At 41.4% G+C, this 144,179-nt stretch overlaps 1 protein-coding gene across 1 annotated transcript; it reads left to right on the top strand.

The window, feature by feature from the left end:
• Positions 1–38,347: 38,347 nt before the first annotated feature.
• Positions 38,348–117,356, top strand: LOC126175939 (nuclear pore complex protein DDB_G0274915-like). The gene is made up of 5 exons (XM_049923015.1): positions 38,348–40,239; positions 53,734–54,338; positions 66,257–66,481; positions 90,646–90,721; positions 112,760–117,356. Exons 1-3 carry the CDS (start codon positions 38,451–38,453, stop codon positions 66,410–66,412), a joined length of 2,550 nt encoding a protein of 849 aa, XP_049778972.1. The 5' UTR covers positions 38,348–38,450; the 3' UTR covers positions 66,413–66,481; positions 90,646–90,721; positions 112,760–117,356.
• Positions 117,357–144,179: the final 26,823 nt, after the last annotated feature.

The following is a 144,179-nucleotide window of genomic DNA, read 5'->3' on the forward strand; positions in this document are numbered from 1 at the left end:
ATTACTACAAGAAGCAGTATGGCCTTGATATCAATGACTTTCAGCAGCTATTGCTTGTCAGCCAAGTAAAGACAAGGATGCAGAAGCAATAGGATAACAGGATAGTATAAGAATTCAAGAATAGATTACAGAATAGTTTAAGATTTGAAGAGAATTCGGTGCATGAAAAAATAGTACAGAAGAAACACTGAAAACAACTAGGGATCTGACAGTCGTCACTCCGTCCGTTAACACAGAATGTTAACATCCCTGGGAGACAGATGTGACTCCGCCCGGATCCCATGGATCTGATATTAACCTCACTTGATTACTCACGGACCAATACTTCTTGTTAAATTTTGTGTGAAAGTCTCCCCACAACAAAACAATCACCACTTTACTAGGTAAAACAACATAAGGTAAAATTATTTTATGTTCTAATCTGTCCTGGACAAGTTTGTATTCTTTCCACGAGTCGTCTATAACCTTGTTAGTATCATTAGGTTTGGAAAAAGCAACAGTCGCAACCTTTTCTGGAGATTATACTCTCGGCCATTTCTCGATCTATAATTAGCGCAAATGGTTTTGCCAGACTACTACGTTTATAATGTCAAAGTTGACTAATTTTTCTCTGAAATTTTGTTCTACATTATTTACTCACGAACTGACAGCTCATGTAGTAACAGCTCGTATACTAACACCTGGAATTTTCGACTGAATAATCGATATTAATTCCTTAGGCTGGTCTGTGCTCTCTTCCAAAGTATTCATTTCCTGTGTTACAGAATTAAATTTAATATTACATACATTTTTACAAAATTTCAATTTTTTACGAAATTCAGATCCTACATTATTATTATTATTATATTTGATGTCGCATTCAGTCTCCAAAATAACTATGCCTTCACATCAATTACTACATTCTTTGCTTTGAGTGTCTATTTTGATGGGCAACAAACCTATATTTGTTTTTTGAATATTTAAAGTTTCATTCTGTCTCTGATTGAAGTCAGTGAACAGTTGATTTAAAAGAGTATTCAAAGAACTAGTGAGTTACTCTTTATATCTAACTTCAGATTTTCTACCTTATCATTTAAAGAGTCAAATTCAGTCTTTAATAGAACTATAATTGCTGCTTGACTGTTCAAGGTTTCACTCTGAGCATTTAAACTAGAATGTACTAAACCTATTTTTCTCCTTAGAGCTTCATTCTGAGCATTCAATTTTTCACTTAAAGTTACACTTTGTGCTTCTAGTTTTTCACTTAGAGTGGCTGAATCAGCCTTCTGGTCATCCGATCTAGCATTTAGTCCTTGTCTTAAACTGTTGGAATTTACACTCTGTGCATTTAATTTTTCATTTAAAGTTGCAATTTGACTCTGTTCTTTGGTTATCCAATTTGAGACTTAGTGCTTTAATTAAATTTCCTACCTCAGTCCAGTCTGGCATTTCCTTTGTTACAGTCATTGCCATGGCTGGCTCTGAAGTTTGTTGCTGTTCTTGATCCATAATTTTATTGATCTTAGACCTAGCAATCATCTAAAGAAAATTCACCACTGAGTACATAACTATAATACCAGTTTATCATTCATCTGTCCCCTCAACTTTTATCAAATAATTAGTGGTTTTTGCTCACCTGGTTTAGAGTTCTAGCTGCATTGGTGAGCAGATGTGTAATCAGCGCTGGTGGACAGCAGTGACGTCGGCAGTGTCGGACGTTGGTTTCAGCGTTGTTGTCGGCGAGTGGCTGCGGATTCAGCACCGGTTAGCACCAGCTGGTGCAGTCGGTGTCGGTGCCTGGTTACTGCATTGGCGTGATGTACGTGTGTGAAGCCTGCTTACTCTTGACACCCGATCTTCTTAGTCGAAAAATTGAGGTCTTCTCTCCAGTTTTCTCTGCTATTACTTTCTCACGTCTTTTACAGCATTGCACTTGCAACTTTATTCCATTTGTTTATTGGACTCCGTACGATTACTGGAAACAGTTCTCGTATGTTGCTATGCTTGATTGCTATGGCAACACCTAATATCTTCTTTCTGTTTCTGTCTTTCAGTTCCCGTTTTCTTTGGGTCCTGTCACTTAGGTTGCCACGTTCTAACATTTTTTTGGACGATAAGAGACAGTGTGGTATTGGGTTGCAAGGCACACACATCTCTCAATTCAGTTAACTTGCACGTTGTGTGTAGCCGATCCTCTTGTCTGGGTAATCAGCTACGTCGATCTCCCACAAGCTGCTTCTTCGAAATCTATAGCTAGTTAAGGGAATTTATTAAAATACTTCTCTACCTTTGAAATAATTGTGGTACTTGTATAATAGTTTTAAGTTCAATAACTTTATATTTTCAACTTTCACAGATAGTAACTTCTGCAAGCTAACTTATTCCTTACACATTAGACTCATTTACACATATTTAAGTAGCATACATGTGTCTTGCTTCGTTCATAGCCAAGACATGAAGTAATTCAAAAGTCTCTAGTCTCAAGCGAGTCCAATACCTGAATGTGCATAGCAATCTATATTCAACTGTTCAATGGTCTTTTTTACAATCACCACAGACACTAACACATCCAAGAATACGACATAATTATTTGTTGAGTTCTCCTCATGTCTTCTGTGGCTCTGGTGGCAAACGCTTGTCTTCGTCAGTGACTTGCCCAGTGAAACAGGTGGATCGGTAGAAACATTCTCACTCTCTTGCACTCACACCTAAAATAGTGGGTGTCTGAGATGGTGGAAGGCCGAGTGTTTCTAGAATTTACCCGGAAATTCTTGAGGCACTACAATACAGTGAAGATGAATAAATAGACATTCTTTGTGAACTCTAGTAAATAGATGCATCCCTGATTTTTTACATGCAGCTCATGTTCAAGTTCATCCCAGGGATGTTCAGTGCAGTGCAGTGCTTTTAAGGAAACCAGTTCATCTAATCCAATGAACTATGATATAATGGGTCTTGCTTTGTTTAGAACACCATAATCATGTTGATGCAAAAGTGGTCCAATACCAAATTGATGTTACAGTGTGGAAAGCACGATATTATCTAAATTGTTTCCGTTTGTGTTTGCCTTCCTTTTACTATCAAACAATACTAATGGTCAGGGCCATAACTATGAGGAACAGGAAGGATAACACTTGCTGCATCCATGACATTTGATAAGCTGTACATGCATGCCGAGTTGTGCTATTTAACGGGCACCTTGGGGACCTGAGTCAGTTTTGGCTATATGTAGTTTTGGCAGAACAGGATTCATGAAGTGGCAGCATTTGTAATTTGTAACTGTAAATTATATGTACACTGATTAAAATTACTTTTTGACTGTCAGATGACAGCGGTGGGATGTGGAGTTGCCCAACTTGTATGCAACTTCCCAAAGTGATCATTCAATCGATAGTTGCACATGCGCCAAAAACAAAAAACAAGTTGTGTAGTTACCGACTGTTGCCAGCGTCTTTGTATGTAGAGGGAATAACAGTGGTGGAGGCTGCTGATGCTGTAGATAAGGCAATGCATAGTTACATTCACAGACAAATAATGCCAACAAGATGAGTGTTCACTTACACATGTTGCAAACTAACAAATGATCTAAATAAGCACTGAAAATTGTAAGGGGAGAACACAACTGAATCGTTGGTAACACACTATCCACTAATGGATGCATGCCAATAATATCTGAATCACATTAACTGTTGTTTGTATGGTCGCTAGAACTGCTTTCAGAATTTAGAGGAATAGTAAATTGTTCAATATTATTTTCCACTACACATTAATTCTCCCTTTCTTTCATTATTACTTCCTTTGTGTGTCATACAACATTATACCAATATGATGACAACGTTTCTATTTATAGCATCCTTTGTCAGTCATTTCATTTCTCCCAGGACACATTTTTTGTTGTTCCTTGCCCCATAACTCTTAAATTGATCATATATGAATTTAATGGAATTGAAATGGCAGTGATTTGATGGCAGTCTGAGAACCTTGTTGCAATACGTTTTTGCTTGTTAGTCTACAACAGGGCTTCCCAAACTTTCCCTCGGACGGAATACTTTGAGAATCCTGGTACTTTGATAGACCACTTTATATAGTATGAAGATTAATAAAATTTTAGAAAATGAAGAAAAAAACTTTTACTCAGCGAGTACTTCAATTTAAAATCATATCTAGTAACACAGATATCATAATAAAGTTTTAAAAAATAATAATATCATCAGAATGATGAAAAAGAAAAAAAAAGGTGTATTTTTAATAGTTTTTCATGGAGCACATACTTACTTCCTGCGGTACACCTTGTTCCTCCGAACACAGTTTGGGAAACCCTGATCTATGATATATAGATGTAAAAGTGATTTGTTCTCATCCATGAGATCCAGTACACATTCACCCTTTCTACAGTTTTCTGGCATGGGAGGGTTTTTTTTTTTTTTTTTTTTTTTTTTCCCAACCAAGTCTATAATGTCTGTAGGCACCTTGTCGAGTATATTCGAAAGATACAACGGATTGTTCTTGACTACTACTGAAGATTTGTTCAAGTTTGAGACGGCTCTTTGATGTCAACAAGAGCTAGAGAATGATTCATACATTCCAATTCTTTATGCATTTAGCTAAGACAGATCTCCATAACATTTTAGTACATTGTTCAACAACGTGGACCAAGGTATAATGATTTATATAAATTCTCAGAATTTTGTGTTCATGCAATTAGTTTATTGCACAGATGCAATGATTACAGTAACTAAAATGAGAGCTGTTAATTTTATGACTGCATTACTGCCAGAATGTAATTTTCTTAGAGAAAAATAAAAATAAAGTCAAAAAAGTTTGATTATTGTTTTAACTCGAAACCTATCCATTACGAGTCCAGTGCTTTACTTTTGCACTACTGTGTCACACAGCAGACACTTTCATTTAATCTTGTTACAGTACACTGCAAGTGTAATGCCTGCATAGATCGTGGTTGTGATTAACCTGATAAATTGGATATGAAACAGAAACACGGAACACACAAATGAATTTGGCTGAGCCTATGGAGACAACTTAGACTGTGGTGTACTGCTGTGTGCCACGACTAAAAAATTGTATTTACTCCACATTGTAATGAGACAGGGCTCTCCTTCCACCCTTAAAAATAATTTCAGTATGATGGGTGCATTTTGCATACAGTAACATATGACTGAAAGTCCACTGAAGGCAAAGTATCAAGCGATCACATTTTTCACTGCAAGCTTTCTGAATTAACTGCTGCATGTTTCTTGAGTTCAAAACATCATAACAACTGTGACCACTAAGGGGATGTTATGATTTGAGATTATAAGAGTGACAAGGTCTGCTTGACAATCGAGCTTATGGATGACTCCACCTAGCATCAAGAGCTGACCATTTGTGCAAAACCTTGCAGTCTTTTAAAAAGTAAGGATGAAATATCGTCATATTATTAAGGAGAGCAGAAAGAGATCATGTGAACAGTTTCCAAACACCATAAACATTCCATCAAGTTGGGTGGAAGATCCACAAGAGTTTTTTCTGGGAGAGAAGGATGGTGCCTAATTTCTGCTGTTGTAATGTGAAAGGGGAATCTCCAGACCAACTAGCTCAAACAGTACAGAACATTTTGTCAGAGTTATCACTGCCACACAGCAGCCATCTTCTTAGTGCCACATAATGGGACAGTTGGGAATTTAACTGCACTGTTGATGGAGCATACAGTGACCCCACTCTTTGTTGGAGCTGATTGTCTTTAGCCTGTGAAACCTCACCAGGTCATGATAGGATCCATTATAGTATAGTGCAGCATCTTGACAGAAGAAGTAAAGAAATTCTCCGTGCACTTTTTTCAAAGTCTATCTCTGTGCCAGGACAATTTCCTGACTAATGAAAGGAAGCTAGTTCAGTTCCTGTCATTAACCTTGGGGACAACATGATATGAATTAGTAGCTATCATAGTGTTGCCCTCATCGGTTGCATGGGTATGACACTGGAACAGATGATCAACTGCTACCCTGTCTGGATCTCAGAATTCAGACAGCACCTCAGTTGCTTTCATTTTGGGTTTGGGAGATATGGATCCACCATAATGATCCTGACTGCTCAAATTGCCTATACCAAAAGCTTTCTTACACATGCAGTGTTACCTGATATGTTGTTTTGTGACTGAAGAGGCTTACAGTGGTACATGGAGGAATAATAGCTGTGGACCACTCTATGAACAGGGCTTCCCAGGACTTCATGTCTTTATGTGGCCTTTCCTTTTGCCATTTTATTTTTAATATCAAGTTGGCAATGGCAGTGTGACAACTCAACTTTAGAGGAGAGACTTGTAGTGTTTTAACTGTGACTGTGTGCAAAAGGCGAAAAACTTCATATCAGTATTCAAAGTTGTCTTGTAATGTATCTTCTTAGGTTTGTATCTTCTGTACTCCAACCACTGAATTTGTAGCTAAGTTACTGGACACTTTAATTCATTAGTTTTGCAAGTAACTACTCCCTTCTCCAAAGTTACCTATGATACAAATTCTTGCTTCATCTTTACTACTGTAAATGGAGTTTTTCTTTGTGAGTGAGCAATGATTTTATACCAGTCTGGTGGTGTGTAGATAGTTTTCCCATTGTCTGGGCTCCCACAGAGTCTAAATCAGCATTGTTTGGCAGATAATATTGTCCACTTGTCATCAAAATATGGTCAAGAACAACCATTTGAAGTAGTGGATCTGTCACAAGTTTCAATCAGGAATGTGCCATTGTAAAATTTCTATTTTGTCCAGTGCTAGCATGACTGTACATTACTATCTGTTTTCTTGTACTAGCCACTTATTTTAAGTGTTTCATTAAGCAAGATGATATTTCGTGTGATCCTCGCAAAGCTATACTTTTGATCCATCCAAGTGTGAAAGCAGAGTTAATTCTGAGGTTGTGGCAGCCTAGATGGTAACAACATAAATTGTGTTTGTAGAGTGCTACTGAACATGTTACTTTGAAATTGCCAAGGCTTTTTCCAGATCACATGTAAAAGCATAAACATTTTCAGAGTTAGGCTTTGATAATTCCTTATGCATTTTCATTGAATGTTGTGCAGATTTGGCGCTCTGTAAATGTAGTTTGTGTTGCACTTCTAACTGCGTTTTTTTTTTATTTGTTTCCTCCTACAGCAACTGATATCTACACCTGAAAAATACACACATTTATCTCTTTTTAATGGATGAAGACTTAGATTGAAATTGTGATTAAAAATCTTTCCATAAAAAGCCTCTGACAAAGGTTTAATGTTGTCTTCAACACATTTTTCTTTGTATGAATTGTACATAACTCTGATGCTCAATTTATGACTCAAATGAACTGAGAATAATGTGACTGATGGCATGGGAAACTGTTATGTGGGAATGAATAAGACTAACTGTACTATATCGAGTGATGTGTCACAGTGGTTAGCACACTGGACTCGCATTCAGGTGGATGACAGTTCAATCCCGCGTCCTCCCATCCTGATTAAGATTTTCCATGATTTCCCTAAATCGCTTCAGGCAAGTGTCAGGATGGTGCCTTTGAAAGGGCACAGCCGACTTCGTTCCCCATCCTTCCTTAATCTGATGGGACCAATGACCTTGCTGTTTGGTCCCCTTCCCCAAACAAATGAACCAACCAACCAACTAACTGTACTTTTTGGAGCTTTATTGGGAAGTTTAATGACCTCTTAAAACACTATCAGAGTCCTCTCCTTTCTTTACTTTTTGTGTACGTCAGTCGTCCAGCCATCAAAAATTTGAAAAGTTGTCAAAAAATACTTTTTACAGACTTCTAAGTGAATAATTCCGTACATATAAATAGTACAGGATGTCTCACGAAAGATGCCTGGGAGGGCTCTGTATGTCATGCAGCGTATTTGCCGGCTTTTGCTGCTATGTCGGGCGGTTGTCACTGTGTGTAGTTATCAGACACCAATACTTGGCACTTTTCCCGTACACTGTGTGACTGAGTGAACTGGTGTTTTCTTTTGAGTTTTGTGTCAAATTTAATCACTTCAGATATTGTTGTTAGACGTCATTATTGCAACTGTGCCAAGTCTGGGGCTTTCCGTGCCCTTATGTCGCTGGGCCTGGTCCTCAGACTGAAACACCGTGTGCTTGTCTTCTATGCTGTGCGACTGAGTGTTTGGGTGTTTTGTTTTGAGTTTCCTGTCGAGTTTCCATTTGGTATGGTATACACAAAGAATCAATGAGCGTTTCTGGTGTTGAAATATGCAAAAACAGAATTGTGTATGGAGTGTCAGCATGAATTCACATGAAAACTTCTCCGTGTGCACATTCCCAGTGATTCAACTATATGCAGATTAGTGAAGAAATTTCAAGAGAGGCCTAGAGAACATAGTGTTTTAACCGAAAATAAATTAGACAAGATAGGGGAGGCCTTGGAAAGAAATCCAAGAAAATCTCTGTGGCCTTTGCCTCTTCAGACTTGTGTGTCAAGAGCATCCACTCACAAAGTTGTGCACAAACTCAAATTGAAACCGAATATATGAAATATGAGGCTTGTCCGGAAAATACATATAAAAGTTCAATAATGTCTTTATGTTACAAGTTGCAGTCGCCGCCAGGTGGGACTACTGCTGTAATCAATCCCATCAATGCTCAGTTCGAGTCAGAGCACTCTGAGTGAAGGTGGGAGTGTGCGTCAGCTTGTTGACAGCTACCTTTTTTCACCTGCCGTCGGCATGGAGCTCTCTCTGATTGAGGAACAGCGTGTCAACATCAAGTTTCTTGCAAAGCTAGGCAAGAATGGTTGTGAGATTTTTGAGTGTTTGAAACAGGTTTACGGGGACAATTCTCTGAAGGAACCAACCGTGAACAAGTAGTTAAAAAGGTTCCGGGATGGGTGAGAAGAAGTGAACGATGACCCTCGCCCAGGACGCCCATCGACATCGAGTTCCGATGCAAATGTTGAACGAATTTGGGCTTGTGTTCTTAAAGACCGTAGATTGACAGTCAGAATGATTGCTGACGAGCTGTCAATCCCCAAAACAATCGTTCACGAAATCCTGACAAAAAAACTTGAAATGAAGAAATTGTGTGCGAAAATCGTACCGAAGCTCTGGATGCCAGAACAGAAAGCAAAGAGGGTTGAGTACTGTGAGGATTGGTTGGAAGCAGAGGAACGAGGGGACTTTCTCAACCGAGTCATCCCTGGAGACGATTCCTGGTTTTACGAATTCGATGTGGAGCTCAAATCTCAAAGCAAGGAATGGAAACTAGCAGGAGGACCAAGAACAAAAAAGTCGCGAAAATCAAGGTCCAATGTGAAGACAATGTTGATTGTTTTCTTTGGTTCTAGGGGCATGTTGACAAGGAATTTGTCCCTCCCGGCCAGAGAGTGAACGGAAATTTTTACGTTGAAGTTCTGACACGTCTCAGAGTTCATGTGGCCCGAGTTCGACTGGAGTTGGCAAAAGGGGGCAGGTGGATCGTTCATCACGACAATGCGCGCCCTCACATGTCGCTCACGGTGCGTGAGTTTTTGGTCCGAAGCTCAATCACCGTGACAGACCACCCGCCTTATTCACCCGATTCAGCCCCGTGTGACTTCTTCATGTTCTCGAAATGCAAAATGTTGCTTTGGGGGCGGCACTTGGGACATGTGGAAGCCATCAAGGCGGAAACGACACAGCAGCTGAACAACATCACAACTGAAGACTTTCAGCAATGTTATCAACAGTGGAAACGGTGTTGGCAGAAGTGTATCGCGTCTCAGGGCGAGTACTTTGAAGGAGACCATATTGTAATACCCGAATAATTGTAAAATAAAGTTAATATTCAACTTTTATACGTATTTTCCAGACAAACCTCGTAACAGTAGTGCGTCAAGTGAAGGACTGAGATATCGTTGCTCGATGTCATTATTGCAACTGGCTGTTACAGTCTGTGCATGATGGGGAAATTTATCCTGGGATGCTTTTCTTTCTGATGAAGCATGGCTGTATTTGTCAGGGTACGTAAATTCTCAGAACAACTGATGTCAAAGCCCCGAAAATCCTCATGAATTACATCAACAACCTCTGAATGATGTAAAACAGGAGTGCGGTGTGTGATTAGTGCATGAAAAATTATTGGTTCAAACTTTTTTCCACAAAACAATAGGATCTGACAGCTATGTGAACAATATAATGCACTTTTTTTAGAGCTAAGACCTAACATAAAGATGTACGGTTATTTCATATGGGACAATGCAAGACCACAAGACCACACATCACCAGTGCTTCTATGACAGCAATACGAAGTGTTTTTGATGATTGGGTATTTGACTGGTATTCTTGTTCTCCAGATCTAAATCCACGTGACTTTTATTTTTTGGAAATGGTAAAGGACAAGGTCTGCACAACAAATCCCCGTATGCTCAGGGAGTTGGAAGGCAGAGTTTGGCTAGTCATTTCCCAGATTTCGACTACTGAAATTCACACGTGTTTGCTAACATGTACAGATGTCATACTGCTCATACCACAGAGGGACATCATTTTTGGCACCTACTGTAAATAAATGTAAACTTAAATTAATCAGTTGGCAGTGTTGTTTATGCTTTAACTCTGGGGAAGCACATGCACAACTGACTACCAGCAGATTAGTGTCCGAGAGTCAGGCATGGTGGTGAGTGGTGCACGCTGTGGTGGCGGCAGTGGCCTATGGCTATGCTGCGCAACCCGTTGACACCTTCTGGGCGTCTTTTGTGAGACATTGTGTGTTTATTAATATAGCCTTTTGAGGTCAAGTTACTATTTGTGGTCTTCTTGCTGCAGGAGATTCTGATTTGATCAGTGCCTATCTAGACATTTTGAGAGATAAAAGATACATTTTCCTCCAACAATCAAAAATTAATTTAATTTTGTTGTGTCTAGATACAAGGCGGAGATACCGAAAGGGCACGCGTTAACTCATGCCGACTGGCGTGAATTCTGGAACAGGATACGTAATTAATGCTATAAAGCAAAATACGTAGCTTGTATAATACTTATCTTTAATCCATCATTGTGGTACATCGCTCTTGACGATACAAATGAGACTTTAATTACAAGCACTGTAAGGCTAATGGCGCCTTGCTAGGTCGTAGCCATGGCCTTAGCTGAAGGCTATTCTAACTGTCTCTCGGCAAATGAGAGAAAGGCTTAGTCAGTGTAGTCGCTAGCAAAGTCGTCGTACAACTGGGGCGAGTGCTAGTACGTCTTTCTAGACCTGCCATGTGGTGGCACTAGGTCTGCAATTACTGACAGTGGCGACATGCGGGCCCGACATGTACTAATGGACCGCGGCCGATTTAAAGCTACCACCTAGCAAGTGTGGTGTCTGGCGGTGACACCACATTCCTCCCCCGCAAATCGGCGAACGGTTGTATTATAAGGCTTCCGCCCGCCGTGGGGAGGGCCCCATGTTGACGTATGCGATGAGGTGGGGAGCCTAACAACAGGCGAGGCTGTGCCACCCGCACTGGCCATTCGGTCCGAGGGGAGCGAGGAAACCCCTGGAAACCTACTCCAGGGTGCACGTCAACATGCGGTGTATGCGCCCGTAAAGAGACAGGAGGGGCCGAAGGGTCGACCTCCATTGCGTCGGGGTATCCGACGCGCGATGACGCCATGTGGTCCGGAGCGGGCAAGAGTGCCATGGCGGAGGACAGCTGGTCACGGGAAGCGGACGGCGGCGCGTGACCCAGGGAGGCGCTTGGCGGCTGCAGCGAAGCGTCCACTGCGGGCGGCGCCGGTGGGAGAACAGGCGGCGGCGGTGGCAGCGGCGGCGGCGACGGCGGCGGCGCGTCGCCATGGGGCAAAATGGAAGGCATCGTCGGTAACACCTGGGGATGAGGCGAGCCAGTAGATGGGTCCCCAGGGCGCTGACCGGACGGCACCGTCGCTGAAAGCAGACGGGGAGCGGCAGAACCCGTGCGACGACAGAGGCGCAGCTGATTGAGATGCCGACGCACCTCACCAGAGGCCCCCAAAACCAAATACATCGCGCAGCCGAGGCAGCGAAGAATGCGCCCTGCGAGCCAACGCCGTGAACCGCGATAGTTGCGATAGAATACAACGTCGCCTGTAGCAAGAGCAGGAGTCTGCCGCTGCACAGGAACCTGATGCGGCGGATGCATCAAAGACATCAAGGTGCGATGAGGACGACCATGAAGCAACTCAGCCGGCGAGCGACCATCGCGGGGCTGAGAGCGATACGAAGACAAAAAGAGCAACAACGCGTCCTCCTGAGAATGCGACTCTTTCAACTTCAACATCTGTGATTTGAAAGTCCGAACCAATCGTTCAGCGGCACTGTTTGACTGAGGCGAAAACGGCGCAGACGTCAGATGTTGAATACCATTGGCCTTGCAGAAGGACTGAAATTCTGCGGACATGAATTGTGGGCCATTGTCGGAAACAATAGTCTGAGGAAGACCTTCAATGCAAAAGATAGCAGACAACGCTTGGATGGTGGCAGATGACATCGTGGACCGGACAACAAAAGGAAAATTACTGAAGGAATCGACAACAACCAACCATCGAGCATTCCAGAATGGCCCAGCAAGAAGCTTTAAGACAGAGGACTGTAACGAACGTGGGACCACGACCCTAGACTGATCGTTATCAGAACGCAACAACAAAACACCACGCCGTACAAAAAGTCTCTCCTTGTGAGCAAAAAATCGGCGAACCAACGGATCCTCGATCCGCGACTTTGACAAGGGCCATTGCGTAGCAACAAAACGCAAAACGGTAGCAAGGACAGGGTCAGCAGCTGTTGCTGTAGCTACACGACGAAAATCAATCGGAAACGATTCGACCACGTCATCGGTTTCCGCATCAATGAACATGCAAGCAAGTTCAGAAGAATCGAATGCTTTATCCTCAGCAACAGGCAAACGGGACAACGCATCGGCGTTTCCGTGCTGAGCAGTGGACCGATACAAGATATCGTAGCGGTACTGCGAGAGGAAAATAGACCAGCAAATGAACTTCTGCGCTGTACGTGGAGGTACAGGCTTGTTCGGATGAAAAAGTGATGTCAAAGGCTTGTGGTCTGTGATGATGGTAAAGTGACGACCATACATGAAATCATGAAACTTTGTAACACCAAACACGAGAGCCAGAGCTTCTTTATCTATCTGGGAATAATTTCTTTGCGCCGACGACAGCAATTTGGACGCAAAGGCAATAGGGCGATCATGCGAACCATCTTTGTGCGCAAGCACAGCACCGATCCCGAAATCCGATGCATCTACCATCAACAAAAGGGGTTTCTGGGGATCGAATGGCAGAAGGCAAGTATTTGAAAGCAACGCCGATTTCAATTGGCGAAAGGCGCGTTCGCATTCCGTCGACCAGACGAACGGAACACCCTTACGGCGTAAGCGATGAAGCGGAGCTGAAATGGAAGAGGCATGCGGAATATATGGATTATAATAGTTCATTTTTCCCAACACACTCTGTAGCTGCTTCAAATTCTGCGGCGAAGGCAAGTCCTGTATGGCACGGAGGTGCTCTGGACTCGGATGTATGCCTTGAGCATTGATTACATGTCCCAGATATGGTAAGTCACGAGCAAAAAACACACATTTGTCCTTCCTCAAGCGAAGACCATTCTGTCGCAAGACCTGAAATAATGTCCGTAGATTGCGTAAATGCTCTTCTTCTGTCTTTCCGGAGATCACTATATCGTCCAGATAGTTTGCTGCAGTAGGGACCGACGCACAAATAGTTTGTAAATATTGCTGAAACAAAGCAGGGGCGGATGCACACCCGAATGGTAGTCTTTTGAATCTGTACAAACCAAGATGCGTGTTAACCACCAAGACGCGCTGGGATTCTTTGTCCACCGGTATTTGCAAGTACGCATCTGCTAGGTCCAACTTTGAAAAATATTTTCCCGGGCACAGTTTGTCAAAAAGATCTTCCGGGCGGGGCAAAGGAAAAGTAGCAGTCACTAGTTGTGGATTTACTGTGGCCTTGAAGTCCACGCAAAGTCTCAATTTTCCGGAAGGTTTGTGCAAAATTACTAAGGGTGAGGCCCAGAGAGAAGCCTGCACACGTTCAAGTACACCCTGGGATTCTAAATCATGTAATGTTCTTGCGACCTCATCACGCAATGCGTGGGGAACATTGCGCGCTCTGAAAAATTTCGGTTGCGCGTTGACTTTCAGTTACAAATGTGCTTCATAGTTCTTAGCGCAATCAAGGCCCGGTGCAAAAATGTCTGCAAATTCCTCACATAGACGAGAAACACTGGCTGAAGGCACAGTCTGGTTCACTGATAGGACCTGATTTACTATTGACAAGTTAAACAATTGAAATAAATCTAAACCAAACAAGTTCACTGCAGAAGAAGAACGAATAATGTAAAATGACACAAGTTTTGTTTGTCCCTTGTATGTTGCAAGAAGACTGCACTGTCCTAACACAGGGATAAGCTGTCCGGAATAACTATGTAACTGAACATTTGCGGCACGCAACGGAGGTGCGCCCAGTTGTTTGTACGTGGCGTGATTGAGCAATGAAACTGCAGCTCCGGTATCGAGCTGGAACGGTATCACTTGTCCGGCAAAGTCCAAATCTACAAAAAGTTTATTGTCCTGCTGACGACAAGAGCGACTGTTTTGTGCAACTTGAACAGACACTGGTACAGACTCACTTGCGACGTGACGGGATTGCCGTCGACGTCGACGCACACGTTTTGTGGGACGAACACAGTCACTGTTAGAGAGAGTAACACTGGGCGGAGTGGCATTAACGACATGAATGTCCATGGGCGAAGGTTCCCGAACCTGAATGTCCTTGGTTCGATTCCGGCACGAAGCAAAGGGCCTGGAATGGTTGGTAGTGTCCGATCTAAGCTTTTTCTGGCAAACACTTTGAACATGTCCTTTCTTATTACAGAAAAAGCAAATAGCTTGGCGTGACGGGCAATTCTCATGCGAATGTCTAGTTGCACACCGCGGGCATGATTTCAGCACTGCATTTGCTTGCTTTCGCGGGACACGTGGCGGTGCGGACGTGCGCGAAGGCTGTTTACAGTTCCGTGCAGCGCGCCCGGCGGGTCGGTTAATGCGACACACAGCTGGCGAAGTTTCAAATGATTCCTGAGCAAAGTCAAGTGTGTCTTGCCTATCCAATATGTCTATCACTTGTTGAAGGGAGGGATTGACGAGTTTCAAAATCTGTTCCCGTATACGAACATCAGAAACGTTCTGTGCAATTGCATCATGCACCATAGTATCTGAATAAGGGAGTCCACAGTCACATTCAAAAGCACAATCCCTAGTAAGGCCTTGCAAAGTTGCAACCCACTCCCGATTAGTTTGACCGGCCGTACGTTTTGTACGAAAGAACGTATACCTTTTTGCAACGACATTTACTGTTTCTTTGAAATAGGCATCTAAAGCAGACAAAATTTCTTCGTAGGACAGAGTTGCTACGTCGCGTTGGGGAAACAATTTCACTATCACACGGTAGGTGGACACACCTACACACGAAAGCAAAAACGGCTGCCGCTCATTACCATGAATTCTGTAGGCGGCGAGATGGAATCCAAATTGGCGTGACCACTCCGTCCAGCTTTTGTCGTCTGGACGAAAATGACGGAACGGGAGTGCAACTGCGTGTTGTGGCTGCGGTAGCGATGAAGCGGCGGCAGCCGCATCGTTTTGCAGCACACGTTGACCCTGGACGAGCTGTCCAAGGGCATCCAATAACGCCTGCGTCTGCTGAGTCTGCAAGCGATAAAATTCGGACAGTACATCTGGAAAATGTGACGAAGCCATGACACAAGCAAATCAGAGCAAGTTACTATCAAAATTAATGCAACGTGGGCGCGTCCCCAATCCTCGGCGCCAGTTTATGTTGTGTCTAGACAAGACAGTCTAGACACAAGGCGGAGATACCGAAAGGGCACGCGTCAACTCACGCCGACTGGCGTGAATTCTGGAACAGGATACGTAATTAATGCTATAAAGCAAAATACGTAGCTTGTATAATACTTATCTTTAATCCATCATTGTGGTACATCGCTCTTGACGATACAAATGAGACTTTAATTACAAGCACTGTAAGGCTAATGGCGCCTTGCTAGGTCGTAGCCATGGACTTAGCTGAAGGCTATTCTAACTGTCTCTCGGCAAATGAGAGAAAGGCTTCGTCAGTGTAGTCGCTAGCAAAGTCGTCGTACAACTGGGGCGAGTGCTAGTACGTCTTTCTAGACCTGCCATGTGGTGGCGCTAGGTCTGCAATTACTGACAGTGGCGACATGCGGGCCCGACATGTACTAATGGACCGCGGCCGATTTAAAGCTACCACCTAGCAAGTGTGGTGTCTGGCAGAGACACCACAAATTTCTTCTTCAATTATTTTTGAAGCACATTGTAGTCTACAGTGGCAATCATCATTACAAAAGACCTTAGCAGAAAGTGATTTACGTTTTCTAGGTATAGTATGCTTCACCTCAATTCCTTTTCACTTTCATCTACATCTACATCCATACTTCGCAAGCCACCTGATGCTGTGTGGCGGAGGGTACTTTGAGTACCTCTGTCGGTTCTCCCTTCTATTTCAGTCTCTTACTGTTCGTGGAAAGAAAGATTGTCGGTATGCTTCTGTGTGGGCTCTAATCTCTCAGATTTTATCCTCATGGTCCCTTCGCGAGATATACGTAGGAGGGAGCAAATTACTGCTTGACTCCTCGGTGAAGGTATGTTCTCGAAACTTCAACAAAAGCCAGTACCGAGCTACTGAGCGTCTCTCCTGCAGAGTCTTCCACTGGAGTTTAACTATCATCTCCGTAACACTTTCGCGATTATAAAATGATCCTGTAACAAAGCGTCCTGCTCACCGTTGGATCTTCTCTATCTCTTCTATCAACCGTATCTGGTACGAATCCCACACTGGTGAGTAATATTCAAGCAGTGGGCGAACAAGTGTGCTGTAACCTACTTCCTTTGTTTTCGGATTGCATTTTCTTGGGATTCTTCCAATGAATCTCAGTCTGGCATCTGCTTTACGAACAATCAACTTTATATGATCATTCCATTTTAAATCACTCCTAATGCCTACTTCCAGATAATTTATGGAATTAACTGATTCTAGTTGCTGACCTGCTATATTGTAGTTGAATGATAAAGGATCCTTATTTCTATGTATTCACAGCACATTACACTTGTCTACATTGAGACACTCAATTGCCATTCCTTACTGTCTTCTATCTTCTCTCTGTGATTTTCTTCCATGTGATTGCTGTTGCTCATATTCTTCATTAGACTCACTTTTGGAAGGACGATATTCTGAACCAGAATCTGAAATTTCTCGCTCTTCATTCTTGGTTTCTCTAAGCTTTTCTGAATTATTCATTTGACCAAAAACATAAGCTCATGCAAACACCAGTAACAATCTAATGGTTTAGACAACAGTGTAGCAATATAGAACTTAAAAATTAAAAGGAGGGTCAGCATTGGCCGTAATATTGATGTTTTATTGATGGCAGAATCTATTTTCGATCAGATAGTTATCATCTTCAGTGCTGATATGTACAAATTAAACTCAGACACTGGTATCAAGTTATCAATAACCAAAACTGAGAAGTGATCACAATGTTGTGATCGCTTCTTGTACATATCAGCACTGAAGATGATAACTATGTGATCGAAAATAGATTCTGCCATCAATAAAACATCAATTTTACGGCCAACGCTGACCTTCCTTTTAATTTAACATATATGGTCATTGTGCTCACAGCACTCCACGGAGCTGCCAATCAATATAGAACTTGCCTGAAAACAGTTGAGACCAGTGGTTCTCAAACTTTCTGATAACACAGACCCCCCTTTTATGTGGAAAGTGACCTGTGGACAAGCTATCTAAAATTTCACATGGTATTTAAAAAAATGTACTAATTAGAGTTACCAATGACAAGAAAAAGATCAAGAAAAATGATTCAATAAGTAATTTATCCTTAAGATACTCTATCGTTGCCTGGTGAACAAAATTTCAATTCAAAATATTATAAATTACTGTACAGTAACAGTACAGTAATATAGTAATACAGTACAGCAGAGTACAATAAGTATGGTAATCAAAAATTTGTGTGTGTGTGTGTGTGTGTGTGTGTGTGTGTGTGTGTGTGTGTGTGTTTTTCCATAATTCCAGTGAAATCTGGAATAGGTTTTGTCACCATCAGTTCTAGGTCCGATTCCACATTAAGAAAATTCACTTTAAGGTATTAATACTGCAGAGAACAGAAAAGGTCTACTCACATAAATAACTGATAGGGAAAGGCATCAAGCTTTTTAGACAATTCTTCACACTCACAGTGCACACACAACCAAAAACTACTAAGTTCATTTTCTTTGAAAATGTGCTTCCATGAAGTATCGCATGGTAGTTCTAATGGCTGTTCTTGTTCTGTGTCAGAGAGATTCATTCCTTGTATGTCATGGATTTCTACGTTAGAAGAAGGATTTTCAATCCAACAATTACCAGGTTGTGGAACAGGGAAATATTCCCGAAAAACTTGCAGCTAAAGTGTCCTACAGGTGTTTTGTGCACTTCAGCAGAAAGTTGTTCACATGAAGAATCAGTGAAATCCTTGAGTACTGCAAATAGTGTATGATTATTGTTTTGTACTTGTACTGCTCACAGCTACAGTTTCTTAATTGTAGCTTCAACTTTAATCTTGAACCTGGTAGTTATAAACATTTCTTCCTTGTAGGCCTATATTAAGTTTGTTGAGAAAGGAGAAAATATCCATTAAATAGGCTACTTTACACAACCAATCAAAATCCCACAATTTGTTGCTTGGAAAAGAATGTTGTTTGTCTAAAAGAAACAAGCACACTTCATCACGCAGCTGAAAAAAATGACATGAAGCTTTCCCTCTTGACAACCAGTGCATTTCAGTATGTTTATTGCCAAATTCTTCACATAAAGCGTGATTTAATGAAACTAAAAAGTTTTGTAACTTCATCCAAAACACATTTCAAATCCTCAGGCATTTTTCTTGCTACTAAAGCTTCTCTGTGTATGAAACAGTGAGAACACTTTATTTCTGGTGCTAAAGGTTTCACCCAAGCCATTAGGCATGTCTTCAAACCAGTAAAAGTATGTGGGCCATCCAGAGTGGTAGCTACACATTTATTCAATGTAATATCGTGAACTCATTAAGTGCACAAAACATATCTCCTATTGTTGTTCGAAGAATCTCTGTACAGAGCAAAAGTGCCTCACAGACTGTCTCATTACACTCAGAGTGGGTGAAAACCAACAGATTTGCTACTCTATCTATGTCTGTACATTCACCAAGTTGTAAGGAATAAAATAAAATTCATTAGACTCACTTTTCAATGAATGGTATTCTGAATCAGAATCTGAAATTTCTCACTCTTCATTCTTGGTTTCTCTAAGCTTTTCTGCCTGGGGATTTGAAATTAATTGTTCTTTTACATTGAAAGACATATTACAAGTTTTTCTTTTAACTGTATTGTTGGAATGGGGAATTTAGTTTTATTTCCTTAGCAGCTGCATCACTTGCCTTATTTTTACACATAACTTTCACAGCTGTTGGCTGTCATCACTGCATATGTATGTAAATCCACAACAAAGATAGTCATCACATTACCTGCATTGTTTTCTCTTCTTTTCTTTACATTCACTTGTAGTAGCTAGCAAACATGAAAGACTGCTTGCAGAAGCATTGTCTGACTTAAACATCACCAATAGTCTTTCATTTCACTGCAGATTATTCCAACCATCAATCCATTACAAACCTAACAATTAATGCCACACTAGAAAATGTTGGCCACTTCAGGAAATGAGTGGCTGATGACTGATCAGTGTGTATACATCTGCTGTTTATCCCTCTCCACTCATGTGGAATGTGTTATACCATGAACACGAGACATCTATGACTGTCTCTAATACCAGTTTTTTCCAGTAAAACGTTTTTTCTTGTCTGTTGTTCGATGGGATGTTGAAGGGGAGAAACATGACGCATGCCATTTGTTGAGGCCAGAGGTGTGTGCGGTGACATAATACTTAAATTCCATTCGAAATAAGTTGACAAAGAAAATGTGCGCGATCAAGCTTATTATTGTATCTAGCTTCGAAAACGTCAGGGGTTTGTAAAGTGACAATACAAACTTGAAAAGGTGAGGGGCAGTTAAAACATGTTTTTCCTGTCTTATCACATGATCTTGCTACTGAAGAAAAAAGAACACTGTTGAATGTATTTTCTCTTTGTTGCTTAGCAATACAGGAAGTCCTAAGTTTTATTTTTTAATTGATCACTCATGGAAAATAAAGAAGCCTAAAATTTATGCTCCAACAATAATAAGACCTCAGTGCAGTATTATAGTTTCAGAGTTGTTCTTATCCTTGCTGGAACAGAAGCGGTGAAAAAGCAATGTCGTTTATGTATGTTGTTTTGATATTTGTAATCTTTACACAAATTGATTGAATCAAAGCAATTTTCATATTTCTATGTTGGGATCTATCTTCGAAGACAATTTTACATTAACCACACGGAATTTAAGTCAAGAGTTACTCGTAACTGCAGATCTATGAAATAATTTAGGCGGTGGTAGTGGGAGCATCCTGCCACTTGAAATCTGAGGCATTGTGCAGTTAAATGTACAACTGCTTTTGAAAAAGTGCTCTAATAAAGAAAGAATTTCTCTAAATTGAAATAGTTCTATGCAGTGGTCAACTGGCTTCAGGGCAGAAAGTAGGAACACATTTAAATTTACAAATGTTGGTATAATTTCTAATTTCTTTCTTTTTAGTAACTGAAAAAATACTTCTTGCATAACAGCTGTTATGTTATTACAATGCATTTCAATTTTTAGATGTCATGTACTCCCACCAGACCCCCAGAGGTCCGTGGGCCCTGCTTTGAGAGACACTGGTCTAGACAATATTATCGTACAAAATTTATATGAAAACAATTTAGACAATATTATAAGACAAAATTTGTCTGAAAACAAGTTAGACATTGTTATAATACAAAAATTACCCGAAACCAGTTTTGTCAATGTTAAAATAAAACAAACTTCTCTACAAAATAATAATAATAATAAAACAAGGAAATCTTCTCAATGGTGGAACAGAAAATCTGATTTTGTTTAATGGCACTGGGGTGCAAATTAGACTTACTTCACTTCTTTACTTTGCCATAACATGTATCACTCAAAACATTTCACAGTAGAACTTGTGGTGCCATCTGTGATGCTGTTGTGCATACAAGCACATAAATCACTATGCCAGCTAAAAGAGAGCAGTTTCTATACATAACATAGTACTAATCAAACAATGGAAACACCAGATAGGAATATCAACAACGTAGGAAAAGATAGACTGCTACCTACTGTAGACAAGACACATAAAGCTGCAGGCAGGCATGATTGAAAGGTTTTTGACCACAACCTTTGTCAGTAAAAACACACACACACACACACAAAAGCAAGCAGACCTCATGCACACTTGACTACCAACTCCCAACATCTCGAGCTGGAATGCAACATAACGTGGGGATGAAAGCAGCAATCTGGAGGGGATGAGGAAGGTAAAGGGGAAGGGTTAAGAATAGGGATAGCAGTGTACGGGTGGGGAGAGAGATGAATACTGTCTGGTGGAGTGTGCAGGGACTAGACTCCAACAGGTGCAGTCAGGAGGTTGTGGGGCAGGGAGGTGAGGTGGGGAAAAAAGGAACAAAGAATGAGAGGAGCAGGGAAAGATGGATGGATGGATGCATTGGAAGAGGGCTGCAAATAAACGGGGTGGGAGAAGAAAATGGGGAGGAGATGATAGGACATAAGGGGTGGAAACTGTTGGGTGGAGGGTGTGGGGACAGTATGTTACCATGGTTTGAGGCTGGGATAATTACAAGCGTGGAGGTTGTGCTGTAAGAGAAACTCCCATCTGCACAGTTCAGAAAAGCTGGTGATGGAGGGAAGGATCCAGATGGCTTGGGTAGTGAAGCAGCTACTGAAATCAAGTGTGTTATGTTCAGCTGCATATTGTGTTACAGGGTGGTCTACTTTGCTCTTGGCCACAGTTTAGCAGTGGCCAGTCATCCTGGTGAACAGCTGGTCGATAGTCATACCAATATAAAAAGCTGTGCAATGGTTACAGCAGAGCTGGTAAATGACATGGCTGCTTCTACAGGTGGCTTGGCCCTTGATGAGGTAGGATAAACGTGTGACTGGACTGTAATAGGAGGGCTTGGTGGGTGGATTGGGCAGGTTTTGCACCTGGGCCTTCCACAAGGATGGGGCACGATGGTGGGGAATCAAAGCCCTGACGAACGATGGGGTTCAGTTGTTCCAGTCAAAGGTGGTATTGGGTGATGAAGGGGACACTCCTTTGTGGCTGGTTTTTAAGGGTGGTGGAAGATTGTGGTTGTGAGGGGAAATTGCACTGGAGATCTGTTTGCTGACTGTGTTTTGGAGATAATGCCTGTATCTGGAGGTCTTGCTGAGACACTCAGCATACTGAGTAAGGAAGTTTTTGTCACTGCAGATACGCCATCCCCTCGTAGCCAGGCTACATGGGAGGGATTTTTGGGTGTGAAAGGGATGGCAGCTGTCAAAATACAGGCACTGTTGGTGGTTAGTGGGTTTAATGTGGACAGAGGTGCAGATGGAGCCATCAGAGAGGAGGACATTAATATCTAGGAAGGTGCCATGCTGGTTTGAGGAGGACCACTTAAAGCAGATGGGAGAGAACATGTTGATGTTGTGAAGGAACGAAGATAGGTCGTCTTGGCCGTGGGTCCAGATCAAGAAGATATCATCAATTAACCTGAGCCAGACTAGGAGTTTGGTGTTTTGGATGGCTAGGAAGGTCGGCTCTAGATGGCCTGTAAAATGGTTGGCATAGTAGGGTGCCAAGTGGGTGCCCAAGGCTGTGCCATGGATTTGTTTACGTACTTTCCCTTCAAACGAGAAGTAGTTGTGGGGTAGGATAGAGCTAGTAAGGTGTATGAGGAATGAGGTAGTGGGTTTGGAATCTGAAGGATGTTGGAAAAGGTAGTGTTCAATAGTGGTAAGACCATGGGCATGAGGGATGTTGGTGTGTAGGGAGGTGGTGTCAACAGTGATGAGCAGGGATCCAGGAAGTACAGGGGTGGGGATGATGGAGAGTCGGTGAAAGAAGTGGTTGGTGTCTTTGATGTGGGAGGCTAGATTACGGGCAATTGCTTGGAGATGTTGGCCAATGAGTGCTGAAATTCTTTCAGTGGGCACACAATAATCAGCCACAGTGGGATGCTCAGGATTGTTGGGTTTGTGGATTTTTGGGAGCATGTAGAAGGTAGATGTGCAGGGTGTCATAGGAGTGAGGAGGGAAATGAATTCAGGGGAGATGTTCTAGGACGAGCTTAAGGCCTTAAGCAGGGATTGAAGTTTTTTTTTTTATGATTAGGCCAGGATTTGTTTTGAGGTTGTGTGTGGCTGTTCTTTCTTCTACTGAAAGGTTGGTGTTCTGAGTAAGGGATCTGGGGAAGGATGGTGAGGCTAAGTTGGAGGTAAGGAATTCCTGGAAGGTGACCATCAGTTAGTTAGGTGGGAGGGGGGAGAGGATCACAGTTGGATTGTGGTACAAAGTGGAAGAGGCAGGGCTCAATGTTGGGATTAAGGTCGTTTTGGTTGGAGGGATTGGTGGCAAAGAAATGCTGCCATTGCAGATATCTGGAGGAGGAGAGTAGGGCTTTGACAAGTCCAGAAAGGTTAAATTTGGGTGTAGGGCTAAAAGTGAGGCCTTTGGATAGGACTGAAACTTCTGTAGAGCCCAGGGTTCTGGTAGAAAGATTAACAACTGTGTTATGGGAATGTTTAGGCTCTGGATTTGGTGGAGGGTTGGTAGGGAGTTTTGGGGAATGTGGCAAAGGTAAGCTAGGCAGGGTTTAGCTGCTATGAGGGGTGGACGAGGAGGAACACTGTGGGTACGATAGGGGTTGGTTAGTAGTGCCCCAAGGTGGCAGTAGGATGTCAGCAGGTATGATAATTTATGGAAGTGGTGTCTGGAATGCTCCTCCAGGTGCTGGAGAGCAAGGAATTCAATTTTGGAGATGTGATGTGTGGAGTAGGGATTACGGAATAGTAATATCTTGTAGAGGGAGAAGAGATGGTTCTGGGATGCTTGTGCCGTGGAGATGAGTTTTTGCAGTACCAGGTTTGTGAGGGCCAAGGATTGGCGGAATCTGAAAAGGTGTAGGGCATTGTGAAAGGAGGGGTTAGATACAGAGAAAGGAATCTTTAAAGTTAGGCCGTTTGGAGGGATTACATGGTTTAGGCAGAATTTGCGAAACGGGATGTGGGACTAGGCTGGAGGAGCATTCCAGACACCATCTCCATAAATTATCCAACCTGCTTAAGGCTTTAGGCCCTTCCTAGAACTACTACCCTGTATTCATTTGCCTCCTCATCCCTGTGACACCTATAACATTCTTATGCATTTGTTTTAATCATCGTAGCTGGCAATCTGTCGCAGCAGAAGTCCTAGATATCAGCTATGTTAAAAAAAAACTATTAAGTTATTTTTTAAATAATTAATCCCGTATTATGTTTCTGTTGAACATTTATTGCAATATCAAAGTAAATAAAGGCATCTAGACTACTCTTAAATAAGTTGTAACGTACTTACTATAATGAAATAAATTATGCACGACTAGCTACATGCTGTCTGTCCAACATCTCACAAATTCCTGACTCCATTTGCCAACATGGCTGTAACTATTTATACTTTCTTAACAATCCCGAACAATCCTCGGCATTGTTTAGAATCATTTTTTGATTAATCAACAATTAAAATTGACGTAGAAAAATTGAAAATACATATATAAATGTGTGTTTATTTTAGAACAGCTAGTACACTACGATATTAGTACATGTCTGTTGTTTTATTCGAGAATAACTTCTTGAATAAGAAATTACAATAATACATTTACAGTTTTTTTATTAATTACTAGAGATTCCCTTATTGGGAATTGTTCCCTTCATTTACAGAGCTTCTACACTTTGAAGTGAATGAGATTAAACAGTTATTTTTCAGTTATAATTTTTTCTAGCCAAGTTACATATTTTGTTTACATGTGCGATCCTGAATTAGACTGGAAAATGTTCGTTTTAAGTGGGTCTTAATGGGTTGTTACATTTCACACCCTGCACATCCACCTTCTACATGCTCCCCAAAATCCACAAACCCAACAATTCTGTGCATCCCATTGTGGCTGGTTATTGTGCGCCCACGGAAAGAATTTCGGCACTCATTGGCCAACATCTCCAAGCAATTGTCCGTAATCTAGTCTCTCACATCAAAGACACCAACCACTTCTTTCACTGACTCTCCATCATCCCCACCCCTTTACTCATCACTGTTGACGCCATCTCCCTACACACCAACATCCCTCATGCCCATGGTCTTAACACTATTGATCACTACCTTTTCTGCTCTTACCACTATTGAACACTACATTTTCCAACGTCTTTCAGACTCCAAACCCACTACCTCATTCCTTATATACCTTTCTAGTGATATCCTAACCCACAACTACCTCTCATTTGAAGGGGAGGTATGTAAATCAATCTGCGGCACAGTCTTAGGCACCCACATGACAACCTTTTTACGGGTCATCTAGAGGCGACCTTCCTAACCTCCCAAAACACCAAACTCCTAGTGTGGTTCAGGTTAATTGATTGTATTTTTCTGATCTGGACCCACAGCCAAGACAACCTACCTTTGTTTCTTCACAACATTATCACATTCTCTCCCATCTGCTTCACGTGGTCCTCCTCAAACTGGCTTGGCACCTTTCTAGATGTTAACCCCCTACTCTATGATGACTCCATCCTCACGGCTGTCCACATTAAACCCACCAACCACCAACAGTACCTGTATTTTGATAGCTGTCATCCCTTTCACACCAAAAAATCCCTTCCATATAGCCTGCCTACGAGGGGACGGTGTATCTGAAGTGACAAAAACTCCCTTGCGCAATATGCTGAGGCTCTGAGCAAGACCTCCAGCGACATACACTATCTCCTAGACCTAGTCGGCAAACAGATCTCCAGTGTAATTTCCCCTCACAACCCCAATTCTCCACCACACTTGAAAGGAGTGTCTTCATCACTCATTATCACCCCAGATTGGAACATCTGAACCACATCATTCACCAGGGCTTTGATTACCTGAGGTACATCCTATCTGAGATACTTCCCACCCCTCCTAAAATGGTCTTCCATTGCCCACACAACTTCCACAACAGCCTAGTCCATCACTATGCCACACCCAATCCCAACTCCAGCCGACAAGGATTGTATCCCTGTGGAAGACCCGGATGAAAAACAGTGCCAATTCTTCAACCAAGCACTCCCTATTTTTAGGGATTTAAAATGACAACTGACCAGTTGTCCATCACGATGAATGGCCACCGCCAAACTGTGGCCAAGAGCAAAGTAGACCACTCTGGGGAACAACATGCAGCTGAACATAACACACTTGACTTCAGTAGCTGCTTCACTGTCCAAGCCATCTGAATACTTCCCTCCACCACCAGCTTTTCTGAACTACACAGATGGGAATTATCCTTACATCACTCCTTACATCACATTCTCCATTCTCGTAATTATTCTGGCCTCAGCCTATGGTAACATACTGTCTCTACACCCTCCACCCAACAGTTTTCACCCCTAAGTCCTATCATCTCCTCCCCATTCTTGTCTCCCACCTTATTTATTTGCAGCTCTCTGCCAATGAATCCACCTATCTATCCCCACTCCTCTCATTTTTGTTCCTTTTTTTCCCCCACCTGGCTGCCCACAACCCCCTGAGACTTCACCTGTTGGAGTCTTAGCCCCTGCACACTCCACCAGACAGCATTCGTCTCTCTACCCACCCGTACACTAATATCCCTCTCGTTTTCCCCACCCCCTCCAGATTGTTGATTGCATCCCACATGATGTTGCATTCCAGCATGAGATGGTGGAGTTAGCAGTTGTGTGTGCGTGAGGTGTTCTTGCTTTGTGTGTGTGTGTGTCTACTGACGAACGCTGTGGCTGAAAGTGTCTTTTAATCGTGTCTGTCCACAGCTTGAAGTGTCTTCGTTGCAGTAGTATCATTCTCTCTCTTCCTATATTGTTAACGTAGTACTAAACTCATTTTTGTCAAAATCTGATGTACACCGTTATACCGTGAACCCTTCCATGTACTGTACAGTTCTTGAACAGAAAGCCTTGCTCAATATTTGGTAAAGCATGGGTCATACTTGTCTACTGAAAGGGTAGCACATGTGGCCCATAAAACTACTGTCCAATATCCTTGACATCTGCTTGTTGTAGAATCCTTAAACTTGTTAATTCAAATGTAGTGAGGTACCTCCAATGGAATGACAGCCTCTATGCCAACCAGCATCAATTCTGAGAACATTGATCACAGACAGCCCAACTTGCACGTTTCTCACAAGACATTCTGAAAGCCATGAATGTAGGCAGGGAGGTGGATGCAGTATTTATTGACTTCGGTGCCACTTCTACACTACTGAAAGTGCAGTTGTGTGGGACATTGAGTGAAGTTTGCAACTGGATTGAAGATTTCTTGATAGGGAGGACACAGCAAGTTATTTTGGATAGAAAGTCCTGAGCAGACATGGAAGTAATTTCAGTGATGAGTTCCTTGTTGTATATGTTGTAGATTAATGACATGGCAGACAGTATTTATTGTAATCTTAGACTTTTTACAATTGGGACTGTTATCTATAATGAATTATTGTCGGGAAAAAGTTGCCCAAATTTTTAGTCATTTCTTGATAAGATTTCAAAGTTGTAGAAATTGAGCAAATTTTTGTAAATGTTCAGAAAAGTAAAACTATGTGCATCACTAAATCAAAATAAATGATTAAATAGACATTTCTTACAAATTCCTAGGTGTAACAATTTTCAGGGATTTAAAATGGAATGATTACGTAGATTCCATCGTAGGAAAAGCAGATGGCACACTTCAGTCCATTGATAGGTTGCTAGGAAAATGCAATCAGTCTACAGAACAAATTGCTTAAAAAACCCTTGTGGAACCCATCGTAGAATATTTCTGAATTGTGTGGGACCCGCATGAAATAGGGCTAACAGTGGGATACTGTATGAAAATAGGACAGCACATATAGTCACAGGTTTCTTTGATCGGAGCAAGAGCCTTACAGAAACGCTGGAGAAACTGGACTGACCTGCTTGAAGATAGACGCAAGCTCTCCCATCAATGTTTACTTCCAAAATTTCAAGATCCACCTTTAAGTGAGTATCAAGGGATCGTGAGGACAAGACTGACTAATTACAGCATGCACAGAGTTGTTTTAGGCAATCATTGTTCCCACACTCCATACTTGTATGGAACAAGAAGCAGCCCTAAAAACTGGTACAATGAGAGGTACCACCTTCCGTGCACTTCACAGTGGCTTGATGAGTAAGAATGTGGCAAGAGGAAAGGTTCCACAGTTTTCCTCTTGTAACAAGTTCAATAGATGGTGTCAGTAGTGACCAAATACCAAATGATCTGTGGGTCTATTTGATCCGGCATCACATTGGACAGACACTAAGCAACTAAGTAAAGCAAAAACAGGACATCAGTGAGAATGACTTAAGTGAATGCAGCACTTTTCAGAAAGCCTAGATAACTGATTAGTTTCATATTCCATGTTTCATGTTCATTTTGCACAATAAATTGTAATGATGTGGAACAAGTCATTTTACATTATCTTTCAAATTAATTTGTAAATATGACTACACGATGAACATATATAAGTTTTTTAATTTTATTTATTTATTAATAAACAGATGTGAGTGAGTAATTCCTTCCCACAACCTTTTACACATTACAATAATAGAAATTCTTCTACTGAACAGAACGAATTGTCAAGGATAAACATTTTCAGTTTGCTTTCAAATTTTCCTTTGCTGTCTATTCAATATTTTATATCACTAGGTAAGTGATCAAAAATTTTTGTTGCAGCATTGTTCAGCCCTTTTTGCACTAAAAGCCACTTAAATGTGGAGTAATGAATGGCATTTTTCCTCCTTGTATTGTGACTATTTGCACTGTTGTTCCTTTTGAACTGTAGTGGATTATTTGCAACAAAGTTCATGAGGGAATAAATATACTCTGAAGCAGTAGTCATAATGCCCTACTCATTTAACTCTACAAAATGATTGTGGGTGAGCACTACATATTATTCTTACAGCATGTTTTTTAGGAATGAAGACTTTCTTTCTTAACCCATTAGCGCCGGAATTAATTTTTTTGTGATTTTTTGAAAAAAATTGCGTTATTAATTCTGTAAAAGGCATAAATTGCACAACAGAGTTGTTTCGATGAAAGTCATTACCACCATTAGTGAGATGTTTGATGTTGCCATATGGCAATGCTAGGGGCTTTTAGTACCTAAATTTATATGGATTACAACTTCAACTAAAATAAGTAGGTTATTGAAATTTCTTATTACATATATACGTTTTGTTCAAATTTATTATTCAGTCTTCATCATACTATTGATACTTTATAACACAGTACAATTAATAATCAAAAATCAAACCTTGAACTCAGCATTATTTTACATGAAATGGAATAAAACAGTCAACACACAATCCCACATTACACTTTGAACACATTGTTCTCACAATAGATTTACAGTCCTTGTGTGCACACCTTTTCTTCTTCTGTCCTTCTTTGTGCTGGACGAGGTGGTCAGTCTTATCAAACCTAATTGAATCTTTGAATCTGATATATGGCTGTCAGAACATGCCCTTGATGCAGAGGGTCTCCCAGCTTCTTTTGCTAAAGCCTGGTGTCTTTGCAAGTACACTGTTGTTACTTCTATCATGAAATCAAGCCGAGAAATAGTTTGGTTTCTTGCTTTATTATACAAAATCCAACTGTTTTGTATGGCAACATCTAACAACCATGTAAAGAGACACCAGTACCATTTCTTGCTTCTTATTGCAATGCGATAGCATGCAAGATTCTGATCCATCTGATCAGTACCTCCCATATATGTTATTATATTTGGCTACCATTTTTGGTCTGGGAATCATATTTCGCTTTCTTAGTTGTGAGAATCCCTTGACTTGGCCAACTTCTTGTGCACCACATGAAGAAGAGATCATTGTGACAACTGACTTGTCCAGCGACCGCACATACAATAATCCATCATTCTTCTATATCGCTGTCTCAAAATATTCCCGATCTTTCTTGGCATTATAAAGAATCTCCAGTGCCTCAGCAAGCGATAAACCTCTTCTAAAACAAAAAAGAGTAAATTCGTCCTTTTACTGAGTACAAGCACCTAGCGTTGCCATATGGCATCACCAACGTTCAAATGGCCTAAATGAACGTAATTTATTTCACAGCAAGCAGTAACCTCCAAAGAATATATATGTGAGTATTTAAAGCACAACCATACTAAAAAACCAAATTATATATCGTAAGTTACTGTATAAAACATACTTACTCAAACTTATACTCCATTTTTCTTTGTCATTCGGCAAACAACGACTTCCAACACTGCTTACGCCGCAGAATTTAAATGTATTGTTAAAACTGTTGTATTGTAGTGATCTTTACAGTCTTGCGGAACGAAATCCAGTGCTGTCAACACTCTCGCTTCGTTGATGTTGTGGAATCAACGATTTTAAAAAAGTGTTGCAAACATTGCCATATGGCAGCGCATGGTGCTGGTGGGTTAAAGATGAGTTACCCTAGAACATTATTCCATATGACGTTATTGAATGAAAAGGTGCAAAATATGTCAACTTATTGATTTGCTTCTCCCCAAAATCTGCAATGATGCGAAGTGCAAATGTGCTTGAGCTAAGTTTTTAGGAGTCCCAAAATGTTTTTTTTCCAGTTTAAATTCTGATCAACATGGACACACAAGAATTTTGAAGTTTCCACCCTATTTAATTTTTTCCTCCATATGTTACAGTTATCATTGGTGTAGTACACCTAGATGTGCAGAACTGAATGTGTTGTGTCTTTTTAAAACTGAGGTTGAGACCATTCGCAGAAAAGCAGTGAGTGGTACTTCTAAGAATAATTGTTTAGCATTTCTTCTGTTTCTGTATGTATGCTTGGATTGGTTATACTAATGTTTGCAGTGACCCTAGGATTGAAAATTGGGGAATTCCATATGTGATTTCTCCCCAGTCAGAATTATGTCCCTGGACAATATTTGTTGAATTACTAAGTAAAACTTTCTGCATTCTTTTGGTTAGATATGAGATTATCCACTGGTTGGCTGTACCACCAATCCCATAAAACTTCAATTTATCTAGGAGAATACTATGATTCACACAGTCAAATGCCACAGATGGTTACAGGAAATACCAACCAGCTGTATTTTATTATTTAATGCCTGTGATATTAGGTGAGTGTGAATGTAAATGGCATTCTCAATAGAGTAACTCTTCTGAAACACAAACTGTGACTAGTGAGGATATGTTGTTACTAAGGTGAGGTACTATTCTAGAATACATCACCTGCTCATAGATTTTGGAATATGATGTCAGTAGTAAAACAGGTCGGTAGTTATTGACATCTCTCTTATTAACTTTCTTAAAGAGGGGCTTAACAATGGCGTATTTCAGTCCCTCTGGAAAAATGCCCCGAGCTAGTGATGCATTTCATATTCCAAACAATGGAAAATTCAGATTGGAATGTAAAAATATTACAAAAAGGATAGTTGCTACCCACCATATAGCGGAGATGCTGAGTTGCACAACAAAAAGACTGTCAGAAAGTGAGCTTTCAGCCAACAAGGCCTTTGTCTAAAATAAACAACATACACACACACTCACACAAATGCAGCTCACATACACATGACTACAGTCTTTGGCAGCTGAAGCCAGACTGCAAGCAGCAGCGCATAATGGGAGAAGCAACTGGGTGGTGGGAGTAAAGAGGAGGCTGGAGCAGGGAAGGAGAGAGATGGCAGGGTAGGGGTGGAGGATGGTAAAGTGCAGCTTGTCGGAGCAAGCTGGGGTAGGGCAGCCAGATGCTGTTGGGAGGTTAGTTGGAGGGTGCGGGAGAGAAGGGAGGTAGCGGAAAAGGAGAGAAGTAAAAGCCTGGGTGTGTTGGTGGAATAGAGGGCTGTGTAGTGACGGAATGGAAACAGGGAAGAGGCTATGTGGTTAAGGACAATGACTAACAAAGGTTGAGGCCAGCAGGGTTATGGGAAAGTCTGATATATTGCAGGGAGGGTTCCCACCTGCGCAATTCAGAACAGCTGGTGTTGGTGGGAAGGATCCAGATGGCACAGGCTGTGAAGCAGTCATTGAAATGAAGAACATCATGTTGTGAGGTGTGCTCAGTCACAGGGTGGTCCAGCTGTTTCTTGACCACAGTTTGTCGGTGGCCATTCGTGCGTACAGACACCTTGTTGGTTGTTATGCCCCAATAGAATGCACCACAGTGGTTACTGCTTAACTAGTAGATCCCATGACTGGTCTCACAGGTAGCCCTGTCTTTGGTGGGATAGGTGATGTTTGTGACCAGGCTGGAGCAGGTGTTAGTGGGAGGTTGTATGGGTCAGGTCTTGCATCTAGCTCTATTACAGGGATATGAGCCTTAGTAGACCTAGATGCAAGACTTGTCCTGCACCAGTATTACATGAAGGTATGATAATAGACTGCTCTGACACTTGTTCCACATGGAACTCCACCTGTCTTGATTATTCCTTGGTGATTGTAAGCAAAAGTCATCATTTGTTGAGCTTTGATTGAGCACATCAAAATTTTTTTGGGTGTTGAGAATCTGATGCTCTCCATTCTTTGGACTGCGATTTCAACTCTGGTTCAAAGTCTCTAATCCATATTTCATCAGTAGCAACAATTTGACACAAGACTCCTTGACCTCCATGGTTGAATAATTATTTGAGCAAGGTAGAAATATCCAGGCATTTCTGCATCTCTTCAGCAGTCAAGAATGTGAGAACCATCTGGCAGAAATTTTTCTTTTCTTCAAATCGTTTGTCAGAATACAGAATGCTGATGTTGGGGGAATTCCTGTAGCTTCAGAGAGTTCCTCACTAGTAGTGCTGCAGTATTCTTCAAGAGCACCTGCCACAACTTTCACACTTAGTTCATCTGTTGACGTTTTTGGTCTTCTGGGTCTTGGATTATCATCTATGCTCATACAACCACCGAGAAGATGATTAAACCAATCTGAAACTGTATTATGGTCTACCGCAAACTCACCACAAACTTCACTTGATGCACTGTGGATTTCTGTCAGGTTATTGCTGCGTAAAATTCGATCTTAATGTACAACTTATGGTATTCAACAGATACAGTAGCCGAGGCCCCTAAAGGATCCATTTTACCTCTCACCAATTTTATTTTAGAGTACACTGCAAAAAAACGAAAATGTGCTTCTTCCTTAAGCTCCTAACTACATATGATGTAATTTTCATTGTTGTTGCTTCAAACAATCCACAGTAATACCAATCTGTGCATTATTTATGAAATGTCCCTCATAATATGTGATTGCTTTATGATCCACTAAACTTTAAGTATCACATAATTAAATCAGTTGTGCAGAAAGGTGTATATTCCTGTTGTCTTTTTTCTCTTTGTTTACAATATGTAATAATTTACAATTACTTAAGACGTCTTATTGTATTAAGATTGTTGTTTGCTTTGTAATATTTTAACTAAAGAACTTAAGAATGTGACTGGGTTTCAGTTCTGCATTATGAACTTGAATATTGTTTATTGTAAACTTTGTTATTATGCGTAATCATGTTTGTGGCTTGTAACAAATTGCTAAATCATAGCAACCCTGAAATTGGTCTTTCCATCCAGTCAGGAAGATTTTGTACTGTTTCACACACTCATAGTGTTTATGTGTGTTCAAGTTATGTAGGAGCACTTTTCATTCATTTTTGTTTTCTTGCAGGCCAGTGGCAGCGCATAAAACACGTGTTAATCATCCTGTTGTGCCTCGGTCTGCATGTCCAAGCAAAGATGTCCCAGGTATGAAGAGCAAAAGTAGTTCTACCAACAGACTGGGAACAGTTAAAGCTACTCGTGACACAAGCAAAAATCACAAAATCAAGAAAAATGTGCATCTTGCGCAAAAGCCAATCGGTGCAAGAAAAGTCAATGTAGGAGGAAATGCTAGACCAACTGAGTCACTTTCTACGGAAAAAAACGGGTTGGACATTATTGTGCATGATAATAAATTTACATTATCAGATGCACGTGAGCAAGCAACTGCACACAAAAATGTTGGAGTAGCACCTGCTGTTGAAACAGAAGCAAATACAACCATGCTGGGACAGGAAAAGAACAAAAGTGAAGCTCATGATGATATTTTTGACAAAGTATGTACTAGCCACATTATAACAACAAAGTTTGATCAATCTGTTAACAGCATCAGTTGTGATAAAAGCCAGCAAGCCTGTCAGAAGACGACAGAAGATCATTCTAAAAGTAAAGCCACTGGTGATAATGTGGATATGGCAGAAGCAGCAGACGGTTTTGCAAAAATGCAGCAGGAGAAATGTCCAAGATCTTCCAACATAAAAAAATTAAATGAAGTGTGTGGAGGCATAAATGTTAACGACAGTCATCATACAGAAAATATAATTCCAACATTTGAAATTAATGCTACAAGTGGACCTCCATTTGAAATACAAATTGGCAATGGGCAATATGATAGAGAAATGAGTGTGTCTTCCCATAGCAATGTTGACATTTGCTCAGGTACCTCATGTGAACTGAGTACTACAGCCAGTGGGGATATGGGAAATGTTGTTGACTGTGAAAAGGTTGGTAATGTTGATAAACCAATCCCATTAGATGAAAACAAAATCGCAGTGGAAACATCAGAAATAACATCCAATAACGCAGATGGTGGAAACAAAAGAAAAAGGGGTGATGATGATATACCAGAATCTTACCAGCTAACTAGGAAGAAAGGCAAAGAAGTTAATGGAAAGACTGAAGTGAATTTGTTTACAAATTTGTCTGATCAAGAATCTACCTCAAAACAGTCATGCTCTACCTCAGATTCAGTGATAAAATCTAATACTAAAAGTACTGTTGTATCTACATTGCCTAGTCATGTGAGCTATAGTGTAGATTCATTGTGTAAAACAAAACCTTTATTAAAGACCTCAGTGACAAATGCAACATCAGAAAGCACTCAAAATGCTGGATCCTGTTCATCAGCTACCTCAGAACACAGTGTGGAAGATCAGAATGCATCTGTCCCTGAAGAACTTCTTGATGTTATGAACCATATTACCTCAGCTGCTAAAAGTAGTGTAGATAATGACAATTTTAATAATGTTTTGTGTAGCTCCTTATTGCAAGAGAAATATTCCGAGAAGTGTAACTTGGTTCAGAATACTTGGTTAGACCAGAGTGTTCGGCAGATTTTTAATGAACCAGATGGGAGTAGAGAATTACGAAGCACTCGGGAACATACAAATTCTCAGGGAACAAGTACAGTAAAGGAACCAACTATAAATGAGAAGTCTGATTTTACACTGTTAAATAATATGTGTCCCGCATCACAGGATGAACAGAAAGTCGACAAAACTGCAAAAGAAATAAATGATGGTTCACAATTAACAGTTTATGAATCAAAGGCACAAGGAACTCCACAGAAAGGAGGATTGTGTTTGAACACTGAGGCTACACCAGAAAATAAAAAAAATGCAACTGATCAGAATAGTTGTGAGTCAGAAATGAAAACAAGAAGTGACTATCAGAAGGTGTCACAAGAAAAGGGTTTTCCAGCACCAATTTCAGATACAGATCTCAACTGCTTTAGTGGTATCACTTCAAAAACAGTATTGAATGAAGGTGTTTCTGAAAATTTAACAAAACTTACAGATAATGTCAGAAGCCCCACTGAGTCACTAGCAAAAAGTACTAATGGCCAGGACAATACACTTGTAACTGAGAATTGTCAGAGTAAGACACCACCACCAGCAGAAAAAGTTACATTGATATCGGAAGAGTTACCGAAGGTGTCATCGGATAGTGCTATTAATTCAACTAGTGGTAATTCCTTCTCTGATGCAACCATCCTGTTTGCGTCTCAGCTTAATTCTGAGGAAACATTAAGTAAGGAACAACCTTCAGCTAGCAGTAAACAGGCTATTAGTTACAGCAGCAGTGCTGAAATCCCCCCTGTATCTCCACATGGTATTACCTCAAAAAGAACTTCACCATCAGCCATAGAAAATATAAACAGCTCCAAAAGTAGTGGTGCACCCTTACTTGCAGGAACAGCACTCTACAAGCAGCTTAAGGACATTTGTACTGTTGTATCATCAGTTACAGACTGTGTGTCAGCATCATCTGAAAGTGTTTCAATTACAGGTCGTAAAAGCACAAAGCCAGTGGAAGAATCAGTGTCTTATAATATTCAGCAAGTTTCTGAGACTAATTCCGGTGTTTGTACAATCCAATCTGAAAATTCCATGGGTGATAATAATTATAACTCACCCTGTGACTTCAAGACTGTTATAGGGGTATCCAAGTGCCTGAATGTAGAACAAAAGTTAACAAAGTCTACTCATTTAACCCAGGAAGTGAATAATACTAGCCATTCTCTACAATACACTGTCACTGGTAAAATGATGCCTGATTTGTCCCATGATGTGGAACAAAAACTGGAAAAGACTATTGATATGTGTGCAAGTAAAAGAAGTGAAGAATTAGTTTCAGAGCAACAGGTGAAGTCAAACCAGGCACAAAGGCAGGATGAAAAAAATGAAAGCACTGATGATGTAAAGACCACAAGTTCACAAGTAAATGAAAAGGAAAATGATGGAGTTTTAGAAACTGCTAAGGGAGACTGTCATAATCTCTTTGGCAGCTGTCACTGTAGTGGCTCTGAATTTGCAGGTGATCTGTTTGCATCTTTGAATGTTCCTGCTGGTCATTGCTCTGAATCAATTTCACCAACAGCTCAGTTTTTATTGTCATTTCCTCTTGTGTCAGGGGGATCAAGAGCAGTCGATAATGTCCCAGATGACAGTGGTGTTGGACAGAGTGCACCATCATTACTGCAGATTGGGGTGTCTGAGCAAAGCAGGAGTGTTGGAACTCAAGTTTGCTCATCTGATACAAATTCTGGTCCAAACAGTAAAATACTTGTTAATTCTGAGCAAAGCATATCTAGCAATAATAATAATAATAATAATAATAATAATAATAACACCAATAACAACAATATCTTTATGACATCAAATAGCAGCAGTTATTCAAAAATAACAAGTGGTTCTCTTCCAACTATTGGAAATGATCAGCACCATTTGCCTTTGTTTAAGACACCCACTAATAACCGTTTCTCTTTTTCATATGAATCGTGTGGACCTGTAAATAAGAGAGCTGTTGAAACGAGTCCCATCAAAATGCCATATGGCACATCTGACAGTTTTCATACAAATTTCACCCTTCCTGAGCCTTGTTTAGCATCTTTGCCATTTGATAAAACGTTTGATCACAACAAAAGTTTCCAGTACACAAATCTCTCAAAACATCCCATTACAAGCAGAGAGACGTGCCATTTGCCTGTCAGTATTCCATCAGGTATTTGTTCATCACAGCAGTCAAATAATATGACTGTAAATTTGATGCAGTCAGATACTCTGGGCTCAGGAATTCATAAGGTGAACAATTGTGGCAGTGACTTATTCAAAACACCGCTGCCTGCACTTTCTGTTCAAAGCATTTCTCAAAATTTGCAGAGTACCAGCAGTGTTAGTCAGGTTTCTGTGACCACCAGTGCAGGAAGATTCAGTGGCAATAATCAGTCAGTAACAAGTATGCAGAATTTACCAGTGAACAGTTTCAGTTGTACAGATTTCACTGCATTGCCAGTTCCTCAGATATCTTCATTTGCAGAAGACGTAAAATCTACAACCATGTCATCCTTCTCGATGGCCAACAGCTCCTCAAACTTTGGAATTCTGTCATGGAGTACAATCCCACCAGTGGCTGCTGTATCAAATATTTCCCACAATGAGAATTTTACAAGTTTGCGAAACTCCTCAGATGTATTTTTGCCAAATATCTCTCCTCCTACAACAAAGATTGGCATTGACATCAACAGTGCCAAGAATTGTGGGCGAAGTTCATCTGTATGCAAAACAGGGCAGCAACAACTAAAGGACTGTGCATCTGAAGTATTGAGACATTCTCAAGGGATTGGTCCAGGTTATTCATTTCCTATTACAAATGAAACAGGCCAAGAAACAGTGTCATCTCGAGGTGTAATTAATTCTTTAATGCCTTCATCTGTTCAGAACAATACTTTGCAACAGAGCTCTTACAAGATGTCATTGCCAAACAATCAGAGTGAGTTGGGCAGTGATACATCGAAAGATGATTATGGTAATTACAGAGCAGCAGTGTCAGTTGCCTCTGAATCGTATAAAAAATTTCCTATACCTCAAAGTAATACTTACAAGTTAATGACGTCACATGCAGAGGTAGTATCACGCACCAGTGAAAGTCAAAATTACAAACAAACATCAAGTCCTGTGCCTCAGAACAGTTACAGTGTAGCATCATCATCTGTGTGTGGTGAAGCATTTAGTCGAACACCATTATTGCATGATAAATTCAAGCCTCAGTCGTCATCGCAGTTTGATTTGTATCACTCGGCACCAGGAATTGTACGAAGTGATGTCTACAGGACGAGCCAGGAGAGTCATGCGGCTGATATTCCACCTTTGGATCAGTGTGGCCATTTTAAGCCAGACTTTCATGCAAATCAAAAGGAACAATTCAAACAGAATATAGTCACAGAAAAACATAGTAATGGCAAACATTTAATTACATCAGATGGAGTCAATAGTTATAATGCAAATGTGGCTTCGTCATTCAAGCAAGATAGTTACAGATTCTTAGCTGTTTCCTCTCATTGTGAGCAGGCTTCTAAGCCTGGACCAACTTGTCTCAGTCTTGACAATTACAAGTCAGTTCTGAGATCAAACAAGGTTGAGAATTACAGAAAAGTTCAACATTCTTATCAGCCAGAGATCTACAAGAGAGGACCGACATCAGTGGCCTGTGAAACCCACAAGTCTACTCCAAGTTCTGTTCAGTACAACAGCTGCAAACCAGTATCAAGTATGCCTGGAGAGGGCACCCTCTCAACAAACACTCACTCAAGGGCTCCTGTAAATTGGATGACTACACCTGATACACGTTGCAGTACACAGCAGATATCTTCATTATTCTTCCCACCTGCTACATCTAGTCAAATGCAAACACAGAATAATACGCCTCTTCCATCATCAGCACTTTTCCCATCACAGTGTGGCCATGTGAATGGCCAAACAGCTACAGCAACAACATTATTTACGTCAGTTCCTAGTCAGACGAGTCAGCCTGTTATATTACCACCTGTAACCTCATCCCTATTCCCTCCAGTAACTTGTAATCACAGAGAAACTGCTAGTAGCACACACAGTTTATTCCCTCCTCCTGTGTCCAGTGGCACTTACAATATCAATGGAAATTCTATGACATCAAACATTTTCACTCCAGCTTCGAGTCGTGCTAGCAGTTTCCCTCAGGTGCAATCTTCTATTTTTCCTGCCACCAGTATTACTACAGGCAACCAATCATCTTTGTTGTTTCAATCCACCACAAGCAATCTGTTGGGACAGGATAATGTCAGTATACCACCAATGCTCTTGACAACTTCTGCCAGTCATGTAGGCCAGAGTGGAAGTAGCTTGGCACCTCTTCTTACGTCCGTTGCTGCCCGTGGTTCAAACCAGTCTTCTGTTGGCGTACCATCCATTAATACAATGTCTGTAACTCACCAGAATTCCACTGATCGGCCACTTGCTGGCATTCCACCAGCACTTCTCCCGACATCTTCTGATACCTGTGGTAAATCTCTTAGCTTGCAGCCACCATTACCGTCGACAGTAAAACCGGTCTCGGGAGGCACGCATTTAGGTACCTTGCCTCCGAACACTGCTTCACATTTATTTTCACGTGATGCCGGTAACAGCTTTTGCTCTGGAACAATATTTCAATCATTTCCATCATCAGGACCTACTGTCCATGACAGTTCACCATCAGTTTTATTGATGTCTGGTTCCAACGTCATGGGAGATGCAGCTTCATCATCACTCTTCTGTCCACCCCATGTGACGGCAACCAACAGTGATTTCTCATCAGGCTCAGCACCATTCTTCTCGTCATCACTAATTCCTACTGCATCATCAGTGGCCAGCATATCAGGTTTGTGGATCAAATTTACTTATTTAATGATAATGATGATGATGATATAATAATAATAATAATAATAATAATAATAATGATAATAATAATAGTTTATCCACCTAACTAGTTGCATTCAGCCTTTGCTTTGTGCTGCTTTTTACTGTGTTTATAGTAAAATGCTTAGAAAGTTCTGTCTGTAATTGCGATTGACATTTTTTATATATGTACAATGAGGTGACAGAAATATGTAATGCCTCCTAATATCATGTTGGACCTCCTTTTGCCTGGCATAATGCAGAAGCCTGAGGAGGCATGGACTCAACAAGCCATTGGAAGTACCTATCAGAAATGTTGAGCCATGCTGCCTCTATAGCCATCCATAATTGCAAAAGTATTACCCGTGGAGGATTTTGTGCACGAGCTGACCTCTTGTGATATGTCCCATAAATGTTAGATGGAATTCGTGTCGAGCAGTCTGGGTGGCCAAATCATTCACTCAAATTGTGCAGAATGTTCTCCAAATCAATCGTGAACAATTTGTTCCGCTGACATGGCATGTTGTCATCCATAAAAATTTCATCGTTGTTTCGGAATGTGAAGCCCAAAAATGACTGCAAGTGGTCTCCCAAATTGCCAGACACAATCATTTACAGTCAGTGATCAGTTCAGTTGGACCAGAGGACCCAGTCCATACCATGTAAACAGAGTCCACACCATTACGGAGCCACCACCAGCTTGCACAGTGCAATGTTGACAACTTGGGGTCATGACTTCGTGGGGTCTGCATCACCCTCGAACCCTACCATCAGCTCTTACCAATTGAAATCAGGATTCATCTGACCAAGCCACCATTTTCCAGTCATCCAGAATCCAATTGATATGGTCAGAAGCCCAGGAGCGGCGCTGCAGATAATGTCATGCTGTTAGCAAAGTCATTTGCGTCAGTTGTCTGCTGCCACAGATCATTAATGCCAGATTTTGCTCCATTGACCCAACAGATATGTTTGTCACCTGTCCATAATTGGGTTCTGCATTGATTTCACACATTGTCGTTTGTCTCTTAGCACTGACAACTGTGCAAGCACTGCCACTCTTGGTTATTAAGTGAAGGCTGTTGGCCACTACATTGTCTGTGCTGAGAGGGTAATGCCTGAAATTCCTTGACACACTGTTGATCTTAGAATACTGAATTCTCTAACAATTTCTGAAATGGAATGTCCCATTGCCTAGTTCCAGCTACCATCCCATGTTCAAAGTCTGTTAGTTCCTGTTGTGCAGCTGTAATCGTGTCAGAAACCTTTTACATGAATGACCTGAGTATTAATGACAGCTCTCCCAATGAACTGCCCATTTATACCTTGTGTACCCAATACGACCACTGTGTGTATATGTACGTATCACTGTCCCATGACTTTTGTCACAGTGTATATACATTTTAAAAAAATTATAACTTACTTTAAGTGGTTACTAACTACACAATTCCGAAGACGGCAAGAGCTGACAAGTGCGAGAATTATTGCACAATCAGCTTAACAGCTCATGCATCGAAGCTGCTCACAAGAATAATATACAGAAGAATGGAAAAGAAAATTGAGAATGCACTAGGTACGATCAGTTTGGCTTTAGGAAAAGTAAAGGGACGAGAGAGGCAATTCTGACGTTACGGCTAGTAATGGAAGCAAGGCTAAAGAAAAATCAAGACACTTTCATAGGATTTGTCGACCTGGAAAAAGCGTTCGACAATATAAAATGGTGCAAGCTGTTCGAGATTCTGAAAAAAGTAGGGGTAAGCTATAGGGAGAGACGGGTCATATACAATATGTACAACAACCAAGAGGGAATAATAAGAGTGGACGATCAAGAACGAAGTGCTCGTATTAAGAAGGGTGTAAGACAAGGCTGTAGCCTTTCGCCCCTACTCTTCAATCTGTACAACGAGGAAGCAATGATGGAAATAAAAGAAAGGTTCAGGAGTGGAATTAAAATACAAGGTGAAAGGATATCAATGATACGATTCGCTGATGACATTGCTATCCTGAGTGAAAGTGAAGAAGAATTAAATGATCTGCTGAACGGAATGAACAGTCTAATGAGTACACAGTATGGTTTGAGAGTAAATCGGAGACAGACGAAGGTAATGAGAAGTAGTAGAAATCAATGAAGTTAAGGAATTCTGATACCTAGGCAGTAAAATAACCAATGACGGATGGAGCAAAGAGGACATCAAAAGCAGACTCGCTATGGCAAAAAGGCATTTCTGGCCAAGAGAAGTCTACTAATATCAAATACCGGCCTTAATTTGAGGAAGAAATTTCTGAGGATGTACGTCTGGAGTACTGCATTGTATGGTAGTGAAACATGGACTGTGGGAAAACCGGAACAGAAGAGAATCGAAGCATTTGAGATGTGGTGCTATAGACGAATGTTGAAAGTTAGGTGGACTGATAAGGTAAGGAATGAGGAGGTTCTACGCAGAATCGGAGAGGAAAGGAATATGTGGAAAACACTGATAAGGAGAAGGGACAGGATGATAGGACATCTGCTAAGACATGAGGGAATGACTTCCATGGTACTAGAGGGAGCTGTAGAAGGCAAAAACTGTAGAGGAAGACAGAGATTGGAATACGTCAAGCAAATAATTGGGGACGTAGGTTGCAAGTGCTACTCTGAGATGAAGAGGTTAGCACAGGAAAGGAATTCGTGGCGGGCCGCATCAAACCAGTCAGTAGACTGATAAAAAAAAAAAAAAAAAAACTAAGCTGCCCTCAATATGGAGACTGGATTCAACATGACTGGGCTTCATCACACAGGGTCCTGTTTAAGTTGGGCCCTTGCCTTCCTCTAACTCGTGAATAAACTTAAACAGTCAGTTATATGAGGAGCTACAGACAGTTTAATGTTGGCTCAGCCATGAACAACTTTATTGTATCTTTTTGTGGTATGTTGTAAGAATTTTTCCCTGTTTCATAGTTAGTTACTCCCTAATACAAAGTATCAGGGATCCGACAGTTTGTTGGCAGATTTGTGGAGGTATGTGGCATTAGATGTCTACACAAAGGTTATGTAATTTGCACAAATAATGAGCTGCTGATTTGGGTATGAGGCGATAGTGCCCAATAGCGACACAGATGGGTTCCATAGGATTTGCATCAGGTGAATTTGGTCATGAACTTGGTCACCAAGACATTAACATGGGTTCACTGTAATGCTCCTCAAACCACTGGAACACAGTTCTGTCTCTGAGACATGGACGATTGTACTGCTAAAAGATAACATCACCATCGGGGAAGACATCATGCGTGAAGGGATACAGGTGGTTTGCAGCTGTCAGCTTGTCTTCAATTGCTACCACAGGTTCCTGGCGTGCTGCACATTTGAAGCTGCTGTTCTCCTCAGTGACAGCATTTGTGTGCATTTGTGTCGATGACCATTGAGCCAATGCAGTAAAAGTGTGATTCACCCAAAGAACTGACATGTTTCCATTGATCAACGGCTGAATCCCAATGGTCCTGTGCCCACTGCAATCGTAAATGACAGTGTCATTGAGTCAGCATGTGAACACATGGGGGTGGTCTGCTGCAGAGCTCCATATTCGACAATGTACGATGAATAGTGTGCTCTGAAAACTTAACATGTGCACCTGCATTTTACACTTTCATCAAATTCGCTTATCTGAATGGAGTTCCTCATTCGCAGCCTGTATCTTTGCTAGGGTGTTTCACAGTCCAAGTCTGCTCTACTTACATACTTTTGTTACTGTGTCATGTGCCCACACCACCACCAGGCGGCATCAAATGTCACAGTGGGCAGCGGTCTTAATGTTTTGGCTGATCAGTGTATAAGCTGGGCTGGGACTCCATCAACTACTCAAACATATCTTCTGAATATGTGACAATTAGGTGATGGAGCAGTAAGACATTGGACTCACATTTAGGGCAGTGGGGGTTCAAATCCCTATCTTGCCATACATATTTAGGTTTTCTGAAGTTTTCCTTATTTTCTCGAAATCGCCCAAGGCAAAAGCCATGTTACTTCCCATAAAAAGGCTTCATTCCCAGTTCAAGTTAGTTCTCAATCTCTAATGACCTCGTCATTGGCAGAATGTTAAATTACAATCTTCCTTCCTGCTTATGCTATTGGGATTCATGTATCTAATGAATTTGATGTGTTCAATACAGAATTGTATGTAATCAAGGGCACTTAAGTAGGCGAAACGTAATAAGCCACGAAATTCAATTTCCCTTCAAGGTCTCGAGTGTATTTATGTTGCAGAGAAAGAAATCTAGATCAGACAGCATGCCATTTTCCACTTACAAACATGGCATGGAATTATTCTGCTGGGTACCAGGCCACATACGAATTTACAGAAATGAGACTACTGATGAAACTGCTGAGAATGCGTGCATGAGTTATACTGTGGCACAGTAACATTAGTTACTGTTGCCATTCCCTCTATCCTAATGCCTCCTCCCTAGTCTTCTCCCCCCCTCCCCCCCCCCCCCCCCACACACACATATATATGCTGTCACCTTTCTCTGAGGTAAAGGATCGTGTATCAGTGGGAGCAAGAGCAGCTAGCGTTGAAGAGCAACAAGCAAGAGATCTGGCTGTGGCATAGCTACTGATCCAGAATAACTAATTTTAATATAGCTTTGACAAGGTACTGTACTAAGGTGCTATTTGTTTGTCCTTTGGCAGTTGGCTCACCTACGTATGCTACATTTTTAATGTATGCCCTCTGTTTCAGTAAATAACAAGAAGAACAAAGTACAAGTTTAAAGATTTGAATTTGTTTTCAGGCTGGTTGGCCTATGCATTTCTATCATGGTGACCTGCAGCTTACAGCCATTGTTTGATTATTCTTCCTAGTCTGTCTGTATTTTAAACAATGGAAACTTCGGGTTTGAATATCAACAATATAAGAAAAAGATAGATTGCTATATACTTGAAAGATGACATGTTCAGTTGCAGATTGGTACAATGAAAAGACAACTACACATTAGTTTTCAGCCGCCAAAGCCTTTGTCAGAAAAGGAAACACACACACATTCATTCACACAAGCAAGCACACCTGACACGCATGAGACTGCGATCTTCATTGTTCACGTAGAACAGAAGCATCAGTCTGGAGGTGGAGGGGCAGGGGAAGCGATAGCAGGGTGCAGGTGGGGGGGGGGGGGGGGATAGAAAAGTGCTACCTGGTGGAGCATGCAGGGACTAGGTTGCCAACAGACACAATGTCAAGAGGAAGTGGGGAGAGGACGGGGGAGGGGTGGGGTGGGGGAATGGGGAATAGAAAAGGTTGGGAGTGGGGAGGGAGAAAGATTGGCGGGTCATTGACAGAGGGTGGCACACGAAGAGGGTGGGAGACAAGACTGGGGAGGAGGCGTTGGGACAGAGGGAATGGAAACTGTTGGGTGGGGGTGTGAGGGAAGTATGTTACCAGAGGTTGAGGCTGGGATAATTTTGGGAGCGGAGAATGTGTTGTAATATACCTGCAATCTGTGCAGTTCAGAGAAGCGAGTGGTGGAGGGAAGGATTCAGATGGCTCAGGTAGTGAAGCAGCCATTGAAATGAAGTACATTATGTTCAGCTGCATGTTGTGCCACAGGGTGGTCAACTTTACCCCTGGCCACAATTTGGTGATGGCCGTTCATCCTGGTGGACAGCAAGTTGGTAGTCATACCAATATTAAAAGCTCTGCAATGATTATAGTAGAGCTGGTATGTGACATGGCTGCCTTCATTGGTGGCCTGGCATCTGATGAGGTGGGATAATCCTGTGACAGTTCTGAAATAGGAAGTTATGGGTGGGTGAATTGGGCAGGTCTTGCACCTGGCTTTTCCACAGAGATATGATCTCTGTGGAAAGGGTTGGGGTCCAAGTGGCATAGGGATGAACTAGGATGCTGTGGGGGTTGGGTGGGTGACAGAACGTCACTTTAGGAGGGCTGGGAAGGATCATTGGTAGGCTGCCCCTCATTTGAGAGTATGATGATAGGTAATTAAAGCTCTGGTGGAGGATGTGATCCAGTTATTCCAGTCCAGGGTGGTATAGGGTGACGAAGGGGGTACTTCTTTGTAGCTGGTTCTTAAGGGTCTGGGAAGATTGGGGATGCGAGAGGAAATAACATGGGATATTGTATATGGACTAGGTCTCGGGATAGTGTTTGTCTGTGAAGGTCTTGATGAGACCCTCAGGATACTGGGCAAGGGAGTTCTTGTCACTGCAGATATGCTATCCCCAGATGACCAGGTTGTATGGGAGGGATTTTTTTGGTGTGGAAGAGATGACAGCTGTTGAAATGCAGGTACTATTGGTGGTTGGTAGGTTTAATGTGGATAGAGGTGTGGATGGAGTCATCAGAGAGGCAGGGGTCGACATGCAGAATGATAGCACACTTGGTTGAGGAAGACCAGGTGAAGCGGATGGCTGAGAAGACACTGAAGTTGTGAATGAATGAAAGTGGTGTGCCTTGTCCCTGTGTCCAGATCATGAAGACATCATCAATGAACCTGAATCACACCATGATTGGCATTTTGGGAGGCTAGGAAGGTCTCCTCCAGATGCCCACAAACAGTTTGGTATAGGAGGGTGCAATACGGGTGCCCATGGTTGGGCCGCAGGTTTGTTTGTATACCTTCCCTTCAAAGGAGGAAAAAGTTAATAAGGTGTGTGGGAATTAGATAATGGGATTGGAGTCTGAAGGACATTGGGAAGCTAGTGTTCAGTAGCAGGAAGACCCTGGACATGAGGGATGGTGGTATCTAGGGAGGTGGCATCAACAGTGATGAGTAGGAACCCAGGAGGTAACGTGGTGGGGATAGTGGAGAACTGATGAAGAAAGTTCTTGATATCTTTGACATAGGAGGCTAGATTACTGGCTGTTTAGTAAGTTGATGTTATCTGTACAACCCTAAAGCAAGTTTGATTATCATACGGGTTGAGACTGTAGAATCACATTTGCCCTGTTACATACGCAAGATTCTTCTCAATAGTAGATACAAAAAAACCTCAGTTGCTTTCTTAATATATGCAGTGAAGAAAGTTAGAGGTAGACTACAGAAGAAAATGGGGACGGAGAGACACTAACTGCTTGCACAGCGTTTTGTGTGTGTAAGAGCGAGTTATTTTTAGTTTTTAAACAAAGGAGGGAGGTGGAAATTTCAACTCAATTTCAAGAAATATTATGAACTATCCATAGTATGAAGTACATTTATTAATTTGCAAATGTGTATTATTTACTAGCTAAAATAGATTGTGTTGTTTTTAATAGGAGGCCCAGTATAAAATAAAAAGCAGTATATTCAAAGGCACAGAACGATCCAGGGAAACAGTCTACAGTGCGGTCATATTTACCATCAGATGACGTTACCGACCTGAAATTTTGTGGAGTTTGCGAACCATCAGGAGTCCTTTGTCTGTTCGGGGCTCAATGGACTGTAACATTATTTCCTTTATTATTTCTGGACAGTCAGATTGCAAAGAAAATGAAATTACAAAAATCAAAACTTTGTTACAGCATTGTATATGGACTGACATCATACGTGAGACGTAAACTTGCTGATCTCATTGACAAACGTCAAATTATTGTATTCGTATTTGATGAATGTATGAATACTGTTTCTCGAAATACCTAGATGGATTTATATATATGATTTTGGGACCGTGTTAAATCATCAATAACAACACATTACTTTGAATTTGTTTTTCTGAAACGTACAGGGGCAAATAATTAGCTTGAAGACGTAAGAAGATCGTTGGGTTTGGGAAACCTAAAAACAAAATTGCAGCTATCAGTGAATGGACCACACATGGGTTTGAATGACTTTAACAAGTAACTAAAAGAATCCTTCGATTGTGTACAACTGAGACAAACAAACAATTTACATGTATTACATCGTGCTTTAAAAACAGGCGTGTCCAAAATTAATTGGGAAATTGTGTCATTTTTGAGAGTACTTTACTATTTATTTCATGATTTACCTGCACGGAGGTCATAATACACTGAGATATCAGATCTTCATCTTTTCCTTTGTCATTTTATGTAATAAGACAGCTCAAAAACACCAATGCAGCTGAAAAAGCTGTGGAAATTCTTGAACATATTCAAATTTATGTTACTGAGATAAAGAGATCAAAAACTATTCTTCAGTCATCAAGTTTCAGAGTTGCTTCTGAAGCTGTCAATGACAAATTGCTAATTTCAAAACTGACGTTTATCAGTTCAACAGCACACTTGTTGGAACTATTTTCACTCCACTTTCAGAGTGATGTCCCAATGGCTCCATTTCTGTAGTATGTTACACATGATCTTATGAACATATGCAGCGAGTTGTGAAAATAGATGTCAAAAAGCAAAAACTCATCTTTAACGATTAAACCAGGAAGTAGTTCATAGCAGATTGACAGTATGTCTTGAAATTTTTATATCAAACAGAAGAATGTCTGATTCAAAGGCAGACTGTGTCAAACTTGAATTTGTGAAGATCTAGAGAGAAAAAAGAATTGAAGAAGAAGTGAAATGTTGCAAGAGAAGTGAAGATCATCTTGATAAATTCTGGATTAATATAATCAAATTATATTCAAAGCATTCCCCAAATTTCCGAGAATTTGTGCAAATTATTTTAATAATCTCACATGGAAATGCTTCTGTTGAGTGAGGTTTTTCTGTAAACTCCGAAATTATAGTTGAAAATCAAACAGAAAAAAACCTTATTGGTCAAAGTTACGTATGTGATGCAGTTTAGGACAAAAATGGAGTTGACAATTTCAACATCAACAAAAGTCTTATACTCTGTTTCTGCAATGCACATTCTTTGTGCAAAGACAACATGAAATGTTTGGTGAAGGAAGGAAAAAGCAAAGGAGGGATGATTATTGAACAAATGAAATTGAGCTGAAATCAAAGAATTAGAAACATAAAGAGCTCATATGTTGCATGACACCTTAAAGATTTTGTTAGAGATAGAAAATTTAGAGAAATGATTTATTCATTTTTATCACAACAAATTTCTGTAGTTTCTTCCCTTTAAACAGCAAGTTACAATGAATATATATATATATGTAAAAAAAGAATTTGTAATTTTTTGTTTTGTTTTTATCATTTCCTGTAAATCAAAATACAGCTTCTAAATATTTTAAAAATATTTTAATTTGAATCTTTGATTTATACTACTTAAGAAATAACTCATAATTAATTAATGCATATTCTAATAATTATTAATGTAAAGTTTTGAAGAAAAGGATGTTTTAGGCTTTTACATGGAAAAAAATTGTTTTGAAAGACCGGAAAAAACCTTGAATTTGAAAATGATCCATTACTGGACACCCTGATTTTCAGGGGCACAATAACCAGCTACTGTGGGGTGTTCAGGATTGTTGGGTTTGTGGATTTTGTGGAGCATGTAGAAAGTGGGGGTGCGTGGTGTCATAGGGGTGAGGAGGGAAATGGATTCAGGAGAGAGGTTCTCGGAAGACCCTAAGGCTTTAAGCATGGATTAGAGGTTATGTTGGACTTCTGGGATGGGATGACTCCTCAGGGTTTGTAGGTGGAGGAGTCAGAATATTGGCAGAGGCCTTCTGCCATGTAGTCACTGCAATTCATAACAACAATGGTGGAGCCTTTGCGTGCAGGTAGGATGATTAGGTCAGGATTTGTTTTGATTGTGTGCATGGCTGTCCTTTCTTGTACTGAAAGGTTAGTGTTCAAGGGGGAAGGATGGTGAGGCCAAGTTGGGTGTTAGGAATTCCTGGAAGGTGAACAGTGGATGATTAGGTGGGAGGGGTGAAGGATCGTGGTTGGATGGTGGTATGAACTTATAGAAGCATGGGTCAATGTTGGGATTAGGTTGGATTTAGTTGGACGGATTTGTGACAAAGAAGTGTTTCCATTGCAGGGATCAGGAGAAGGAGAGTAGGTCATCATAAGTCCAACCTGATTAAATTTGGGTGTAGGGCTAAAGGTGAGGCCTTTGGATAGGACTGAAACTTCTGTGGGGCTGAGGGTTTTGGCAGAAAGGTTAACAACAGTGTTACAGGAATGTTTTCGCTCTGGATTTGGTGGGTGTTGGTAGTGGGTTTTGGGGACGTGGCAAGTTCAGAAGGTCAGTGTGCCAGTTTCTAGGTGCTTTGAGGGGTTGCCAAGGAGGAGAACTGTGTGTTAGATAGGGGTTGTATTGTGGTGCCCTGGCAGTAAAGGATGTCAGCAAGTTGGATAACTTACGGAGGTGGTGTTTGGAATGCTCCTCCAAGTGCCCTCCTAAAGTTGTGTTCCATTGCCCACCAAACTTTCACACATCCTAATCCATTCCTATGCCACTCCCAATCCCAACCTCTTACCACAGGGATCATATCCCTGGGGAAGACTTAGGTGGAAGACCTGTCCAATCAACCCACCCAGGACTTCCTATTCCAGTTCTGTTGCAGGCTTACCCTACCCCATCAGAGCCAGGCCACATATGAAAGCATACATGTCATATACCGGCTCCGCTGTAGTTATTGCACAGCTTCTTATATTGGTGTGACTACCAGCCATCTGTCCACGAGTATGACTGTCCACTGCCAAATTGTGGCCAAGAACACTCCGTGGCACAACATGAAGATAAACGTAACATGCTTCTTTTCAATGACTGTTTCACTGCCTGAGCCATATGGATCCTCCCCTCGACCACCACCTTTCCTGAACTATGCAGATCAGATTTATCTTTACAACATAGTCTCCACTCCTCAAATTATCCCGGCCTCAACCTTCAGTAATCTACTGTCCCCATATCTTCCACCCAACAGCTTCCACCCCTTCAGTCCTATCACCTCCTCCCTATTTTTGTCTCCCACCCTCTTCATGTGCCCACTAGACACTACTTTTCTCTTTCCCAGCTATACCCCGCTATCCTTTCCCCTTCCCCACCCCTTCCAGACTGCTGCTTCTGTTCTACGTGACATTTGCAATCTGGTCCGAGCTGCCAGAGATGGTGGTCATCTGTGTGTGAAATGTGCTTGCTTATGTGAATGAATGTGTTATGTTTTTTTCATTTCTGACAAAGGCTTTGGCCGAAAGTTAATGTGTAACTGTCTTTTCATTGTGCCTGTCTGCAACCTATCTGTATTTCACACAGCTGTAGCAGGAATATGGTAAGTTAAAGTCCAGGTTGAATGTAAATAATTTTAGGATCAAAGGTGAAAACTCACTGAATAGTAGAGGCACTGAGTTGTTGAAAGTCATGTAACAGTACTGAGAAAGTACTAGATTTCAAATGAAAATGACTTCCCTGGAAGAAAATTTTATAGAAGTCCCCCCCCCCCCCCCCCCTCCTCCAAAGGGATGATGCGCGCGCGCGCGCACACACACACACACACACACACACACACACACACACACACACACACACACAGTGTGATATCAGTGAAACTACTTAGTAATACTAATGCTGAAATGCAATCAGTAGGTCGTGACTAATGAAAAATTTTTTTAGGCGGGGTCTCAAATCTGTAATTCTTGTTTTTCACTATCAATCATCTTAATCAATAGGCTGTTTGAGCATGCCTCCAGGCCTGGCTCAAACCGTTGTTGTCTCTGATATTTCTGAATTTACAACTTGTTTATTGTATTAGAGGTTCAGCATTTGTTGTTTGTGTTCACTGATATCATTTCATGTCATTTCATCTTCCAATTTCATTCAGTTATCTAATTGAGTCAATATATATTCCTTGTGGCCGAGTACGTCACAGTCATCGAACAAATCCATTCCTTCAGTGGTGCTGTTCACATGTAGACCATGGGAGAACCACTGGTTGTAGGGGTTGACAATCGTAGATGGAAGCATCAATGACAGTAAGGTCTGAGTAGTCATGCCTAGAGAAATGCTGATATAGCCTAACGGTTAATGTACCTGCTCACAAATAACAGGAAATTGGGCTTCAAGTTTCTGTCTGGTATAAATGGCCATTAGTCACAGTATATTAATTTGTTACATTGGTCATGCGTATAGCTCACCACACAACATGATTCCTGCTAAAGTTGTGTTGGGACCTGAGACTATCCATCTCATAACCCTGATCTTACTCCCATAAATTTCCATTTTTTCCAAGCCTAAGGAAGTTCTTTGCTGAAAAACATTTTTGTAATGATGAAAAGATACAAAATGCTGCCACATACTGGTTCAAACTTGAGGTTGTGCTTCTGTGACACAGTGTGAAGATCCTGCCAAACAGATCCACTACTGTGTTTAATTGTATCTGTTACTGTGCATTTGTGAAGTGGATAGTGAGGTTTTGAGAGATTGAAATAGAATATCTCTTTAATTGAAGCCTTTCTTGCTCAAAGTAAAGACTGTCTTCATACCATGGCCTAATCCAATGTATCTGAGCATTAAAAATGCATGAAAATGAATACTACCCAACATAGTTGACCTAATCTAATCTAATCTATCTGAGCATTAAAAACACATGAAAATGGATAGTATCCAACGTACCTGGTGTATTTAAAAGTTCACGAACCATTTTGATCATCAACGCAAAATTATTTTCTATTTAACTAATTGATATAGTGATAATTGCTTAGATGTTGTTAAAAGTCTGAAGTGCACATATGCAGTGCAACAGTTGCTTGGTTGATTTGAGGGAGGGTATTAAACAGTGAGGTCATTGGTTCCAGGGCAGTAGTGATATTGTGTCACCATTACATACGTGCCTGCACACCTTAGATGGAGCAATATTCGAGAGAGGGCATTAACCTTGACAGAAGGCGGTCATGCAGCGGAAACCTATGCATGTGCACCACGTGATGTGCTCTGGCAATCTACAGTGTAGGACTCACCTTAAAGTGGCCAAGCAGATGTCAGACAAAATATTGTGACAAGATGTTGATGTCATCAGGTTGTGAGTGCAAAACCTCATGAAATACTTATTTCTCCAGGGGAACATCAAGAATCACCTTTGTACCAGTTGTTTCCGAACAGAAAATACTATCACAGTATTATTACGGTAACAGTGAGGTGTTGTTTTTCCAAGAAGTACACAATTTCTGTGGCTTCAACCGTGGTTTGGTGCTTGTGACTGTGCAACAAATTTGGGAAACAGTGAGCCTGTATTTCAAGTCAATAAAAATATAAGATATTTCATTAGGCTCACATGCTCACATACTCTTTTATCATGTTGTTTAATTGTATTTTTTCTTCTAAGATTTGTAACTTGGAGAAGTGTATCATTGTAAACTACGGAGGAGTCCTCCTCTAGTTTTCTTGTTTTAAGTTTTTTATGCATTTTTTGAGAAGACAGACTACAAATAAAAAAAAGAAACCTTAACACCCCAAGACATAAAAAAATAAGAATATTGACTCAATAAAAATGAAATTGTATGTTGGATCAGGCAGCAACACCAGGACTGTATAGGGGGGTGTGTGTGTGTGTGTGTGTGTGTGTGTGTGTGTGTGTGTGTGTGTGTTTACCGTTACGCCTTCCGTTATCTATGTATTTACTGAGAGAACATGAAACTTTTTTCCACTGTTGCAGGTCAGAATAACAGTTGTCTGCCCTCTTCTGTACCCTCAACATTGCTGTCAACTAACACTTCATCAGGCAATAGGCAACGAGACTTAAACCTATTCCCTGGGCCACCACTGCCACCAACTCAGCACAGCTACTGCCGTCCATCCGGTCCGAATTTTCCCGGTCTACAAGAATCTGGTGGTGCCAGCTCATCTGCTGCCACACCTCCAAGACCTTGCTTTCTGTCTGTCAGCCAGTTGGTGGAAGGAAGTGGTAGTGGAAAAATTGGGGCGACTCGGAACTCAAGGCGCCGCTCTCGTCGACCTCCGCCACCCTGGGTGTCTGGCTCGTCTGCCCCGGGGAACTTGTATCAGAATGTTTCACACTCCCAGCAGTCACTGGCTCAGCCATCAAGCAACAAAACAGTACAGCAATTATGTGGGCGCCAGCCCAGGCCACGAGTCATTCCGTCTACATCATCAGAGCTTGTGGACCTGGGCGGCCTCTTGGGTTCGCCATTGCTCGCTGAAGATCAGCCGCCGACCAGTCAGCGCCCTTCCTCACCACCAACATCTGTCAACTCTCTGACAAATTTTAACCTCAGCACAATATTTCCTGAGATAGACAAGGTAAGTTGTTTCTTCTTCTTCTTGTTCTTCTTTTTTTAAAACCACTGACTTAATCTGTGGTGCATGTGTCTCACTTTCTCTTGTTTCATTTCTTGTTAGTTATATTACTTTTTAGTTATACCTCTTTTTTCACTGGTGGAGTGGTGAATTTGTTGATGGGAAGATTTGAGCAAGATTTCAAATGTTTCCCGGTTGAAATTGTTTTTATGTGCAAGAGGTTTTGCTTTGCTAGTGCTTATACTAGGAAGTTTCACATCATTTATTGGTGATTGAAGGTGACTAAGATTAAAAGGAAGATATAAACAATTCTGTATACTTTTAATTTGATTGAGAAATAAGATTCATTTAAACAACTTTGCGCCACATTTATGTAGAAAATTTTAAATGCAGGATGTTTTAAAAAGAATATACGTATTACAAAGTATTACATTGTCAAAACTATCGTTTGGTGCACCACGGCTCATTTATTGAAGGAATGAATACATTGTCTAGTTTATATTCATTGCCACCAAATTTTCGGTTGTCTTCTGTTTGCTTGGTTACTATCACATATTGGAAAAATGGCTACTGTGCAGCAGAAATAATTGTTTGTTCACGAGTTTGCAATGTGTAATTCTGTGAATACAGTGCAAAGATTTTTCACTTGAGATACCAAACTGATCCTCTGATTGGATGGAACATTCTCAAATTGTTATCAACAGTTTGTGGACACAGGATGTGTGCATAAAGGAAGGAAGGAGTCCTGACTACCCTCGTGTTTCCAGTGGAAATGTTGCATGAGTGGATACCACTTTCCAATGTGGTCCTGCAAAATCAACTATCCAACTACCACTCTGAAGACAATGTGATCAAGAAATTGAAATAATAAAACAAACAGCTATTGCAAATGGTTATAAAGCTCCATAGTGGACACCCTAAAACACTCAGTAATGGCAAAGCAATCAACACAAAAAAAAAATAACATCTTCCATACAATCCCCCTTCTAGGTAACATTTCGTATCAGATTGCCAATGTCTTCAAACAAAAAGGCATAAGCATATCCTTTACCACAGACAACAAGATTGGATGGAAGTGACCCCACAACATCAGCACATGAAACCCACTTCATCACACAGGTGTTTACTAAATTGAATGTTTGGACTGTGACTGCTTCTTCATAGGCCAGACAGGCAGATCATTTGAGATTAGATTCAAAGGACACATGGCAGCACTAAAAAAGAAAAAAATACCACACATCAGCAACAGCTACCCACCTGCATGAAACAAAGCGCCATGTTAACAACACAGGTATCAGCATCCTACACATCCAACTACAAGGCAGAAAACTAGACATCCTTGAAACACTCCAAATATACAAACACCAAACAAAACAACCTGAATCCATCTGAGAAGACGAAAATGACATTATTTATAATAGTATCATCACTGTTTTCAGCAGCTGCGTACGTCATTAAAATTGCAAGGCACACACACACACACACCTTAATATTTACCATAAATATTTAGTTATATTACCGTTAAAACTGCCTAGTTACAAGAGATTGGCCTCATTTACAGACATATCATCACACCAACAGCTTGTACCCCTTGTCAGCTTGAAACTGTATGTACATCAACTACTGGCACAAATTGTACATCCATCTACATATTTTAAAGCTTTAACCAATGTATTACCCCAACCTTTGGGCAGTTATTACATGTAACAGATTAAATCTTCAGACTCCTTGCTTTGTAAAGTTTGCTCTCATACAATCACACTTTCCACCCTCTCTCTCCCTCTCACTTTCTCTCCCTCTCCCTCTCCCTCTGCCTCCAGTCTTTCATATGTATCATGAATCCCAAACAAAAATTGTTATTTGTGTATAATTTTACCACTGTAGCCAATATTATTATTGTACTCAAAGTTTGTAACATTTCACCTGATTGAAGTTTAAGCTATTTTAACTTGTCAAAATCAGATTTTTATACCACCTGAGGTATTTATTCCGACACATGTATTACACCTCCAACTCCTTTAAAATTTATTCTGTAATAATGTTGTTATGATGTAGATTCTTTGTACTATTTGATAATGTTTTCTCATCTGCTATACGATCCTTGCACCCAATAGTTTCCAGGCGCCATATTTGTTTACAGAATATGACAATGTACATGTGATGTGTTACGACAGTGAAAGGAACCTGTGACCACTGGAGACAGTGCCAAAAGTTCCTCCAAAAAAATTGTAACACAACACACACAAATTTTATACTAACAAATGTAAATCCACCTGATGATGGACATTTAAACCTTTGAAACACACCGTGGAGATAAATAAACAGTCACTGGTTACAGCAAACTTGTTGTTTTTGTTAACTGTTTCAGTTAAAATCAACGTGATTGGGAGTTACAACAGCCTACCACATCAAGTTGGGTGTTTTGAGATGTCAGTTGGTTATGAAGCTGTGGAAGTTACAGCTGTTACAGGCACTAAATCATGATGGCAATGCAAACATGAGGCACTTTCTGATGAGCTTCAGAGTGCTATTGACAATAACAACAGTTTTGCTTTGTGCATTGTGTTCAGTGATTGAAGCTCCTTTTCACCTTAGTGGAAAAGTAAACAAATACAAAGTTCAAATTTGGGGCCCACAAAATCCACATGTACGAAATTCACCCAAAGTCAGAATGTTTTGTATGAAATCCCAATCTCTTGTTTCTTTGATGGAAACATGGTTAAAGTCCAGCAGTCTACTATGTTACAAAATTGTTTCTTTCTGAGGATAAATGAGGACAATTCATTTTTCAACAAGGCAAGGCATCCCATCACTGGGGTCACAAAGTGCATGAATATCTTAATGAAACCCTGCTGAGCCTTGGATTAGTCATCAGACAGCCAGTGACTTTGTAGCATGTATCAGCTGGCCTTTGTGGGCACCAGATTGGACGCTCTGTGACATCTAGCTGTGGGGTTTCATTAAGGACGATTGTTATGCCCCAACAATACAACAGAATCTAAAAGAGTTGAAGAACAAGATTTGTACTGCCATAACATCAGTGATGATGGACATGCTTACACAAGTACGGGAGGAGTTCGAGTACTGATGTGATATTATGTGTGTCACTGGTGGAGTATATTGAACATCTGTAATCTAAATTTGACAGATTCATAAATGTGTGCCCCAAATTGCGTAGTTGTATGTCTTACAGTGTAATAAATGTATGTGCTTGAAACACATATATTTTCTGTGAAACATCCTGTATATACTTTGAAATAATATTTGCACTAAGAAAACTCAAACTAGATCTAATGGTATTGTAGCTCGGATACATGTGGTGACTGATTCTAGTTTTGTAATCTAAGACAGTCAATGTTCAGAAAGAAGCACTGTGCCACATTTGCTTTACCGTGGTAGAGACATGATGTCATTTTTAACTATAAAGATGAAGTTTACGATGTCTTTCTAGAAATAATTGGATCCATTTTCTGCGCAACTGTATGGTGTCAATTCACAATTTATTCGTATGTTAGAAATCCACAGAACTTACGTATTGCAGAATAAGCTACATAAGCAAAAGTTAAATAATATGCAAAATTTATACCCAGAGGGCTGAACTGGCATGACACGAAAGACTCGAACTGTGCTGGAAAGTACATGACGTACATTGTTATAATTTTAATCACAAACTGTAGTTTGTCTTTCTTTTTTGTTATCTATACAGAACACTCATTTTTACTGTACCTGAGATAGCTTCATGATTGGTCCTTTTCTCACTTGGTATTTGTTATGAGCTTCCAGGTCTACTGTAGGTATTGAGGTGGTTTCCCAGTAGTACCATAATACGATGTTTGCTCCCATTCATAGTCACGACTGTACGCTAGAGTGATTAGACAACTTTACTGTAAGATTTGAATTTTGCCGCTTGACAGTATTTTATTAACTGCGAACACATACACTATTGAATGTAGGAAAAATTACAAAGTTGTCTATTTTTCATCAGTTGCAAAGATATCATCAACTAAAAAAGGTACAAGATGGACCATCTAAAATGAAAATAGACAGATAAATAGTTGAGTAGTATGAGCTGGGAAAAGGGATATCCTGTAAGTCTGTGGTACCAACATGATAGTCACTCTGTAACCCACCATCTTGGATACAACTCGTAATTTTCAAATGGAATGGTTCATGTGACAGATCATATAGAGAATTACAAGAGAGAAACAATCGTACCTTTCTTTTGGCTACAGCTTTATTCATTGTCAAGTTATGTCACATTTTGCACAGAATAGGGCCGTCTCTCTTCCTTATTCCATAGCATTTACATTCCAATGCATTCTTCACAATAGCTCTGTCTGTCTTTTTGAATGTGTGCCACACCCATCTCCATTTTCTCTCATGTATATGATCTTCTCTTTTGTGGCGGCGTTCGTAGCGACAAACACTTCGCTGTAGAAATGGCTTACGAAGTCACCGCCACACTTTTAATAGCGGGCCGACCGGTCCGCTGGAACAGTGAACAGAAAGATGAAAACCCAAACACTCTGATTAAATAAAAGTCGGTACTTATCTTTATTAACGAAGATACAGAAACACAGTAGTGAACTCCGTGTCTACAGAAATCTGTCTAGTTCGAGTCGGAGCGGCTAGGTCAGCGTCGGCTGACGACAAACAACAACTCTGCTGCGATGAACACACAACTGACTAGCAAGTACACAAATCGGTGGCGAGTATACCACTGAGCGGCGAATACAGAACTGTTCTAGTGCTCGCGACTCCAGCGCTTAAAAAGCCAGAAGCCAGCGGTGGCGCGCGCAGACTTGCGGCGATTTCCTGTATCGCTGGCGCTGCTTATGCGGACGGCGTCCGGACTTTGATGCTGCCAACCTTTTGGCAGCGGGCTCAGTTGGCATTACTGGCTAGGATATAACATTCTGTGTGTGCCTGTTGTTTTTTTAAGTATCTCCACCAGTAAGCATCACGATGAAGGCAGAGGAGCTGATGTGAGTAGCGCAGCGAAATAGTGCAGAAATCAGTCACACAATGTGTACGTGACCCGTAGTATGGGCACACCCATTTACAGAAATGTGTCCCCAATGGCCGGCCGGTGTGGCCGTGCAGTTCTATGCGCTTCAGTCTGGAACCGCGTGACCGCTACGGTTGCAGGTTTGAATCCTGTCTTGGGCATGGTTGTGTGTGATGTCCGTAGGTTAGTTAGGTTTAAGTAGTTCTAAGTTCTAGGGGACTGATGACCACAGATGTTAAGTCCCATAGTGCTCAGAGCCATTTGAACCATTTTGTCCCCAATGGCGGCCAAATGGGCCAGTGCTTATGCTGAGTTCAACCAATGTGGACCTCGCCAAACGCCTTGTGCTGAGAGTTGTTGCAGAGTATTCAGTCATTAGCCATCCATGCCAGTCTGTGCTTAGTTCATCCCTGTGCATATCTCCACATGGTCTTGGACTTCTGTTTTCGTGTAGATTGACTCACACAGCCAAGTTTTGTTTCGTTGCACAACATTCTGTTCCCTGGTTGATCTGAGCCACCATTGGCCTGTTAAGTACACGCACCAACAGTGTAGTGTAGTGGTATTGTCATGCCTTTGCAGATACTAAAGTGATGACAAGGACGGGATGTTTGTGTTTTGTTTCCCAATGAACCACCATGGGCCCAGCATTTCTGAATGCTGGCTGTAACAGTTGTGGCTACGAAAGGAACATCAGGAATGGATGCAGGGGCTGATGAGTTAGAATGTGGATTTGCTTTGCGCCCATTCCCTGCCAGTGATGGGACAGGTGCCTGTTGTGCAGTTTTCTTCCCTGGGCCCACTACTTTTTGCCAGTTTGAATGAGCCTACAGGAAGATGGGAGAACTACATGCACCTATTCTTGCTGCACTGTCACGTAAGGCGTATCATCGATCCAGTGGAAAAGTCCGCTTTGTTGTTGTCCAAAAGTGTGGGTTTGTATGAAGTTGTCCAAATGTAGAATCCCTCCACTGAGCATCAGAAACTACCCAATTTGATGGTAATGTATGGAAAATTCTGTTTGAGAATAATGAATTATTTAGGAATAAAGGAGTTGACTCACTGAAAGGCAGAAATGTTCTGTCATCGACAGGTATACAAACAAAAGATAGAGCTTTGATTTGCTACTTTTGGAATGAAATTCCTTTCTCAAGCTGTAGGAGAAACATGCACACACAGACACACACACACACACACACACACACTCACACACTCACATACACACACACACACACACACACTCAGATCTCTATCTCTCTCTCTCTCTCTCTCTCACTCTCACTCTCACATGCACATGCCTCTCTCTCTACATTGTGCTCAGTTGACTGCCACTTCTTTCCTGGCACGGTGAGTGTACTGGGGTGGGGGTGCAGGGTGTGGTAGGAGAGAGGCATAATCCGTATCACTTCAGGCGGGGGTGAGGTGAGGGGGTGTTATCTTCATAGTCTCGGATGTTTCTGAATTTAGCATATATTAAAATTCAGGAATAAGTAAGAAAAACGTATTTTTTTGTTTCCTCCAAAATATTCCTGCCCCACGATACAGGCCTTCAAAGATGACACTGCGAACAGCATTTTGAAGATGCTAGTTTCGGAAAAATTTTTAAAATGGTGTATCTCTGAAACAGTTCTAGATATTTTGTTAGAGTTTTTTATTTGAAAAAGAATTGATTTATGATTGCAATGGTACCCTCCATTTGGACATATGTGTCATAATTCTTTTACTGTCGCTTTTTGAATTTTTTTATAATTGACAGAAATTTTTATTTATTTATTTTTTTTTTTTGAAAATGCCGATCCAGAAAAGTTAGATTTTTTTCTGTTGATTAATATCATGTAGTATTATATTCTCTGTAAATGAGAGCTTCCACTTTTAAATTGGACTGGTTTTATTTTAAAAAATCTTTTTTTTTTTTCTTTCAAGGGTAATTTATGTCTTCACTGAAATTATTTCTTTCTAAATCCTTTGTTACAATGTTTATTTCTATTGTCTTTGTTGCAGTTATTAATTATCACTTTCTTTATTGCAATTATTTCTTTTCCCTTTCATTGTTGCAGATATTTCTTACACTTTGTTATGGTTTCTTCGTCGTGGTTGTTCATTGCAGGTTTCTGTATTGTAGTTTTTCAGTGCTAATTTGTTTACTGAAGAGGGTTCTAAGAAATCTGAGACATCCATTGAGTTCTGTGTTTTTGTGAGGAGTTTGCCAGTTGACACAGTTGCAGTGTGTTTTGTGAAAAGGACTGTTTGAAATGTTTGTGACTGGGGCCACAGGAGAGTGAAGTGTACTGACTATTTGTGTGTCCCTAAAAGAGTGATATATAAGATAACAAAAAAACAGACTTTGTTCAGGCTGGGAATAAGTGTTATCATTTAAAGTCTGTTTCAAAGTGAAGCTGTTCCCAGTGACGACTTTTTGTGTTCTAAATGTTTTGACAGAATAATAACAATGATAGTATCTGAGCTAGGTGAAGCCTCCCCTGGTACAGATGATGCAGATTTTGCATCAATAGAGGGAGAATTAAATACCCTGAATCAATCAAATACAGAGGTACGAGTTAGTTGTGTTAAGAAGCGGTGGTCAGTGAAGTCGAGTCATAAGCTTTATGCATCAAGAAAGCGCAAAGAAATTACTAAAGCTATGGATGAATACACTACAGCAAAACTGACCATACTCTTCAAAGTAGAAATTCCATCTTCAGAACAATATGAACCAAAGCACTGTTGCACCTCTTGGCAGGAATTTTTCACAAATATCAATTCAGCTGTTAAATATTGTGCATCCTACAGTGTAAAAGTGCAAGTTTTAACTATTATTCCAGAGAAATTTTCAAAGAAAACAATTTTGTACCATGTTCCATCAGTATCAAAGTACACGGTAGACAAATCAAGAAATGTGAGGTCTGTAAAAGGAGTCTTTGGAAGACCAGATCCCTATTACGGTCATCCTGTAGAAGCAGCTCAAGTTCAAATAGTGCCTTCATTTTATCTGGAAGAAAAATGGGACGGTCCTTGCCAGAGTGCCAACAAAAAAGACACTATAACTGTAACAGTTGAAGGTCAAAAAGCTGTGAAAGTGAAGAGTTACATGACTCGCAGTATTAAAGAAACTTTGAAATTTATAAGAGCAACTACACAACTTCACATGTTGGAAGATCAAAATTTTATGCACTACGACCTCAGTGGGTAGTTCCACACACCACCTAGAGATGACTGTTTATGTATGTACTGTGCGAATTGTAAACTTTTTGTGGTAACTTCGAAGAACTTACTAGAGCACATGACATTTGACACTTTGGTTGTGCATGTGAAGTCATTATTAGTCTGTGACATAAAACAAGAGACTTGTTTGTTTTGAGAATGTAGGGACTGCCCTGGAAAAGGAGGACTATCTTTACAGACACCTGGCCTTGAAGACGTAGCAGATAACTCTGCAGAAATTATGTGTGTGACATGGGAGGAAAATAAATTAATTAAGAAAACTGTTGCCTTTACAGTTTCATTGATGAACTTGGTAAATGCTCAGTGAAAGCAGCAATACAACAGCATCTGAAGAAATTGCAGCAACAACATTTTGGAGAAGTGAAAGTGTGTGTACAGACTGAATAACTATGTTTAGTGCTGCAATGTGATTTTGCAGAGAACTGGTCTGTAATTCTCCCACAAGAAGTACAACGGTATCATTGGAGTAATGACCAGGTTTCAATTTTTACAGGAGCGACATATTTTCAAAACAAGACCACAAGTGTTGCAGTTATAAGTGATGACACAGGATATGGCTCAGCACATGCTTTGCTAGCAATGCACAAAATTCTTCAACTGCAAACAGTGGCAAAGATGATCATCATTATTTCTGATGATGCACCTAGTCATTTTAAAAAAACATTACCAGCTGTTTGAATTGAGTAAGTCGCTTGTGCCAACTGACTGGGTATACAGTGCTACTGGTCACAGGAAGGGGCCTTGTGATGGGGTAGGAGGCTTGCTGAAGCACCATGCTACAAAACATAATCCATCCAGACCAAATACAGCTGCGATTCAGAATGCTGAGGATTTTACGAGAGCTGTGAAATCGTACACATCCACAGCCCTCATTCTTTTGTCCACAGAGTTAATCGAAGAATTCCGTGAGCAGAAAAAAGTAGAATGGTCTAAACAAACTACACCTGTGAAAGGAATTCAGAAGACACATTTTTGGACTCAAAGTGATGTGTGAACTTATATTGCACATACTTTAAAGAGCAAGAAAGAAGAAATTCTGTTCGTTCAGCCAACACCTCAGAAACAGCAGGATAATATTCAGATTGAGACCCTGAGAAGCGGGATGTTTGTGGCATGTGTGTATGACTGTGACTGGTGGATTGCAGAGATTATAGGCACCAGTTATGAGTTAAATGAAATTGTAGTGAACTTTATGCTACCACATGGACCAGCTGCTGGATATAGATTTCCAGCTGAAGGTCAGCAGCAATGCCGTCAGTGCTTACTTCCTGTTCACAATGTTTTGAAGATTGTAAGTGCTCCAGTGTCTGTTGGTTCAACAAGAAGGCATCACTCTGTATCAAAGGAAGATACTGAAGCAGTGGGACACATTTTTAGTTCATTGACTGACTAATTTCAGTACAAAACCGAGTGCACAGAAGTTGTTTAAATTGGAACCATTTAAAACTAAAATTATGTTAAATAAGGCTAGGTTTTGATTTTTATGATTTTTTTTTAATTTTATTTTTTATTTTTAATCGCCTGTTATGTGATAATGTAATAAAACAGGTTTTATGTATGGCAAAAATTTCAATTGTTTATAATACCTGTTGAGCCTAAAAGTGGAAGCTCTCCTTTTCAGGGAATGTAGAGCTATATGGTACTAATCAACAGAAAAAAATCAAAATTTTGTGGACTGGCATTTTTGAAAAAAAAAAATTTTCCATAAAGTATAAAAAAAGTTCAGAACATTAAACTCAAAGAACTTCGACAGATTAGTCCAAATCGAGGATTTCTTTGTAATCATAAAGCAATTATCTTTCAATTAAAAAAAGCTAACAAAATAATTAAAACTGTTCCAGAGATATAGCATTTTAAAATTTTTTCCCAAAGTCGCATCTTTAAAATGGTATGTGCAGTGTCATCTTTGGAGGGCTGTATCTTGGAGCAGAAATTTTTTTGGAGAAAACAAAAAAAGAATGTGTTCCATACTAAGTCCTTCATTTTAACATATGCTAAATTCAGTAACATCCAAGACTATGAAGATAAGATTTTTTCCTAGCCTGCCTGGATTGATATGGACTATGCCGAGGGAGAAGATATGGAGCGGGAGGTGGGGGTGGGGGCGAGTGTCTAGCAGCTATGGGAAAGTGGGGAGCCATCTGTGAGCTAGCTAGGGATGCAGGTAGAGGAGGCAGGTGGCACACGATGGCTTGCGATTTCACAGACTAGAGCATGAGACAACAGCACTCAACTAGCTGATACAAATTGGGTAGGGGTACTGGAACAGGGAATGGTACACACACACACACACACACACACACACACACACACACACACACACACACGGGGGGGGGGGGGGGAGGGGTGGAGGGGACAGCGAGTTACCTTAGGTTCAGGCCAGGGAGGTTACAGGAGTGAAGGATGTGCTGTAAGGATAACTCCCAGTAGTGCAGCTCCGAAAAGCTAATGGTGGTTGGGAGGATCCAGATGGCATGGGTTGTGAAGCAGCCATTGAAATCTCGCTTGTTGTGCTCTGCTGCATGTTGTGCCACTGCCTGGGCCATCTTGTTTTTGGTAACAGTTTGGTGGTGGCCATTCATTCTGGTTGACAGCTGGTTGGTTGTCGTACCAATGTAAAATGCTGTGCAATGGTTGCAGCAGAGCTGGTATGTAACATAGTTGATTTCACATGTGGCCTGACCTCTGATGGGGTGGGATGAGCCTGAGACAGTACTGAAGTAGGAGGTGCTGGATGGATGGATAGGGCAGGTCTTACATCTGGGTCTTCCGCAAGGTTATGATCCCTGTGACGGGATTGGAGGTGGGAGTGGCATAGGGATGGACTAGAATGTTGTGCAGTTTGGCTGGGTGACGGAACACACTTTTGGAGGGGATGGAAGTTTCTGGATAGGATGTCCCTCATCTCAGGGCATGATGATAGATAATCAAAGCCCTGAGATGAAGGACGTGGTTCAGTCGTCCCAGTCCTGTGTGTATTGGGTGATTAGGGGGTGCTTCTTGGGATGAATGTGAGTATCAGGTGTGTGTGAGGATATGTCATGGGAGATCTATTTGTGTATTAGGTTGGGGGGGGGGGGGCGGTTTTGACTGTCTGCGAATTCCTTTGTGAGGCCTTTAACAAACTGGGCGAGGTACTTCTCATCGCTGCAAGTGCATCTGCATATTTTGTTGTGAGTGCTAGTGATATTTGAGGCTACCACATTATGATTAAGCAAGAAATGAAGTACAAGAATTTTTGGCAAACACACTCAAGCATCTGCAGTTCTGCATACAGTTTGCATAGAGATTACTGCTGTGTTGCCGAAGAGAAGTTTTAATTTGTAAGTTTCTCCACTAGCTTTTGAGCGTAATATCTTTATTTTCTACTTTATATGCTTCATACTGCCATCTTGGACAACAGCAGTCAGTTGTTGTTGCATGATGGCATCATCAACTGAAAACAAATTAACAGTGTGAGTGGACATTCATAATTTGGATTTGCAGTCTTAATATACAATTTTTAATTTTTGATGCTATAAACAATTACAAATATAATTTTTGATTAAAAGGACTGATTTACTTTGCTTGCAGTTATTTTACATTCTGTCCAGTACTATTTTATTTTGTTTCCACTAAGTAAATGACCATACCATCTTTGCAGATTTCATTGAGATTCATGCTGTTGCTTCATGAATTTTGTGGATTACAGCAGCAGCAACAGCAGCAGCAGCAGTCAGCAGCAGGATACCCAAAGCCTACGACTATGGTGCCTGACACTCAGCAACGAGAATTTCCACATCCACCATCAACATTTGGCAATGTTTTGATGTCACCTGCTCAAATATGTCGAATGCAATGGCCTTAATCTCATGTTATCTAAAGACTGCAGGTCTGAGGAATAAGCTGTGTTATCTGAATTGCTGCTTGTGAGCAGGTAAGTGGCTTACAGGAAGTTTTTGCAAGGACCAAAGACTTTTAATTGTAAGTGTTTTGACTTTATTCAAATTTGTTTCTTTGAATATACAACTGAACATAATTTTTTTGTTTGCATTCTGTAAATGGAATTATCATGTGGAGGAATTAGGAAGTAAAACATATATAGCTTCTGCTCATTTACAAACACACACACACACACACACACACACACACACACACACAGAGGTCCTAAGTCCCGACTGCGGCCAGTTCCCGAATTGTCCGACCGTTTCGCACTTTGGCCGGGAGATGTGGCCAAGATCAGATTACTCGTAACGTAACAGCGTATATGCTACTTTGGCTGGCCATTTCGCACAATGGCAGGAAATCTCTAGCCAAAGTTCAATGTTATGGTGCAACAATGTGCGCTAGGCAGACCGTATTTGGCTTTCAGTATTAAGTGTGTGGCTTTCAGTATAAGTGTGCTGTGCACATGGTAGCTGCTGCTTCTCGGAGAACACCCTGCCTTTGAGACTGCGACAGATAAGCTTCATTGTGAATACTGTGGTGACTCCTGGTAATTATATAATATTATACTAAACTACACTACACAGTAGAGCCCTGTTTATCCAACCTGAACTGGCCATTGCCTGGTCAGATGGGCAGGAAAGACAAATGCCATGGAAAGTGATAAAAAAAAATTAATTTTACGATTTTTTACTGCTTCCTTTTTCTCTGCTGACCATTTCTTGTTAAATGGAAGGTCGGGTGACCGGGATCTATCTGTGTTTGTATTTGTAACATTTACATGCTTTCTGATATTTTCCTCTAAATGTGGTAAATCAGCAACTGATCATAATTATTTGGCTTGTAGGCATATCCCATGAAACAGTACATCGATTGCAGTTATTTGTATTATTCTTCTGTTGGCTGTCCTATGGGTACTTCAAATGGAAGTAATCAGCAGGGTGAATTTGCTATACATGTAAATGCAAAACCAACATTTAATGTGAAAAGCAAGGTCTGTCACTTTTGAATACTCTGCTTCAATAAAAAGCAAAAATGTCACCAAAGAAGTCTTTACACTGTGTCTCTGCTTATGCAAGGCTTGTCAGACTAGGTTGTCTAATCTCCAGAAAAGCTTAGTTTCCAAAACTCTGATATTTAAACAATCAAGATCAAGGAAGGCAGATGTGATAGATCTGCAAAGTAACTCTGACAATGAGTACAAATTTATATTCAGTTACCAGTATCATTAAACCATGTTTATATTATTGCAGCCCCTGAAAGGAAAATAACAGAAGAAGCTGTGTACCAGCTACTTGAGATCTTCACCGCTGTAGGTTCTCCAAGTGTGCATCAGTCAGATAACAAGAGAGAATTTTCGAACTAAATTATAAATGAACTAAAGAACATGTAACCTGAACTGAGACTAGTACACTGAAAATCAAACAATGGAAAATCCAGGACGGAATGTAACAATATTAGAGAAGGAAAGTTGCTACTCGCCATATAGCAGAGATGTTGAGTTGCAGATAGGCACAACAAAAAGATTCTCACATTTATAGCTTTTGACCATTAAGGCCTTTGTCAACAAGACACACACACACACACACACACACACACACACAACTGCAGTCTCAGAAAACTGAAACCACACTGGGTTGGGTTGTTTAGAGGAAGAGACCAAACAGCGAGGTCATCGGTCTCATCGTATTAGGGAAGGACAGGGAAGGAAGTCGGCTGTGCCTTTTCAGAGGAACCATCCCGGCATTCGCCTGGAGCGATTTAGGGAAATCACGGAAAACCTAAATCAGGATGGCCGGACGCAGGATTGAACCGTTGTCCTCCCGAATGTGAGTCCAGTGTAATAACCACTGCACCACCTCGCTCGCTTGGTAAACCACACTGGTTTCAGCTGCTTGAGACTGCAGTCGTGTGAGCGAGTTGTGGGTTGCATGTGTGTGTGTGTGTGTGTGTGTGTGTGTGTGTGTGTGTGTGTGTGTGTGTGTGTCTATTGTTGACTAAGACCTTAATGGCCAAAAGCTATAATTGTGAGAATCTTTTTGTTGAGCCTATCTGAGACTCAGCATGCGACTCAGCATCTCTGCTACATGGTGAGTAGCAACTTTCGTTCTCTAATATTAGTTCACAGAAAATCTAGATGTAGCCAAAGCCATGATTCCAAGGAAATCAGCAACTAGAATGTTCAGAATATGATGATGACATGGATGCAGACAAAGGAATCAACACATTTCACTGAGTGTCTCCAATTTATTCAGTTGGTGAAAAACTGTTCTTTTCATCAAGGCATTCCACAGTTGCCATATGAGGGCATGTTTGGCTGCAAAGCAAAAGTGAGTCAGTACGACAAATTAACCCAGAGAAGTTGTGGATAACATAATGACACAAAGACCTTGAGAATGTTGAACAAGAATTGGAGGTTGCTATAAATGCAAGACTGCCCCATAATTGAAGCTGCTGCCATGGCGATGGAACCATCAAAATCGGCAGACCAATTGTCTGACAATAATAGTGGAGAAGTATTGTGTGTGGTTTGTCGAAAGTGGGTGTAGCGCAGTCCATTGTTGTGTATCCTGCAGCAACAGTGTCCGTACAATTTGTGGATAAGTAACAAAGCAGGTGAAGAGTATGGAGAGAAAAGTACTTGCTGACTGTTTCAAAACAAACAAGATATCGGGAAAAAGAAGTCAGGAGCTCATGCCAGTTTGCAAACACAAGTTGCAAAACATTAAAAATTAAGATGCAAAATTCCCACCATCCTGGAGACATTGTTCACACCCATACAGCAGATGTTGACAGACATGGTGATCCCAGAAGTGTACTTGCTGTTGTCATCAAAGTTGGGGTTGCTTTCTACAAGCTAGGAACAAAGAATGGTGTTCTAAAGCGACTCCTCATTTTATATGTCTCAAATGACAGTACCTAACACAGATGTTTCATGAACAATGGATTGGTGAAGGAGATCCAGTAACGTTACCTACCTTTTCATTTGAGTTTGATCCCTTAGACTTCTTGCTGTGGCCCTCGGGGGCTCAGCATTTGTTTGCTGAATACGGGCTTGGCGACCCCGGGGTTCCTGAGCTGGGGACTGGTAAGCACCGCCAATCTCCTGTCACTGTAAGCTCTGGGCACGCTTCAGCAACCACCGTGTGGCACGATGCTGGAATGTTGTGTGTCTCAGAGAATGGGGATCTTGGCTTGACCACCCGGACCATGAGGACACGATAAACCTATATAAAAAAAAAAACTCAGTCTCAAGGTATGCTGCACGCTGAGGAGATGCGTTGCTGTTGAGATGGAACAGTCATTAACAGGTGACCTCTGGAGAGCCTGCCGCACCTCAGTTGTACACGGCTCACTCAGCCACATGGGGCTTTGTCTGAGTAGACCCTTACTTCCCTAGCTGCTCATGGGATCGAAATGGATCCTCCGAAATCTTCCTTTCCTCCTCCCAGCGAAAAGGGTGGGCCGCTGGAAAGTTCTAACACCCAGTCTATCAAGAGGGCTAGTGTAGTCAGTCCTCGATTCCGGAGCTTCTCTGACAAGTCCGGTCTCTAGTAACAGAATGCATGTTGGTCCTCAGAATGTGTTTCTCATAGTGAAGCAGAAACAGAAGGGGGTAATTTTGAGAAGGTTTCGCCCTTTTATATACAAAAGGGTTTGGAGGGGATCTGTGGCTCCTTAAAACCGGTGAAGTGCTTGTGCAGTGGGACCATGCTAGTGGAAACTTCCAATTCCCAGCAAGCAGCTAACCTCCAAACTGCTAAATGCCTTGGGGAATATGCCATAGACACTGAACTGCACAGCACCTTGAATTATAGCAAAGGTGTTGTGACATGCCGGGATCAAGTTGATGTTCCCAAGGAGGAATTGCAACGTGAGTGGGCTCCAGAAGGTGTGGTTGACCTGCAACATATGAAGAGGGTCCATGGCAATCTTATCAAATTTGACTCCTTTATCCTGACCTTCAGTAGCACGAAACTGCCTGAGCATGTTAAGGCTGGCTTCCTTCGCCTTATTGTAAGGCCTTATTTCCCAACCCCAATGTGTTGTTTTAAATGTCAGCATTTTGGGCATACAACCACCTTAGGGTGTAAAGGCGAAGCAACTTGTGGCAACTGCACTAAGGCTGCTCATGAAGGAGTTGGTTGTTTGTCTCCACCCAAATGTAGCAATTTCTCTCGAAACCACCGTGTTTGGAGGAGGGACTACTGTATCTTTTAGAGGAATGCAAAGTCTAGGAAATAAAAACAAACAAGCATATCCCTTATGGTGAGGCCAAAAAGATCAAGTCCATGCAGCCTCCCACATTTGCTACATCTTTTGCGTCAGTGGTTCAGAAGCCTACTCCAAAAGCAGATGCCTCTAGAAGACGGAGGTGACGAGTGTTGGCACTAACACCTGCAGATCTCAGTGCACTTGCAAGGCAGCAAGGGTTTCAGAGCCTGTAGCCTTTACTCGAACGGCAAACAAAGGTACAGTGGCCAACTTGAGCCAGCCCCTCGTGCCTCCAACAGCTGAGGCTGTTCAGAAACCCAGCACGGCCATTACCACTCCCACATCGGCTCCACCAAAGCCCACCAAACCGCAAAAAGCTCCTATAAAGCAGCAACAGCAGGTAAAATCACATGGTAAACAGTCTAACCGTGTTTAAGTAATTTTATCTGATGCTTCGTCTGACTCTTCCCCAGAGTTGATGGAGTGTGAGGTATGTGTGGGGCAATCATCTCGCCCCACGACTACCCCTCCACCTGCCGCAGTCTCCCCACCCTGTCGGAAAGACAGGATGAAGGTGCTACTTATCATAGATGACTCCAATTCTTCATTGGAACTTGCAGGGATTCGGGATGCATGTGGAGGAACTTCGTCTGCTGTCTCAGGGTAGACCACTGAGTCTGTGTCTCCAGGAGACTTATTTCCATCCATCATATGCCCCTGAGCTACAAGGCTGTGCACTCCGCAAAAAGGACAACCTGCGTGGAGAGAGAGCTAGAGGGGGCATGGATATTTTTGTCTGGACGGACTACCACTCCTCGCCTCTCTCACTTACAGCTTTACAAGCTGTTGCTGTATCCAAGCATGTGTGTCATCCATTGACAATATGTTCCCTTTACTTGCCCCCACATGATGCACGTGATGAAGAGGCCCTCACCGACCTTATTACACAGCTCCCCCACCTGTTCATCATATGTGGTGATTTTAATGCACACATTGTGCTTTGGGGCTCTGCAATTATCCATCCCAGGGGTAGAGCAATTAAGAGGCTTCTCCTGTCATCCCGTACATACTTGCTAAATGCGGGACAGAGCACTCATTCCTGCACAGCAACTGGGTCGTTCTCTGCCATTGATCTCTCGCTTTGCTCTCCAGCTCTACCCTACAGTGCTCAATAGGATGTGGTCAATGACTTGCACAGAAGTGATCACTTCCCGATGGACACTTTGTAGCCAGTTGGCCCAGTTCGAACACTGTGTGAATGTTGAGGTGTGGGTGGATCATATTACCAAAATGGTCCACCACACCGCTGCAGCATCCATTCCACAGTCCATGGGCCAACAGAAGAGGCAACCAGTCCCTTGGTGGAGTGCCGAATGCTGCTTTGCAGTCAGGACCAGGCGTGCGGCTCTGCGTAGGTTCTAGTGTCAGCCAACTGCCGAGAATCTTGCAGCCTTCCAGGTGGCGAGGGCAAAGTGTTGCTTAATTATTCAAGAGAGCAAGAAGAGGTCGTGGCAACAGTTCCTGGACACCATTCACCATTAATTGGTCCACCAAAAGTTCCATTGTGTGGGAGACCATTGGGTGAATTTGTGCGAGAGGAGGGAGGTGCCCCATGGCTGCTGTAATGAATAACGGCACTCTCCACATGGATCTATAAGACATTTCCAAGATTATGGCAGTGTATTTTGCCACAGTTACTGCAACAGCCAGTCAGGATCTCAGTTTCCAGTGCCATGGAGCAGTTGCTGAGAGGTGTAGTTGGGACTTCCAGTCCACCTCTAATGAAGTTTACAACTCCCCATTCTCCATGTGAGAGCTGGATTCTGCATTGTCTTTAGCTCGTGACACATTCCATGGTCCTAACAGGATCCATTACAGTATGCTACGGCACCTCACAATGCGCAACAAAGATATCCTCCTTGCACTTTTTAATGCCATTTGGGCGTCAGGTCACTTTCCTGACTTGTGGAGTGAGGCTGTTTTAATTCCTTTTTTAAAACCTGGGAAAGACCTCACATGCCCAAGTAGTTACCGTAGTGTTGCCCTCACTAGTGGCATGGGAAAGACCTTGGAGTGGATGGTTAACCACCACCTTGTCTGGGTCTTAGAATCCTGACAACTCCTTAGTTGCTTTCAGTGGGGGTTCAGGAGGTTTTGTTCCACCTTTGATAATCTTGCTCTCCTGGAGGCAGCTATATAACAAGCTTTCCTATGCAGGCATCGCCTTGTAGGTGTATTTTTTGCCATCAAGAAGGCCTACTTGGAGGTGTCTCATCCTGGAGCAGCTTCACAACTGGGGTTTTCGTGGTTGTCTTCCCATTTTTATGAAGTTCTTCCTCTCGCCACGATATTTTAGGTAGCGAGTCGGTGATGTCCTGTCTGATCACTTTGAGCAGGAGAACGGTGTCCCTCAAGGTAACGCCTTAAGTGTGGCTGTCTTTGCCATAGCTATTAATAGCATTACGTTCATAGTGAAAAGTCCTGTCCTTTGTTTTTTATCTTTGGATGATTTCTCTGTGTTTTGCTCTTCAAGCATCACACGTCAGTTGCAACTCACTCTTAGACGTTTGAATTAATGGGCGCAGAAGAGTAGTTTTAAGTTTTCCACCGAGAAGTCCGTGTGTGTTCTTTTTCACCAATCTCGTTCGATTTTAATCTTCCCTGAGTTGAGGATGAGGGACACTGTCCTTAATTTTAAAGACAGTGAGATTTCTGGGGCTCATTTTTGACTCTTAAGCTTACGTAGTTACCATGTCTTTGAGACCTGAAACAACTGTCAATTAAGGCTTTAAGTATTTTAAAATGTCTTAGCCACAGTACAAGGGGAGCAGACAGGACTTGTCTGCTCCAGTTTTACAGGGTATTTGGGCAATCTGGGCTCATTTGTGGGTGTACAGTGTATGGGTCTCTAAAGATGTTGGACGTAATGCACCATGAAAGTATTCGGTTGGCCATTAGAGCATTCAGAACAAGTCCCATACCAAGCCTGTGTGCAGAGGCTGGTGAACTGCCACAGCATATGAGGCAACAGCTACTTACGGTGCGCCAGGCGTATAAAACTATGTCCATACCATGCAGCTTCCACTGGCTCATAACCAGCAACGAGCAAGGAGGCTTTATGGGATTCATGCACTGGATTGCCTTTTCGAGATGGATATGGCTGGTCTTAATGTTTTACGTCGTGGTTGGAGCAGGTTTCCACCTTGGCTCCTCCGAAGACCCAGACTTATTTTAGATTTCATTAATTTTAAGAAAGATATTACACCAGATTTTACATTCCACTCTCTGTTTTTTAACATTTTAGATGTGCATCACAGTTTCACAGTAATTTACGCTGATAGCTCCAAACAAGGGAATTCCCATGGCTGTTCTGCAGTGTTTCCTGATCATGTCACCAGGATTCGCCTGCCTGATGAATATGCCATTTTTGCAGTGGAGCTCCACGAGATCTTGAAGTCACTAGAGCGGACATATATTCAGGGTAATCAGTTTCTCATCTGCTCTGATTCCCTTAGTGCCTTACAACCATTGCAGAATCTGTACCCAACTGAGGAGTTGGTCCAGCTGATATATGACCAAATGTACTTGGTTCAACAGGGGAGGGGGGATGGGAATGAGCAGGTGTCATTCTGCTGGGTGCCTGGTCATGTTGGAATATGGGGCAATGAACAGGCAGATCGGGCTGCCAAGGAAGCCTGCAGAGAGGAGGATGTGACACAGAGTCGTATTCCCTTGCAGGCTGTTGTTTCTGCACTCCACAGGAAGTGCAAGCAGTTGTGGGAGGAAGAATGACTGGTGGTGGCCAATTAGCTGTGGTTGGTGAAGTCGACAACTCAGCCGTGGCGTTCCTCCTGCTGGTTGCTCAGGCGGGATGAGGTGACCCTCGCGCGTCTTCGGATGGGGCACTGCCGTTCCACACATAGCTTTCTATTATGGCGGGAGAATCCCGTGTTTTTTTATGCTTGTGGTGTGCACATCTCTATCCCCCACATTTTAACGGAGTTCATTTTATACTGTGATGCAAGGGCAGAAGCAAAAATTGGTGGATATCTGTACCCTCTATTTTACTTGATGATGAGACGAGTGTAACTAGGGTTTTAAAGTTTTGCAATGTGTCTGGACTCTGGCGTAAACTTTTGGGCTGGAGGTTTTAGTGTATTGCAGAGTGGCTGGCTCCTCCCTTTTTTCCTTGCAGTCATCCAGCCACGTCCATATTGTTTTAGCTCCTTCTACCACGTTCTTCCTGTGCCATTCATGTTTTACCACTGACGCAATGCTTCATCCCATGCTTCGATGTGGGTATGTACATAGTTTTCCGACCTTTGCTACCTGTGTTTTATGTTCTGTTTTATCTGTATGAGAGTGAGTAACAAGTACATTGAACACCTCCTGTAGTCTCAGCAGATAGAGGTCTTTCATAGGAAAGAGTGGCCCATATCTCAAGAAGTATTTGTTTCTGGACATAGTATTTAATAATGAAAATTGACCTTATATAGAGGAAAATTACAGCTTATCATAGCACCTAAAAACTAACATCAGAAATACAGAGTGTTGCTATCTAAAAACCAGGACTTGATATTTGATAGTACTAAGAGTGGACAGAAGCTGGAGGAGAAGTGCCACAAAGGAAGTAAAGAACTGTCTTAGGCAGTATCAGAAATTTGAACTATATCATTCGTATTGTAATATTTTAGACTGCGTACATAAAACGGAACAGGGTAGAGAAATTAAATGCAGCTTTAAGATTCATTCACTGTGCTGAACATTATTTATTTGTCTGTTGGTCCACAAGTGGGTGTCATATTTTAACACTGTGCTGAACATTATTTATTTGTCTGTTGGTCCACAAGTGGGTGTCATATTTTAATAAAAGATAGATGCTAGTTAAAGATAGGGGTGCACTTTCCATTTCTGTAATAATGTACAGAAACTTTAAAACCACACATTTATTTACTTATATTTTCTTTACATGGAACCACCAAACTGATGGCTTTTGAAAACCACAGAAATACTAATTTTGTAATAATTATACATACAAAATATGTTGTATACAACAAAGGTCACACAATAATATCTATTTTACAATTTATATGGAAATTCCTGGATGGAGCAATACGTAAAATAAGGTAAAGGCAACAACTCACCTGTAGCGAATCAATGCATGGAACGCAGTAACACATAACATGAATGCAGCATTCACACTAGCTTTCAAGCACTGCTTTTTTTTTCAGCAATAATACACACATTCACACACACAGGCACCCAAACACACTCTCCCATGGCCACGGCAAGACTAATTAATTGATACTAGAGTTATGAAAGCCTTCAGCTGAGCAAATGAGGTGGGAAAGTTGCAGGGAAGGATGCAAGGTGATGTACTGGGAAAGAGGCAGATCTTTACACTGATGAGTTCATGGCTGCACAACAAGATGAAAAAAGTACACATGGTGCAACGTAAAAAGATGTAGGAAGAGGAAATGGGGGAACTGAGAGGGGGGAGAGAAAGGAGAGAAGTTGAAATGGGGAGGGGGAGAGAGGGGGGTGGGGTGGGGGGAGAATGCCTGCATTCAGGGCTTGAGGGGGTGGGAAGTAGTAGGAGTAGGCAGTGCATGAACTAGGCAGAGTAGCTGTGGATTGGACAGAAGAGAGAAGGGGAAAAGGCAAGGTGAGGCATTGGGAACAGGTTAGAAGTGGTTTAGCCCAGGGGGATTGCAAGAGTGCAGGATGAGTTGGAGAGACAATTCCCATTTGCATAGTTCTGAGAAACTTGTGGTGGAAGGGAGTATCCAAATGGCCCATGTAGTGAAGCAGCTGTGGGGACATTTGTGTTGTGGTCTGCAGCATGTTTGGCAAGTGGATGGTCAAGTTTACGGTTTTCCACATTTTTGCAGTGACCATTTGTTCAAGTAAACAGTTCGTTACTTCTTGTGCCCACATAGAATACTGTAAAATGATAGCAGCATAGCTGATATATAATATGACTGCTTTCACATGTGGTCCTTCCTTTTATTGGGTAGGAAACTCCTGTGACTGGACTGCAGTAGGAAGTGGTGGGTGAGTGTATGGGGTAGGTCTTGCACGTGGTCTGACCACAAGGGAATGACCCATGGGCTGCAAGATTGGGAGTAGGATTGGAATATGAATGGTCAAGGATATTTTGTATTTTGGATGAACACTATTTTGGGGGATGTGGGTAGGATTTTGAATAGGATATACCTCATCTCAGGGCACAACGTGAGATAGTCGAACCCCTGGTGGGGAATGTGGTTGAGCTTTTTACCGTGACCTTGAAAAGCTCAACCACATACTCCTCTAGGTTTTCGACTACCTCATGTTGTGCCCTGAGATAAGGGATATCCTACCCAAAATCCTACCCACATCCCCCATCATAGTGTTCAGCCACTCATCGAACTTACAGGTCCTACCACAGTCTAGTAATAGGCATTTTGTTCCCAATAAAAGGCAGGGCCACATGTGAAAGCAGTGTATATATCAATAGTATAGGGGAAGAGATAGATCACTACTCACCTTAAAGATGACACTCTGAGTTGCAGACAGGCACAACAAAAAGACTGGACCACATTTAGCTTTCAGCCAAAGTCTTCTCCAGAAAAGGAAATGCATACATTTATTCACACAAGCAAGCATATCTCACACTCAAGTGACCAGCCACCTCCAGCAGCTCGGACTGGAATGCAGTTGTCACTTGAATGGAGGCAGCAGACTGGGTGGCGGGGGGGGGGGGGGGGGGGGGGGGGGGGGGATAGAAAGGAATGGGTAAGGGGAGAGAAGAACTCTGTCTTTCAGAGCATGTAGGGACTAGAAAAAGGCATGGCAAGACTGCCAACATGTGCAGATTCTGGAGGCTGTGGATTAGGGAGGGAGGCAGGGGGAGCGAGGGGTGTGTAAAAGGAGAAAGAGTGGTGGGTGCATTGACAGAGGGGCAGCACAAAGGGGACAAGGGGATGTAAAGAGGGAGGAGATGATAGGACAGAGGGTGCATAAACTGGTGGGTCGAGCATGTGGGGACATTAGGTTACCATAGGTTGAGGCCAGGATAATTTCAGGAGGGGAGAATATCTTGTAAGGATAAGTCCCCATCTGCACAGTACAGAAAAGCTGTTGTCTGGTGGTGGAGGGGAGGATCCAGATGGGCCGGGTTGTGAAGCATCCATTGCAATCAAGCATGTTATGTTCAGCTGCATTTTGTGCCACAGGATGGTCTATTTTGCTCCTGACCACAGTTTGGCAGTGGCCATTCATACTTTTGGGCAGCTGATTGGTAGTCATACTCATATTGGTATGACTACCAACCAGCCAAATACCAGGATGAATGGCCACTGTTAAGCTGTGGCAAACCCCAAACTTGACCATCCAGTCACCAAACAAGCTGCACACCACAACATAAACGTCTTCAATAGCTGCTTCACTGCAGGGGCCATTTCGATACTCCCTTTTATCATAAGTTTCTCAGAACTAGGCAGATGGGAATTTTGTCTCTAACTCATCCAGCACTCATGCAGTACCACTGGCCTAAACCTCCTCCAACCTGTTCCCACTGTCTCACCTTGCCTTTCCACTTTTGTCTTCTGTCCATACCACTCCTTCATCATTCAGAACCGAGCGAGGTGGCGCAGTGGCTAGCACACTGGACTCGCATTCGGGAGGACGACGGTTCAATCCCGCGTCCGGCCATCCTGATTTAGGTTTTCCGTGATTTCCCTAAATCGCTCCATGCAAATGCCGGGATGGTTCCATTGAAAGGGCACGGCTGACTTCCTTCCCCATCCTTCCCTAATCCGATGAGACCGATGACCTCGCTGTCTGGTCTCCTTCCCCAAACAACCCCAACCCCCATCATTCAGATCATACACTGCCTTCTCCCACTACTCTTCTCCCCCACTGCCCACTTTCCCATGTGGGTATTCTCCCTCTCTCTCCCTCTCTACGCCCCCCCCCCCCCCCCCCCCATTTCAACCCTTCTCCCTTTCTCTTGCCTCTCTTTCTCTTTCATCGTCATCTTTCTCTCCTTACCCCTTTCTCTTTTTCTACCAACTGTTCCCCTCTCTCCCTCTTCCTACATCTCTTTTTCTTGTATCCTCCATACATTTTTTGTCTTCAGAATGAAATTTTCACTCTGCAGCGGAGTGTGTGCTGATTTGAAACTTCCTGGCAGATTAACACTGTGTCCCGGACCAAGACTCGAAATCGGGACCTTTGCCTTTCGCAGGCAAGTTTCGCAGGAGAACTTCTGTGAAGTTTGGAAAGTAGGAGACAAGGTACTGGCAGAAGTAAAATTGTGAGGACAAGTCGTGAGTCGTTCTTGGGTAGCTCAGTTGGTAGACCACTTGCCTGCGAAAGGCAAAGGTTCCAAGTTCGAGTCTCGGTCTGGCACACAGTTTTATTCTGCCAGGAAGTTTTTTTTGTCTTGTTGTGTGGCCATGAAGTCATCTGTCTGAAGATCTGCTTTTTTGTTGTGTTGTGTGGCCGTGAAGTCATTTGTCCGAAGATCTGCCTCTTCCCTCTACCCTTGTCCATGTGTCCTTCCCTCACCCCTCCCCACCTCCATCAGATCAGGTACGTGGTTTCAATAATTAGTCTTGCTATGGCTGAGGAAGGTGTGTTTGGGTGTTTGTATGGTTGTGTGTGTGAATTGAATATGTGTAGTATTGCTGGGAAAACAGCAGTGCTCAAAAGCTAGTGTGAATGCTGTTTTCTGTTACATGTTATTGTGCACAATGTATTGACCTGCTATAGGTGAGCAGTTGCTTCTTCATGTATTATGTATTTTATACAGTTATTGTTTTACAGCTGTATCCTACAGGTTCATATTACAAAAGGTATCTTAAAAGTCATTGAAGGAATATAAACATTTTTTTATCATAAAAGATTTTAATTTTGTGTTAAAATGATTCCCTTCGTTTGTTCTTAGAGAGTTGGGTAGTTTGTTAAGCCAAATCAAACCTTTGATGTTTAGGCTTTAATCTTCCATTTTTAATTTTTTTTTTCTTTGTGGAAAGTAGTTATATTGTTTCCTGGTGTTATGGTCGTGTCCATCACTGCACTTAATAACTTCAGTTTGTTGATCCATAAAAAGTGTAATTACTGTGGGGCTGAGACTCCCTTTTAAGGTAAAAAAGAGATCAATGTCCCACCCTGTATTTTCTAATGAAGCCAGTATTATAAATTATAAACTCAGTATAATCAAAACTACCTTCTCACTACAGCTTGTTTTTGTAATGGAAGAATGAGGCAAATTTTACAATTTTTAATACTAAATCAAAAAGATAAATGCCTTAGTGACAGGTAAGAGGAAGTGCTATTAGAATATCTCATAGAAGTTCCAAATAAACATAATATGAGACCAAATATATGACTTAGACAAAATTTCCAGTTGGTGTGACAAATGGCAGCTAGCACCAAATGTGGAAAAATGGAAGCTAATGTAGATGAGTAGGGAGGTCAAACCTGTAATATTCAGATACAGTATTGCTAGTGTCCTGCTTGACACAATCGAGTTGTTTAAAATATGTGGGCGTGACATTGCAAGGCGATATGAGGAACGAGCATGTGAGAACTGTGGTAGGGAAGGCAAATGACCGACTTCTGTTTATTGGGAGAATTTTAGGAAAGAATGGTTCACCGTAAAGGAGACCACACGTAGGATGTTGCGACCTATTCTTGAGTACTGCTTGAGTGTTTTGGGATCCATACCAGATCAGATTGAAGGAAGACACCAAAGTAATTCAGAGGCTGGTTACAAGATTTGTTACCAGTAGGTTCGAACAACACATAAGCATTATGGAGATGCTTTGAGAACTCAAATGGGAATCGCTTGAAGGAAGGCAATGCTCTTTTCTTTTGAAACACTACTGAGAAAATTTAGAGAACTGGCATTTGAAGCTGATTGCCGAACAATTCTACTGCTGAGAACTTATATCTCATACAGAGGGATATAGAAAGTCGTTTTTCCCCTGCTCTATTTGCAAGCAGAACAGGAAAGGAAGTAACGAGTAGTGGTACAGGATACCCTCTGCTATGCACCATATGGTGGCTTGCAGTGTATCTATGTACACTATGTGATCAAAAGTATCTGGACACCTGGTTGAAAATGACATACAAGTTCATGGCGACCTCCATCGGTATTGCTGGAATTCAGTATGGTGTTCGCCCACCCTTAGCCGTGATGACAACTTCCACTCTCGTGGGCATACATTCCGTCAGGTGCTGGAAGGATTCTTGGGGAATGGCAGCCCATTCTTCACAGAGTGCTGCACTAAGGAGAGGTATTGATGTCGGTCGGTGAGGCCTGGCACGAGATCAGCATTCCAAAACGTCCCTAAGGTGTTCTATAGGATTCGTGTCAGGACTGTGTGCAGGCCAGTCTATTACAGGGATGTTATTGTCATGTAACCACTCTGCCACAGGCCGGGTGCTCAATCATGTTGAAAGATGCAATCACCATCCCCAAATTGCACTTCAACAGTGGGAAGCAAGAAGGTGCTTAAAACATCAATGTAGGCCTGTGCTGTGATAGTGCCACGTGAACAACAAGGGGTGCAAGCCACCTCCATGAAAAACATGACCACACCATAACACCACCAGCTACGAATTTTACTGATGGCACTACACACGCTGGCAGATGAGGTTCACCGGGCATTCGCCATACCCGCAACCTGCCACTAGATTGACACATTGTGTACCGTGATTTGTCACTCCACACAACATTTTTCCACTGTTCAATGGTCCAATGTTTATGCTCCTTACACCAAGTGAGGGATTGTTTGGCCTTTACCGGCATGATGTGTGGTTTGAGCAGCCACTCAACCACGAAATCCAAGTTTTCTCAGCCCCCAAACTGTCATAGTACTTGCAGTGGATCCTGATGCAGTTTGGAATTCCTGTGTGATGGTCTGGATAGATGTCTGCCTATTACACATTACGACTCTCTTCAACTGTCGGCGGTCTCTGTCAGTTAACAAAAGAGTTTAGCCTATAGGCTTTTGTGCTGTACGTGTCCCTTCACATTTCCACTTCACTATCACGTCTGAAACAGTGGACCTAGGGATGTTTAGGAGTGTAGAAATCTTGCGTACAGATGTATGACACAAGTGACTCCCAATCACCTGTGTTCAAAGTCCGTGAGTTTCGTGGAGCGCCACATTCTGCTCTCTCACGATGTCTAATGACTACTGAGGTCGCTGATATGGAATACCTGGCAGTAGGTGGCAGTACAATGCACCTAATATGTAAAACATATGTTTTTGGGGGTGTCTGGATACTTTTGATCACATAGTGTAGATGTAGTCAGGTAAAGAAATAAATTTATTTTTTCCCCAATTGGTTTTACGACTTTCCCATCAGTTTTTTTATATCCAGCAGTCTCCTCAGCACCGTATTTTAAAGGCTTATACTCCATTATTGTTTCAACTGTTTATTGTCCATGTTTCACTTCTTTAGAAAGCTTTACTCCAGAAACAATTTCCTAACATTTAAACTCATATTCGATGTTTACTAATTTCTCTGTTTTCAGTAATGCTTTCCTTACTATTGCCAACCTGCGTTTATTTCCTCTATGTTTCAGCCATCATTGGTTACTTTACTGCCTAAATAACAAGGCACAACTACCACTTTTAGTGTCTCATTTCCTAATATAATTTCTCCAGCACCTCGTGATTTAATTCAACCTTTTTATAAACTGTTTTCAAGACACTACCCATTCCATTCAATAATTCTTCCATGAGCTTTGCCTTTTCTCTGAGAGTGATCAGAAAACCTGCTTCTGTTGCATGCCCTTTGAAATTTCATACCTGCTGTCTGGTTTCAGTGCAAGTTGTGAATAATTTTTCACTACTTGTATTATATCTCTGCTACCTTCAGAATTTGAAAGCATGTAATCGAGTCAGTGTTGTCAAAAACTTTCTGTAAATCACTGATGCTGTAAACATGATTTTGCCTTTCTTTAACCTGTCTTCTAAGAGTCATGGGATTAGTATTGCCTTGAGCGTTTCTATATTTCTTAGGAGCCCAAACTGATCTCCCACAAGGTTGACAGTTTTTCCACTCTACTTAAATAATCCTTGTCAGTATTTTATACACATTAAGTTCAATAACATGTGTACATTATATGAAACGAAGTAATGAATACAAAAAACATTGGAGGGCACAACTGTGTGTTGAGGAGTTTCCTTCAGTGATTGAAATAATTTTTAAATGAATCATTCTTCAACCAGCTTTTGGCATGTGTGCATGGCTAAGACCAGCGGACTTAGTGGATGTCAGATGTAGCTCTTCTAGCAACTTTGCCTTACAGCAACCAAAATCAGTGAGAGCCCCTAGGCTTACAGTTTGCTAAACCTTAATATAACTTAAGTTTTTCAATCAAAACCCAGTGCCAGCCAATGTTTCTTCATCATAATAATGGATATAACTAAAGTATTGTCAATTATCTTTCAATGCAGACTTTTTACATGGTACGTATGTTATTCTTTTTCATGTGCGCTTGTCTTGCATCGGTGGAGGGTCAGCATGGTTATTGACATATTTTCCAAGGTTAATTTAATGCTTGGCTGGGAGCTCTTCCTGTCACCACCCATTACCACCCCCCTCCCCTCTCCTCCGCTCTCCCCTCAGGACAGAATATGTACACTCCAACTGTCTGCATGTTGTGTAATTCATGAGAAAGTGAGTGAATGTTTGCAAAGAATGTAACTGAGGTGGGACTTGGGTATCAACACGGTATTCACTTAGTGGTACAAAAAACACGTCTGGCCAGCACGCTGATCATCATCATTAATCTGTTGGGCAGATTCAATCTGGAAATGGCATATCTCGCCATCCTGGAAGTGGTGCTTTACCAGATGTGTCATTGCATGGAATAATATACCCCTGACTTATCTTCTATCTTGGCTGTCTGCTATTGCTTTGCCAATGCTCAGGGGACCTCTGAAGCATCATCCAAACTAGAGGCTGTAGCAGTTCTGACATAAAATCAACCTACATTTAATTACTCACAGAAATTCCGAAAATAATTGTTTCAAGCCACACTTGATTATGCATTACACTTATGTCATACATAGTGGCACTTGCAATATAATTTATGTGCGCAAATTTGTACCCCTACAACTCATAATATATACCAGTGTCAATTTCCCTGTTTCATTGGTGCTATATTCCTATCCCATTACCTTGCAAAAAAAAGGGAATACCAGAATTGATATCGTTAGGAAACTACCTGTATCAGGATGGGGTACAAATGCAGATACTCTTCGTACTGCAACATTGGCATTGGTTTACTCTACAGTCGTGTACTGTACTCCAGTACAGAAAAGCAGTGCACACGCATGCAAAGTTGATGTTAAGCTAATTCATTTGGCGAGAATAATTAGTGACACTACTAAACCAACACCACTTCTATGGCTGCCTGTATTATGTAATATTGCACCACCATCAACTAGACAGGAAGCAGCAGCTGTAAGAGAGCTCCAAAAGGATGCTACTCATCAGAACTCACTTTTGTATAAACGGCTACAGAATATTCCTGCCAGCAGACTTAAATCCAGGGAATCACCATGGACATTGCAAAATGCGCCTCATATATATATGATGTGTGTCAAGAATGGGGAAAGATTTAGTATAAAAGGAAATGAGATTATAAGAAGAACTGTAGTAAGAAATGTGAATGATTGACTTCAGTTTATTAGGAGATTCTAGGGAAGTGTGGTTCTCCTACAATGGAGACCACATATAGGACACTAGTGGGACCCACTGTTGAGTACTGTCCAAGTTTTTGGGATCTGCAACAGATCGGATTAATGGAAGACACAGAAGTAATTCAGGGTGGCCTGCTAGATTTGTTACCGGTAGGTTCGAAATACGCGCAAATTGTTACAATGTCAAGTTTAACACATGTATTTCAGAACGACACAACACATATAAGTCACAGAGTAAGTTGACAAGCAAGACATGTGTACACGTTAGCATCCGAATGAGCACTGAGTCCCAGTCTAGCGGCCGCTGCTCGGCTGGCCGCTTAGGTGGCGCAGCTGCTGCATGGCTGGTAGACAGCGCCGCACGTAGAGGACGCGCGTAATTGCGCGGCGGCGCTTTGAATGATCGGCGAGTCACAACACTTTTCCCCCCTTTGAAATTGTTGCACTGGTCTTGACGGAGGTGTCCTGGAGATGGCTAACGTCCATGGGCGTTGTTTGACTCGCCGTAAAGTCTCGAGGAGGAGGCTTCCCGTACGGACGGAAGTGTCCCCGATATTAACGGGTCGAGATGACAGGAGACGTAGGGGTCAAATCTGCTGGGTGGGGCCCCATGCACCAATCTGCCCGTTGCGGCAAGTCCAGTTGATATGACAGGAGACATGGGCAATGTGTCGGCGTCCGTTGGAGGAGGAGGCGAGTAGATTTGCTCTGACAGAGGATGGTCATCCGGTTCCTGCAAGCGCACGTCTCCTGGTGGCGTCCATTCTTGTGCTGGCATCGCAATGACGGTGAGAGGGTTGCGTTGTGAGTATTGAGAGATGCCAAGATTCCGAGTGTCAGGTAGACCCAAAGGTGGTGTAGTGGCATTCGGAACAGGTGTTGCTGGCACACGAGGCTGAAGCTGGTCCGAATGACGCACTGCAACACCCGTGTCCGTCTGGATTTCATACAGGCATCTGCCATGGCGTCTTAAGATGCGGCCCGGGCTCCATTTTGGCCGCCTGCCATATCCCCGTACCCAGACGAGGTCATCGGCGGTGAACCAGCCAAGTGAAGGCACCCGCGGCCGTGCGGTGGAAGGCCGCAGAAGATGAAGTAGCGAGCGGGTCTGTTGGCCATGTAAGAGCTCAGCCGGGCTGTGGTCGCCCATGGGGGTGAAACGGTAAGACACCAGAAACTGGAGAAGCACATCATCAGCAGCAGAAGAAGTCAGAAGTTTCCGCATCTTAGCCTTAAATGTGCGGACCAGTCGTTCAGCCTCACCATTGGACTGTGGATGGAACGGCGGGGCCGTGACATGCATAACGCCGTGACGAGCACAAAAATCCACAAATTCGGAAGAGGCAAATTGCGGACGATTATCAGTAACAAGAGTAGAGGGGAGGCCTTCCAAAGAAAAAATGCGGGCGAGTGCACTGGTGGTTGCCGCGGTGGTAGGCGACATGCAATGGACAATGAAAGGAAAGTTAGAGTAGGCGTCAATTACGACGAGCCAATAAGTACTTAAAAAGGGTCCCGCAAAGTCAGCATGAATGCGCTCCCAGGGCTTCTCAGGCGAAGGCCACGGTGACAAAGATGATTTCGATGCAGCGGCCTGTGACGCACAAGGGCCGCAGGCAGCGACCATGTGTGCTATTTCAGAGTCGATGCCAGGCCAGTACACATGACGGCGCGCCAGAGATTTTGTGTGAGACACACCCCAGTGCCCTTGGTGGAGGAGACGCAAGACCAAAGCACGCAAAGACGCAGGTACCACAACACGCGGCGAATCATTGTCAGTGGAAAGGAAGATTAACACCATCCCTAGCCATGAGGCGGTAGCGCAAAGTGTAGTAGTTCCGCAACAGATCAGAAGTCTTAGCGGACGGGCGATCTGGCCAACCCTTCTGAATACAGCATAAAACCCGGGAGAGGGTAGGGTCAGAACCCGTAGCACTGCCAGCCTGTCCCCAGTGATGGGGAACCCGTCCACAACCCGCTGCTCGGCAACATCCAGGGGGAAACACAAAAGTTCGTCCCTATCGAATGCCTGATCAGGACCCATGGGAAGGCGAGACAGAGCATCAGCATTTGTATGTTGAGCCGTTGGCCGGAAATGAATCTCATAATTGAAACGTGACAAGTAAAGAGCCCAACGCTGGAGGTGGTGTGGAGCCTTGTCGGGAAGTGACGTTGATGGAAGAAACAAGGAAACAAGTGGTTTGTGATCCGTAACAAGATGAAATTTTGAGCCATAGAGAAAAACACCAAACTTATGAAGAGCATAAATAATGGCCAAAGCTTCTTTCTCAATTTGAGAATACTTTTGTTGGGCATCCGTGAGCGTTTTGGAGGCATAAGCAGTGGGTTGTTCCGAACCGTCAGAAAAACGGTGCGCAAGGACTGCACCGACCCCGTATTGAGAGGCGTCTGTGGCAAGAACAAGATGTTGGCCAGGTCGATAAGTAGCCAGGCACGGGGCCTGTTTCAGCAGAGTCTTCAATTTCTGGAAAGCTGCTTCGCATCGGACCAGTGAAAAGGCACGTTTTTATGCAACAGGCGATGCAACGGCTGAGCCACCGAAGCCGCAGACGGTAAAAACTTGTGATAGTATGCTATTTTCCCCAAGAAGGCCTGCAGTTTCTTAACAGATGTAGGGCGAGGAAGGGCATCGATCGCAGCGACAGTTTGCTGAAGCGGACGAATACCATCCTGAGAGAGTTGAAACCCCAAGTACGTGATAGATGCCTGAAAAAATTGTGATTTCTGAAGATTACACTTAAGATCGCCAGTCTGTAAGACATGAAAAAGTGTATGGAGATTTTGAAAATTCTTCAGTGGTGGAGCCAGTGACAACAATGTCGTCCATGTAATTGATACACCCAGGGACAGGGAGCAATAATTGTTCCAAGAATCGCTGAAAGAGATCAGGGGCGCTAGCAACCCCGAATGGCAAGCATTGGTATTGATAGAGGCCGAAAGGCATGTTAAGGACCAGAAACTGCCGGGAAGCAGCATCGAGAGGAAGTTGATGATAAGCTTCTGACAGGTCAATTTTAGAAAAATACTGGCCTCCAGCAAGTTTAGTGAACAGTTCTTCAGGATGGGGCATAGGGTAAGTGTCGATGAGGCATTGAGCATTTACAGTGGCTTTGAAATCGCCACAGAGACGAATATCACCATTTGGCTTAGCAACAACGACAACGACAGGAGAGGACCACTCGCTGGAAGTGACAGGAAGCAAGACCCCTGAAGTAGTGAGACAATCCAACTCCCGTTTTACCCGATCACGAAGGGCCACAGGAATGGGCCGAGCCCGAGAAAACTTAGGCCGAGCAGTGGGTTTGAGTGTGATATGAGCTTCAAAGTCGTTTGCACGTCCTAACCCAGGAGAAAAAAGGGGCGAAAATGTTGTCGACAAGGAATCCAGTTGAGCATAAGGAATAGCATCAGAGACAATATTGACAGAGTCATCTATGGAGAACCCAAAAACGCGAAAGGCATCGAAACCAAAAAGATTTGCTATGTTGCTCTGGTCGACCACAAATATGGGAACAGTGCGAACGACGGATTTGTAAGATACCTCAGCATTAAACTGTCCCAAGAGAGAAATCTTCTGTTTATTGTACGTCCGTAATTGCCGAGTGACAGGTGACAGGAGTGGAGAACCCAGCTGAAGATACGTCTGAGAATTAATTATAGTGGCAGCAGTATCCACTTGCATGTGAACATCTCGACCAAGGATTTGGACAGTGAGGAATAACTTCCCTGAAAGGGAAGAAGTGCAATTGACAGACAACACAGAATCAGAATCAGTGTCATGTTCATGAACATCATGTATGCGGTCGGATTTGCAAACGGAAGACACATGACCTTTCTTTTTGCAATTGTGACACACAGCCCAACTTTGGGGGGAATCATCGCGTGAATGTTTCGTAAAACACTGCGGACATGAAGGAAGTTGCCGAGGGTTTTGCTGCAGTTTCTTAGCGGGTTGTTTACGGCTAGGCCGAGGATGCGCGTGGGAGCGCACTGCGGCCACGTCGGCCGGCGGGGACGCCCCGCATGCGTCGTCAACAGCGCACAGAGGTTGTATTTCCCCGACATCACCCCACGCCTCTATTTGCGCTCCAGCGGCGCGAGAAATTTCAAAAGACTGCGCAATGGAGAGTACTTCATCTAGAGTCGGATTTGCCAACTGAAGGGCATGTTGCCGAACTTCTTTGTCGGGGGCCGACCGGATAATAGCATCCCGTACCATGGAATCGGCATAGGATTCTTTGTGAACGTCAGTAACAAATTGACACTTTCAACAGAGGCCGTGAAGCCGTGAAGTTCAGCAGCCCAAGCGCAATAGGATTGATGTGGCTGTTTTTGACAACGATAAAAGGCAACACGAGAGGCTACCACATGCGTTTGCTTTTGAAAATAGACAGACAGAAGTGAGCACATTTCAGCAAAGGACAAAGACGCAGGATCCTTCAAAGGAGCCAATTGCGACAACAACCGATACATTTGAGGTGAAATCCAGGAAAGGAACAGAGACTTACATGGTTGTTCGTCCGTGACATGAAATGACAATAAGTGCTGTCAAAGACGTTTTTCATAATTGGACCAGTCTTCCGCCGTCTCGTCGTAAGGGGGAAAAGGAGGTATAGCCAATGACGAGAAACGCCCCGCATTTGACGCCGCGACGAAATCGTGAATTGCCGCTGTTAGAAGCATTTGCTGTTCAAGGAGATTTCGCAATAGTTGCTCGAGAGTAGCCATGGAATCCTGTGGGTCAACGATGAAAAGGAAAAATCCCATCCTCGTCGCCAATTGTTATAACGTCAAGTTTAACACATATATTTCAGAACGACACAACACATATAAGTCACAGAGTAAGTTGACAAGCAAGACATGTGTACACGTTAGCATTCGAATGAGCACTGAGTCGCAGTCTAGTGGCTGCTGCTCGGCTGGCCGTTTAGGTGGCGCAGCTGCTGCATGGCTGGCAGACAGCGCCGCACATAGAGGACGCGCGTAATTGCGCAGCGGCGCTTTGAATGATCGGCGAGTCACAACACAAATATTATGGAGACGCTTCGGGGACTCAAGTGAGAATCACAGGAGGGAAGGCGACATTTTTGTCAAGGAGCACTACTGAGAAAATTTAGAGAACCGATATTTGAGGTTGACTACAGAACTATTCTATTACCACCAACATACATTTCATGCGAGGACCATGAAGAAAAGATTAGAGAGATTAGGTTTCATATGGAAGCATACAGACAGTCATTTTTTTCTTGCTCTGTTTGTGAGTGGAACTGAAATGCAAATAACTAGTAGTAGTACAGATTGTGTGTTGGCTTGTGGAATGTGTTTGTAGATATAGATGCAGAAGTTCCCTCCAGAAAATTCTCACTTTACTGTTGATCCTACAGAACATGTAAATTGATTTGATCTTCCCAGGAAACTGTGGCCAGCTCTGAGTTGATTCTGTACAGGGCACGGAAGGTGTGCTGCTTGTTTGTCTGACTAGAGATTCAAGGATGCCTAGACATGCGACTGTAAGGTTGCTGTTCAAACTATGCAGCATGTGACTGAACAGTGTTTATTACGAAAATTTTCTTGTGTACTCAGTGAACTGCATTTGGTGACGTCTAGATCTGTGTACTTATTAAGAGGCCTAGATATTCAGTATATTTTTGAATCAAACAGTGGAAAATCCAGGATTGAATGTAACAGAATTGTGAAAAGGAAAGTTGCTACTCACCAATAGCAGAGATACACGCGCTCGTGCGCGCGCGCGCGCGCGCGCGCGCACACACACACACACACACGCGCACACGACTGCAGGCATCTGAGACCACACTGTCATCTAGTTTTAATGAAGACCTTGCTGGCTGAAAGCTGTATTTGTGACAGTCTCTTTGTTGTGCCTATCTGTGACTCAGCATCTCCTCTATATGGTGAGCAGCAACTTTCCTTTTCACAGTACTGGTATATTTTCGAATGTTTGTTTTTCATATTGTGTTTGCTTTTATACTAAGTATGCTTTATTTATATTTATTTGTTTATACATGTGTGTTAAATAATCATCTAAATCACACAAATAATAATAATAACAGTAATAATAATAAAGTGCTCTCTCTTCTATTAACCCCTCCCTTGCCATCCTTTTCTTCCTGTTCTTCTCACCAAATTCTTGTTGATTTTGATGATTCTTGTAAGCACCTTCAACTTATGTCTTCTATTTCCTTTTCAGTGTGATGCATTTGTGGATTTGGTAAGAAGACTGAGTGGGGCAGTCATGGAATATCTGTTATACTGTGCCATTGAAGGTAAGAGTGCACTTTATATAAAGTTTCTTTCTCATTTGGTATTTCAAGTAAGCATTATGCTTGTAAGAAGACTCTTTAATTACTTTTCAGTAATCAGTACAATTGCAAGTTCTTCATTTGATAGAGAGATTTCCATGAATTTTTGTTTTCTTTTGCTACCTCATGTTGCACAATATAAATACCGAGTGTCAATATGATTTGCAGAATAATTTTGTTTATGTAGGTTTTACCCATCATAAAATATTTTGTTTTAGATTTTTTTTTTCAACGGAGATTTATGCGAACTCGTAATTGTTTATTCGTTATCTGCTACCAAGGAGTGTGAAAATGTATTAAAATATGTCCATACTTATCTTGAAGATGGTCCACGTGAAGTTCTAAAAATTGTAGGGGTTCCTCACCATTTAAAAGTCTTCAAACTGCTGTTGTGTCAGAAGTTAAAGTGTTAGTTTAATGCTATGTACAACCTCATTTCTTCTCTCATGATTTTGTAAAAGTCCCAAAGATTTTTGAATGTTGCATTTATTTTCTCTAGTTTATTATTGTTCATTGACTTAAATACACTTTTTCTGTGCCAAACATTTTTGGCATCTATTCCCTATTCCAAAATGAATTCAGTGAATGTTCTCTTGAAAATTATTTTATGGACGTGTTTCAGCAAATTTTCTTTTGTTTTACAATGTGTAACTGAGACATTTTAATTTGAGAGTGAAATATGCTCACTATTTTTATATACTGTATTTAGCATATTTCGTGACAGTACCTTTTCCGTGAAATGTTTACAAGACGATATTTGTCTTGGCTTCAGTCGCCTAGTGGAAGTATGATTCCACAATGCAGTTTCGTCAGCTGCAGAAATGACCTGGTTCAATGAGTTTGCCTCATTTTTGGTGCTTCAAATACCATTCTTCGAATGTGGTTTCTTCTTAAAGTTTATTTAAAAAAGGTAGTAACATAATTCATTTTTCCTGTTCACTAGCAAATTATTATGACGGCGACCTACACATTGTTCCACCGTCAACACACACCAAGAGTTCACTGCCGACTGACTACGGTCAAAGACGACTCCAGCGTCAAAGACATTTCACACAACACACAAGCTTCCACTTGTAACCAGTTTCTTTGATATTCTTCGTCACATCTACTAATATTAATCAATAAGCTGTCACTCTCAAAAATATAAGTAAATTAGCATAAAATAAAGCAAATTACAGTTCACAAACAAATATTCTGATAAAAATATAAGAAAACATTTACAATTTGGTATCGACAAATCCGGTAGAAAATAACACATCTCCCAGATCCATTACAAGAACCAGACTTTTTTATTTTAAAACCTACTTGCAGTGGTGTGACTCAACAGATGGAGAATGTAGAATTTGCTCACTTATGTATTCCACGTTATTTCCTTAGATGTTATTGTGAAGCATGGTTATCTAATTTAGTAATGCCTCTATGCATTTTTCAAAACACGTTCCATATAAAACTAATAGAACATACATTTAATTTGATGTATGGAAACGGATATACTTTGGCTCTTTTCTACCTGTCCGATTGTAAAGTTAGTTATTTAGTCTCTTAAAATGTGATAGCATCTAAAGGTGGATTTATACTTGTCATGTTGAATTCCAGTTCTTTTTAGTTTCACCAGTGTCACTATATAATACATTCATTCTGTTGCGAATAATTATACCCCAGTGCTTTAATAGTCTATAATGCGTGGTTTGTGTACATACTTTGTAGATTGGTGGTATTTACTCAATCTGTACACTGCAAGTTCCTGTGTGTCAGTATCCATGGTACATTAACCAACCAACCAACCAACCCCCCCCCTCCCCCCCCCCCCCCCCCCCAATAGTTCAGTGCTTTATTATTCTAAAATTATGCTGTGCGTAAGTTTTCTGTAGATGCTGTAATTTGAACCTTACCCTGCACACTTGCTCCAACTCCTCTCCCCTGCTTGGCCTGTATACTGCATTATCCAGCTGCCTGTACTCCTCTCACGTTTTTGCCACACCCAACATAAACTCTCCGGGAATCATACATGTTTAAAGCAAAATGGTAAATTGTTAGGTATAAGTGGGATTCAGTGTTTAAAAACTTGCTCACCTGCACCACTTCCCATCAAAATTTCCACTTCTGTGATATTACGGAGGAGAGAAGAAACTTTAAGCCTTTGTAAGTTAAAGGTTCTTAGAACCAAAATAATGCATAATGCTCTCAATTGGAGTTTTGTTGCACCTTGCACTTGGAAGGAATTTCCAAGGACCGAGTTAAAACCTGACGTTCTCAATCCACATTAAGTCTCACCTCATGATCTTCATTAGTTTCTTGAGACTGCACAGTCCTCAGTCTTTTAGCCATTCTTATTATTGTTTTCTAGGCATTTTTATTCATAAACAAAATAAAATTAAAATGAAATGATTAGGCACCCACATCACAAAGCAAGCTTACTAAATTCATTTTTCCTAGCAAGGATTGTAAATAAAACATACTGTTCAAAACAGTGTCTTTAAGCTTTTAATACGCAAAGCAAAATCAGTAAATCTGTATATCCTAGCCAAGTAAATTAAACATTGGGTTGTATCTGTAAAAATAAGGTAGCAGCACTTAATTCTGTCACTGATGTAAATGTCTGAAAATACTTCTGTGACTGAGGTTAACAAAAAAAAAAAAAAAAAAAAAAAAAAAAAAACTAGCAGTGCCTTCTATTGGTTCTTTGTTTTACTATGCCTTGGTGGTTGAATGTCAGAACTACTTAACTGAGCAGACGATTTTAGATAAAACTTTAGTCACGGTATCTTGTTTTGGTTGTATGTATGGAACAGGTCTTTCCTATATGTCTATTGTAGGGGTATGAGCTATGAGGCAGGATTTGGGAGTTGAGGTGAAGTAAAGGTGGACAAGGATAGTGCATAGGTTGGGTAGGTGGCTGAATACCACTGTGGGAGGAGGAGGGAGGAGTATATTTCTTATTTTAGGACATGATGAGACGTTGTTGAAACCCTGAAAGTGATTCAGTTGCTCCACTCTTGGGTTTTACTGAATCACAAGAGGAGTGCACTTCTGTGGCTGGGCAATGAGAATGTGGGGGAGAGTAAGTGACTGGTGTGACAAGACACTGGAGATCTGTTTCTGGGCTAGAGTGGCAGGGTGATTCTGATCTTTGAAGGCCTTGCCGAGATATTTGGCATATTTGGAGAGAGACAGCTCACCACTAAAGATGTGATGAGGAGTGGCCAGGCTATATAGAAAGGACTTGTGCTGGGCATTTTGCAAGAAGAAGAAAGGACTTAGTGTGGAACGGGTGGCAGCTGTTGAAGTGGAGGTATTGTTGGTTGTTGGTAAGTTTGATGTAGACGGAGGTACTGATGAAGCCATCGTTGAATTGAATGTCGACATTGGGAAGGACGGATTGTTGGTCTGAGGAGGAATAGATGAAGCAAATGGAGCAGGTGTTGATGTTCTGCATGTTGGCAACCCAGAAGGACAGCATAAGTTATTTTCAGTGAGCGAGAATCCCAACAATTAGTAATAAAATGATATTTATTAAATATGAAGAAGTACTCAACTTAAGTAGTTCTTCTTGTGAAATGCCCAGCACAATTATTACGAGTCCTCTGAAACATTAAAGTCCTGTCACTGTGCCGTGAGTGATGCCTACATAGTGTCGAGGGCTGGCCTATGATGCGTAGAGAACCTAAGTCTCAGATGTGATGGACAAACACTGCATCTTGTAGACTTGACGGTAACTGGAGGCTGTACATGACTCAGCCCATTGAAGAGAACTCTACCGTAGATCAGTGCTCCGGTATTTAACGAGGCATCAATCTATCACTATAGACACATGTGATGTCCATGGTTTGGCAGCTGTGTGCGGCCCCTGGCAGACCTAGGTGTAGTTCGGTTTGCCAACCTATACAGCTGCTGCATTATGAATGTTTCCAACCTATACAGCTGCTGCATTATGAGTGTTTTCAGTGTGACTTATCAATTGTGGTGCGCTACTCTCTGGTGTCCTGAGTAGCATCACCACATTCCACACTCCCCAAATCAACGCACCGTTGTTGGAGAACTAACTGCACGAAGAACTGTGGAAGGGGGGTTTGGGGGAGGGGAGGCACTGCCACTGAGCAGCAGAACTATGGTGGATGGTGCCCACCAGCCTGCACCCTGGCATTTACCTTGTGAGCATGAGGAAACATCTGCTGGGAAACTGTTGGTAGGGCCCACGCCCAGGGCAAGTCTTCAGGCGTCAGTGGTGGTTCTTGCAGGTAGTCGACGATGGAGATGACATCAGCACATCTGCACATCCAGGTCCTTGGGGGTTGGGTCGTCCAGTGACAGCTGGTCCACGTCCATGAGGGCTGGCATTGGGGAATATTGTGCTGCTGACAAAGGCTGCTCGAGGAGATGCCATGAAGTCAGAAGGCAGCCCGAAGGCCGACTGAGTGGTGTGCTGTAGCCCGAAAACAGTGAAAGGAAATCTCCCGGCAGAATCACCATAATCATCATAAGAGCGGGACCTCAATTGGTTCTGGCGCTGATGACAGATGCGACCAAAATCCGATGTGATGATGTAATGTGCTCGACAATGAATGGTGACCACAGTCCCCAGTTTCCAGGCATGTTGCTGAGTGTATTTTCAGAAGTATACTTTGTGAGACACTGGGAATTTTGTCTGAAATAGTTGAGCAGATGGCACTGTTTGAGGATGCCATAAGCTCAAAATAGTAGCATGAGGACGTCAATGTAGAAGTTCTGTTGGAGGTTTACCACTAGAAGGCAGAAAGTGATAAATACTAAGAACAATGTTCCTGGCAGAGCTTTGTCATCTGCATCTGAAACGTTCTTACGAAGGATTCGGCTTCCCTATTGTTTTATGGTGAAAAAGGCACCATTGTATAATACTTGATTCCATTGAGGGAACAGAATGGCAATAATTCTGCAGAAACAAATTAAGGTCCATCGTCGGAAACAATCACTTTTGTTAATCCCTCTAAACAGAAAGTGGTCCACAACGCCCGAATGGTGCTTGTTGATGTTATTGGGGGCTTAAGGACACAGAATTGAAATCTACTGTATGCATCCACTACAGTCAGACACTTGTATTTCAGAATGGTCACAAAAGTCGATATGAATATGTTCTCATGGACAGTACGATGAGGCCAACTGAAATACTGTTGCCGAGCCACTGCACGATTCTCAGAATACGCGCAACAGTGTGCAGTGATGCATTCAATCTGCTTATCATGTCCACACCAAGTACAAAGTTGATGAGCAAACTGTTTGGTCTTGACCAAATGCCTAAGTCCCATATAGAGTTGACATAAAACAGAAGCTTGACACTCGCAAGGAACTAGGACTTGGGTATGTGTATTCGGTGAGTGAACCAGAATAACATCCTGCTGTATTGAAAAAACTAAAACAGTAAAAACATTTCTGAGGTTGTTCAAGTAAGCCTCAGGTGATGTTCCTGCAATTAAAATTGCATCCAAATATGTGGCACAACATGGAACATAACACAATAGTTGTTATAAGTAGTTTTGAAATAACACAGGAGCAGAAAAGCTGCTGAATGGTAAACGTTGATAATGAAAGAGGCTGTGCTGTCTGGATGTAAGCATCTTTAAGATCAGTATTGGAGAAATATGTGCTAGATTGAGTTTTATCAATGAGATCTTCAAGTAAAGGCGAAGGAAAAGTGTCAGGTGTGGTCTGGGACTTTCCAGTGGATTTGAAATCCACTAAAATTCTGATGTCTCCATTAGGTTTGGTTATTACGATGAAAGATGACGCCCACTGACTTCACGTAATAGGCTTCAAAACACCAGTGCTTTGCGAGCAACGTAGCTCTGTTGCAACTTTGTCACGAAGTGCATGAGGCACAGGGCGTGCCCTACAAAACTTTGGATGTGCGTCTGGGTGAAGAGTAATATGTACAGCATAATCTTTTGCGCACCCCAACAAACAAATTTGAAATTCATCACAGAAGGCATTAACACCAGTAAAAGATGCATGAGAAGCCAGGTGTGGCACGTTTTACTGTGTATTTTCAGTCCAAAGAGTTCAAAAGGATCCAAACCAAAAATGTTCTGGCTCAAAGCTAAACGAAGGACAGTAAATGGCACAGATTTTGTGATGGTGTTATAAGTAGCATTTAAGACACACATTTCTAAAATGTCAAGTTTAGCACCATCATAAGTCATCGCACAAGTATTTGAAGGAAGCAATGCGGACTGCCAAGCAATTAGTAAATATTTTGATTCAGTAATGTAACAGATTCACCTGTGTTCAATTGAAATTGCACATTGTGCTGACCAGTCTTCAGAGAAGTGAACAATTTATTTGAACTTCTAGCAACTTTTGATGGGGTCTGAGCAGGTTTTGCTTTATTAGCAGATACGGGTGCAGATTTATGATGTCTGCATTGACTTTACATTTTGGTGGTACAAATAACATTATATACGTGCATTCAACTTGCTGTCTACATGCTGAAGCCCTTTGTAAACTTAGCTTTTGAGAACAGACTTGGTGTAAATGACCAGGTTTGTTACAGAAAAAAAATTAACAGCGACTGTATGAGGACAAAGTTTACATTCATGGCAGACAAAGCATTGTGGGCCTGATTTTAATTTATTTCCTGCAGATACATGTAATGACTGTTCGTGCTTGAGTAAGCGCATCTCTTGTTTACGAAAACACTGTTACTGTGCCAACACCCAGGAGCATGGCTAACCACACTTGCTGGCACCTTGTTTGCTGTGGCATTTTGTCGACAGCAGCAATTAAAGGAAATGGGATGTCAGTATTTGCTGAATGACAAGTCACCCATGATTTATGAATTTGCACATCATCTGACAGGATTAGATTCCACTGCTGCAATATTTTAGAATGGATTCTTTCATCAGGAATGTTCCGAGTTATTACGTCACAGAGCATTTCATCAGCAAATGATTTTCCACATGAACAGTCAATATTGAAATTTCTAGTAAGACGTCATAGCTCAGTAAGCCAATTCTTGTATATTTGGTGTGGTCGTTTGATACATCAAAAGAATTGGAATTGAGTGACAGCAACATGAATTTTGCTGTCATAGTAATCCATCAGAGATGTAATAATCTGCTCTTAAGTGCACTTCTCCAGGTCAGACTCAGGAAAAAGTTTGACAAGGAGACTGAAGGTCTTCTTGCAACCCTGCTTAGATAAAGCGATCGACAATCCTCGTGTTTGATACTGTAGGCCGCAAAGTGCTGCTGTAGTTGCTGATGGTAAATTTTCCAGTCTTCTACCTTCTAGTCATAACTATGAAGGGTGGCACGGTGATTTTATTGCCTTGTCCCTCTTGTCTAAGCAGCAATGTTTGATGAGCAGCCATGAGCTGCGTCATCTGTCGTGACTGAGCCAGAATAATTCATGTAAGTTCATGTTTTTGTTAGGCATTGAGGTAAATAACGAATTACACAAATATATATATATGATAAATAAGAAATACTGTTAAATTAAGTTTTGTGTTTGCCTTTCCGAAGCAGAAAATTGCCCTCATGCACAGTAAATTATTATACACAAGCATTACATCCCCCCCCCCCACTACCGCAGTCAGCTGGCCAGTGTAGAGAAATTGGGGTATCAAACAAAAATTTCCGTCTGCACCACTTTGTTGGGATGGTGTAGGTTATCTTCAGTCAGAAAACTTCCCAACAATCTTTAATAAAATGATATTTATTAAAATGAAGAAATACTTAAGTATTGCTTCTTCTTATGAAATATAAAACATTAAAGTCCTCTCACAGTGCCTCTGAGTGATGCCTACGTAACGTCTAAAGCTTGTCTTACAATGCCTATAGAGCCAGAGTTTCGGAGACGATGGACAGACTCTGCATCTTGTAGACTCGATGGTAACTGGAGACTGTACACGACTAGGTGCACTGAAGAGAACTCCTCCATACTTCATTGTTCTGTTATTTAATGAGGCATTGACCAATCACTGTCCACACACATGACGCCCATGGGTTGGTAGTTGGCAGACCTCAGTGTAGCTAGTACTACTAGTATGAAGCTGCTGTGCTACTTGTGTTTCGAGCATGGCTTATCAATGGTGGTGCGGTACTTTCTGGAGTAATGAGTATCGTCACCACAATAGAGGGATGTGGATAGGATACCCTCACCCTCAGTCCAGATTATAATGTCATCAGTGTACCAGAACCAGGTTATGGGTTTGGGATTTTTGATGGTTATGAAGGATTTCTCTAGATCAGGGTTAGCAACAGCATGCAAAACTTCATGCATGCATAATGTGTTGCACGTGTGCGGTCCAGAATGCAACACATGTTGATAGAATTCAGTACATCTCGGCTTCATTATGTTTTTGTCTCTTCTCGGAACTACCAGGTACGGCGTAACAGTTGATTTAGCTGTGTGATGTGACGCTTTGTTCCAGCCTTTGGTGTTGCATTTTTCGCATCGTGTGGCTTTCTTCACTTTTGCTGAACTTTAGCATTAGTGTTGCTTATCCCTAGCTGTTTACTAATGCTATAAAAGAAGTTCAAAGGTTCAGTGGTTGCTGGTCAAAAGAGGCAGTCTAGTGATCTATCGTCAGTAGCCTTTAAAAGTGAATAGAAGTCACAGAATTTTTTTGAACAGAAGATTCAGAATTCTCAATATCTGTCACCAAATTGCACATTTAATGGGCCCATAAGTTTACTATGGGATGCCATTACAACATCATCCACAAAGAATTTAAATATTTAGTTGACAATGAGAAGGCAAAAATATTATAATGATCAAAAGACGATTTGTATGAGATAAATTGTTTTGTGAACTTCATGCTAAATGTGCACACATGGAGCATGTGATGAAATTGGTACTAGAAATAGCAAATTTTCTGAAGCCATTTGCACTATTACACCATTAGTTTCAAAAGTTTCTGATAGAGACTGAACAAGGGGGCACAGTAGTTAGCATACTGGACTTGCATTCAAAAGGACAGTGGTTCAAATCCATGTCCGGTCATCCAGGTTTAGGTTTTCCATGATTTCACTAAATTGCTCGAGGGAATTCCAGGATGGTTCCTTTCAAAGGGTACAACTGATTTCCTTCCAAACACATGAAACTATCTGAGGTTTTGCTCCACCTCAAATGGATTGGATGTCAACGGGATGTTAAACCAAAATCTTCCTCTTTTTTTATAGACTTAAATGATGAGTACAGGGATGTCATTTATTAGTGTTGAAGTATGCTGGTTAAGTTGAGGGCATGCCTGGAATGATTTTCCGATTTAAGACTCACATTCATTGAATTTCTGAAGGAAAAAGGAAAGCAGGAACCAAAAGTAGAAGAGCCAGAATGGATTGCAGATCTCACATATTTAGTGCAGCACACATTTGAATGACAGTAAGATGTCACAAGATGTGAAGCGACTTACTGCGTACTTGGTGAGGAAATCTGAGGCATTTAAAAAGAAAATCACATTGCAAAAGGGACAGTTCCTAACAAAGAATTCCATCCATTTCCCTAAACATCTTCAGGATACTACCAATCTCACATTTGTTTTTTCGGCTACTTTTGAGATAATTTGCCATATCAGTTGAATGTACCTTTGTGCTTGTGTAGATGAAACTGATCAATCTGCAGTGTAATTCCAATTGAAAGGAAAAATTCTTTTACATTAAAACTGTCCAGGCGTTCTACAAAGTTTTTGTGGGAAAGAGTTTCCACATCTACACGATGAGATTGCAAAAGTGATATAAGCGGTTCAATAAACATATGTATGCATAATATCTTTTTTCGACAATGAAACTAAATTAGAAACAATTATGTGCCAACCTGAATGACAAAAATTTGCTAAACTGTTTTTGTCTGTCCTTGTGCTGTTTATTTTTGCTGACATAAATTTTGTTATGTCTTCAGCAAACAAAAATAATTAAATAATAGCGGAAACATTTATTTGTGATCTGTGTTGTTGACAAATTGAAAACCAAGCCACATACAAGGTGTTCCATGCTTCATGGGCAACTTCATTGACATCTAATGTGATGCATTTACAGTTTCCCCCTATTCCTGCTCAGACAGCTGGGCATGGTTGTGGCGAAGGCATGCACTCATGCGAGAGAGATTCACATATGAACTAGAGCTCAGCATGCCTACAGAGTTTTGGCTATTCCTGCTCTGTGTGGTCAGTGAATGGGTTAACGTAGGATGGTGCCATGTACATGCCCATTGCTGTACCACAAACTGTTTGCAGGTGAAGCCTTCAAAGGAGAAATAACTGCAGGTAGGGATATAGTTTGTCATGGTGATCGGGAAGGAGGTTGTAGGTTCGGAGTCAGTCAGACATTGGAAAAGGTAGAGTTCTATAGTAGCAAGGCCATGGGAATTTGGGATAGTAACAGACAGGGTGTTGTAGGTGGTTGGGTTTATGAATTTTAGGGAGCTTATAGAAGGTAGGAGTGAGGGAGTGGTGAAGGTGAGCAGACAGACAGACAGACAAGGAAGAGGTTCTGGGGTGAATGTAGGGATTTGAGTAGGGTCTGGAGATCCTGATGGATTTCTTGAGAGGGGTCACTGTGGCAGGACTTGTAAGGGACATATCTGGCAGCTGGTGGAGTCTCTCAGCTAGGTTATCCTTGTGGTTCACAACCACAGTGGTGAAGCCTTTGTCAACAGTTAGGATCATAAGGTGGGTATCAGTTTTTAGGCGATGGATTTCTGTTCTTTGTACAGATGTGAGGTCAGTTTGCATGTTGAGGTATTTGGGCAATGGTGGTGAGGCAAGATTTAGGGTTAGGAAATTCTGGTATGTTAAAGAGGGCTGATATGGGGGCAGTGGGGGTGGATCACAGTTGGATGTAGGAGTAAACTGAGTCAGGCAGAGTTCAAAATTGGTTTTGAATTGAATATAATTGGTATGGTTAGTGGCAAAAATGTGTTTCCATTGTAGGGCCTGGGAGAAGGAGATGTGCAGGTGGGCACCCATTTGGAGGGAATTGGGATGATCTACTAAAAATGTTTTTGAATTGGTTTGTTTGGTTAAGCTTGCTACTTGCCAGGAGACCACTCCCACTACTCTCTCGTAGTACCAGCCTGTGGTGTTGGTATGCCATCTTTCTGATGGTTATGGATTGCTGATGAAGAGAACCCTCATGAATGTCGTCCTCGACTAATGCAGTAGGAAATTGATCACATGAGGCCTCGGTAGCTGGAAACAGAGTGCCAGGCCCAAATGAGCTCACTCTCTCTTGTTGCTGGCTCCCAGGCTGACAACATGTCTTTTCCCTACTCTCTTACATTCCACTTGACACTTTAGCTGAATAGGCTCCTTCAGACGTTTGCCGTCTTCTCTGGGGGGGGGGGGGGGGGGGGGGGGGGGGGACCTTATATATTCCTGAACCAACAATAAACCTTACACTGTATCTAACAGATTTCTGTGTTCTTTAAAACTTATCCCCCCTGGATGCTGCCCACTCATCATCCTGATACCTCCCATCCTGTACAAAGGGAAACATCACTGGGTTGTGAGATGGTAGGGAAGCAGAAGCTGGCAATTATATGTGACGTTGAAGACAAACATAACGTTAACCTCTGTGTTTACAATTTTATGCGGTCTTCTTTGTATGGTATGTACTGGTACTGAAAAATAAGGACACCCTCCTGATGACGAAACTCTCAGTCCTTGTCCATTAAAAAGGGAGAACATTTGTGCTTCACTGATTAAAGAGGCTTAACATAAATTTGGATTCACCATGCAGTTATCTGTTCAAATTTAGATCTGTGCAGTTATTTGAACTGAAGGTTTGCAAGCTGCATTTAATTTTCCCTTCTCAAATTTCGTAATTCTGTTGTTCCATGCAGTGGTTGTGATGATAAAGTGGCATAGTGAACATTGGAAGAAGACCTTTTTGTCACAGCTTATAAGAGATGTGCAGCTAGAAACATTTTCATTTATGATGATACTGATGTCTTTTATAATTTACTTCACTAAAGAGCATATTCTGTTCAGAAAGGAAAAAAATCGAGAAAGTAAAAAAAGAAAAGAAAGAGTGATAGCCTTGTTGTATGTTAATAGTTGCAGCAATGAAAAATTACTACCTTTAAATACCTGAAAATTTGAAACTCCCAGATGTTTTAAAATCACTACAGTGCACTTTTAATTTTAATAATAATACCTGGATGACTGATTAAATATGTATGAAGTTTTCTATACCCGGATCGGAATAACAAAGTGATTGATGTCCAGCTGTTAACAGGGCTGCTACCACAGCAGCAGCCAATCACAGGACACAGTTGGTCACACCTACTGTTCTGTTCACCATTGTCAAATCTCTCTGCTACTACACATAGCAACTACTGTAGCCAGTTGTACACAAAGCTTGTGGCTGATAACGTAAACAATTGTGGTTCATTTTGTTGCATGCTTTGTTCCTCTGTCCGGCGAGTTAATTTTTGCACTCCAGAATGTCTGAAGCTTGTAGTGGAAGTGTGCTAGAAAGTGTGGCTGCGAACTACTTATGTTTCCCGTGGTCAGGCAGGTGAGTTTGTGTGTTTGGTGCGAGAATATTTCAAGTAAGAGAGAGACAATGGTGCAACTCTATTGCCTCTGAGGAAGGTAGTCAAAAGAAATGCAGTCACCTTGAAGATACATGAAAATACTGTCGTCAAAATTTGTAAGGAGAAATACTGTGCAGACAGGGAAGAGTCTGGTTCATCCTAATTGCAGACACCTGGAAAGACGAAGACAGAATCACGTGTAACAAACTTGGTCTCTTTTCAATGAGATGCTTATCACCACCATGTATATGGATATTACAAGAGAAAAGAACATCGAACTATCTCTTTTTTTAATTGTCAAGAGTCCTTAGTTTTTGCTATAAAAAAAATTAATGAATGGAAAATTATAATGGAGAGAGTCGACATCATATCGTCGTGTTGTCGGTTTTTAAGAACTACAGTTAAAGTGCCATTTGAAGGCATTGTGTGGCTTGATTAAATGTGGATCAACACTGGCCATTCTATTAGAGAAGACTGGACAGATGGACAGATGATAGCATACGTGGAAGTTCTGCTGTTCCGGTTGGAAAGGGCACAAGAATTATTGTCTTGGCTGCTGGAACTGCATCTCGTTTCATACCTAACTGTCTCCTCACTTACAAATCAAGGAAAACAAATTACTGCCACGAGAAGATGAAACATGATAGTTTTCTGGATTAGTACAAGGGGCAACTACTGGAAAACTTAAATTGGCTACCTGTCATTGTAATGGATAATGCCTCATACCACTCAGTTATTAAAGATAAAGCTCCAGTGATGGCAACAAAAAAATCCGACACTGTTGAGTGGTCAAAATTCAACAACGCGAAAATTCAGGACGATTTATGTAAGCGAGGCTCATGGAAATAGTAAAGAAAAATAAGTCATAGTTTCAACAGTATGTTGTGGACAAGGTAGCTAAAGAATGCAGCTACAGGGCCCCACTGCCACTTTAATGCCATCAAAATGATTTGATCACAAATTAAAAATTACGTGGCAGCAAATAACTGTGGCAGAAATTCAAAGACTTAGACAGGGAGTAGTGGCACAAATAATGCCAGAGAAGTGAATAAATATTGAGTGCCACACAGAAATGGTTGTTAAAGAAGCTAGTAAAAGCGAAGCAACTGCCGAGAATACATAGGAAATATAATTACATCCTTGGGCAATTTCAGTGGCTCGACTATGGACCAGAGCTCAGATAACGACAGTGCCAAGGAAGAAAGTGATTTTGAACTAAGTGGCATTTACCCTTTGGCTTAATTTGTTTTTATTTTTGTGTTTGTATTTCGTATTTTTGACTGAATGGTGTGTACTGCTGTTGCACAACAAATCTCCTCTCATCACTAAGGAATACTCATCTGCACAAGTATGGCACTCTGCATGCACCTCTGCACAAGTATGACACTCTGCATGCTCACTACAGTGTTTGGTAAGTACTCAGGCAGTTTATTTTATTTTAATGTTGTTAGTTATTGTTTGTATGTAAACGATTCAGATCCATTTTAACACCCCTTATGTACTGAATATGACAACTGAAAAAGATTCGCTCTGATTATAGTGAAAACAGTGCTCTTCCTGTTGCTTTTGTTGAGATATGCCAATAATAGCAACATGGTATTATTTTATACAAAGGAGCACATTTGTTAAGCCACAAGGATAGGAAGTCAATATCGCTCATTAAAAGGCGCCGTGAGAAGGTAATCCAGAAAGAAACCACACAGCTGTTGCTGCTACAGCCATAATGCATGCGCATGCACTGGCAAACCGGCAACGTCGCCTCTTCCATGCTCAATTGTGCTTTGCTGTCAGTGACTTTGTCATTCTAATCCATGTGTAGGAGCTTTGATGCCAAGATGGGTGTTGCAGAAAGAAAGACCATTCTTATTATTGATATGTGCTCCCAACACTCAAATTTAATGGTGTTGCTGAGGAATACTGATGTTCGGTTTGTTTCTGCTGAATGCACAAGTCATTTAAAACCTCTAGATCTGGGCATATTTCATCCTGTGAAACCTCAATACAGTGTAGAAGCTGTAGAAAGAACAATTTCATTACTTGAAAGAAAGGATGTAATGAGAATGAACATTTTACAAACTATAAATGTGTGTGTTCCTGCCTGAAATGCTGGAACCCAAAGGACTGTGTTCAGCAGATGCCGGCTTTTGGTTAGCATCACTTGCCGGAAAAGGAGATAGTAATTTCCATCAAGAAGAATGGAATGCTGTCACTGATATTCCAGCAAGTGTGCATTTCAGGGCTTTGTTTGATTATGGCATCCTGACTTTTGCGCATCAGGTATGTACGTTATTGTGTGACAATTTTTGTAAAGAACCGAGCAGGACTGGATGAAGGTTGAAGGAATGAGGAGGATGAGAATTGTGAAGAAGAAAAAAGAAGAAGATTATTATTATTATTATTCACATACACGAAGTTTTGTTGCAGTTGTTAGAAACTAGTTTTCCTCCTCCATTGCAGATGAGTAGGTGCTGGCCAGCTAGAGCGATATCTCTTGCCAGTACATTATGTTGGGGAACCAAACTAATCCCCCCCCCCCCCCCTCTCTCTCTCTCTCTCTCTCTCTCTCTCCCTCCCCCGCCCCCCCCCCCCTCTCCCTCTCTCACACTCTATAAAAAATAAAGAACAATAATTAAGGATTTTTCCATCCCATGTAATCATATTATTTATTCCATTAGTTGAATAAACAATTTCTTCTTCTTCCTGAATGCTGCCTTTAATCTGAGACACCAACTGACTTTAAAATAATGCCTATTGAGTTAGTGAAAAGTATGTGGTAATAATACATTGAGGTGACAAAAGTCATGGGGTAACAATATGCGCATATGCAGATGGTGTTAGTATAGCGAACACAAGGTATAAAAGAGCAGTGCTTTGGCAGAACTGTCATAGTATTCAGGTCATTCATGTCAAAGGATTTCCGCTATGATTATTGCTGCACGACAGTTATTAACAGACTTTGAACGCATAATGATAGTTGGAACTAGATGCTTGGTACATTCCATTACAGAAATTGTTGGGGAATTAAGTATTCCGAGATCCACAGTGTCAAGAGTCTGCCGAGAATACCAGCTTTCAGGCATTACCTCTCACCGTGGACAATGCAGAGGCCAACAGCCTTCACTTAATGACCAAGAGCAATGGTGTTTGTGTAGAGTTGTCAGCACTAATAGACAAGCAGCATTGCATGAAATAACTGCAAAATTCATTGTGGAACATATGATGAAGCACGTTATAGTCTTAGGTGGTGATTTCAATTTACCAGATATAGACTGGGTTACCAGATATAGACTGGGACACTCAGATGTTTAGGACAGGTGGTAGGTACAGAGCATCGAGTGACATTATACTAAGTACACTATCCGAAAATTACCTCGAACAACTAAACAGAGAACCGACTCGTGGAGATAACATCTTGGACCTACTGATAACAAACAGACCCGAACTTTTCGACTCTGTAAGCTCAGAACAGGGAATCAGTGATCATAAGGCCGTTGCAGCATCCCTGAATATGGTAATAAATATGAATATAAAAAAAAGGGAGGAAGGTTTATCTGTTTAGCAAGAGTAATAGAAGGCAGATTTCAGACTACCTAACAGATCAAAACGAAAATTTCTTTTCCGACACTGACAATGTTGAGTGTTTATGAAAAAAGTTCAAGGCAATCGTAAAATGCGTTTTAGACAGGTACATGCCGGGTAAAACTGTGAGGGACAGGAAAAACCCACCGTGGTTCAACAACAAAGTTAGGAAACTACTGCGAAAGCAAAGAGAGCTTCACTGCAAGTTTAAACACAGCCAAAACCTCTCAGACAAACAGAAGCTAAATGATGTGAAAGTTAGCGTAAGGAGGGCTATGCATGAAGCTTTCAGTGAATTCGAAAGTAAAATTCTATGTACCGATTTGACAGAAAATCCTAGGAAGTTCTGGTCTGGTCGAGACAGCATATCCAGACACTCCGGGATGATGATGGCATTGAAACAGAGGATGACACGCATAAAGCTGAAATACTAAACACCTTTTTCCAAAGCTGTTTCACAGAGGAAGACCGCACTGCAGTTCCTTCTCTAAATCCTCGCACAAACGAAAAAATGGCTGATATCGAAATAAGTGTCCAAGGAATTGAAAAGCAACTGGAATCACTCAAAAGAGGAAAGTCTACTGGACCTGATGGGATACCAGTTCGATTCTACACGGAGTACGCGAAAGAACTTGCCCCCTTCTAACAGCCGTGTACTGCAAGTCTCTAGAGGACCGCAAGTCTCTAGAGAACTGCAAGTCTCTAGAGGACTGCAAGTCTCTAGAGGAATGGAAGGTTCCAAATGATTGGAAAAGAGCACAGGTAGTCCCAGTCTTCAAGAAGGTTCGTCGAGCAGATGCGCAAAACTATAGAACTATATCTGTGACGTCGATCTGTTGTAGAATTTTAGAACATGTTTTTAGCTCGCGTATCATGTCGGTTCTGGAAACCCAGAATCTGCTCTGTAGGAATCAACATGGATTCCGGAAACAGTGATTGTGTGAGACCCAACTCGCTTTATTTGTTCATGAGACCCAGAAAATATTAGATACTGGCTCCCAGGTAGATGCTATTTTCCTTGACTTCCAGAAGGCGTTCGATACAGTTCCGCACTGTTGCCTGATGAACAAAGTAAGAGCCTACAGAATATCAGACGAGCTGTGTGGCTGGATTGAAGAGTTTTTAGCAAACAGAACACAGCATGTTGTTCTCAATTGAGAGACGTCTACAGACGTTAAAGTAACCTCTGGCATGCCACAGGGGAGTGTTATGGGGCCATTGCTTTTCACAATGTATATAAATGACCTAGTAGGTAGTGTCGGAAGTTCCATGCGGCTTTTCACGTATGATGCTGTGGTATACAGAGAAGTTGCAGCATTAGAAAATTGTAGCGAAATGCAGGAAGATCTGCAGCAGATAGGCACTTGGTGCAGGGAGTGGCAACTGACCCTTAACATAGACAAATATAATGTATTGCGAATACATAGAAAGAAGGATCCTTTATTGTATGATTATATGATAGCGGAACAAACATTGGTAGCAGTTACTTCTGTAAAATATCTGGGAGTATGCGTGCGGAACGATTTGAAGTGGAATGATCATATAAAATTAATTGTTAGTAAGGCGGGTACCAGGTTGAGATTCATTGGGAGAGTCCTTAGAAAATGTAGTCCATCAACAAAGAAGGTGGCTTACAATACACTCGTTCGACCTATACTTCAGTATTGCTCATCAGTGTGGGATCCGTACCAGATTGGGTTGACAGAGGAGATAGAGAAGATCCAAAGAAGATCGGCACGTTTCGTCACAGGGTTATTTGGTAAGCGTGATAGTGTTACGGAGATGTTTAGCAAACTCAAGTGGCAGACTCTGCAAGAGAGGTGCTCTGCATCGCGGTGTAGCTTGCTGTCCAGGTTTTGAGAGTGTGTGTTTCTGGACGAGGTATCTAATATGTTGCTTCCCCCTACTTATACCTCCCGAGGAGATCACGAATGTTAAATTAGAGAGATTCGAGCGCGCATGGAGGCTTTCCGGCAGTCGTTCTTCCTGCAAACCATACGCAACTGGAACAGGAAAGGGAGGTAATGACAGTGGCACGTAAAGTGCCCTCCGCCACACACCGTTGGGTGGCTTGCGGAGTATAAATGTAGATGTAGATGTAGATCAAGTGCAGTGCAGACTCCATGAAGTCATGGGCTTAAGTTGTCAACAAAGCACTGAGCTACTGGTGGTGGCTCCAAATCGATGGGGGCTGTGTTTACATGGAATGGACTGGGTCCTCTGGTAAAATTGAATCAATCAACGACTGCACATGATTACGCTCACATTTGTAGCCATTCTTGACTTAGAATTCCCAAACAACAGTGTCATTTTTATGGATGACAATACACCATATCACCAGGCCACAGTTGTTCACATTCGTTTTCAAGAATGTTGTGAACAGTTCGAGCAAATGGTTTGTGTGTCCAGATCACCCGACGTGAGTCCCATCGAACATTTATGGGACATAACTGAGAGGTCAGTTTGTGCACAAAATCCTGCACTGGGAACACTTTCACAATTATGGATGGCTATAGAGGCAGCATGGCTCAATGTTTCTGCAGGGGACTGCCAACAATTTGTCGAGTCGATGCCACATTGAGTTGCACTATGCTGGGCAGAAGAATGGCCGACACATTGTTAAGAGGTATCCCATAACTTTTTTCACCTCACTGCATACACTAGCATGCAAAACTTTAGGACAATTGTGTGATGTGTCACAGCCCAGTAATATAGCTTGCTGAAATTTGGACTTATATAGAAACAACTGCTACAGTATTGTACAGAAGGTAAGTGATAGAAATACGCAATGAGATCAACTGAGATAACACTGTTATTCAAAAGCAGTAATTACACTGCCATTTATGATGGTCCACTGGACATTACAAAAGGTGAGACATTGTTCTTAAGAGGGTGTGTGATCACCGTGGACAGCAATGCGTGCTCTGCAACATGCTAGCATGCTGGTCTCAAGGTTGGTATGGAGTTACTGTGGTATGGAGTTTCATTCCTCCACCAGTAAGGTTACTGGATGGTCATTGGTGCATGTGGGTGTGCTGAAATATGTCTCCCCAATGCATGCTATACGTGCTCATTGGATTTAAGTTGGTGGAATGGGCAGGTCAGTCCATTTGCCAAATATCTTCATGTTCCAAGAGCTGCTGCTCCTGCGCCATTCAATGCAGTCTCACATTGTCGACCATGAAAATGGAGTCTAGCAAATGCACCCCTGAAAAGATGCAGATGGGGAAGGAATACAGTGTCACAAGAACATTGACTGGCAAGTGTTCCATATTCAAAGATTTGGAGGTCAGTAAGCCCATGCAGCATTGTGCCTTTCTGCACCATAACACCTGGGCTGCCAGAATGATCGTGTTCAATCGCATCCCTGGATGCATTACATAATCGCACCATTCGTCACACGAGAGTACATGATTCGGTGAATGGACTGGCCTATTTGTTCTCCCTTTGAGATCATGTGGAATGTGTTGAGGAGACGTACTAGAACATGTTCATGTGTACCAACAACCAACCAGCAGTTGTCAGTTGATCTAGTAGAGGAATGGAACACCCTACCATAAGAGCTCCTTACCAACCTTGCACCCACCATAGGAACATGCTGCAGAGCATGTTGCCCACACTGATTACATGACCTATTAAGAACTGTGACTGACCTTTTTTAATGTCCAGGAAACCATGAAAAATTCAGTGTCTTCAGTGTTACTACTGTCTTCAAACAGAACTGTCATTTATGTTTGCTACATTACATATGTCTTTCATTTACCTTTTATACTTTACTGTAACAGTTCTTTTTGTGTGTGGTCCAAGTTTCACTGAGCTGTATTACTTGCAGTAACTCGTCATGCAAAATTTACATTTGTCCATAAGTTTTGCACACCAGTATGTATTTTAGGATTTCTGAGAGCGAAGTTTAAGATAGTGTTTAAAGAGAGCCAAGAAACTTCAAATTCTGATTATGGTTCACTTTATCAGTATACTGGAACTAAATCCCCATATAAATAAACTTTACAGTTAAGGAAAAGGTATTTGGGTCTCCAGAAACTTGTAAAAAAGAGGCTTTACTTTGTACTGCGACTTCCACTGCTGACATCTGTAATTGCACTGTTTAAGACATGGTTTATCCTCATAGCACTGTTTACTAATTTTGCCATGCCAAAAATACTCAAAACATTTAACAACGTTGTGTTCATATTCATGTTCCCATTCCAGTAAAGATTATGTTAATATTGGGAGCTGAGGCTGCATCCAAGACTTCAGTTAATTAACTATAAAATGTGCCCTATTACCAAATGGTGAGTGGCTTGCACATAAAATTATTAATATTTGATCGATGTCGAGCTTTGTCAGTTCAGTGGCTGACATTTCAAAATCTTTATGACATATCTAAAAAACTTGACAGTGTCCCATTCCTGATATAAATGCATGACCCCCCACCCATTATGGCAGTTCTGCAATAACACCTTACCCTTTCATATAATGAGACCACTAGATGCTGCATTTCTGTGTGTCTACACCAGTGCTCTGCAATGCCTATCATGACACTGCTCAAAGACTGTATGTAATTCCATGGGTTTCTGTCTTGGGATCTTCAGCCAATATTTGTTTAATGATTTACTTTTTTTTCCCAGCACAGGTGGCTGGCATCATCAAAGGTTCACCCTCCATTGCTGGTAGCGGACAAGAGTCGAGCCCACAGCCAGAGATTATATGTACCTGTTGCACTAACATCTGGCGGCTTGTCGGTGGTCATTATTGCTGTGGTTCTCCCATTGCTACCTTTAATGGGGATCTGCTGTAGTATGGGAATCTTTTATCTGTTTACCTTGAGGCTCGCTCAGGAAGCTGTGGTAATGCACAAATATAACAATGGATTCAGGAAGAAAGAAGAAAGCCTCAAGGTAAATGGATGTTGAATTTTCATGCTTCAGCAAACTATTGTTGCAGATAGCGAGGGGAGAACTACAGCAGTAATGGCAAGGGAGAAGACATCAATGTTGGTGCAACAGATACACAAAATCTCCGGCCGTGGGCTAGACTTCAGTACGTCACAACAACAGAGAGTGAACCTTCAACAATACCAGCCTCTTGTGGTGTCAAAACGTTGGGAAAATTGCTAAAAAAACATCAGCCAAAGATTCTGAGACGTAAGCCTGCAGACAGTACTTTTACAAGTGACAACGAAAGCCTAAGACACTTTTTAGGCAGGGGGACCAATTATCATGATCTGTCCTTTAAAAACAAAACAAAAAAGGCTTAATTCTCGTATCATTCTCCTTCATATAACACAGGTATTGGAACGTGTGTCCCCATCCACATCTCTATACTCTTATTAATTAGCATCACCAACCTTACCATGCTGCTCTATTGAGTGCAGGCAATCTGTACTGAAACCCCGATATTCCCAACCTGCACTGTGCACCCAGTTAGCAACATTTGTTAAGGCAGATTGTGGTGCTAGAACACTCAACCATGTGCGTGTATGTGCTTCCATTTATATTGTATACCAGGTGCACATGCAAGCTCCAGCAGCCTGTCTCTTGAATGGCTTACCCTTGTAATGTGAATAATTTCTAACTCATTCTGTACAAGCTCTTTATATTTCAGCATTCAGACTGAAAACTGTTCTGTCATGAACACCAGAATGCATTTCCCACTTTTTCTGTTCTCTTTATATAAAAAAAATTAGTTTTAGTGATATTCAGATTTTTATTTGTTCACAAGGTTCTCCAATATCCATCACACAATATATTAAAAATATAATTGTATCCCATGGGAAGTTTTACGAGCTTTTTAATTGATGCACACAGTCATTAGCATTAAGCTGTCTCAGAAATGTAAAAGCAACCAAAAATAAAGTTTGAGGTTGATATGTGTGACCCAAGTGATTTTCTTTCCTCTTTCTCATTTTTTCAGGTGATGCAAAGGGCTGTTTATGTATAATCATCATTGTACGTTACATCAGTATGAAACTATTTTCTCGACAGAAGATTAACCATGGAAAGGTCAGCCACAGTGGTTGAAGTAAAGTGATGATGTGAAGATTTTCGAGTCTGAAAATAATCAAAGACTGGATAAGGCACTTCGCATTGAGGACTGGATTTGTGCTGCAATATCATTTTCTGTTGTTATGTACTGTTTGCACTACAGAACACTGTGAGCTTTTGATATTACTCCTTCCCCCCCCCCCCCCCCCCTCCCCAAAAAGAAAAAAAAGGCAAACTGCTTGAGAAATGTGACAGATATGAATAATGGATAACAGGTGTAAAACAAGCAGAAGATGAGCAAAATAGATGGTTAATTGCACATGAAGGAAAATCTGGTTTAGGAATTTGATTAACAAGAACTAAGCTATTTTGCACCATTAAAAGAGTCCCACTACTGTCCTGTTATCTTACAATTATTAAAATGTTGTTTTGCCTATTTCTTGAACTTTTAGAACTTCCTTCCTCTTGACCTTTTTATTTTTTTAATATTTAATAGATAGGATTTTTAAGAAAAAGTATTTACTACTTACTGTTTTTGTTCTTTCTTCCTCTGTTGTGTATCTCTTTCAGTTTTTAACTGTATCTCACAAATATATTAAGGAAGCATCTTTCTCCTTATGCTGTGTAGCCTAAGTTCTAAACTTTTAACATTTACATGTGGAGATGTTATAAGAAGTAAGAACCGTTAAATGGAAGTGCATTTTCCCACATAGTATTTCTGTCCTAATTCAGAATAGGCATAAACGGTTTTAAGAGATCAGTTATCACACAACAGTACCTGGGATGTTGAGCTTTTGTGACATTCACGAGAAGTGCTTATTCAAAAGAATGATGTCAGTAGTGCATTCAGCCATAATGTTCTTTGTTGAAATTGTAATAGATATGCACATTGACTCAAAAAATTGAAAAACTATAAAAATTGGAAGCACTTCAGCATATTTCCAAAATGATGTAAAACTCTATATGTATAACTTGCTTCAGTGACACTGAGTGGTGTTCAGTGATGGATAGAGTTTACCCTGAAACAGAAAAACATTGGGAAACTAGGCAGCAATGTTTCATCTCTCTCTATCCCCTTCTCCTGCCCTCTCCTCTATCTCTCTCTCTCTCTCTCTCTCTCTCTAGGACCAAGAGGAAATGAAACTTACTAACAAAAATAAATATACATCTTTAGATAAAACAAAGGGGAAATTATATAGTTTTGCCTAAACCTCTACAGCCACGTTTACTCTGAGATAAAAACATGTTACTGTGTGCAACATCGTTTCACCAAGGTCTGCAACATTTTTTCACCAAAGTCTGCAACATGTTGGCAACAATGTTTGCTGTTTGTATCTCCATCTACACTAGTGACAAACATTTTTACATATGTGTTCATGTCATCTGCTATGCTGAACTGGCAGCAACATTCCACATCGTGTATTCACACCAAGAGCTATGCTGTGGCAAAGTGAAGAGGATGAATAAATGATACAAGGGTTGGAACTTTAATAGTGGTAACTATTTGTTTACAGCTCATACAAAATAGATATGTGTTTCAAAGTTTTACTGACCTTCAAAGTAGTCCCCAGCATTGTGTATAACCCATTGCCAGTGATGTGGAAGTCGTAGGATACTCTTAGCAGTGCCCTGCAAAATGATGGTGAGGTCCTGCAGAAAGTGTCATCGCTTCTGTCTCTAAGCTGGTCGTAGGTTGCGTTCCAAAAAATGAACAGCATAGAGAAGTGATGACACTTCCTGCAAGACCTGGCCATCATTTTGCAGGACAGTGCTCAAGCACATACAGTGCAAACTGTTACTGATTTGTTTGACTGATGAGGCTGCTAAGTGCTATACCACCTACTGCACTCCCCTGACTTAAGCCATTGTAAGTTCAACTCGATTTCTAAACTGAAGGAAGCACTTCACGGCATTTGCTTCAGAACTACTACAAAGTCGTCGGGCAATAGACCGCGCCGCTCGAACTGTCAACACAACTGGCACTGCTAAGAGTATCCTACAACTTCCACATTGCTGGCAACGGGTTATACACAATGCTGGCGACTACTTTGAATGTCAGTAAAACTTTGAAACACATATTGATTTTGTATGAGCTATAAATAAATAGTTTCCACTATTAATGTTCCAACCCTCGTATGTGGTGTTGTGTAGCTAACACTCAGCAAAATAAGCGGATGACGGAAAAACACATGATTGGTGGACAGAAGCATTGTAGAAGGCGGGGTGCAGGGATGACATGCACAAGCTGAATTTGGAGGACAGATCTGCTTTTCATAACTTCACTAGGATGTTGACATCTGATTTTGAAATTCTAATGAATATTATAGGGTCACTTCTTTCAAAGGAAGACACAATGTCTGAAAAGCAACTCCTGTGAAACAAAGATTTGCTGCTACTCTTCCTTTTTGGCAGCAATAAAGTCCTATCAAAACCTTGCATATTTATTCCCATTTAAAACCCTGCCATACCTCAAACAATGGGTTCTCAAGGCTGGAATATCACAATATTAAGAAAAGATAAATTGCTACTCACTGTAAAGATGACTCGTTGAGTTGCAGACAAGCACAATGAGAATTCTGTTACAGATTTAGCTTTTGGCCAAAACAGTCTTCACAAAAGAAGACACACATTCACACAAGCAGGCACACTTCACACACACTTGATGGTCAGCTCCAGTAGTTCAGACCAATATGTCATATCTTAAATAGTTCCTGGAGTTTGTCAAGCTGTGGTTGAAGGATTATGTAAACATAATTCAGTTATGTAATAGCACTGAAACATGTGTTTCATTGATAATAGATTTATTTTTAAACATTTAGATTTAAATTATTCCAAATCATTATCATTTTCAACAAACAGAATTTCTTCCATTCCATTGTCACTGGCTGTCCCAACAAATATGACAGGATTCTGTAGTTGATGATTCCCTTAACTTACCCATGTTCACTACTGACTCCTCCCTTCTGCACAAATTCACTTGTGCCTTGGTGACTATGTCATATATTTTTTAAATTATTATTTTGTGTGTGTGTGTGTGTGTGTGTGTGTGGTTGGTGGGGTAGCTCATGTAAATTCCTGGCAACAGACTTCCCAGAGTGACTGATTGCATCGTGCTTCCACTGTTGTGTGGCTGCAGAACATCCTGCAATATTCTTGTTACCACACCTCCACCCTCTCACCCATTTTTGTGAAGGGTCTTATGTGCCAGTTCATCTGGACTCTTTTTCAGTTGTGTCTCTTGTTTCATTTGGTTCCTGAATACCATCCAGGGACCATAAATAATTGGAAACAAACCACTTTAGTTTATACCAAGATTCTGTACCACTGTCAGATTTCTTGGTCTCTTCAATTTTTCTTTCCTTGTATCTGTACTGAGGTACAAGAGACTTCAGTTTTTTTCCACATCACTACTGCTGTTGCTAAGCGAAACTGTGATTTTCTGTAGTATGTCCTGTTTCATTTTAGTATTTTTATAACGGGCACTATATGCATTCCAGTGGCTGCCTCATCATGTGTGACATGTTTGTGTATCTTGTTTCTTGTCTTCTCCATTTTCAAAGTGCGACATGACATGCAACACAGTGCAAGGAAACGTGCAACACTACACAAAATAGTACAGAACATAAACAAAGACTAGCACTGTATAGTGACATTTAGTGGTAGCAGACCAGAAATAGTGTTTCCTTTGATCTGTACTGACATGGCCATTGGAACACACTTTTTGCATTTGCAACATGTTGCAAACATTGTTGCAGAACATGTTACAAACTCATTGTAAACGCGACTCAATATAAAAGTTCCATTGAAGTGACGATTTATTGTTCCTTTGCCCTAATTGATATCACCAGGGTGTACTTGTTTATTAGGTATTCCAAAATATGAAACCTATATACATTCAGTTTATTTGGTATTAACAGACAATATAACCTGAAGCTCATTCATGTCACGAATATTTTTACAAATAATATATTGCTGCACTTAAAACTGTGTATGCAAGTCATCTGTAATGAAAGTGGATTCTGTGAAAAATACTATGTTTTTGTGTGTAATATTATTTCCTATTTTTTAGTCAATCACAGTAGCATAAACTTGATTTTGAATTACTGGTCTGTGCAGCTGTAAAAAAGAAAAGAAAAAAGAAAAACCCTGATGAATCAGGATTATTTTCCATACAGATCTGATACAAGATGTGTTATCTTTTTTTCCCATCTTTCTTATTAGTAAAGATGTAAATTACCAATGCTATGCATTGTCTGTCTGTGTATTTTACAAATACAGTGTATGTATGTGTGTGTAAATAATTTCTTAACTGCAGTTTACTATGTAAAGAACATATAGAAATGAAAACTTAATTATAATATTTTCTGATCTTTTATATTTAAATTCCAGAGTGTTGCAAAAATATGTTAACAAATCTAATAAAAGAGTCGTTCTTCATTTGTTTTATTGTATGTCCTCATGAAGTGAAATGATTGGAATGTTATGCTTTCATCTTCCAATTTCAGAGTAAAACTGGAAAAATACTAGCCCTTTGCATTTGAAATTTACATCAAAGCTACTTTGCTATCCAAGTGATTAACTGTGTTTCAGATGCAGATCATTGGACTTCATCACTATTGATCAAGAACTGTATAGATTTGTCATGGTCCCTTGCACTGCCTGTAGCACTTTCTTTGAATGTTGGCTGAGCAATTCCTTTTAGGAAACTTAAGATGACTGTAGTTTAGGTTCAGAAAATATATCCAGTAGACTTGTGCTACTGATAGCCTAGTTCTAAAATATTTATCATAAAGTCACAAAAAAGAAAAAAGAGCCATAAATATTGAAGAAGAATGAATGACAGGGCAGTGAGTGTGAAATCTCAAGAGAACTAACGGTCAATTAATAACATTAATAGAACTTTAAAGACTGAATGTAGAAAAACTCAGCATTATAGCAATCTGATATTCTCAGAATTAAAAAGGGATTTCTTAACTTTGTCAATGAAATAGTGAAAACGATATTAAGCCAAAAAAATTAAATTTAAGAAAATTCAGTACTGAAAATAACTTTGCACATGAAATTGGAGTAATAAACACCAAATAAAACAGGTGATGAACAACAGACAGGAACCCAGCAAGAAAGATATACTGGTAAGGTTTCAGACAATTTTTTTTTTCACAAAGCTAAGTTGTGAAGAAGTACATTAGGTCTAAAAACTTTGTCCTAAATCTTAACATGATATTTCTTTTTATATGTGCCTATCTGCTGCTGAGTATCTCTTCTACTTTGTGAGTAATGATCTATCCTCATACAAATACAGAACATGTATACAAAGAAACAAAGTGCAGTAATGTGGTGGTTCATTTATTTCTCTATTTGTTCTCTATCGTCCAATAGAAAAGAAATGAGACAGATAGCTCATAAGAGAACATATCACTCATGTGACATTAGGTTTAAACTAATGAGACACAAATGCACTGGAGTGTTGGAGATGGAGAAGTGACTAGATAAAAAAATTGAATGAAAACATGAAAAGCAGGGAAGAAGTTCCAATTAATTTTGATGGCTCATCGACTAAATATTTGCAAAAAGGCTGTAACCACGGAAATAAATGCATGACAGATGCTTTGTACTGTGTGCTAGTAGCTCAAAAGGGAGAAAAGAGTTTGGAGCACACCATGTGTTGAAGTGGTGTAAGCATAATGCAATTTATTAAACACAGCAAAAAGCACTTGAATCATTGATGAAAAGTATATATACACTGCTAACTGTAGAATTGTGAAAGTGTCAACATAATACTGAAGATGGCTGGTCCCGGCAAAGGTTCGAGTCCTCCCTCAGGCATGGTTGTGTGCGTTTGTCCTTAGGATAATTTAGGTTAAATAGTGTGTAAGCTTAGGGATTGATGACCTTAGCAGTTTAAGTCCCATAAGATTTCACACACATTTGAACAATACTGAAGAAGTATAGTTAGAATCAATGTCTAGTTCCATAGTACCTGTCACCGTAAGGATGGTTATGTGGAGGCATCCCAGTACCATTTGACTGGAGTAGACAGACTGACGCTATGGTTTGGTGCAGTTGTCTTTATGGGCCACTGTAGTTTTGGTGGTGCCTCAGCTTCATCACAAAGTTTCTAGCTACAGAAAGAACTCACATGGCAGTGGCAGTTTAACATCAGTGGCAGTGGTTACAGCTCTACAACTGGTGCAGCTCAGTGACAACAAGGACTTAAGTGTTTTCTGGATTGGAGACAGTCACAATGTTCCTCCTCCCTGGAATCTACATCTATACTCTGCAAACCACAGCGAGGTGCATGGCAGAGGGTACGTCCCATTGTACCAGTTATGAGAGTTTCTTCCTGTTCCGTTCACATATGGAGCATGGGAAAAATGGTTGAGTGCCTTTGTGTGAACGGTAAGTTATAACAAGATCCCATCTCAAAAATGAGTTTCCTCCAAGCCTGCAAAATAGTTGTCAATATCAATTCTTCCTTTGAAGTGAATCTTCGTCCACCAAGAAAAATTTTCAGCTTTGGGAAGAGATGGAAGTCTGACAGAGCCATATCAGGTGAATAAGGCGGTCGTGGCAACAATTCGTACCTTAGTTTGTGTAATTTTGCCATGGTGACAGCACATGTTTTTGATCCAGCGTCAAGAGTCGTGGCACCCATCTTGCAGATAATTTTTTCATTTCTAATTTTTCAGTTAAAATGTGATATGCACTTTCAATCGGTGTTCCTCCATGACCATTTTGTGAACTTGTGCAATGATTTCTGGAGTAGTGACACATCTTGGCCGACCACTGTGTGGATCATCATCTAAGCTCGAGTCCCCCCATGTATTCTGGAAATCGCCATGACTATCCTTTGCTTTCATACCCTTCTTCACGAAGCACTTAATCAGTGCTCGAATCTCGATTTTTCTCATCTTCGCAAATCACTATGCGGGAGAAACAACAGAGCCACGTCACCACCACAGCTATCTACCAAGAGCACTGATGTGGCATGTGTTCACAGGCAACAGTCCAATGAATATCACCTGAACAACTCGTTGCACTAGTGCTGACCTCTCATAATATATTCCTAGAGTAATCATTTACAGCCAGTTATTGACACTTTGTTAACAGACTTTCTCAGCATAGTTTACATCTATTCTCAAGAGTCTTCCAGTTCAGTTCCTTCAGTACCTCTGTGACACTCTGCCACAAATTAAACAATGACCATTTGTGCTGTCCTCTGTTTACATTCAATATCCTCTTTTAGTCTTATCTAGTGTGGGTCCAACACACTTGAGCAATATTCTAGAACTGGTATCATAAGTGATTTGTAAGCAATCTCCTTTATAGATTGATTGCCTTCCCCAGTATTCTACCAATAAACCAAAGTCTACCATCTGCTTTACTCACGGCTGAACGTAGCGATCATTCCGTTTCATATCCCTACAAAGTGCTATACCCAGAAGTGTGTGAGTTATTGGATTCCAACACTGACTCATCAATATTATAATACATGATACTATGTTTTTTCGTTATGTGAAGTACAATATTTTACATTTCTCAACATTTAAAGCAAGTTGCCCATCAGTGCACAATTTTGAAATCTTATCGAGATCTGACTGAAAATTTATGCAGCTTCTTTCAGATAGTGCTTCATTAAAAATAACTGCATCATCAGCAAAAAGCCTGATTTATTATTAATATTGTCTGCAAGGTGATTAATATACAACATGAACAGCAAGGGTCCCAACACACTTCCCTGGGGCACACCCGAAGTTGTTTCTACGTCTAACAATGACTCCACCCAAGATAAAATGTTGCGTCCTCACTACAAAAAAGTGCTCAGTCCAGTCACAAATTTCAGTTGATACCCCATGTGATCATATGTTTGACAATAAGCATAGGTGTCATACTGAGTCAAATGCTTTATGGAACTCAAGAAATACTGCATCTAACTTATTGTATTGATCCAAAGCTTTCAGTATGTGACAAAAGAAAAAGTGTGAGTTGGGTTTCACAGTATTAATGTTTTCCACATCAATGCTTACGGGGAGAGTGACCATGTGTATGGCGAGGGAAGCAAAATTGCTGTATTGTTCCTAGTGGGAGAGGGTAAGGATGACCTCATCCAGAGTGCTGAGAGCTCCAAAAAATCTACATCACTGGTTGAAATATTCTAACTGACGGGAAGGAGAAAAAGGTTGGAGTGCCCACTCTATGAGCAACCTGACAGATAACAATGGCAAGGCCCAGGAACCATCAAAACCTCTAGCCTGGGGCATAAGTTTTACTGCATTATTGGCACGAAGCATTGCTGAGCTAGAACTGTGTCTCGAGATGGTTTTGGTACAACCTCTAGGTTCGCTTTGCATCAGAAAGGAAGTGTAGGTAGCATCTGTGGGCTGTCTGGACATTCACTGACTGTAGTCGCAAAGCTAGACCAGGGTGCCCAGTTTGTAAAGCCAGTGGTGCTGATGAGGTAGACACTAGAAGGTGCAGCAGGGTGTGCAGTTGAGATCCATCTAATAGTTCTGCCATATTTGCCCCACAACCACAAGACTGAGAAATGTGATGAACACTTCATTGGGAGAAGTGATACAAGAGCTCAAAAACTTCTTACCCTATTTGGTTGGTTCTCGGACAAAGCATCATATTGTACTGCCTAAACTGCACAATATTTCCATGAGGCAGGTGCCAGTCATCCCTTCAAAGTGCAACTGCCTCTAGCAGCTGTGGCTCATACATGTATGCACTGGTGCACCAATTTATTTACTGGCTGTCTAGTAAAATACAGTTGCCAAGAAGTGGGACTGTAAGCCATCACAGGTTTGCTGACATCCACAGTCACCAGTTGCAGAAGTGAGCTACCTATCACAGCGAATGTACATGTACAAGGTGTCATTGTCCGGTTTAGCTGTGCTGGCTTTGATTTCCATTGCTGATATCTCACTGAATTAGTATGCCTGAGGCCACCAGTGTTGATTCCTATGCCGTGCTATGCTGAAAAGCTGTTCCTCTGCTAATTAAGTTGGTAGCTACACGTATTTCGGCCAGCACACGTTAGACGTACAGGGCAACTAGAAGAAAAGGAGGACTCCACTAGGGTGGTTTTCCTGCCTTACGCTGGTGAGGTGTCCATCAAGACTTTCAGGCTTTTCAAGAAACACCGAATAAAATGCCTCCCATCCTCTAGAGGAGTGCAAAGGATGCTGAGTTCCATAAAACACAACATAGTTCTAAGGTGATTAGGAGTCTGTCTGTGTGTGAAACCATATATTAGCCAGGCATGTCACTGTTAAAGACAGATGTGATGAACACATTTGTCACTCAACATTAGGTCAGCAAGAAAAATCTGCTGTTGCTAAACACTTATCTTGATATGGAACGCAGCATGAATTGGAGGAAAAAAAAAAAAAAACCCTCTTGTCTACCTCTATGTATTGGATCTCCATCATTAAAAAATCAATTGTAATTCATATAGAAAACTTAATTAAAAGGGACACCAGTTTTCAACTTGGCAAAACATAGGGACCAGGACTGGCAGCACTAAGGAATTGATGGCCTCTGTTCCACACCTTACTTCTCCAATAGGGGGCTTTGGATATTATTGTCCCTTGGGATAACAGTATAGCCTCACCTTTTGGCACTTGCACTGTTCTAACAAACCAGAGTATAAATTAGTGAACCACAACAGGTAGCCACAGCTGCACTTTAAGATGATATGCCTCGTCTAAATACTGTGCAGTTCGATGCTATGCCTGAGAATCTTTCAAGAAGTTATTACATTAGGAAAGCCTCAAACAGTACTTCTGCATACTAGTTTTAAACGTACATCATGTGCTCAGTTTCACAGTTGAACTCTGAGGTTAAAAAGGTTTGTGATCCCTTACTGCTTGCAAAATGTGTGAAAAGTTTCTGAGATGGCTACAAAGTTTTTCGCGACAGAGACCTTACATAAAAAGATCTCAGTTTACTTGCCAATTCAAATTCAGATAAAATTCCAAGCTTTTGATGATTGCCTCCATCATCATCTTCATCAGGGGCTAAAACTGACTGTCGTGAACTGGCGAGGCTCCCACCTTTATACCCACAGGGATATCCCATGGGTATATAAGTGGGAGCCTCACCAATTTGCGACAGTCAGTTGAAGCCCATGACGATGATTATGGAGGCAGTCATCGAAAGCTTGGAATTTTATCCACATTTGATGTGTCAAGTAAATGGAGAACTTTTTATGCAAGTCTCTGCGGTGAATTGTGGACCATTATTCATCACCCCAAGTTTGGGAAGGCTTTCAGTGGTGAAAACTTCGGGAAGGAGCAGCTGGGTGTGAGGCTGTAGTGACTGTCCTGAATATGTGTGGAAAATGAGACTTAAAGCATGAATAATAATGAGCCACATGTGATTTGTGTGGGGTCTACAGAGTCTAAATGAATGCATTCCCACAGTGCAGTAGGCAGTGGCGAAGATGGGAAAAAAACTTTTAGAGATGCCTTCTAATTGGAGGTCAACGACCAAAATAGTTGCTAGAGATCTCATTAAATGGCTGATCAGTAGACAAGATAGCGTGATAACATTTTCTCCAATGCCCATTGTGTAAGAGGAATAAAATTTGGTGCAGTAGCATAGGAGGGATTACAACTTGATGAGAGATGGAGTCAAAGAGGAAGAAATTCTTGATTGAGACAGTGACTTAGGGAAAATCATTATCCAAGCAGCATGTTTGCACAATGCAACATTTGTTCAGACCAGTATTTCCTCTTTCAGTGAGCCATTTTGCACAATGTCAGATCTTTGACAATCTCAGAGAGTACAACAGATGGAATTACTGGGAAAGAGTAGATAGCAGAACAAATGTTATGTGTAAACAGACTGCTAATTTCTGATCAAAGGCGGGTTTAAATTCTCCACAGGAAATCGAGAGAGAGAGAGAGAGAGAGAGAGAGAGAGAGCTTTGACTTTAATTTGTAATATGCAATAACACCACAGATTTACACAATAGGTGGGAATTCGCATATGTTTGTGTCCAATTTTGCGTATAAATACATATAAATTATGTTCAGTTGGGACCAGAGACTAAAGCAAACAGTGTAATTTAGAAAAAAATGTTCAACAATACAACAAATATTACAGTACAGTATTATGCATTGTAACAGTGTAAACTGACATTAGTGTGGCATAGAAGGCTTCATAAAATCTAGCAATGTTATCTGACATTCAGTAGAGATTACGTCACATTTACTTACATCACCAGGCGCGTTCAGTACGCAGTGTCGTCTCGGTGTAGTTGTACAATTCGCTGCTCAGTCCCGGCTATTATGAAGGGTCTTATAATGCGACAATAGCGAAACTTGTCGCATATGTAGTACCATTGTTGTGTGCTTGGTGCGCTAATTTAATTAGGAAAAGAAACCTGAATTGGCGACACTGTACACCGCCACGCACCCGCCGCAGGGTTAAGTGTTTCTGTGACTTTCTGGTCCATCGGTTGAGGCAGGCGGATTCGGTGGCAAAAATACAACTTTCACAAGCAGGTCAAAATTAATTAGATTTACGGGAGGAAGACCTGTTGCATTGACGAATAAATAGCATCACTTTATATGGGATGTGCTTTAATCGGCAACAATGTCAGACTTCAACTATCAAGTGATGACCAAACCAGTCCTCAAAAAGGGAAGCTATCGCCTGAGCTTTAGTATTCGACTTCCAAATCACAGGCAACTCAGCTTTGGATGTATTTTTTATAGCCCTTAAATTTTCCAATAGGTTTTAATTTACAATAACCAGCTGCCATCACGCCAACCGTCACTGTCAATCGATCTTTAGTGGCTTTTCCACTTGGAAAGGTTTCCTCTTCACGCGTTGTGATAGGTTTTTGAGGCACCTTCTTCCAGCACAGACCTTTTCACCTGCACTGAATACGTTTTGGCTGTTATAACCACCTTCTTCTATCATTACCTTGAGCTTTTTCTGAATAGAGTGCCGCCGTCTCTTTATCGGCATTTGCCTCCTCTCCATTTTCTGCAAACGTATGTTAATTTCAACATCTTTTGAATTTGTTAAACGAAATGTTACCAGCTTTAAACATTTTATATTATGTCACCTCCCCAGCTTCTTCTTTCAGGGTCTGAAAAATCAGCTGAGCGTCATCAGAACACACACTGGACAATTTTTCACTTTTACGTGAATATCACACCATAATTTTACCGTTGTTTTCGTCTGAGCAAAAATATCATGATGTTTATGGATGATATTTGACTCCAAAGGCTGAGTGTTTTTCACAGCTGCAGGAATTTTTTCTTGAGCTGTTATAACTATTCTGACTGTTGATTCTAGTAAATCAAACTTCATTGTAAAGTCACAAATTTTAATTTTTGCATTGAAGTCTATGATAACATTAAGTTTAAATTACAAACATAATGATTTTCTTTTCTTGTTTGATGCAAATGTATCAGTTGTGTTTCATTTGGATGACATAGTTAGAATCTATCAGCCAAACGATTCTGCATAAAACACATCCAAACCTGTTTTAAGCCAAACATTGTGTAGGTGGAGTGGGAGAATAGAGACATGTGGTGCTCGGACAGGTGAATCCCGTAATTCTGGATTTCTATAAAGCAGGCCAGCGTAGAAGTGAGGTTATTTGATGTTGGTCTTTGTAAGGAAAGAGTGTGTAACAATGCGGGTGTTTGCATTTTTGTATGGAAGAGTACTATGTCTACCGAAGAATGAAGAAAGACTTATGGTCACTTACCAGGTGGAAATGCTTTCCATAGATGTATAACTGGAATTCGTAAATCACGTAAATATTTGCTGATACCTTTCACTGAATCTGTGAGTAATTGTGCTGAACCATGTTTAATGTATTAGACATCTCAATGATACAGTGTGCTTCATTCTATATGGCTCCCCAAGAGCAAGACGTGCCTTGATGCTTTATTTTGAAGTGTGAGTTGCTAATACAAGGATTTGGCAGGACTGTATGGAACAAAACAGCGCAATTTTTTATTTAAAAACTATTCACAAGCTGCAGGCCACTCATACATGGACAACATCCCATTGAAGCATGTTTAATGAACCTGAAAAGAGTAGAACATTTGGTATGAAATGAGAATAAAAATTCGTTTTTCTCCTAAATGTCAGAAATTATTTGAAAGTAGTTCGAATGGACATTTTTTCTATGACTTGGGGCAGAAATTTAAAGGGTACTAGCAACCTGCTTGGGCTTTGCATGAATAGCCTTGTGACTTTTCTGGCATACTGATAATCCATCCATCTCATACATACATATCCTCTCAAACCACTGGATCGATATCAACCAAATTTGGCATACAAACAGCAAACTTGACGAATACAGTATTGTGTGAATTTATAACCTCCTAGCTCCAATAGGTATGGAGATATGGGCAAATACGTGTTTTTGCAGCCCCTACATGATATGCATGTTGTCTTGTAATAGTATTGGCGGCTATTATTGACCAGCTTTGCAGGTCCTACACATGTGGATGGGCAAAGCTGGGGGAAGGCTGAGAGGGATAAAAGAGGGGATGGACAGAGAGAGAGAGAGAGGGGGGCGTAGAATGGGATGGATATGGAGAGAGAGGGGCATTAAAGCTGGGGGAAGGCTGAGATGGTTAAAAGAGGGGATGGACAGAGAGAGGGTAAAATGGGATGGATAGGGAGAGATAGGGGTATTAGGGAATGGATGGAGAGACTGTGGAAGAAAGGGGTGGAAAGAGAGAGGGGAGAAGGAAATGTGTAAGGTGAAGGAGTGGCTAGAGGAGGTGAGAGGTGATGAACAGAGAAAGGATGTTGCTGCTCACCATATAGTGGAGATGCTGAGTCACAGATAGGCACAACGAAAAGACTGTGACAAAACAGGCTTTTGGCCAATGAAGCCTTTGTGAAAAATAGACAACACACACTCACGCACACATGACCACAGTCTCTGGCAGCTGAAGCCAGTCTGCCTTCAGCTGCCAAAGACTGTGGTCATGTGTGTGTGAGTTACATTCGTTTCTGCCTGTTGCCTATTTTTGTCAAAGGCCTTGTTGGCCGAAAGCTTATTTTGTTGTGCCTATTAGCCAGTCAGCATCTCCACTGTATGGTGAGTAGCAACCCTGTATGGTGAGTAGCAACCATCCTTTTCCAATATTGTTACATTCCATCCTGGATTTTCCAATATATATAATTATCAGTCAGTACTGTGGGGTTTGGATATACAGGAAACATGTTTATGCAGCCCCTGCTGTAAAGGGTGCCCCACACAACAGGCATGTTGTGTGTGAATAGAACCGACCAACCTTATCAACCTGCTTTGCAGGCAGCCTGTGTTGGTAGCAAAAATGCTTTTCCAGCCCCAGTGTATAGGCTGTGCTTCATAAGAGGTGCGTTGTGGGAGTACCGCCAGGTTGCTTTCTCGACCTGCTTTGCAGGGCAGCCTACAGGCCAGAAGCGAAAAACAATTTTCAAGTGCCTGAAGTGTATTCTTTCCAACATAGCAGACATCTTGTGGGATTAGTATCAGTTGGTTTCAGCAGCCTGTTGTGCATGGGCTACACGTGCAGATGATCATGACTGGGGGAAGATTGAAATGAATAGAGGAGAGGATGAACAGACGGAAGTGGGCAGGAAAGGATGGACAGAGAGAGGGGAACAGCAGGGATGGACAAAGAGAGGGAACAGCAGGGTATAGAGAGGGTAGGACTGGGTGGAGGGTGGACGGGGGAGGGGGGGGGGGGCAGAGAGAGGAGTCAGAAGGAGATATCAAACTTGCACACGTGCAAAGCCATGGGGAAAATGTTAGTCTTAATACATATAAAGCTGAGAATATGTATGTATATATGTATGTCCGAGAACTCCTTGCAGGAAGGACCCTGGACCTAAGTGGACCAAATTAGGCACACAACCACTTGTCCCTGAGAGAACCAATGTAAGAGGGCTTATAATACTCTAGCTCTAATATTTACAGAGAAACAAACATGCAGCATACTTTAAGCCCCTGGTGTATAGGCTGTCCTCTTTTAACAGGTGTGTTGTAGGAATGTTATCAACATGCTCTGCACGACAGCATACACATCAGGGCCCTTGTGGGCAATCAAGTAGGCATCCTGCCATATGCAGAGGTATTGCCTCCCTCCCCAGCATATGCCCATCATTCCTGTCCTTCACAGACTATAATGTGTTGATTCTGAAATGATGACCATCAGTACATCACTGCAAGTGCATTACATCCATTGCCGTTACACAGCCAGAGTGTACTCCATGACATGTGCAGGAATGACCTGAGGACATGGAACAAAGTCATCCACAGAAGTGAACATCTGCAGAAACATGCAGAATGTTCTAGCCTGTTGATGATTGTGCTGTGAGGCTTCAGCAGTTAAGACAGTACACTCCCCACAAACAAGCTAATGGGACTCCACATAGCATGAGACATGCCTCATAAACACAAGACACCATCACATACATACCTCTCCACTCTATGCCAGCCTATCATTATGTGCCTTGTGAGACATATGCAGAGATACCAGCTATTTGTATGGGTAATAGGTCAGCATTATATGCACATTGCATCTCAAAATGGTGTTCTGCCCAAACATCTCTCAGTTGTTGTAGGAATGGCAAAGTTAAAATGGCCAAATCTCATTCCACCAGCAGCTGAATTACATGTGTTGACATGAAGGGACATGCTGCAGTTGAGATATTTCTTATGGTAGATGCTAAAATGTAATGGAGTGTTCCAGATGATGTCATTCAGTACAGCAGCACCATGTATGCACACCACAATGAGCACCACTTTCAAAATTCAGAGGCAGATATATCACCAGATAGGGCAGATGTTGCTGCTTGTAGGTAATGAGATCCTCGAGGCGGACGGGCGGTGCAGATGGAACCCTTATATACATCATGAGATTTTCATTATATTACAAAAAATGCTGTACACACATAACAGAATAATTTCACAATTTAAAACTGCCTTAGAACATATGTCGAGTGTTGAGTACAGATTAGTTACATGATCCAAAAATTGACCACAAGGGGAGCACAAACGCCATTTCAATCCACCCCAGTTGCCCAATATTGCAGTCATCATATTCGCACATGACACTAACAGTTGGGACATCGTTCTGCACCAACACAGTGCAGGGGTTACACACATATCCGAATTGCACCGATTCTATGACAGTCTGCATAACCCCCTCATTTTACCCTGATGAGTTGATTGATACCATTCTGGCCCCTTGCCCGTTGACTTATTGTCCAGTGAGACCAGGCCAAAGAAGATGACTGCAGTGGAATTCTATTCATACCATGTTATGTTTCACTCTGATGTCTGCAACTAATTATTAAACTGCCGCCAATTATTGGAACAATTTCTGGTGGATGTGTATGCCAGCATCAGTGACATTTGCATGTTGAACACTATGTATACCTTAAGGATACACTGTAAAAGATGGAAATACTGACAATGTTGGTGCAACAGTAATTCTGCCAGCTATGTTCACTGGTTGCCCTGCCAGATGTATGAACATACACAGGATGCCTTGATGAATGTTAAGAAATGTGGCCACCAAGAGCTGTTTATCACATTTACTTGCAACTGCCGGTGGCCCAGGATCATGCCGTTGCTTACACACAGCCAAGCTTCCAGTGATCGCCATGATGTTGTAGCATGGGTATTCCATCAAAAGCAGTTGAACCCGAATTAAATTATAATAAGGGACAACATATTTGGCCCAGTGCACTGTTGGATATACACCATTGAGTGGCAAAAGCATAGACTAATGGACTACCACACTCCCATAACCTACAATGCTTAGTAAACAGAACCTACCCATCCAGTATTGGTGACGTCATTCCCTCCGAAGTACCGGACCATGCATACAATTAACCACTATACAAACTGGTCACACAACATTCAAGGACTGTGTGGGTACATAAATTCATCCTGCACGCGAGACAATGTGCTAAGAAATATCCAAGACCACTACTCGCAGATGTTACTACCAGACATGATGGTTATCCTCTTTACATCTGTTGTAGGCCTGAAGATGATGGTTTCACTACTGTAAGCTGTACATGCATGTCTGGCACCATCAAAACAGACAATCAATGGATCGTTTCACACTCACCTTTACTGTTATCAATGTTCCACGACCACACCACAATATGAAATTGTGCAGTAGCATCAAAGCTGTATAGTTTTTGTGTAAGTGCATCAATAGGGTAGAGACATGGCAATCTTCAGTATGGGAATCTGGCTTATAAGGAAACAGTAATGAAATACTGGGATTTCCCATTCATGAGCATTACCCCTCTTGACACATCTAAGAGTCCACTTAGAGTATGGTCAACGTGTCTATTTCTCCAGAGGTACAGCCCAGGCTGTGGCTGCCAGTCCACCACACACAACTTTAATGGCGTTCTCCATCTTATGCCGTACAGACCCATTTGCGCGCTTTACATCTGGGATGATCAGAGGAAAATATTTTGTCCATAGGTGGTTGCCAGCATGTTCTGAGTACTAATGTAGTGAGAAGTGATGTGTTGGGGAAAGTATACCCAGAGCACCTTAACCAACTGGAATGTTACTCCTACACATTATTGCATTTGGCTCACAGTATGCTTAACTACAGAGACATCTGCACCATCAATAGAGTGGAATGTGCCATGTTCAGGGCTGTGTGTTATACTTGGGGATTACTGGAGGGTAACCAGCACTGGGAGTATTATTTGTGTGATGCCAAAGATGTTGCCATGCCCCAGCAAATGAGATCCTTATTCACTATACTTATTACAATGTGCAACTTGGCAAATCTGGTGTCCCTACGGGGAAACTATAAGGAAGCAATGTCTGTGGATATACATGCCTCCATACAAAATGAATCTCCAAGCACCGTCATACAATTGAGTGACTATGTGTTCAACTGTGTGCACTGCTATGCACAACACTGGTGGTCGCGCCTTGTGTGCTGCATTGTTGCGCTGCTCGCCAGGCGCTGAATGCTTCTGATGTGCTCACCACGCACAATGCCTCCAACACTTTCTCTGTTTTTTGACTTAATATTTTGTTCTGGTCTTTGGACTGGCTTTGGAAGAATTGGGGGTATTTATTTACAATATTTACACTTCATTTTCAAGTGAGGTGCATTTTTATTATAATGTATATACAAATAAAGACATTTACTATAGTGATATACTTCTACTTCCTCTCAAAACATAGTTTAACAGTTTTTTATTGCTGAAATTGTGTGTGATAAGTTTTGAAGCACAAGGTGTGGTGTCACCGCCAGACACCACACTTGCTAGGTGGTAGCTTTAAATCGGCCGAGGTCCATTAGTACATGTCGGACCCGCGTGTCGCCACTGTCAGTGATCGCAGACCGAGTGCCACCACACGGCAGGTCTTGAGAGACGTACGAGCACTCGCCCCAGTTGTACGACGACTTTGCTAGCGACTACAATGACGAAGCCTTTCTCTCATTAGCCGAGAGATAGTTAGAATAGCCTTCAGCTAAGTCCATGGCTACGACCTAGCAAGGCGCCATTAACCATTTCAAGAGAGAGTCTCACTTGTATCATCAAGAATGCTGTATACAAATGATGGATTAAAGTTAAGTATTCCAGCAGCTACGTACTTTTCTTTATAGCATTCATTACGTATCATGTTTCAGACCTAGCGCCACCGGCGTGAATGAAACGCGTGCATTTCGGCCTCCTATTGCAACACAGTGTTGGCTCTTCTGCCAACACTACACAAGGAGTTACGTTGCATTCCTTACAGCACAGCTTAGTTTGTTTCCTAACACCATTTTGAGCACAGACTATGCATGTCTTGTACTTTTCCCTCTGATCTGGTAAATGTGTCATCACATTTAGTCTTGTAGAGTGCTCTTGACATTTAGCACCACCTGCTCTCTTGCAGTTGATGTAAAAAGTTGCAAAACTTTCTCTAATTATATTGAAATGAAACTTTTTTGTATTTCATTTTCGTCCCATATTTCTGGTATAAGTGAAAGGCATTGAATATTGCCGTGTCCAAAATGTGCAAAAACAATTTCCTGTGCCACTTAGATGACTTCCATGTATTGTCCACTGTTTTTATTAGCATGTCACTTTGGTCGACTAGTCCTGCTGATTTATTGTTATCTACACTCCTGGAAATGGAAAAAAGAACACATTGACACCGGTGTGTCAGACCCACCATACTTGCTCCGGACACTGCGAGAGGGCTGTACAAGCAATGATCACACGCACGGCACAGCGGACACACCAGGAACCGCGGTGTTGGCCGTCGAATGGCGCTAGCTGCGCAGCATTTGTGCACCGCCGCCGTCAGTGTCAGCCAGTTTGCCGTGGCATACGGAGCTCCATCGCAGTCTTTAACACTGGTAGCATGCCGCGACAGCGTGGACGTGAACCATATGTGCAGTTGACGGACTTTGAGCGAGGGTGTATAGTGGGCATGCGGGAGGCCGGGTGGACGTACCGCCGAATTGCTCAACACGTGGGGCGTGAGGTCTCCACAGTACATCGATGTTGTCGCCAGTGGTCGGCGGAAGGTGCACGTGCTCGTCGACCTGGGACCGGACCGCAGCGACGCACGGATGCACGCCAAGACCGTAGGATCCTACGCAGTGCCGTAGGGGACCGCACCGCCACTTCCCAGCAAATTAGGGACACTGTTGCTCCTGGGGTATCGGCGAGGACCATTCACAACCGTCTCCATGAAGCTGGGCTACGGCCCCGCACACCGTTAGGCCGTCTTCAGCTCACGCCCCAACATCGTGCAGCCCGCCTCCAGTGGTGTCGCGACAGGCGTGAATGGAGGGACGAATGGAGACGTGTCGTCTTCAGCGATGAGAGTCGCTTCTGCCTTGGTGCCAATGATGGTCGTATGCGTGTTTCGCGCCGTGCAGGTGAGCGCCACAATCAGGACTGCATACGACCGAGGCACACAGGGCCAACACCCAGCATCATGGTGTGGGGAGCGATCTCCTACACTGGCCGTACACCACTGGTGATCGTCGAGGGGACACTGAATAGTGCACGGTACATCCAAACCGTCATCGAACCCATCGTTCTACCATTCCTAGACCGGCAAGGGAACTTGCTGTTCCAACAGGACAATGCACGTCCGCATGTATCCCGTGCCACCCAACGTGCTCTAGAAGGTGTAAGTCAACTACCCTGGCCAGCAAGATCTCCGGATCTGTCCCCCATTGAGCATGTTTGGGACTGGATGAAGCGTCGTCTCACGCGGTCTGCACGTCCAGCACGAACGCTGGTCCAACTGAGGTGCCAGGTGGAAATGGCATGGCAAGCCGTTCCACAGGACTACATCCAGCATCTCTACGATCGTCTCCATGGGAGAATAGCAGCCTGCATTGCTGCGAAAGGTGGATATACACTGTACTAGTGCCGACATTGTGCATGCTCTGTTGCCTGTGTCTATGTGCCTGTGGTTCTGTCAGTGTGATCATGTGATGTATCTGACCCCAGGAATGTGTCAATAAAGTTTCCCCTTCCTGGGACAATGAATTCACGGTGTTCTTATTTCAATTTCCAGGAGTGTATTACCACACTCGATCTCATCTTCTGATCACCACTCTTCCGATTTCTTTTTGAAGTCGGATGCATTTCAGCTTTGTGGTATGTTGATAACATCCAGACTTCCTTCTTGTCATGCCACTTCAGAACAATTACCTTACCCGATTCTGAAGATCTGGAAGTTATTTCTCCTTTCTTCAATTTCTCCTCCGTTGCTGGCATTTCCTTCCTTGTTCGATTAACTGCACCACATGTGTTTGTCGCTCTGTCGTACAACCGACAAAATAGATCTGGGCTGGCATACCAGTTGTTGACAAACAGCGTATGTCCTTTCTCCAAGTAAGTTTGGAGTAATGTGGCTACTGTATTTCCAGACACTCCCATACCATGATTGTCAATGCCTCACTGTGCACCAACATAAATGATAAAATCCAATATATAATTTGTCTTGCAATCGCAAATTACAAACATTTTAATTCCAAACATACTTCCCTTTGCTGGAATATATTGCTTTACTTTCAGATGACCCTTGAACAGCATCAGAGATTCGTCTAAACAGAGTTTCTCATAAGGATAGAAAGTTTCCTTGAACATTTTCTGAAAATGTTCTGCAATAGGCCGAATTTTTGACAAGTAATCCCCATTTAGGGGAAAAGTGTCATCGTGAAAATGCAGTAAATTCAACAGCACAAAATATTGGTCTCTGGAGATTACTTTGGAAAAAAATTGTGTTTCCAGCAAAGGGTCTGTCAACCAATATTAAATCAGTTTTAACTTTTTCATATTAGTCATCGGAAAGGAAGATGCTATAAAAACATACATTTGTGTCACTCCACTTGTTTATTCTAGAATTTGTCTTTGGTTTGCAATTGGCCGATCTATACATATAAAACTTATTTGTTTCCTATCAAATCATTTCAACAATGTATTTACAAAAGTCTAAAAAAACATAGGCAGCTCTTATTTTCACTTATGCGAGCTTTCATTCCTGATGAGGATTCCTTGAACTGATGCTTCCTTGGATTTATATTTTCATATCTCCATTTGTTTTCTGTCATCCTTGTGGTTCGTTGTGCATCTTCATTTGAAGATGATGAGTGTTGAATAGAAGTACCCAGCTGTGGACTTACTCTCGATGTAATTACAGATGGAGATGAATAGAATCAACAACATCTGTAGTTTGTAAACTATTTGTAAGAAAATCTTCTTCATCTGAATTGCTGTCTATTGATGAGCACAGCGATTCTTCAGAGTCACTCTCCATTAACGTCTGTATTATCTCTTCAGAGGTGAGGAGCTTTTTACATGCCATCACAATATGTAAATTCACTATGCAATCACAAACAAATAATAGGCAACTGATGTCTGAACCAAGAATAGAGTCTCACAGAAAGGTGCGAAACTACATTTTGACAGAAATCACATAACATCATCTGTTGTGTCTAAAGCAAATTACTTATAAAAGTGCTGTGAAGGTCTGCCAAAAGACTTCAAATGTAGTCATGTTCCACATATTGAAACGCCATCTGTTGCAGGTAGAGCAAATGATAAGGTGTGGCAAGAGTCCGTCAGTAGCACTGCAAACAAACAGACGTCTTATTCAAGTGCAGCTAAACAATAGATGAGTGAACGTCTCAGAACTTCTACAGCAGTCGGCAGCACCTAGGGCACGTCAGCGCTGAACTGATGTAGCAGTCCAGATCACGTAAGAAACAGATTGATTGTCCTTACGGCGGAACAGGCAACCGTAAAAATAGTTTCCCGTCGTTCAACAGATGTCACAGGCGACTCTACAATGCTAACTGACCTGTCCATGTCGCGGAATTGGCAACGCTGTATCTTCGGTGACGTGAATGACCCTGATTTGCGTTCGGCTAGAACGCTGCGCGCGAAATGCATTCGTCACACTGCTGACTGTAGCTCATGATCGACTGTGGTTTTTCCCGAGTTTTCAATCTAAGAATGTAGATTAGCTCCTGTAATTCTACAAACCAAGTTTATTTCTCACAATCATATGCGAATTGAAGTAAATGAAAAGTAACACACAAACATTTCTCGCGAGTTACTGTTTAAATGCAGACTGTATTGCAGTAGCAAGGGTTTTACACTCGCCTTCCTTGCCGTTTATTTCCTCTTTGCTATACAGATCTTCTGATACGGATTATGGTGGTAAAAAAGATCTCCACGTGTAGGTTAACACTAGAAAGTTTTCAAAATGCGCACTCGGTTATGATGCAAATTAAGGCTGGTCATATTTCAGTGACAGTCATTTCAAATTTAAATTCCTTTACTTTGCGTGTAACTTATCGTAAATGATATAAGAGTGGCACAAAACGATGAATTTTGGATTGCTGTTGAAAGGGGGCTGCAAACGCGGTAATATACAAGTGAAAGCGTGTTTTTTCGAGCATATTTTGGCGGTGTCAACTTTGAAGAGCCACAGACGGCAAACCATAATTATGTTAAAAATTTACTTTGTACAGTTTAAAGATAGCCCGCAAATATTCGCAACAGACGTACGCTTTTATCTGCAACACAGTTATTACTGGGGATATCCGCATTCGCGCACGCCTGTTACTATAAGCAGTGTTGTTTTCAAGTGAAAGCTGTGTGAGGATTATCAGCGCACAGATAAAAAAAAATTAAAATAGGCAGCGTCTATAGTTTGCATGTTATGCTCGTTCCCTTCTATTCTCCTCCCTTCATTCCAGTTTAAACGCTTGTTCACAAGTATAAACGAATGGCAGTGAACATTGGCGAATTATCTATGAATACTCGTTTGCAGCAGTGTAAACGATGTTTTACACTCGTTCACTTCGTTCGCTCTAGTATATACCAGGATTTAGAGGGACCTATGATCTGGCAGTTAGATGACGACTATTATTCATTTATTTCACTGTTGCGATTTCAGCTATAGAGCCATTTTCAAGTACCAAGTGAAAGGTCTTGTAAGATAATGCTTCTTAAATTGTTTACCAAATGTTACCACACTATGCTTTGCATTTTGTTATCCATATGTTATATTGGTTTCAGTTTTCACATTGCACACAAAAATGCCTCTACACCCAAAATTACGATAGTGAAGTGAATAAACAGTTTTAAAAAGTCCAAATCACAGCAAAGATTTCATTTAAAAATTATATGATATGATTCTTGTACAGGAAGAGCTGCCACGTTATATCGAATATAAAATCGACAGAATTTAAATAGGATCGAACGCTTATGGCTCTTTATTAATTCTTACTCGTAACTAATTTATTGATCTACCTGAATTTAAAATCCACTCGCGTAACCTTTCTTTATCTTTGACCAGAAATCTGAACATTTTTAGTTCAGGATTTGTTCGTCACTCCTTCCGCAGTTGATATACTCGTAAGTCCTCGGTATGACGACTCGATCCTCTACCACCGGTATGTCAGAAACAGCTGTATTTCACAGATGCCAAATAGTGGAAAGCTGCACGCGTTTGGTCGATGTTGCCACATATTTCACAGAACGGAGTGCTATCTAGTGGTTGATTCCAGAAGTAAGGGTGTGACGCTGTTGCCGCCTGGTGGCCGTTCCGTGACAAGGGTTGTCTGCTAGACCAAGCGATCGGGCAATCTGTTTCTTACGTGATCTGGGGTAGCAGTCAGCCACACCCAGGGACATGGCACGCTCAGACTGCTGTAGCAGTCAGCCACAAAATGGTTCAAATGGCTCTGAGCACTATGGGACTCAACATCTTAGGTCATAAGTCCCCTAGAACTTAGAACTACTTAAACCTTACTAACCTAAGGACATCACACACACCCATGCCCGAGGCAGGATTCGAACCTGCGACCGTAGCAGTCACGTGGTTCCGGACTGCAGCGCCAGAACCGCTAGACTACCGCGGCCGGCAGTCAGCCACAGTAAAAGCGTTAATTGCTGTAGAGGATCTATATACTGACATGTGCAATACACGATTAGTAGGTCTTTGTTTGCTGGAGTTTCAATACCAGCTGGCCCACTGCAGGTTGTTTGAGATATAAGTTACCATGTTGACGATCTCCAATCCTCATAAAAACCTCTTCTGATTGATGACCAACAACTGGCATGCAATGAGCTAATGGTGTGCATATGGAGGAAACATGGTAGTATTTTCTTTCTAGATGCGTACGGTTGTACAGAAAAAACCTATTAAGTAAATCTACCACTGGTGGAAGTACAATCACAAAGATATACTGCACTCTCTATTGCCAGCTCTGGTATTGCTGCTACATTGCTGTATGGAGGAATGACAGCACATTCCACACTATGTATATGATTAGATATATCATCCCATAATGCAATCCAAGCAAGGCCAGTGTGTAGACTCATGTGCTACATTCATGTTTGTTAATAGTCTTGGATGAGTGCACCGTGGCATATAAATGCAGTCAAGGCACTCAATGCAACACTTCAAGACATCCATAGTAACAATACGATCATGAGTGGTGCAGTGATACTATTGTGTGGGGACTTGTGCCAGATGTCACCAGTGTTCGCTAGGAAGACACCTGCACATTCGATCCCCACTTGCTTAAAATATTCACCATTGTGGACACGTGCACATTCTGTCATTACAAACGAACATGAGAGTGGACAATCAAGACAACTCTGCACATGCCTTCAGACAACATTTGTTAGCATTTGGGGGAAAGGATGTCCGTCCTTTGACTTTGAGGGAAGGGTGACACTATCATCTGAGCTATGTAATGTTGTACAAACACCTATTTAGCCCATATCCTGTTTGAATCCTGACAAATTTTCCAAGTACCACAATGTCGATTGGTTGTGTGCAAGGGCCATCCTCGCTCCCCAAAATGAGACACAATATCCATGACAAATAGTGAAATTCTAGACATGCTGCATGGTGATGTAATCTATTACACACCTATTGACATTGTGGTCAGTGATGACAGTATGGTACAATTCCTGATGGAATTCCTGCGATCGCAGACACCACCTGGCATGCCATCATCCTGTTTAGTGCTGAAGACTGATGCATGCATTATTGTACTGCAAAATCTGAATGCACTAAACCTGTGCAGTGGAATATGACTGTGTGTTTTGAAGACATTACCCAGTGTGATAGAAGCAGCTGTCATAATGGATAGGGATGCCAGTGAATCAGTATACATACATAATTCCACCAGATGCCCTGGTAACATTTTGTATAGTCCAGATCCCCATATAATTGGCCAGCTGTGCATGGCATGTACTGTTCTGGTGTGAAACTGGAATGTGGCGGGAAAACTACATGTACCAAGCACTGGAATGTCCTGACCATTATATGCAGTAAGTTGCATGCAAGGTTTTGTCAACTGTGGGGAGACCAACTGTTCATAAGTGGCGGAGACCAGCTGTTCATAAGTGGCATGATTAGACAATGTTATGGAAGCACCAGCGTCTAACTGAAGACACTCACAGCACCTGGCAATGACTAAGTTCACAAACAGTTTGTTTGACTGTTGTTGCACAGCACTTGGTTGGGGTGAAGGCACACCCTGAATTTGGTCATTACCAGTGCTGGTAGCTGGTTTAGAAAAAAATTACATTCACTGAGTGAAAAAGTGCTCCATACGTAAGAGAGCCATTGACAAAAATAATAAAGTTTCACAGTACCTTGCACTTGATGTGTTACACAGCGAGTATTGAACTGAGCACAGTACTCGTTCCACGCGCCTCGGTGTTTGTAGAAAGCACAGAATAGCGGAATGCACAGAGGTGGTGCCATGGATGTGGCTGGCTGTTGTGATGGAGTTGATGCACCAGCAGCTTGTGCATTAATGAGCTGCTGTTTTGTGGTTCTGAAACTGAATAAAATGCATTAGATCAAAGCCAACAGCAGCAGGAGGCGTAGGTGCAGGTGGGTTAGAGGCCCTTTTAATGAGAGGAGCTCTACAACAAATTATAGGTAGAAGCAAGGTAAAGGAAAGAACAATTAGTAGAAATGTGCCTCCGAAAGAAAAGAGAGAAATATTAGTGATGCAGATGTCGTGTCTGCTACTGTGGGAATCAGCTCCAACACAAACAAGGAAGGAGAGAAGTTGCGATGGCTGGCAGCGGGAATCCAAAATCGTCCGTACAAAATACTTTCTAATTAGAGGGACACTTTATTTTTACAAAGAAGGGAACCACTATTTAACTTCTTGTGCCCTATTCGTGCAAGCACTTTGATAATTTATTACTACTCACAGAATGCAGGCTTGTCTTTCTATTAGTTAGTACTGATGCTCTTGAAGACTGCAACCGAACTGGGCTGATCAGCGATGAGTGTCTGGTTAAATCAGCGTTGACGGGGGTGCCGAACTCTGTCTTCCTGGAGGTGTGGTACTTCCTGCTCTTTCCATTTGTGCATGGGTCAGCACCTTCTTGATGCCATTTCACCATGCTGCTCTGGTCGGTGTGCAGTTATTGCTGTAGGACTGCATACATTTTATTATTAAGAGTGGTATTTAATTTTGCATTTCCACTGAGAATTCATTTTTCATTAGCTGTAATATGTCAACTAGGTTTGAGGCATTACATTATTTTGGCTTTGTATGTGGCTGGTGGCTGCATTGGCCATAGTATTAACTCTTTGGAGAGCAACCTCTTAGAAGGACGGGCCTAGGAAACCGATCATACATGCCATTATTTAAAGTGTTATTGGCACTTATGTAATTGATGTATATTCAAAAGTAATATAAACTAAAAAAATACCAAGCTTCAAGATTTAGTTTTCATATTTACTTTAGTTCTTTGATAGATTACAAATTTTAAAATAACAGCAACAGAAAGTACAATTATCCTTCCAAATGAGGTGAGTTATTGAGCAATTTCTTTCTCCTGAGCTTCCAAAATATCTTGTTCACTCCCAAACATGGTGAATTTGTACCAGAATTATGACAACCTGTGAAACCTAGTGAGTACACACATGAAATAATGTCAATGCAATCATATTTGTTCAGCCACTTGTGACAGCAGCTGTTACATTCATTAATGTTTCTTTAGAAATAATGCTAGAAATTGACACGAGATGGAAACACCAGTCAAGGCACAGGTAGTGAGATATCCAGATATTGTTCCCATATGCAATGAGTCTTGTTTATGAGTGATAGATTGCTCACACATCAAGAAAATTGTTGGCAGATATATACTTGGGCACAGTCTTTCTAACATAAAGTTGTGGCTCGAGATATGCTTGGGCTTGGTCTACAAAGTGTTAATCAATAAATTAACTGCTTTGCTTTCAGCTCATAATTCATCTTCATATGCTGATCATTCATATTGTCTACAATTAAGTCATTACACTCAGTCTTATCAGAAAGAAATTCAGTATCTTGTTGTTTTGCTGGTTCCACTGTGTTCAGTTTTCCTATCTTTACCATAACAATACAACATGACTAAATTTGCTCATATTAGATAAAACGTAAGTCAGATAAATTTAGAATCGAAGTAATTAACTTTACTAAGCAAGAATGTTCTTGCAGTGGAAATTGGCTAAGCTACAATGCTGTTCTATTAAGCACTCCTGTGACATGAATTCTATTGGATCTTGCCCACTTGTCACTAATAGGCTGCCTAAGGGATGCAGCGTTTTTGGAATACGATACAACAATTCAAACAAATAACATTAGTAGTTTTATTTCTATAAAGCTACAGACAATACTTAACTTTGGGGATACATCTGTGTCACAAGTAACATGCAAACAGTAATAGTCACTGCTATAGACAAAATCCAGACAAATAACTGATAAGGATCCCAACTGGTTGTTCTTGTAGCATGCTCTGCAATTACGTTCCACTAATGTCAGTACACTGAGGTGATCTGAGGCCAAGGCTGGCAGGAAGGGTGCTTTTATTCACTTCTTGCATGGGGAGCTCCTGGCATGGCGTGGTCAAATTCTGGGCACCATTGGCTGATGGTTCCTCACTGGCTTCTCTGTTCTCGCGTTCGTCATCTCCATTCCGGCGCTTGTGGTTACGCCACAACGAATTCAACCATATCATACGTGACATCATTTGTTATTGTTGAACCATATAATAATTAAATTATCTATTCTACTGTGATAAGCAAAACTGTTGAATGTGTACTGACTATAACTGACACCTCTCAACACAGAAGCTATTGTAATAGACAGTAATGTCATTACCTTATTTGGTACACTGAGCACAATCAGTAATTCCTTTTCTTTCAATATTATGGTTTTTCTTGTTGCTCCAATATAATTTATGGTTGGGGTAAAAATAATTGTAACTGTATTAAATTTTTGACACGTCTCCTGTATGCAAACCAAATGGATTCCAAATGTATGTCATGAGATGAATAAACCACAATTCCACAATTCATTCTTTATATTTTTCCCTTTCTATGCTTGCTTGCCCTTTCTATGGTTGTTTTCCTCCAACATTATGCATTAATCATTTGCAAATGAAACAAGACGGACAGATTACAATAATTCTTGACACAAAATGTACATAAAATATTTACAATAATCTTGCAATCACCCATTATAATATATCCCTCATAAGTCTTATTAATCATTCTGGTAGTTAAGGTAGATGGTTAATTGTTTGGAATCAGGATATATTACAAGAGGTGCAACGGGAGTTGAAATGACTGTAATTAATTTTGAATTAAGATATGATTTGAATAAATTCCCCCTCTGTGTGTATTACCATTATTTTTCCTGTTGTGATGAAGTCAGTTACAGATATTGCTGTAGGAAAGCAATAAGTTGGGCAATGGTTAACCATGTTAAAAGGTAGTGCCACATGAAAAAATAAGTCACATTGCACTACAAGAATGATCTGACTTCAACTAACAAACAATTTATACTTCAGGTTCTCTGAGAACTGTTGCAGTTACATGTATGGTAGTACACAGATGACATGCATTTCATCACATCTCCAAACTCATGTTCCTCAGTGGAACTAAGTTGCTGAAATGTACTATACCTTTAAACAAGCAGTCAGTGATCCTTGATGGACATATTCAAGAAATATTAAGTCACTGCATTGTAAAATAAGATTATAATAAACAATTAACTTACAAACACAGATATGGAGATCCTTCATGTACGAAGACAGATGACTGAATGCTAAGTCTAAACAACACCACTTGTTTCGTATAAAAGAAAATTAAAGTAATTCATTGATATTATTACTCTGGGATCGAAGATATTTCCACACAGTACTTAACTGAACAATCAAAATTAATATTTTACAATCAGTTTCAATTTTGATGAAATTTGGTATAAATTACATGTATGAGAAGCCTAATATTAGTATGAGAGTAGAAGAATGTTGTGGCAACACAGTTCTTTCCATAATTTTCTGGGTTAGCAAGGTTGGAGTTGTACAAGGTTAGGGAGAATGATTTTGAAACATAATCTGTAGTAAGGATTTGCAAGTCCAATTGAAATCTCTATTCCTTAGCTTCTCAACTGATTTTGACTCTCCTAAAGTAATAGAAAAAGTTATTGTCATTTGTAAGTATTATTAATTTTTACAAAAATTTTGATTATCATCCATGTGTCTTGCAATTTAGTGATATAAGCTTTTATTGTTACCATATATTGCATCGCACAAATTGAAACTATATTTTTCCATTTTTCAAATGAGATCTGAGTGGTGCATGTGGTTGTCAGTGGACACATGGCATAAGGTGTTGCTGTGTCTGCCAGCAGATGTGTGGCAGTTGACATAATGAACAGTGTGTAGAAGTTAGAGAACTTAGCAATCACATTGTTTCCCATACGTACTTCATCCCAGGTTTGATTTGAGAATGCCCTAGAAAAAATACATATTTAACATCCTGAGAAGACCCGTTTGTAGACCTGCAGTTTTGTGGTTTTATCAACCCTGTCTTTGGCTGTATTACCTCACAGTAATTGTCACAGAGGCCAATATCTTTTATAAATATTTTACAATTTTTCCTGCTGATATCTGTACGTAGATTATACTGAACTATTTTGACGTGTAAAGTAATCTTTGCTGGCAATTATTGAGTCCACTGGATGCAGCATGCTCCAAATCATGCCTGCTTCCTGGTTTCAGACCTTATCCTCAGTTCTTTGCAGGTGACTGGAAGAAATGGTGAAGACAGCTAGTGTTGCACCTAGTGTGGCAACTAGCATTATGGAACATCATTTCCAGAACTGATTGTCATCCTCTGTTTCAGAGACACTTGGAGAGCTTAAACTATAGGCTCAGATGATTCTGCGATGATTTGGATGTAGAACTTTTGACTTCCACTATTGGGCAGAAAATTGCAAGACTTCCCATAATAATTCAGATGCTGACTACACACAGGGAGCAGCTATTAGGTTATCAGTTTGTGTCTTTTAGAAGTAATTGCAATATAAGTCCATTAAAAAGTTGTGTAGTGATTTACAAGGGGGGAGAATGTCAGCCCAATTAATTGCATTTGTGATTTCAGATCAGAATAAGAAAATGTTGAGATACTGTCAGTGTGCCCAGAACATCTTAGTTATAAACAGTAAACACTGATTCATTAACTTTCACTTTTTATTTTTTACAGAAACATAAGTAGCCATGCTTTATAGATTTAGATATGCTGAACATGAATATCAAGACTAAAACTGCCTCCTAGGTCAGGGTTACACATAAATAAGGTGTTTACATTTCACAGTCACACTTATGAGACATTATAAGAGCTACATGCAAAGGCATTTTGACAAGGATTCTTCTGTCATAAGTGAGTGAGGTGGATGCTTCCAGTACAGTTTGGCAGCTCTGCTTAATACAATGAGTCATGAGCAATCACCCGCCAGTGACAGACCCTACATTTACACCAACATCATTAT

Source organism: Schistocerca cancellata, chromosome 3, assembly GCF_023864275.1.
Source record: "Schistocerca cancellata isolate TAMUIC-IGC-003103 chromosome 3, iqSchCanc2.1, whole genome shotgun sequence".
Taxonomy (NCBI): Eukaryota; Metazoa; Arthropoda; class Insecta; order Orthoptera; family Acrididae; genus Schistocerca; species Schistocerca cancellata.

What these genes read in the sequence shown, in the direction of transcription:
- LOC126175939 (XM_049923015.1), top strand. Translation starts at nt 38,451, where the DNA reads ATGACGTCACATGCAGAGGTAGTATCACGCACCAGTGAAAGTCAAAAT. An exon ending in ATCAGTGGCCAGCATATCAG is followed by an intron (nt 40,240 to 53,733) that starts GTTTGTGGATCA and finishes CCACTGTTGCAG; the next exon opens with GTCAGAATAACAGTTGTCTG. An exon ending in TATTTCCTGAGATAGACAAG is followed by an intron (nt 54,339 to 66,256) that starts GTAAGTTGTTTC and finishes TGTGGATTACAG; the next exon opens with CAGCAGCAACAGCAGCAGCA.